The sequence below is a fragment of the Oryzias latipes genome, chromosome 21, assembly GCF_053564925.1.
Source record: "Oryzias latipes strain Hd-rR chromosome 21, Olatipes_Hd-rR_3.1".
Classification (NCBI taxonomy): Eukaryota; Metazoa; Chordata; class Actinopteri; order Beloniformes; family Adrianichthyidae; genus Oryzias; species Oryzias latipes.
Window position 1 is genome coordinate 29,578,675 of NC_136257.1, and position 104,746 is coordinate 29,683,420.

Genomic DNA, 104,746 nt, shown 5'->3' on the forward strand with positions numbered 1-104,746 from the left:
TTGTGCTATCTTGTGGGGTCCAGATGACCCCACCCTTACATTGACATGTTATCCCTACCATCACAAAGGTGGATAAAGGTGGAGAGGATTTCATGTAATCCATAGACACAAGTGAAGATCACAAATCATTGTGGGGTCCAGATGACCCAACGCGCTTGTGGACCCCACAAGATAGCACAAGGGTTAAAAAGTGCTCTGAGTTACTTTGGCTTCTTTCTCTGCTCTCTGACCTCTCTCATAAGGAAGGTATTTCTGTCTGCAGAGCTGGAACAGACGGAAATCTCAGGAGGCCTTCAGTTCCAGAAATACTCCAAACGAGTCCGACTGGAGAGCAGAGAGGTTACCAGAGTAAAAGCTCAAACCACCTTTTCTTTTCAATGGGGATGATTATTTTGCATTTTCTTTATTCATGAATGCTAAAAAAGAATGACAGTCCATGTTTGGTTATTTGGCTTAAATGCAAAACACCATCTCTTTTTGGGTTCATTCTTATAAAAAAAGTGGTAACAGTCGGTGGTAAATAATTATTACAATTATTTTTAATTATTAACAACAACAGTTAATATTATTACTATTATTATTATTATTATTATTATTACTATTATTATTATTATTATTATTATTATTATTATTATTATTATTATTATTATTATTATTATTATTATTATTATTAATAATAATAATAATAAATAAATAAATGAATTTAAACACATATGCATTTAACCAAATCTGTTAATTTGCTGGTTTTTGTCTTTTAAATCTCAGTCCTTTTAAATGTCAGTGGATGCAAAACAATGGCAGCCAGATAAGCTGGAAAAAAGGTGTTTTTGCATGTTTGCACTCAGACTGAATTGAACATTTTCACTTTTTTTTCTACAAGTAAACTATTTGATTATATGCAGTAACATAGAAGAGTGATGATATTTGTGCAACTTAAGGTGACAATAGCTGTAGTTAAGATCTTGCGAAATCTTGTATTGACTGTTTCACATGGATATAAAGCAACGTTTAGACATTTCTCACCAGAATTGTGGCATTTTTATGACTTTTATAGATTTTCCAGCATAAAAAAATCTTTCTGTAGTTATGATGCAGCATTTAATTTTAGGTTGTAATAAAAATACTCCCAAGTCTATATTTGTTTCTTCTATTGAGCTCATTCTGGATAATTTCTGCCTGCAGAACCTAAATGCTCTTCAGCTGGAGGTCCTAATATGATAGTGGGAGCATTGGATTTGGGATTTTTTGGAAGACCCATTATGAAAAAAACGAGTTTTTAGCATTTTCTTGTTCTATATATAAAGAAAATGAAATATTTCTAAATTCAAATTGATATGAATCAAGAGCAGATGAAATAAATGCCCTCTGAAAAAGAGCAGATGTGATTTAGAAAATACGCTGGGGGAGCCACAAGCTCCTTATCGAGCTCTCAGCAACGATAAGGAGAAAGGGGGCGGGGTTGCTCCATGCCAACAGTCCCGCCAACAAGGCTTAAAATGGCATTAAAAGACTACTGTGAAGACTTTTGAAATACATCAAAAGATGATCAGAGTGGGACTTTAATGATATTCCAGTAAAAATGTAGTGTTTGGTTTTAAAAATCTAATTTCTTTCATGGACAGATTTGATTTATTTTTCTATTTTCTGGAGCTACAACAACATTTGCTGAAATGCTGCTGGAGACTCCAGAGGGAGATCATGAAGAAGACAGAAATATCGCAGAACCACAGGGGAGAAAAGAGGAGCTGCACTCAGAAAATGACATGTGCGAACGTGTCAGCCAAAGACATCTGAGAATGACATTAACTTGTCTGTTATCATAGGAGGGGGCAGGAGGCGGGGCGCCGGCCTCCACCATAAGTCATTCCAGTTGCCTTTCCGTTCCTTCTTCCTCTTGTTTTGGCCCTGATGAATTGTTGCCGCAGGAAGCCATCAAATTGAACTTTATTCCACACAAAGATGTGTGCATGGCGTGGTGGAGGAGGCTCATTATAAACAGCTTTAAATACAGGGGGGGGGGGGGGGGGGGGCAGTAACAGAGTGAACACCTTTCCTGTACAAACTGTTATTTTGAAAGGAAGTCGGACTGTTTGCAACTTGTTTCATATCTGAAATGGTAAGAGGCAGAAGAAATGTAACTTTAAGTATAGCTTTTATATAAATTACAGAAAAACCTCTTTATTGTAATAAAAGTTTAAAAGACTTTGAGTATTCTGAGAAAACATACTAAAAAGAAAAAACAGAAAAAGTCAGATATTAGTTAGAAGTAAAAAAAAAGCAAGACAATTAGGAAATAACAGAGAAAAACCTCTGGTTTTGGTTCAATTGTGTCTAAAATCAGACTGCAGAGAAGAGGAAATACTCTTTCCAATATAGTCCATCATGAAGTGTCAGTGAGACCCAGATGCTGAAAATCTGATTCTTCATTTGTGAGAAAAACAACTCTGCTCCACAAACAACATGCAATGAATTTTGTCCTGAAATGAAACCCTTTGACCACACTAACCCGACATTTACAGAGAAGCTTTTGCTTTTTTACGGCGCTCTGAGTAATTAGACAATAGGTGCAGAGCGCCTGGCGGCAGCAGTCATGCTCTTTCCCTGGCTGTCACAGTGATCCTGCGGCTCAGCCTTCAAGATGTCTTTAGGCTTCCTAAATGATTCATGAGGGACAGTCGGCTCCTCACTCGGGTCATTGAGAGTCAGCAGAGAAGGTCGACTCCGACAGTCTCTCATACATTCACACTTCTGTGTCTTTTACAGGCGCCATTTTTGGAACGTCTTGCATAGTTGCTTAATTTGAAATTGTGAAGCGGCATTGAAATGACCAGGGGCTGTTAATTAATTCAATTAATTGAACACAGTTCAATTATTTTATTATTTATAGTATGTGTTTCTCTGCTTTTTTAAAATCTATTGTGTATGAGTCCTTGTGTGATGAGTAAGTGGGGCAATGAACTGTAGTGCAGTTTTGCCTGGGATCAAGTAAACATCAATCAATTAATCAAAACTTATTATTCTATAAATTTAATTGTGTTTTAATGATGCAAACTGCTTCTCTTAATGTTCTCAAAAACTCTTCTTAAGTGTTTCTGGTCACTAATCAGTCATGAAGCTGAATCTGGATCGTCAAAACAAGTGCACTATGGGATATGAAGTCAACATTCTTTTTTTTTTTAAACCTCAGTAACAATCTTACAACCTGAAATTAAATTTGTAATACTAGAACAGTACCAACTGATTGATTTGTACTGCTAGTTTGGAGCATTCTTATTTCATCATCACTGCATAAAACCTTTAGGTCAAACAAGATGTAAAGATTTCTTACTGACCCTCTGCCGTCACACCGGTATTCCAGATGTGTTGTCTGAACATTCCTGTAAATTAAAAGTTTTTGAAAGACTTAGAAGAACCTCATTGTTTTGTTGTTATCTGCTTGATTAATATATATAAAAAGGAGGCAACCGATAACTTCCAGAGTGAAGCCCATTTAAACAAGTAATGGAACCAGGTCAGTTTGCCGATATCGACTTTGTCTACCATCACATTTCATTAAAGTGCGCATAAACTATTTGATATTTTTAAAACTTTGGTTTTAGACATTCAAGAACTTTTAGCAGGTTTGAAAGTTGTTCTGACTGGTCTTTGCTCAAAATCAAAAAGTCAAATTTCACAGAAATTTATGTTTAAATTTTAAGGATGTTATTTTCAAGTTTAATAAATGTTACACCGGCATTCATTGTTGTTGTTTTGGAATCAAAAATCTAGATTCATCTTTTAAGTTATAAGTGCTAGGTTGAGTTTTTTGTGGATTTAAGATAGGACAACTTGTACCAAGAGAGTGCTCTCATTTTGCTCTACAATGAGTTGCTTCCATTTGGTAAAGTAGTTTTTGTGTTACTGCAACCAAAATGAACTACAATTAGGTAAATAAAAACCCCAAAATTCAAACTATTTGCTCAAAAATTGCAAAAAGGATCTATTATACAGCAGTTTAACATTGGATTTTAAGTCATTTTATCTACCAGTAAGTTAGTTTTTTACCTTATTTTTCTCTTGTGTGGAACTCCTTGTTTCTAGATTTCTTGTATTACAAAAACTACGTGCTACATGAACAGATCATTTTACTACTTTTTAATGATCCTCCTCCTAAGATTAGTGTTCCTTTCCTACTTTTCGGCTACCTTTTTCTGCAGCTTATGAAGGAGGCGTGATCTGTCAACTGACGCACTATGAATCTTCTTTAGAATGGCCTCACTGGATGTAACCATTAACATACCGAGCCTCATGCGCCGCCTAATCGGAGGCGTTGTCAATGGGAAAACAACCACGGAGTTGAGACATGATTTCAAACACTCACCAATGGGTCCACAAGCCTCGTCCATTATTTTCACAGCCGCAACATTTGTAAAATATAAAAGCTGCACATTAATACAGCAGTACTGTGCGCTAAGTTTTGTAAAAATAAATCCAAATTAATGAAAGAAAGCCGCTTTTTCAGACAAGAACCTGTAGTTTTGAAGCTTTACTTGAACACATTATCCAGACATTTTATTCAACTCTTCAGTCGCTCCGCTTGAAAGTCCAACATTTCACAACGAACATCTTCAGAGGCCTTTTGGCACAACATACAGCGTGTGGGTGCATTTCAAGTGTGGTTTGCTGCCAGGCAGGTTGCAGGTCAATCAATCTAAAAAGGCAAAAGAGGGTATTCAAAAAAAAATAACATAAATGGGACACTCCACCACAGCAAAGGCATCCTACATCGTTAGAAACTGACGTTGTTTTACACACTGCTTGTGCTTTGATCGATGGCAATTCTCCGCTGGTTGGTCAACCTGCTGCTTTTTGACTTCTTTGTAGCTGAACTGTTATTTTGTTTTTGTTTTTTTGTGGTTTCAACCTGGGACCTGATCCATCTTCATTACATAAAAGTGGACTGAATAACTTAAAACAGAAGAAAAACAAGCACATGGAATCAAACTGTACATATATATTTTCAGCATGTGTATAAATCAAAGTTATTGTTTTTTTTCTTCCTTTTGGGCTTTATGCTGTACAACTTTATAAAGTAAACCCTTTTTTTTGCAAACAATCTGTCCCAACTTCAAACTTTTTTCCTTTTACATTACTCATCAGGTTTAGATGAACTCAGTGTCAGTCAGCTCCTCCAGGTTCATAAATAGTAAATAATTCCTCCCTAGACTTACTCCACAGATGCTAGCGCTCAGAATAAAAGATCCTTTGGTCGATTAAAATGATGTAACCTCGAACAAAAAGCTGCGCTTGTGTCTCCAGTGCTGGGACGGTTCCCCTACACAATGCCCTCGCTGCGCTTGCTCCTCCACACCACCAGGGCCGTCATGAGCAGGGTTACCAGGATGGGTACGACGATGAAGGGGCCCAGGATGCGATTTGGAGGGTCTTTGAGAAGTCGCCCAGACAACGAGCAGTTGTGGAAGTAGTATCTGTGCACTTGGATGAAGAACTCGTCCACCATGCGGTTGGGCCAGTAGCAGTTCATTCCCTGCGCCACAATGTACGTGCAGTTGGTAAGGTCACTGTAGAGTCTGCATGTTGAAGACAAAATGCAAAAAAAACAGATGGAGGAGGCTGAACACAACTGCGTAATCTACATAAAAAAACACTTCAAATTTATATAAAAACACATGCAAAAAAGTCTTGTGTAATACTCCACTCAAAGCATTGTTTTTATTTATCTATTTATTTTGCATTTTTACTGTCCAATTGAAGCTGAAAATTTGGTTTTGGTTTAATTTGAATATACATAAAGACTTTATGATCCAAAGAAGTACATTTACATAAAACCATAAGAGAAAAAAATCTTTTGCCTGGAATGTTCAGCATATAAGAGTGAGATGTTTCTGTTTCATGTTAAAACATTCTTTAAAAGTTACTAATGGCCTAAACCTGTTGAAATCAAAACAAACTGATTCTTTTTTTTGTTTGCAATTGTTTTGTCAAATTTCAAATTTTGTCAAATTGTAACATATGTAAACAGCACTTTTTGATCCAATGGGTTAATACATAAAAAAATCATAAACAAATGTATTTTTTTTTACTTCACTTTCAAAATAAGAGAGAATTTTTCAATTGATTTCAATTTTCTATTTTGTTGTTGAAGTTAGGTTTAGAAGTTAACGTAGTCCCACTCTGATCATCTTTCCTTCTGTTGTAAAAAGTGTTGCATGTGGTCTTTTATTTATGACATTTTCAGCCAAAATTTGAAAAAAAACCATGTCATTTTGCAGAACGCCGATGTTCAGTAACCCTTGTGCTTTCCTAAGCACTTTACCATTGGGAGTTGGGTCATCTAGACCCACTAGCCCGCGGGGCTGAACCTTTTCTTTTCAATGATTTGTGATCTTCACTGGTGTCCATGGATTACATGAAATCTTTCCACCTTTATCCACCTTTGTCATGGTAGGGAGAACACGTCAATGTAAGGGTGGGGTCATCTTAGGAGTTTTTCCTGACCGCGAAGGGGGGGTCTAAGGGCAGGGATGTCCAGTATAGCTTAGTCAGTTTGTTAGTTCAATTTAGTAATTTCCTATTGAATTCTATGTATTCATGATCCTTTTGAGTTTATGTTTCACTTTTTCAATTACAGATACGAAGCCCATCGAGACGACTGTTGTTGTGAATTTGGGCTATACAAATAAAATTGAATTGAATTGAATTGAATCTGAAATAGCACAAGGGTTACATCCGTTTTTTTTTCCTTTCAACTTAACCTGTCTAGCAGCTGAGCTGCTTTTATTTTTATTTTTAAATTGTTTAATATGAACTCCAACTTTGAATTTAGTCTTGTCATTTGGTCTCCAAATAAATATGTCTTTCCATCCTTAAAGAGTATTCTGGTCTTTCAAGCTCTTTGTTTCCACAGCATTTTAGCTGGACGTGGCACTTTATTTTGAAGGGGACACACTGAAAACTTGTGAAGTTCAGAAGTTCACAATACTTTCCTGTAAGTTCTGTATGTTCACTCTGGTTCTTATGCTTTTTGGGTTAAAGGTGGATAACTGCATAAAAATAAACAATAGTTTTGGGTCTTTTTCATACTTTTTTCCTGTGTTTTTAACTATAGACAAATATCTGGCCTCAATATTTAAATGCTGCCTCAGCATGTGAAGAAATCTGAAGTCTTTGCTGGAAACATCTGCGTGTTGCTGGAAATTTCCTTAATGAGACCTCTGAGACTAAACGGAGAGACTGAAGCTGCAGACCATCAAACCAGCTCTTTCCGTTTCTGCATACGTGCGAGTACGGCAAACCATGAGGGCCCTGCGGGACAATCCCCACTAGATGTAACCCTGCCTGTGACTCATGTCATGTTACAAGTAATCCATCGCCACATCGCATCTGTTTAGTGAAATATATCTGCTTGGGCAGTGGCTTTTGATCTGTAGACCCCACAGTCTAATAAAAGACTTATGATCCGGCTCCACGGCACCAGGTCTTTCTTTGTGGAAGGTTTCAAGCTGTAAACAGCTTAGGGCTGTTTGGCACCAGAACAACAAGACTTTAGAGAGCAGGGTCACCCCGTCTGGGTTTGTACCTCTGCTGCTTCTTTGAAGATTTGCAAATCATTTGTTTAGGAAAGAAGATCCCGGGTCCTGCTGCCAGTTGAATGAACGCTGAGCTTCTGGGGTGTGTGTGTGTATGTGTGTGTGTTTGTGGGGGGGGGGTCAGAGTAAGAGACTGTAGGAAGGCAGCGGGGTCGAGGTCAAGACACTGTGCAAGAGACTTGCGGCTGGTTACTGGTTCACACCATGTTGGAGGCTAGAATCCAATTCAAGCCGACAGCACACAGCTTCCACTCTTGTTGGTCTGTGTTTAATGTTTGCATGCAGTTCATCGAGCTGTTAGACTCATAGCAGACAAGGCTCCTCATCAGGGAGCAAATGTATCACTCAGGCTGACCTTAAAACACAAATTCACTGATGAAGTTGCTTTTTTTCTTTGTCCTTAGTGAACTTCTAACCTTTCAAACGGCATTTTAGGGCTGCATCATATCTTATTTTTTAACAAAGTGCATTACACAAGCAGAAATTTTACATTTCAGAAATGTTTGGACACAAAGTGAGGTCGCACAAAAGCAGTAAAAAACATAAATGTGAATTTTAAATTACACAATTCAGTGAACATTCCATCACTACAGAACAGATGTTTCTGTTACTCATATCTCCGCATTAACCCTTGTGCTATTCTAGGCACTTTAACATTGGGAGTTGGGTCATCTAGACCCACTAGATAGTGCTCTGAACCTTTTTCTTCAATGATTTGTGATCTTCACTGGTGTCCATGGATTACATGATATCCATTCCACCTTTGTCATGGTAGGGAGAACATGTCAATGTAAGGGTGGGGTCATCTAAGATAGCACAAGAGTTAAAGTCTTGTAACTTCTTCCACTTTCGGCTTCTCCCATCAGGGGTCGCCACAGCGAACAAGTCGCATGGTAAATTTGGCAATGTTTTACGCCGGATGCCCTTCCTGACGCAACCTTCTCAAACCGGGCTTGGAAGGAGAGAAGGGAACAGGGAGCAGCCCGGAGTTGAACCCTGGTTTCACGGACGGAAGGCGCCGCAAACCAGCACGAGCTAAACTGGCTCTCAGTTAAAGTCTTGTAACTAACCACCATATATGGGTTGGTATGTTTTTACACCCCTCTCCAAGAAAGTTTGTTATGCTATTGTTGTGTGTACCTGTCTCTGTGCATAAGTTTGTTACAGTAGGTGAGATAAGTCCTCTATGTATGAATATACTTAAGGCATGTAAATAGTTGTGTGCAAACTATTTGGTAGTGTGGATATGTGAGAACTAAGTCATGCAATATACTTATGACACTACTATGACTCTTTTGGCTTCTTTTTTTCAATCTGGTCCAACAAGAAATGCATCTAAACATAATTATTATAAATAAAGTTTAGCCTCAAATACAAAATGGTTTTTAACAAATAAACAATTTGTTTCTCTGAAGATTCATAAGCCCCTATTGTAACGGTCAAATCTGTCTAACATGAGAGGCATTCAGCCCCAATCTGCTTGCTCAGCAAAAAAAAAAAAAAAAGTCCTGTAACTAAATCAACCCTCTGAAGCCCCTTTTGGGATGTGAAGATGCCCGTCAGCAGAGTTGTTCCCCACATCCCTGACAAAGCAAAGGACGGAGGACATAAGATGTCATTTGATTCGACAAAAACGCAGCATCTGACAGCATGACTTGAGATCGATATCCACTTTCTGTACAATTACGGGAGGTGAGCTCTGAGGATGACGGCAGGAACTTATAGCAAAGGATATGCTCCTCATTCTATTACACAAAAACACAGCTCACAACATCAAAGAGATGGCAGAAAGATTTTGGGACCAAACTCAACGGGCACTGAAGTTCGCGCACCAGACTGACTACATCCTGCTTCCAAGGTTTCACAGACACGTAGACAGCCCCGATCCTTAACAGCAGCTGTGACTAAGACTTAAAGGCTAAGGGGACAGACTGAGACAAAAAATGTTGTTTTTCAAGAAATGAGTTGAAAAATGACATGACAACACATGGATGTACTAATTAAGAAAAGAAAAAGAAAGGCAGGAGCACAGGACCGGAGCATGTTCCAGGTGGGATGGCCTCTTTACTGAAGAGTACGACGTAAATAAGTAAAGTCTGGACCATGAATAAATAAAAGTAACACAAAGAAAAGCTCTGCTGACTGAAGAAGTCGTGTTGTGAGTGACACACACGGGTCTGACTGCTAGCAGAGAAAACCTTCTTTTCTGCACCGCATTACATTTTGCATACAGAGCGTTTGCCGCATTTTCTACAATGTCTTAACAGGAGAAACAGGCGTGCCATGAGAGCCACGCTGATACTGGAAAAGACTCACACCTTACCTTTGCTACATTCAACACTGGAAGAAAAGAAAAACCCTCATCTTCAACTTCTACCGATTATTTCTGTGTCAAAAACTCAAGGAGTCTGAGGGGGAACCAAGAAGGTCAGAGTCACACCTTAACCCCACCAAAAAGAGCCTGAGAAACGTCAGCGTTAATCTTCAGAAACCGCATGGATGAGCTGCAACAATGAGCCATGACTTTCAGAGCCACGAACTGTAAAAAAAAATATGAACTTAAAAAGCTAAAGCAGGAAAAATTCATGCTCCCTAACATGCAGCAGTCCTGGCCTGCAAGCACCAGAGTATTTTTGCAATTCTTCTTTCTTATGCTGCGTTTAAACTGAACGCAATTTGCGTGTCTATTGCGTGTCTGCAGTTTTTTAAGTCTCTGTGTCCCACACAAGTCAGAGGACGGAAAAAATATGAAAATAAGGATAAAATTAGAGACCTTTTTATTATTGTCTTAAGAAATAAGAAAAATATCATAAAGTTCAGGAGGAGAACGATGGAATCAATCCTCCATGATGGAATTGGATTCTACCTGCTGATTGAGTCACTGACCTTGTCACATACCCAAAGCTGAGTCCCTGATTGGTTGACGCATCGTGTCGTCCTTGCCAAAGATTTTTTAATTCATGCAGATCATGATCATGCAGAGATCATGTAGGGGCAGGTGTGACGACAGCTGGAATGGTGTCAAGCTCCTTTCCAGCCTGGATCAGGAACAGACAAACGGGAAAAATAGCCGGATGGATGTGGAAACTGTCCTGACAGTTTTCTGAGCTGTCATACAAAAAAACAGATCTTCATTACTGGCATCCAGTATTGAGGGTTTCTGGGAGATACCCCCCCCCCCCCCCAACACCCCCCCCCCCCCTCCAGAAAAGGAGAAGAAAGAAACAGATCCCTCCATCTGAAACCAAAGGAAATAAAAAGAAGAAGCAGGCTGAGCTGTCACCAGCGAGCACATCAAATGAACTGTTCTCTTTATTTGTACTTTGTTGTTCAGCTAACTCCAAGCACCCCCCCTTATCATACCCCCCCCCCCACACACACACGGCCTGTGTGACTCATTTTCTGTCTGAGTGCTAAAATACTTTGTGAAGTTTGAAGGTTGGATTGCTATCTTATATCTTTTTGGGTTGATTTTTGGCACACAAAGGCTTGTGTCTGTGTGTGTGCGCACACGCATACACACAAAAACGCACACGGTTGTTGTCAGTTTCCTTATTTTCAGCTCAGATTTTCCTCACTTTCCGCTCGCCCTCTGTGCCGGCATCACATCAGTGTTATGATGTGAACAGATGGAGTTTGAGCTGATCTTTAGTTTTCAAATGGGTGTATGTCGTTGTGTGTGGTGTGTGTGTGTGTGTGTGCGGTGCGGTGCACGGTCGCTCTGCTAGCTCTAAGATGTAACTTTGCCCCTGTCGCTTTGTTCCAATGAAGGGCTTCCGTTTTACACACAGTTGGTTAATCAATTATTCATTCAAATTATTAATGCAGAACTGCAACAGTTGAAGAACTACTGCAGCATTCTCACTAAACCTGATGTGAGCAGCGACTTCGATGCTTCTCCAAAACTGTGTTAAGAACTCTGACGCTCATGCGATCAGAGACTCTCCCGTTATATAAACCAGGAGCTGCGTCTCAATGGCGCTGCTTTCAGCTGTACCTCTGTCTCTCTTTGACCCAGTTTGAACGTATTCAGGAAAGAATTCAAGACTATTAAATTACTCTGTTCTATAAAGATAAATGGGAACACCTCAAGAACTTAGTATTACTCCCACTTTAAATGTGGGCTGCATTTGGCCCACAGGCCGGAGTTTGGATGCGCCAGAGGTATAGGATATGTTCCCTTTATTTTTTAAGTTGTGTATGTTTCCCCATCAAGCCTCTCAAAATGATCAAATAAAAACATAAACATCTCAATCTTCAAATAATCCCTGCATTGTGTTGGAAATAACGAATATTTTGGGACAATTACAAGATAATTGCTGTTTTTTCCTACGACACAAAGCATACAAACTGCTCCCATTTCTATCACGACTCAGCGCTTCCATCATTGCGGGCTAATCAAGGCCCGTCTGAGACAAATTTGAAGATCCTTGTCCTAATTCCATCAAAGATGCGTTGCAGCTTCAGGCGTTCAGACATCCAGGCGGTGCTGGATGTTATTCTCTCATTAGAGCAGAGAAAACACACAGACATCCGTTTATAATCACCAAGACATCAGCCGTTTAATCCCACAGCTCTGCAGAGAGGAAAGCTTAGCTAACTTTCAACACTATTTAGCTCGCTGGATTCATCTGGTCTGGCTTTGAAAGTATGAGGGAAAACGTGCAGCTACGCTGAAGATCACGCACAACTTCCTGACTGAAACACCCTCCAACGATTCCACAGGCAAAGACGCTTTTGCACAGCAAAGAAAAGTATTTTTAACTACAGGAAAACAAAAATATGAAACGATGTATGAGTTCAAAGTAGACAATTAGTCTTCAGACTATTTACTCTGCTGAATTCTTTGCATGAATCACTCTGTCTGGAGGACTTGCATCCAATGCATGGATCAGTGTCAAACACAGCATGCGCTTCTAGTCCAGAAACGTAATTATGCATCAGGTGAACCCACATTTCCAACTACCCCTTTGAAGAAACCACAGTTATCCAGTCATTAAATCCTGAAACTCACTGAGGAGATTGAGGAAGCCAGACTCTGGTTCATTTCTGACACCAGAAATTCAGCAGGGGGTTCCTAATTACAGACACATGATTCAAAAATAAATATCAATACAAATCCACACCACAGCATCCAAGCTGTTTAGATCTGGACTAAAAAATTAAGCTCAAGAAAATCAGGAAAAAAAACAAACAAACATATTTTAGGGTTAAAAATATTTCATAAAAGATTGACCACAGGTTATATAAAGAATGATTTTACTGTCAGCAGGCTGACTAATGTCTCTAAGACTTGCAAAACGGAGATGAGTTCAGTGTACACTTTGTCTTTGTTCTCGGATAGATACCTTTGCATCTTATAAGACAATACCCAGAGTGGATCAGCATTAAATCCCTATGTGAACCAGTTTGTGCATCAAATTGGTCTCAATTTAATAATGCACATGAGTACAAGGCATTAGAGAGGGGTCAAAACATCAGTGTTTGCACTATATAAAGTCCCATAAAAATACAGTCTTTTAGTCTTACAAAATAGATAGCAATTTCAAACCACGATACTGCACTAATAGTTTCCAAAATACTTATTAGTTTGAAGTAACTGGGCTAAAATATTCGTATGAGTTAAAAATAAACAAAATAATGGTTGATTTTTATGAAGAAAGGCTGATATATGCTATATGCAGAACTGCCTTAAATATTAATAATACACAAGTGTAAACGTAAAGTGTACCCCAAACAATTAAACAAGAATTTTATTGGTCTCATTTGAAGATGTTCGTGTAGCTTTACAAAACATAAAAGTTTTGACATTTAGAAAAATAAAGGTTTTCTTACATGAAGCAATTCCGAAACGGCAATGAAATCAAACATCAAACATGTCGGTGAAGGTTCTTGACGATCCACGTGAGGTCTTAAAGCTAAGTCCAGGTACCATGAGTCAACTTCCAGACAAATAGGAAAATAGCTGAAATCTTAGCTTTAGACCCACGTGGATTTGGTTCCATTTAGTACAAAAGTTTGAGTTAGCGGTACTCAAATGACCACTTCAGAGACAGATGTCAAAAAACAAAACAACAACCGGACCCCAGCAATGAGTTTGTCCACAAAAATCTAAACTATTTAAAACAAATGAAACAAACAGGGTTGCTGGAGCCTATCCCATCCACAGTAGGGTGAAGCCATGGTAAATCCTGGATGCTTTAAAATATATTATTGGCTCTTAGATAAATATTTACGAGCAGCATATCTATACTTCAAAGCTGCTTTTCAATGCCGTTATTTGAAAAAAAGTGTGTTTAAAATGTCAGAGATTGTCAGGTAATCTCTTAAAAAACTACAGATATTTCTGCCTGTTATGTCCAAGCGGAGCTCATGACAAAAGGAGTGGTCCTCTGTGGTGTTTGGCCTTTTTTCAGTCTCACGTAAGTAACCTTACCAGGAGAAATTACAGTTGCACAGTTCAGGATGGATTATAAATGTGTGCGTGTAAATGTTTAAAGACAACCTAATACTAAAAGTATTCATCTTACTTACTAAAAACCACAACTTTCTTCTTTAATGAGTTCACGAGGACCAACGGTTAAAACGTGTTGAACTCAGCTGGGACGCTCCATCAAAGCGTCCTCGCCACACATTTCCTCGGGTTCCTGACGCGCTTCCACGGATTTACGGGAGTAAACAGACGAGCGTTTCTGATCAGCTGTCGTGATCTCCAGCGCGGTCCTCAGGCATGCTCATGCAGCTGAGCGGAGGCAACTGATATCAAAACCCCCTTTGAATCCGTTCGTGAGATGCATATCAGCCCACTGAGACTTTTCTTCCAGTAGTTTCTCTCTATTCAGTATGAGAAATATTATTTACAGGCCCAGCAGTCCTTCTCTTTCAAGGTCTGTCAATCCTAAAAAGGACACATAAAACCTTTTATATGAGCATAAATATGCAAATCTGGAATAAATCGAAGTGCTGAGAGCATGAAAGGAAATAGGATTTGGGCATCCAAGAAAATTATAGAAGTATATAAAGAAGATATTTTGTAAAGAAAAGGTTTTATAGTTTCTTTCACTTTGAACTCATGTGACAAAACATCTCTTTTTCAGCCACAGTCTTAACGACATGTGCCCGACACTTTAAAATATTTCAGAGATTCGCACAGCGAACTCCGTAGTGCTATTCCAAATGGATTTGCTAAGAAAACTACATGCAGATCTCAGTTTTCCATCCGTGCTGACTGAGAAAATGTAAATTGATGTAAATCAATAAGCTCAATCATTCCCAGATAGTCAGCTAACCTCTGAGCTGCTTTGTTGAATGCATACATTCTTCCATTCGACATTTAAAAGGGAGGAGGGTTTAATAATTGTCTTAAAATGGCAATGGCAGAAACATTTTTCTTTTTTTATTTAGGATTCCTTTTCCAGGACTTAAGATGTAGTCACATGCAGCCATAAGGGGGTTGACCCACTCAGGTTTTCTGGGTTGGGCTGTGGAGGATTGTGGAGATGAGCGGCTGCATCGTAAGAGGAGCACAGGTTCTCTTGAGGCTTATTGAAAATGGAACGTACCATTATTGTGTGTGTGTGGTAAGTGTATTAAAAGTATTCGTTGCACGCACCTATGAACTTCAGGTGATGCTGTTGTATGGTGCATCTATTAGGGCTAGAAACCTATAAAAGGGTTCAATTACATTTTACAATGGACAATGACAATAAAAGCACATCTAATCTAATCTAAAAGGCCCGCACTTGTTATGTCACAGGAACAAGCAGACAGCTGGATCCAAATGCAGCAGGTTTATTAGCTCAACTAAAGGTCCACAAAGCAGGAAAGTTCATCAAACCACTATGCAGTCACAAAAATGGCGAGAATTTGCTCAGAAAAACCAAATAGGATATTTTATAACACCACAAATCAAGGGCAAACTAATTCAAACTCAGCAACTGTGCTGGAGAATTTGCATGGCTAAGGATTCTAATCAGACATTTATTTTTTGGGAATGTGAGAAAATAAAGCTCTTCTGGGACACCATCCACTTTGCTTTATGTGAAACACTCAGGTATAAGATACCCCGAACCTGTCTTGTGATGTATCTGGGTTACTTAAAGGGAACTGTACATAAAGTGGACCAAAATCTAGTAAAAGCTCTTCTTGTGGCAGCAAAGAAAGCCATGACTAAGAATTGGCAGAAGGCTGAAGCCCCAACATGTCAGCAATGGATGTATGTTGTGGAAGAAATCCAAACAATGGAGAGACTTGTATACAAACTAAGAATGAAGGAAGAACAATTTCTGAAGGACTGGGAAAAATGGTATATGTACAAAACAAGAAAAGGTTATGATATATAGTGAACTTTGTGTTCAGTATTCTGGAAAGGAAAAAATTTAAACCTGACAAACTCTACTTACCTTCTTCTATTGCTTTTTTCTTTCTTTTTTTTTGTTTAATATATACTGTTTCAATGCTTCTAACTTTGTTCATGTTCTTAAAAATAATAAAAAGATATTTACAAAAAAAAAAAAAAAGTCCACAAAGCTAAATCAGGGTCAGGCAGTTTCAAGAAGAAGGCAAGTTCATCAGAGGAGAGACGGGGTAATCAGGATCCAGGCGAGAGTCGGGCAGGCGGAAAGCAAACAGTCAGGAGACAGAGGATCGGGTTCAAATATAAAGCTCCATAATGAAGGCAGAGTGGCACAAACAATACTTTGCACTGAGCTTGACTCAGTGCAGTGCAGTGCTTAACTATGCTGTGGTTGATGAATCAATGCGGGTCAGGTGTGCGGCATCCAGGAAGTGTGTGCCGGGGGTTGCAGTATGGCTAGAACTCTGGGGACGGCTCCCGTCGGTGACCAGAGGGGAAGACAGGGTTCTGACATATTACCTGAACAGCACTCACGGGCCTCTTGGGCAGTTTGCAGGATTTGGTGGGGGGTTGAGAAAAGAAAAATCTGTATGACACTCCTGCGTCCCACCTACTTTAACCTGACGTACCTTTCCATGATGCACAGGTGTTCAATACAACCTGTCGCTCGCAGCATGCCCATAAAAAATGTGCATGAACGTTTTGGCTCACAGAGTGGTCTACAAGCTGGATATTTTGTGCGGGCCATCTGCATTCCCCGTAAAAGGGGCAGCTGCGGACAGCCCATATTTACCCATAGGGGCAGTAGGGACTAAACTATTAGGTACAGTCTGCACACTAAAAACTCTATAAATAACCCAAGTTGGGTTGGTTTTTAACTCAACTACAAAGTTAAAAAGGGACTATTCTTTTCTGATTTTCTTATGGAAAAAAACAAACATACATTTGGTCCAAATGAAACAACAATAACCCCAAAATAAATGAGTGTTGCTTCAAACAGTAACCCAACTATTCCAACATGACAAACCCCCAAATTGGGTTTAAGAAATAACCCAAGTGTTTAAAGAGTGTGTTCTCCATTTTACCCTGTGGATGATGTTGACCTGAAGCTTCTACCTTCTCCACCAATTCCATGGTTGGTTCAACATTCCAATCAGACGCAACCACTGGTAGAGGGAGCTTCCCCAAGCTCGTGATCTACATGCATGTCTTCTAAGTGAGTCTTCAGATGATGGATGTCTGCTGCTGCCTCCGTGAAGATTGAGTGCAGGACGGTTGATCATTCAGCATCAGAACAGATCAAACTGGATATGTCAGAAACGTCAGTGGAATGAGATGCAGAACCGTCCATAAGAGACGGAATGACATAGAAAGACAAGTAACTGACATGAAGATGTGTCCTCAGCTGCCGTTTTTTTCTTTTCTATTCTATTACAGGCAGATCAGTATTAATGATGTGCCTTTTTTGTTTACGTGATTTGGAGACAAAACTGGGCTGATGGGTTGAAATGACAACCCAGAGGGCCTGAAATTTCAAAGTGGAACTACATTTGCATCCTTTTCTCCAACTCTAATTCTGTGTGTTTCTATCCGCCTTCCATCTGTGGTGAAACAAGATGTCGCATTTTTCCTCTGCTGCCTTTCACTGCTAACCAGAGCCAGCCACTCAAATGACAGTACAATTACTCTGAGGTTAGAAGAAAAATGTTGTCATCCAAATATTTATTAGTGTCTGGACTGGTCATATAAGTAAGTGAGCATTTATAATCCTAATGTTTAGGATTTATCATCTAAACCTTCTTCAGTTCCTTTTGGCTTATTTATAAAGCTTTGATTTACAACTGGGGTTAAATATAAGATAAAAAAATAAATAAATAAACCAATCAAATTTGTCCGAATCTACGGTACAGACATTGACAACGATCATGTCTAATATTTTGTCAGTTAGTTTTCACTAGAAAATGACGTAAAAACTTGTCTTCTCAGGATCTCTACTTTTTGTTGCACTTTTATTCTTGAGAAAACAGGAAAAAAATATATTTTCTTTGGAAATTATGACAGGTTACTAATCTTTTTAAGGGACTTCTAAGTTATGTCTGACTGACAAACTTTTGTAACAAAAGTGATCAATACTAAATTGATCACGATCATTTGTCATTTCGGCCCACATCTCTGATGAACTGTTGTGATTTTCTACTTTAAATGAGGAAACATGTCATCCAGAGTTCACGATTACTCTTAAGAAAACAGTTGGGTTTCTTTTTCCCCTATGTCCCCCTTTTTCTTTTATGTTTTTCTTTTTTTTGGGACATTCTCGTTCTCTGGATTAATCCACTTACATCCAAATAATCCACAATAATTATCCAATTCAACCCAGACTAAGGCAGACCTGAAAAGAAAATAATTTAAAGTAACCGAGCAAAACTGAATCTTCTCTTTTTGGAAGGTTCCCTCTAAAATTCAGAATTAAATAGCAAAAAAATGCAATGAGTGAGATGCAGTTTTTTTTAACTCATCGTTTATCTAAGGTGCTGTAAGAAGTACAGTTTGTCTCAAAAGGTTACTGTAGGAAAAGTAACTGAGTACATGTGGCCGACTACTTCCTGTGGTTGATGCTAAAACGACAAATTACTAAAACCTTCGTTGTTTTAGGTTTTGCAGAAAAAGGTTAAAAAAATCCCAGCAGGTTTAACAAACTGAGGCTGTTGTGTTCAAACCTGCAACATAAACAAACACCCCAGGCTGTAAGAAGTTCTACATTAGCTAATAAAGTCTTTGCACGTCTGCTGTAAAGGTTTTTTTCTAGCTCTTCAGTTGTATGGAGCTGCAGCACCACTTCAAAAGCAAAGCAATATTTATTTACTCATCTGCAAGCCCAGCGGCCGCCATTTATAAATCAATTAGCATGCATTCATGGGATAATCTGCGACCTTGTAAATGTTATCCCTGTTTGATATGTTAGACAGCACCGTGGCCGCTCTACCGCTGAATTCAGCTGTTGACAAGATTCACGGCCTTCATCCAATTGAAGGAAAAGCGGACAAATGATGTTTTTACACAGAAGCTGCAGCGAAAATACTGACAAGCTGCTCTTTAGATGAGCATGTTTCATCCTTCATGCAGTTCCCTAATGCCACAGTAAGGTGTACTGGCCCCTTACTGACCACGTCAGAATGCTTCGCCCACAGGGTGTGCAAGCTTATGCAAGTGCTTGTAGGATGTTCACAGAAACTACGCTCTGATTGTCTAATTTCCTCATTTCTAGCAGGAGCACACTTATCAAGTGAACAGCACTAACGGGCTCCCTGCGCAGTGTGCAGGATTGTACAACACCCTGTAATCTCACCCACTTCACCCTAACTTACCCATGCGTGTTGTATAATTGTTCACTCCAATCTGTCACCTTGATAGAAAAACTGTCCATAAACATTTTAAGCAGTCTATCACTTTGATATTTCATGTGGGCCCCCTGCGTGCCCCGTACAGGTTTGCCCATTTTTTATCCTAAATAGAAAGGATACGCAGATGGACCGCATCCACTCGTAAGGGCAGCTGTGAATACGGCATAAGACCAGTCATCTTTAAAAAAAAATAAAAAAATAAAAAGAAGGGAAACTATTTGCCATAGAAATTCCTTCTTGTAGAATTTTTTAAATGTAAAAAATCATTGCAAACAAACAGAACATTTTTTTCTGCTTAAGCTGCACCTTCATAATCATAGAAAGCAGAGGAACGTAATGAATGGGAACTACTGAATGAGGAGGAACCTCCACTCTGCCTGCTTAACCAGCACTTATAGCCATTAGGGCTCACACTACTGGGACCTAAATGAGACTAAGAGAGCAGATGCTTTGTCATCAGGGGGCACTTAACTTTGCAAATGTTCAATGATATAAACTCTGCGTACTTCTCCTGGGCTTAAAGGCCCCATTTTTCATGTCTGCCTGCAGACTTAACATTTGATCTAACTAGTCTCTGATTCTACCATTAAAGCTGAGACCTTTTTCTTTATTGATTCTCAGCGACGACTCACACCCAGACGTCCGCAGACCTCCAGCTTCATGCAGCAAATGATGGCGGTTCAGCTGTTGGACGACGCAGACGAGCAGAAGTGAGCGACTGGAAACAAAACGTTCTCGAAACAAAACGTTCAAACTAAAAACTGCTTGAGGGGTCCTCAATTCAGATAAAATTACAAAAATTAGGATTTTAAATTTGTCATCTTTGTTTCAAAAATAACCAATTTTTTGAACAAATTGTGAAACTGCATTTTTTAGATTTATAAAGCCCCATATGATATTTATCATAATAAATATGTTATTTGAAAGTTGCTTTAATTGGGACATTCATATTTAAGTACAAAAGATGAGCAGGGAGCAGAACACCCAGAAGCTATTATCCTACCTCAGTATTTAAAAAAGAAAAGAATCTGTCAGTTTCTCAGACCTGCGTATCACATTAAAGAGTGCATTTTTTTAGAGGTTTTATTAACTGACAGTGTGCAGCCCTTAAATTCAGTTTCTTGCTAAAAACCAACAATTTCCATTAAAGAGTTTCCTCAGACAAAAGCGGCGTCTCATCTTATTGTACTATGACCCCAAAACAACTACAGTCAGCTGAACAAAACTGATGTCTGATCCACCTCCTGACGTTTTCAGGAAGTTAGGGTCAATACACCGATGCAAACATGAACTATGAGATGTTTTGTCACAAAAACCCCTTTATGAAAGTGCAGATATTGAATTATATTGCTGTGTTGCCTGAGACTCAAAAACATGACAACTTGAGTTTTAGTCCATGTCCCCTGCCCACACAGATTTCTTCAGATTGATCTATAACCCTTGTGCTATCCTAGGCACTTTAGCATTGGGAGTTGGGTCATCTAGACCCACTAGACAGTGCGCTGAACATTTTTTCTTCAATGATTTGTGATCTTCACTGGTGTCCATGGATTACATGAAATCTTTCCACCTTTATCCACCTTTGTCATGGTAGGAGGAACACATCAATGGTCATCTTGACCCCATAGGATAGCACAAGGGTTACATATGTTTTCATGTTTTTTTTTATAAGAATTTGACCACATTCTGCTCTTTTTAGTTCTACAGTCTGTAAGTAAAATAATAAATGATGTAATAGATCCACAAGAGTACTCAGAAATTATCCTTTTTCTGTAGAATGGAGAAAAAATAATGTCATTATCCCAAAAAATTTATGAAAGTGTAAAAAGCAAAAACCGCTTTGAAAAATAGCATTTTTTTTAATATGGAGAAAAAAAGGCTCCATATGACTACATAAATGTGATAAACTCAATTTTTTTGCTAAATTTCACACTGTAAAATTGAAACAGACAGAAAAAGAGCTAAAAAGCCTGAAATTTCCTGTGTCGATGAAACGAGGCAGCACATAGTGTGCCGGACGGGGCGGAGGACTGGTTTTGTGATGGATGTTCCTCTGCTTGAGTGGCAGTGGAGCTTCACTCGTACTCTCAACTCGCTGCCGACGTCTAAGATGCAAATCTGGACGGCTCACAGAGTCTCTCATTTTCATGGCCAGTCATACTTGCAGCGGTTGTCCATGTGCAGTCACTGCATTCACAGAAACCGGCTTTAAAGCTCAGTAAAACCTTTTTTTTTTTAATTAATAACAGCAACCTTTGTAAAACCGTCTGCTGTGAAAATAGTCTTTCACTGAATAAATTTAAACACCCCAATAGCTGCCATTAGGACATTTGCTTGCATCTTGTATGCCATCATTTACATTGCAAACAACAAAGCTCTGGGATTTTCTGCCTGCATGTCTCACAGCAGCTTGATGATCAACTCTCACTGAGCGAGACAGACTCCTGCTTTGATTGAGCGAATCAGTCTGGATGTTTCCGTTTCCTCCATTTGTCCCAAAACTCTAAACTTGCAGCTTTAATGATGAAATAATGAGTCTGCAATCGTACAGTTTAGACTGTAACTCATTAAAGAGCAAATCTTTACTTCATGAACTTAACTTCTTTAATTATTGCTTATAACCGACAGTTTTGTTGAATGGATTTAAAGGAAGCAGCCCTCAAATTAAAAGACTATGAGGCATAAAAGTCAGCTTGTTAGTAGTAAAACAGCTTAAATGTTCTGACTTAACAGGAAAATGTATGAGGTGGAAGCAGAAAACAAACCTAAGAAGCTGAGGCAGAGGAGGCTAACACGCTTTATGCAGTCCAGCTCCACTGAGAAGCAGGAGGGCATCCTGCAATTGTTCTTCAGAGACACTCAAATGTCATCTGATGTGAATTAGAGACGTGTCAGGAGGCAGTTTGCCGTATATGTGACCTTTGTTACTCAGCAAATCCATTTTTGACATTTCACTTCTTTACTTTGGGCTTTTTATTTTTGTTTTTTTTAATAAAAAGTCACATTTTTACCCAACAAACATTACCGCTTTTCCTTTACTTCTCTCCATTATATTAAAAGTTCCTATAATATTTAAAGCTCATATCAGCCTTGTAACAGTGAACTGTCTTCCTCCTGAAAGAGTTACTGCACTGCAAAAACACAAAATATCCCCAAGTATTTTTGACTAGTTTCTAGTTGAAATATATATTTTTACAGGCAATACAAAGATAACTTATCAATATTTTCAATTAAATGTGAGGATTTGCTGAGATATTTAAATATCTTTGAGTCCTTATTCTAAGTTGCATCTCTGATAAAGCTATTTTTTACTCATAATTTTCTTATAATTCGGAATATTATCGGAAAATGTGTATCTTTATTTGAATTGGTCTAGAAATAAGGATAGTTGTACTGTTGCAGCGCTTGAAATAGGATGGGGGGGGGGGGGTTGAGCTTATTTAAATAAATATACCTTATTTTTCTCAGTGCACGCTTATTTTAAGAAAATACTTTTAATTATCAGAGCATATCTAAATATGAGTGTTTACTTAATTTCAAGATCAAATTTTATCTTAAAAAAGCAGGACATCAACTTATTTTAAGAAATCTTATTAAGACAACTTCTGCTAGTTCTATTGGCAGATTTCTTTCGACTTAAAACTAGGGGGAAAAATATTTTACATTCTATTTTAATCTATCTCCAGGTGGACATGTACTCATTTCTAACAGTGTTGCATGAGTTTCACAACTATTCTAAATATAAATTATGTCCCTAACATACAGGGATGTTTGACTTTTTGATTATTTATGTACTTTTATTTGGACAGTAAGAAAAATTAGCTTAAAAACGTTCAAAATAAAAGCAAAAGGTTATTACTGTTGAATCTCTGCCCAGATTAACTTTTGGAACTTTGTTGAAAAGTGGAATCTTAGGAGTTTTACAAACTTTAGGATTATTTGTTTTGGTAGGGGTGTGTTGCAACACACTTCATAAACCTGCAGACTGTGTTATGGATGATTTCCCCTTAACTTTGTTATACATCCACCATGATCCTCCCTCCATCAAAGATCCATGATGTTAAGTTATTTCATAGACTTCTCATGAACTTTGTTCCTCTTTTCTGCAGTTTGACGCTCATATTTGTTTTTTGGTTTTACATAAACCTACTTGTTTTGCATTCATTTATTTGTTTATGTGTCTCCTTTCACTTTCTCAGTAAGTTTCTATGAGCATCAGCAGCTCTGCTTTGACTTTTGGATTTTCCTGATTTGGTTATGTCGTTTTCTGTTCGTGACAAGTTCCGTGCTCTCCCAGCTTCTGCAGGATTTTGACTGATTCTTGTCACATCTCACAATATGTTTTATTTTTCTCACATCCGCCTGTGTTCACATCCTGCTCTCTCATTTGTTTGCTCTTTCAGTGACCCAAAACAACAAAGATTCACCAAACTTTACTTTAGAACTGGACCTGCAACAGTTTGCTCTCATTTCACCTTGAATAAAACCTTAATCTGTATTTTTTTAGGTGATAATTTATAACAGATAGGTGAGTAACTGTATCGATCAATGCAATGTAAGACAGCAGTTAGTCTTTTCATTAAACTGCATGAGGCGGAAAACTGTCAGCTCCTAATACACGTGAATATGATGTGGGCTATACTTGAAATAATGTTTAGAATAGCAAATATGTGTGCAAACTGATCAGTTAGTCTCTCCTGAGGTTAAAATTGGATTTATAAGGAGTGCTGCTTTGTATTATTATGAAATGTTGATGTGTAATTATTTGAAAGAAGGTTTGGTTTTGAAGAAATGAAAATATAGATTTTTCTTTCACACAAAACAATGAAGGCGAGTGACCTGATTTATAAAGGTTTGTTGAATCTGTTTTTTTTAAGTGCATGAAGGTTTCTACATGTTCATTTTGCTTCAAGGGTTAGAAAAACGTAAAAAAAAAAAAAAAAAGGTTTCTGTCATTCAGAGGAACTGGGCTTTGGTTTTGATGTTGTTGATGTTTGAGATTCAACAGCTCTACAAATCACAGAAACAACAATCGGTACTTTTCATGAGAGCAGAGACAATGAAACCAGAACATCCAAGTCAAAGGTCAGATCTGTTGGAGACCTGCCTAATTGGTTTCTCCCTCCAAAGTGGCAGAGAGCGGCGTGGAGTTTACGAGACTTCAAAAGTAAAACGGCTGAGGCGGCACAATTCAATCATCGCACATTTGAGGCCAGTTTGAATTGGGGACGACTTTAATTTTTGCAGTTCGCCGTGATGTAATGTTTACGTAACTATTTAATTGTTCCAAATGATTCTGAATGACTTCCAAATTGCTGAAAGAACTTGAAAAGTGGATGCAATCAATGACCAATTCACTCAATTTAGCTGTGAAACAACAAACACTTACTGTAAAATAAAGATTTCCTGATTTTGTTTATTCTGATCCTGTTAGTCTGATTGGAGTTACTCACTCAACTGTGTCCTCCCAGCTACACCACTGCCTCTGATCCAGCATCTGCATGTCCAACTTGAACTTGGCCAGGCAGAACTCCTCGATGGCAAACTCGTAGTGGGACCCACAACCCTGAACAGACACGCACTGAGACACTGCTGGGAAAAGACACAAAAGAAGGAAGAAGAACAATCAGGTTTGAAAAGGTTTGAAAAAAATAAACCAAGTTGTTGAATTGGCTTTTATTAAATGAATAAAGGTTTGTACATGTTTGTTACTTCAAGGGTTAGAAAACAGTAAAAAAAAAAGGTTTCTGGCCATTGTGGATCCTGCAAGTTCAGGCTACAGGAGGAAAACAAAAACCTTTTGAAAACACCCTGGTTTTCTTGGGACAGGACTCTTAAAATGCATCTTTATTGCTTAAGTTCTCATGGTAGAAAGCCCAACTCCATCCCTGCTACAGCTCATGCGTTCCTTCCTGAGTAATTATCTGTGAAGGATGACCACTGCTTGATTAAAGTTGGTTTTTCTTCATCTTCTTGATCTTCTCCTCCTCACCGCTGCGCCCACAAAAGCACTGAACAAGAGCCAAGAACAACCAGCCTCACGCTGAAAACTTTAATGAAGTTGGTCAAATTTTGTTTTTTATTGGATAGTAAGTGTAACAATCACAGTAATTCCCCTAAATTATTATGCAATTAAAGACTAACCCTTTAGAATAACAACATCATGGCCAAATAAATAAACCGTAACCACTTTTTAAGTTTGGCCAACTCAAAGATGGTCTGTTTTCATACAAAATAATCATATGTAACTGGTGAACTATAATTATCCAGGACTTTAAAAATACAACATGCATGCCGGAACATAGCCAAACCGCAGTAAAGTGACTCAGAAACAGATCATTTCTTTAGCAGCCTGCTCACCAGTACTTCAGATGTCAGAAAGAAAACTCCTGCATCATCATCGCTCTTCTTCACGGCAGAAGAACGATGATGATAAAGCTTTTTTTTAAACTTTTGTTTGTTCTCTTAGACTTCCACTCTGGTGGTTTAATCTTTTATATTTTTATGAAGTTTGTCCTACAAACAGGAGGTATATATTTACACCTTTTGCTCTTTTAGCTCTGGAAAAATAAGCTGGTTTGCACCTTAAAAAATACTTACTTTTTCGAATTCCTAAAGGAAATTCATGATAAAGATGCACAATGATTTATTTTTAGTTAGTGCTCCACAGTTTTGTGAATTATTCATTGTAATTTTTTTTCTACAGTGACTTCAGTCAAAGAGACAAATCTATAACCCAGTCGGGATGTCTTTCAAGCAAACCAACGTGTTTCCTCGTCAGCGGAGCGCATTGGATGAGCAAAGCCTCCGGGGATTCTCTGGAGACGAACACCCCCGGAAACCACACAGACCGAAAGCTCAGGTTCCAGTTTCTGAACAGAAATGTTAAGCAGACGAGTCACTCGCCTGAACAAAATCCAACTGTACAGCCACCACTAACTGCAGACAGACAGAGCAGCCAGTCTCCATCTTTCTCTGTGTTTTAAAGCCACTGACAGTCCCCGAGTTTGTGTCTTACAGTTTTTATCTCTGATTCTTAAGCTTTACTTCAAACAGACCACATTCCAGCTCCAGTTGATGGATGCACATGAGAACCTCCACCAAAAACGTCCCTCATTTTAGTCTAATAATTCAAACTTGTTGACATAAAAAGTTCTTTGAAGTCCATGAAAATGACCTTGAGGACTTAAGCTACTCAAGAATTAAAAGTTCTGGTTTAGTAATCCTCCTCCTTTACTCTTTAGAGCAGCTGTGCCCAAATCCAGGCCTCAACGGCTGGCCTCTTGCTAGCTTTTCAGAAACTCTGCCTTATCTGCTGTTGATTACCTGAATCAGATGTGTTTAGCCAATAAGAAGCTTCAATGGCAGGATAAATGGAAACCATGTGGGACACTGGTCCTCGAGGCCTGAATTTGAGCACCCTGCTTTAGAGAATCGATTTATGCGGATCTTATTCAGTTTAGTTAAACGCAACCAGATCTGAGATAATGATGCAACCCTGATGGTAAATGACTTATTTATAATAAAATGGTCCTGAAAAAGGAAAATAAAAATCTGTCTGATTCAACGAGAAGGTTTGGCTTTAAGGAAAGGACTCCTTTTCAGCCTTGGTCATATGTACCTATACCCATGATTTTTGGGTTGTCTGGGCCCGTGGAGAGTTGCAGAGAGGAGCGGACGCATTTTAAGGGGACTGCAGGTGTGTCTTAAGGAACGTCATGGAAATGGAACGTACCATTGTCAAGGTGTGTCTTAAGGGACGTAATGAAAGTGGAACGTACCGTTGTCAAGGTGTGTCTTAAGGGACGTCATGGAAGTGGAACGTACCATTTTCATGCATTGTCATGCATCGTGAACCGTTTGTTAGGATAATGTAAGTTGCACACACTTATAACATACGAGTGATGCTGTTCCACCCATAGAGCAGCTGTGACTAAGACTTAAATTTTTGGTCAAAAGGGTTCAAAAACTCCAAATGTTAAACAGAGAGCCAATAAAGTACTCAAACCCATTTCAAACTTTGAAATGCATCCGGATCAGTGAGACAGAGCAACACCGGAGTCTTCCTCACTAACATCCAATTCAGGGAGTTTGTAAATACATATTATAGATGTCTATGTTAAAACCAAAACCAGCTTTTAAACTCTTGAAGAGATTAGGCAGAAATCCTTGCAGGAATGCAAAGTCTTTCCTCTCACATGTTGGATTTTCTATTTCATTACATAAAGGGCAAAAAAATCCCTGTAGAAATGATGAATAGTGCAAAGCTCATTAGTCCTATGTTGCCTGAAACACACATAAATCTAAAAAAAAAGAACTTGCATGTATTGTTTAAATGTCTCAATTATCTTTTAAAGTGTAAATGTTTGCCCTTATATCTTATGAAGGATTTTTGTTCATATGGTGAGAAACTCCACAACCTGCATGCTGGAAACAACACAAAATGATCAACCTTTGTTTTAGTCTGACACACATCTGCAGGATTTCTGAGGAAATGATCGCAGCAAAAGAGATGGATGATGGTGTGACCGTGACGGAAAAAGCATTAGTAACCTGACGTGTCCTGCTTCGCTGGACTCCATCAGGTGAGCAGCTTCCCTGCTGCCACGCACTAAAAAAACACAACATATCACCAAGTATTTGTGTCTGGTTTCCAGTTTAAATATCTTTTAACACTTAATATAAGACAAAACTAAAATGCTAGCAACTTTTCAGTGAGATGTAACGACTTATTGTAAGAGAAAAAAAAATCTTAGTATCTTGTTGAGTCATTTAAACTTGACATTTTCTTTTAAAGACACTTTATTTTAACTTTACCTAATATGGTGAGTTGCCTGGGTTCAAGACAGACTTGTTTAATTTACAGAAACTCTGAAGTGTGCCATAATTAACCGATAAAACTTATAGAACGTATAAAAATTAGAAAATAAAAATAAATACAATTATTACGAATGCAATTTTTCAGACATGTGATTCCTTCGGTTCATCACAAAAGCTCAGGCAACTCAAGATGCTTGTATGAGGCTTTTGCATCCGAGGAAGGTGCTGCGGGAATTTCTGAGGAAGGGGGCTGAGATGAAGAGCATGGCGGCCCGTTGGTCCACCAAGAGCTGCTTCCACCGGTTTCTAAATCGATATAACTGAGGATTGTGCCCCTGAACAGTGTGCCGTGTCATTTCAGTTTGTTTGTTTTTGTATAACTTGTGTCTTTGTTCGGTTTCTCTTGTCCTATGGTTTAAGAATTTCTTCTTTTTATTTTTACAAGCATTTTGTAGACCGGTGGTTAACCTTTGGCAAACTTGTTCTTGAATTTATAAATTGGACATTTCTTATTGTAAAGTGAGCTAAATATTTTAAAAAATATATATATATTTATAAGTGATGTCCACATCTTTCTCTCTGTACACAGAGTTCCCGTTTTGTCTGGATTAGTCATTATTAAGAGAACTAATAGTTTTTTCGTTTCTAAACCATTTATCATTATTTTCTTTGTCTTCACACTGATGTCAAATAGTGTAAAAACTGGTAAATGATCAGTTATGTCACACGTCATTAGACCACCTATATGAGTTTACTCTATATTATTTGTAAATATGTTATCAATAAGAGTAGCACTTTGAGTAGTGATTCTGCTGGGTATCGTTATGATTGGATGTAAACTCATGGCATACATTCTGGTGATAAAGTCGTCGGTTGCTTTTTGTTTGCTGGGATTTATCAGCTCGATATGGAAATCTCCACAGATGTCTAATATTTTCTTATTTAGAGAGGTAAACATCTTTTCCATGCAGTCACTGAACACTGTTTTCACATATATTGCGACTCCTCCCCCTTTTTGTTTACTCTGTTCACATAGTTGAATTCAAAGTTGGCGTCCTTGACGCGGCTGAACCGAGTCTCAGATATGGTTATGATATCAAAGGATTGCCCCATATTCTGTAAATAGTCCTTGATGTCTTCAAAGTTGGTATGCATGCTTCTGCTGTGCTCAACAGTGGAAAAGAATTGATCAGGGTCGATGTCTTGAAGGTTGTCGTCATTATCAGTGAATATTTTCCGGTCGGTTTGCTCACCATTCAGATCTCTCTGAAAGTTGTGGTTGCAGGTGACCGTTGAAGAAAAAGTGTTGTTTTTTTTAGAAGCCATGGTTCGTGTCCTCGCCTCGTAAGACCATTATCTTCACTTATAGCTTGTTTAGACTGCAGTGGGTAAATATTTCTCCAAATCTTGCATGCTCCGGATAAAAACAGCCTTGGACTGATCGGACCAAAGACTTTTTGTCATAAATGTTACAGTCAGGTTCCTTGAATTTTTCAAATAATGTTCCCCATCTGGCGATGTCGGTGTTCCTTTTAGTGAGGTTGTCATTCATAAAAATGTTGGTTCCCTTCAGATTTCTTCCTTGCTTCAATAAATCTGCTTTGTGTTTCCGATTGACAAACTATAAGAGGATCGCTGGTTTATCGGTTCTCTTCTCCTGGGGAGCAGATCTCAACTTTGTTTGTGTCCAGAGAAATTCCTTTGGACTTGAGGACCTCCTCCACCTGTTTCTCCACAGAGCTCGTCTCCTGGTCATCGGAGTCCTCACTGTTCCCGGCGGTCACTGCGTGCGTATATGACCGGGGGTTTGATTTTCAATCCGGTGATAATCGCGTCGTTAGATCTGGAGTTCTGCTCTTGGTCATCCATTCGTTTCTCGATTATGTCCAACCTGTTGAAACACTGCTCCTGCAGAGCCCGGACCTGCTTCACCTCTTCGAGTGCTTCCAAAATTAGTCCATGAACAATCTTCATAGCTTTGATCTCCTCCAGCACAAAATCAAGCATCTTCCTTTTAATGTGTAAGGATCGGTGACGGACATTCAACGGCCGCGGGGGTGGGGATTGCTCTCCATTTTCGCGGATTGAGGGGAATATTGTATGTCTATAGATGCTGTTAGACAAGATAAAATTGTTACATTTTGTTAAAGTGCCTCTAAGGACTTGTACAATTGCGAATCTTGGTACTCCAAGCATTCATATTTTCCACATTAGCTGTTGAAACTGTGTTGATATCTTACTTTTTCTGAGGATTTATCACAAGTTTCCTTCTAGTTTAACTCAGTTTTATGGCTGAAACACCAATTATTCAAACATGTGGATTGCTGCCTGTGTGTGGAGGAAAGCAGAGGAAAGATCTTAACTTATCATTTTTAACAAAAACAGAGGTTCTGTGTCTGTATAATAAACATTTCTGGTTCTTAGATTTATGGGAACTCTAAACTGGAATGGAAAAACTTTCCTTTAAAAGAGGAAATTATTCATATAAATATATATGGTCACAAAAAGCTAACTTTTTTTTATTGACTCAGCAAGTTCTGCTGCTTAAACAGATCTGTCAAATCAATTCTAAGGTCCGGACACAGCAATGAAGCAGTGGGTGAGGAACCTGGAAGAAAGGTCACCATTGACTGAAAAGTCCACCATTTCCTTGGGCAACCACATATTGATCTGGAACTGCAGCCACATCCAAGGCCACCTTTCAGTCTAAGAAGACTGAGTGCACACCTGCATCGAACACCCCTGGCTTCTCCTCCTTCCTCATAGAAAAGCACAGAACTGCAAGACCTATAATGCACACATCCTATTGAACTCATGCTCACAGAGGCTGAAAACTCATTTTGATTTCCACAAAACCCATGATCTCCTTAATCTGCTCTTATTAGGCATTTTCCTTTTGGTTTATTTTTCATGACAGGCTCTAGCAGAGCACGCAGAGTAAAATATATTACATCTATTGACAATCCATCACAGAACCTCAAGAGGGGGAAAGAATAGACAAGCAAACATGCAGGATGACATTTACTTCTGTCAATTTAGAATCACCAATAAACTCAGCATCCATGTCTGGATTGTAGAGGAAGTGAAGCAGTGAGGTTGGTAGAACTGTGGGAACGCCCTGGTTCAAATCCCTGCTGGGTTCTTCCTGCATGGAGTTGACATGTACACAGAGTGCAAGGGAAAAAGAGGCCCCTTAAAATATGTCAAAAATCCATAGCCAATTGGCAGATTTTCTTTATATTAGCAAAAAGAAAATCTTCCAATAGTACAAGAAAAATGGTCTTACGAAGAATTCTTATTTAAGGACAAAAACATTAAATTCACTGGGATTTTCCTGTTGAAAAATTTTCTTGATAAGGTTATTTTAAAATGAGATTTTTTTAAAAAAAAAAGCACCTTTTTACTTTCTTAAGATCCAGTTTTTGCAGCATACATGTGGGCTGTCGATTTCCATCCACAGTCCAAAAACACGGTTTTGTCAGAAATTAAAATAAAAAATGGACTTAAATAACAATTTAAGACAAGGATCACGAACTTATGACGGACTTACGCGCTTGCAGTCTTGCGTGTTGTGTAAATATCTACCCATGAGGGCAGTTGTGACAAAGGCACAAGTTCCAAGAAAGCCGTTTTTGGAAGTAGTTGTAAAATAAAAAAACAGTTTTGAGATTGTTCTCAATGTATTAAACTAATAAAAAAAATATATATATATATATATATATATATATATATATATATATATATATATATATATATATATATATATATATATATATATATATATATATATATATATATATATATATATATATATATATATATATATATATATTTGCCATTCTGCCATTGTTGAACACGGCTTTCATAAGACAGTTCTTACGTTTCTGTTCAGGGTCATATTGGGGGAACTGGGTGGGTGGAGGGAGGAATCTGCTAAGAGAAAGTGGTGCCAACTGTGTAATTGTCTTGTGTTTTCTGTTTTAATTAATTTTCATATTTTATGGCTATTTTATTTGCCTTTATGTAAAGCGCTTTTCGTTTTCAGTTGGAATGAAAGGCGCTAAACCAATAAACAAAGTTTGAGTTTAAGACAAAACAATGGTCTTCCTTTTGCTTTTTGCACAAGCTTGAGGAGAAGTTTAGGCTTCAGTGATCGCTTGATGTTTGTAGTGTCTAGCTCTAATCCAACACGCTACACTTAAACAATCACCTCCTCTATTCTGGTTTTCATAGCCTATGAGCCGTAAAAATAGATGCAGACGATCTTCAACAACAAAAGGTGAGGAGGAGAATGGTCATGCAGGTCTATTATGGAGCTCCATTATTCTGCGGCAGTGTCGGCAGCCACCTCCTGATTATCAACAGATCAGCTTGTTTGCAACAGCCCATTAATTCTCCACCGTCATGGCGGATGGCTTTGGTCATAATTGAAATGAGCTCCCTGCGTCGGTGTTGACAGATTGCTGCGATGTTGGCAGATCACCTGGAGCACTGAATTTTTCTGGGTTGTGACCGGTCTAATTGAAACACTTTGGTAATTGGGAATGTTTGTCTCAGTTTGACACATGAAGCCACACAGGGTTGCATGCATCCAGCCCCAGATGTTAAAGGCTTAGAAGTGAAGTGAAATCAAGGCAAGTTCAGCAAATATGGCAGGAGGACAGAAAAAAGAAAGGCCTGTTTGGAAATACATGCATGTTTTGACTCTAGGTATGGATTCTTCCATTTGCCAACTGGTTAAAATTAAACTTTAAAATGTTGGAAGTTGTTTTTCATCATCACGTTACATCGGGAGCTGGTAGAAGTCAGGAATAGTACAAAAATAAAATAAAATTGATAAAAAACAAATCCGATTATTCTTGCTTTAACAAGTCTGAGTAAATCCAGTTGCACCAAGATTAACGGGTTACAGCGGGAAAACAAACCAAAAGTTTCCCTTAAAATTTTACTCCAATCTTGTATAATTGCTTTTCCATTCAACCTCCATTCAAATAATTACTGGGATTGTAATCACCCATCTGTGCTTCATGAAAAGCAACCTCTGTGCAAAACACAGTAGCTCAAAATCACATGATGAACCCCCACGGCAGGAAAATGTTTGGCTTCTTGTGGGGCTTATTCTTTCTGCCAGCCTGAGTTTTATGCACACAAAGCAGTTAAAGTGCAGATTCATGGGCCTCGCTGCGTTTTCAGTCCTCTGCAAGTGTCTGGAGCCAGCTGAAGCTGACCAAGGTGAGCGCTCTCACAATAGGTGAAACCTATTTGACACATTTGACACTAAATTCCATCTTTTAGTTAGAAATGTGTGATGTCATAAAAAACGCAGCCAAAACCTTCCTGATGGAATAAACACAAACAGGGTAACTGGTCCTGAATGTAATGGATAGTTTATAATACATGGGCAATATTTGGTGCAGCCCCACTGAACCCCCAGCCTGAGCTCAACTGATGTCCAGACTTAGAGAGGAGCTCACATTTGCTTCCATCAATTGTGTCAATTGCGTACAAAGTATGTAAATCAGCCCTGACAATGACACTACCACCGTTGTGTTTGACAGCTGGTTTCATACATTTTAATTAGTGTTCTTCCAGATGTGGCATATGTTCATAAAAGTTCATATTTTGTCTGTGAACTGTCATTTGACGGTTTTGTTCAGATAATTCTTTTACAATTTGAATCTCAACTGTATAGGCCCCCTTCCCCTTCACATTCCATTCAGGAAGTGCCCGCGCACTCCAAGAAGCCCAAATCCCGTAGATTTATATAGCTAAAAAAACAGCTATTAATTATTCTCTCAGGATAAATGAACTCAGCTTTCCAAAGAATAAAGGTTTGCACAATCTGGGGTTTTCTTAGCTTAACAATTACAGGTAGAGATAGGTTAAATGAATATGAGCTCCTGCATTTCATGTTCCTGGCATGAGTTAAACAGCATAAACGTGTGACATTGCCTGTCACCACAGCCTGTGACGCTTTTTCAGCGTTCCAGGCATCAGTTTTAATCCAGCGACACTAATTAGATTCCAGATCTGTTAGCTAATGAACCGGCGTCACGCCCTTGTCCAGCCCTTCCCCTCAACTCCACTTTCCAGCATTAATTCACAGGAGGAAGAAGCCTTTGAACAGGGCTACCGTTTTCACTCCATCTAGGCATTCAAACGCCCACTTTCCTTGACTTTTCAGACTTTTTTTTTTTTTTTTTTAAAGTCATGAATCATCTCAATTCATGGAGTAGCACAAAAGAGAAAACAAGTGATCTGCTTCTCTTCCCACTTATCTAACAGCCCAATTTATATTCTTTGAAGCAACAAAGATTTCATGCATATTTTATAAAAAACCCACACATTGCAGTTCTTTTTGTACCAAACTTGGGTACATTTGATGCTCTGGAAAGTTTTGACGCCTTTTCCGCGCACAAATGTAGAGAGCGGGAAAAGGGGCCTCACAGCTAGAACCACGGTTTATTAGAAAGGACAGGTTTGGAGTCATGAGCCATCCTAAATACGTACATCCTAAATATTCTATGATTTTGCACCTTTTAGTTTAAGAAATGTTGAAAAGAAAAAAAGGGTTGCAGCATGCAAGAAAATCCCTTGCTATTCAGCAATTTCTAAATTTAATTAAAAAACAACCATAATGCTATACAAAAGGACTTTTGCATTATATTACGTGCGTCTGTCATTGTGTTAGTGATCCTGCCTCTATAGTAACATTACTATAGAGGCAGTCTTAGCCGTCTTAGCACCTGGGTTAATTATGCACATTTGTTATTACTCACTGCGTGGGTCAAACTACCTTTCCTCACATTTATCAGCTTTATGATCTTCTGCCTCCAACAAAACATTTCCCCTCTTAACTAATGAGAGCTCCTTTTATGAGTAAGTAAAGGGACTCCTCATTCTTCTGAGTCTATCAAAGGTTAGGTTTTTCAGCCTCTGCATACTTCAGTCAGAAAAACTTTAGTTACACACATCCTAACGAGGGGTTGACCTGCACGGGTGCTGCAGGTTTTTGGGTTATCTGGACCCTTGGAGGGTCTCAAGTTGAGCGCAGACATTTCTTGCAATTGTCTTGAGGCTCGTACGGCCACCTTAAATTAAACCTGGTGCGTGTGGTAAGCTTATTGTGAAGTATTTGCAAGGCTAATGGAGGTTGTACTCAATTATGATGTTTGGGTGATGCTGTTGTATGGAGGTCCTTAAGCCGCACTCTAGGGTTAAGGACTGGCTCCCTACTGATGTGATGTGCAAGTGCCCGTATAGGATGTTCACGCAATCTGTATTCTAATTTTCTATTGTTTTTAACAGTCATGCTAGACGCAACGTGCACACATCACATGAGGATGCTTGTGCAGGCCTCAGGTTTCGGGAGGGTTAAAAAAAAAAGAAAAAAATCCGTATGACACGCCAGTGTTTCACCTACTTCAACCTTATGACCCGTACACACCGGGACGAATTTCGCGCGCGATTTTCGCCGACGTTTAACGCCTCGTGACTAAACAAAGGGCACCAATGAGAGTATGCACACCGACGCGAAAAAACGTCACGCGTCAAAGCGTAAAAAAAAAAACGCCTCGGGTTTGTTTTTTGTTTTTTTTGATGCGTCGCGTCGAAATCTATTTGACCAATGAGAACAGCGCTTTTGCACACGTGTCTGTAGCTTCTGAAGTTACAGTAAAACACAACTTGGGGGCGCTCAAACACAAAACTGCCTTGCTGAGCACACATACCAGCGAAGAAGTTAGACGCCAGTTGGAGCCACTGGTGCTTGAAATATTCATGTTTTCTTTGTATGATTCTGACAAGCGCGTAAATACTACTCAATTTGTATGATTCTGACAAGCGCGTAAATACTACTCAATTTGTATGATTCTGACAAGCGCGTAAATACTTGCTCTCTTCGTGGCAAAAAATGCTGGCGAATAACGCCTGGCGAATATTCGTCCCGGTGTGTACGGGCCTTTACTTATCCAAAGAGAGAGAGAAAAAACAAGTCTTTTAATATTGGAACTACAGCGATGCAAGCAGTCAGCACCTTTGCACCAAAAAGCTGCACTGCCATCCATATCCAAAGCATGAAGTCAAAGCAGCTGCTAGCTAAAATGAAAAAATAAAACAAGCTGCCACAGAATTTTAACGTGCTTTGGAAAGTGAGCCACCACTCTGAGGTTAGGACTTTAAAAGGAATTTATTAAGGTAATAATAATTCTAAACTTGTAATGCTTTTATCCTTTAATCTAAACAGAACAGCAAAAATCATTAAACTATAGGATGTCAGAAAAAATAAAGTCTGCAAGATTGCAATTTTTGATTTATGAATAATTTTCAAGGGAAGCAAAATGTTTATTTTTGTGCAACCAACCAACAGGCAGAATATTATGAAAAGGAGTTTTACATTTCTAGTTTATATTCACAGAACATTCAACACCCAGTTCTAGTGGCTCTGAAGAGCTACTAGACCTTCATCTTTCCAATAAAAAAATATATAAAATGAAAAATCTGTAAAAGCACCAAATCTGACACTTTAGAAACACTTACAAATCAACAAAGCATATGAACAGGTTCAAGAGAAGCAAGAACAGCAGGAAAGCAGGGATGATATAGTGACCGAGTTGACGACAGAACAGACAGCAGCTGTGGTAATGAACAGATCAGGTGTGTGTGGTTAACCGGCAGCAGGGAAGAGCAGAAAATCTATATGGAGAATGAAAAAAACAAGCATTTCAGACTGAGCAGCTAAACATATGTATAAAATTAACCTATAAAAAAAATTACAAACACAAATCACAAAAGCAATTTTGACCTAAATTTCTGTTTTTTTTCTTAGAATGACACTAATTTGTTTCAAATCTTTCTTTATCAACAGGACATAACTTTATAAGCCTTAAATTTTAAAATGAAATGCCATAAGTGCTGTTTTAACGCAAGGAATAAAGAAGGAAAGAAATATATAGAAATATAGATATATATTTTGTTCAAGGTAAGGGCAGACAGGATCCAGACCATTCACCTACTGCTGCTAGAGTGACTCAAGCGTGGGAGGTATGACAGCGAGGAATGCGACAGCCAAGAAATAGAGCAGGAAGAAAAACTAGATAATAAACAAAAATATGAACCGAATTCAAAATTCTGGCTTTTTTTAAGGAAAATCATCAATCATTTAAGAGAAAATAAGACAAAAACAAGGGAGGACATTTTGCTTTTAAAACAGCAGCTCAGCAGCCAAACAAAAAGTCAACTTTTGCCAAAAAAAGAAGACTTTGTCTAAAAATAAGTTCAAAGTAAACAGTGTTCCTTGTTATCTGTCTATATTTTAAACATGTGTCCTTTTATCTTAACAAATTGTAAGAGCTAACACAGAGCAAATCCCTTGTCACGAAAATAATGCACCGATCATAAGTTTTTTTTTTTTTATCACAACCTAAATTCCCCTTCAGTTGATGTCCTATTTCTGAACCTTAGTACTTTTAGACTTCTGACCCTAATTGGCAGCTTTATCTCCAACACCTACAAAACTGCAGACAAACTCCCAGTGAAAGAATCAAAAGAATAAAAATAAAGATAAACGTAAAAATGCAGCACATTTCCCTTTCACTCCCTCTTTTTGAAGAAAACTCAGAGGCTTATTAAAGACTGCTTCTTTGATTTGGAAATCAGCACACAAGTTGTATTCTTTGGTATAAACACAAACCAATATGGCTGTCTTGGTAAGAGCTGTGATAAAACTGGCTGCCTCCAGGTGCCCTAGTTCAGAGGATCCTCTTAAAAGCCTTTTTTTGGTGAATTTTAAAGACCTTCCGGGCTGTGTGGGTTCGGAGATTTGCCTTTCACCCATGACACAGAATCTCATTTCCAAAGAAATGGATTCCAGTAAACGCTTCGGAGCTAAGAGAATGCTGGGATGCCCCAGATTTTCCTCTCCGTTTTCATAACGCCGACTATAACTGATGAATCATCAAGGTCATTTGCTTTACATAGGCTGGGAACAAAACTGTGAGATCACATTAAAAACACATCCGGTTATGAAGTTATGACATGATTCATTGGGGCGAAAGGTAAGGCTTTTTGTTTCGTTTAATTCCGTCTAATGCGTTAGTGACATGCACCTGTACAGGTGCTGTGGGTTTTTGGTTGGTCCGGGCCCAGAGAGGGTCATAGAGAGGAGCGACCTCCTCTTAAAGGGGCAGCAGGTGTGTTTTGTAGTTTCCTTGAGGCTTGTACGACCACCTTTAAGGACGTCATTAAAGTGAGATGTACGATTGTGCTTTTGGCGATTGCATCATAAAGTTTTTCTAAGGACAATGGAAGTTTTACACACACTTTTGATAAATGGGTCATGCTGTTGTACAGTCTCCTAGTGCTGTACTCTACTTTAGTGAGGTGTGCGCAATGGCTCCTTACTGACTGCGCACAAGTGCTTTAAGCACAGGGTGTGCAGGTGATCCATAAGTGCCTGTAGGATTTTTCATCTGCAGACAGCCAGTATTCATCCATAAGAGCAGTTGTGACTAAAACCTAAACAGATATGCAGGAGTTGGATCCGAAGTAATGTTTTTGTTCATTAGTCTTTGGGTGTATTCAGACTGGACACATTTGGTTCACTTAAAGTGAAACAGAGTTTGTTTCCCTCAGATAGTCCGGAAACAATTTTGAATCTGAATACACCCAAGCGAACCCTGGTTCGAGAACCACTCTTGGACCCATCTTTCAAGATGGTCTTGGTTAGTTTCCAACAGGACTGAGCTTCATATCGCTCAGAGTTTCCTCAGCTTGAATACGCTCTGTGCTAGGAGTGGAACATCTGGACCAATGTAGCCGAGGATTACAGGATGTAAACAGAGTAACGGAGCAACAGTGAGATACAGCAACTCATTGGAATGTGATCAGATGAATGCAGGCTCATTAAAACAACAATTAACATGACACACATTGCTTTTAACACGTTTTTTCCGACAATCTGTATGTCATAAATACTTATCAGCGTACCTTATTAGCCATCATCTCCTCAGTTACTGCCTTGCAGCATGCCTCCACCATACCAAAGTAAAAAGTGCCTGACGTTGATACAGACGTTCAAAATTGGTCAGCGAAATATAAAGTTAATTCCAACAAGGACTGCAAATCGTAGGACTTCCATTATTCTTTCTCTCGTTACTTTGCTCCGCCCTCTTATTCCTGATCAATCACTGACAAATCTTGAGTCACATGGTTTTGTTCACAAGCTTTGGTTCGAATCAGAAATATCCGGTTGATGGCAGGCTGAATGCAGACCAAACGCAAGGTTCATGATTCGATCTGAACCAAATTTTAGCACCAACAGACCTTTGGTGGAATCCAGACTATTGTTGTGCAGACATCCTTTTATTTTTCCTCTTCTTCCGAAAACACACAAAGATTAACAACAGGTATTTGGCTTTTGGACTATTGAGTGTAAAAAAGAACAAGACAAATTCTGCAAGATGTGTTTCAAATATCTCTTTATTTTTATGCCCTCCAAAGCTTTATTTTGGGTTTGAGTTTTGTTTTTTCCTTTCCCACCCCTTTATGCCCTGCTGGGGTTTCCCCCATGGTGTGGTGCAATGCTCACACATCACCCGGGTTACAAAAAAATAAATCATTTCAAGGTTCTGGAGTGTTCCAGCCAGTCTCTGGACCTCAATCCAAAAAAAAAAAAAAAAATCCCCAGAGAATCTATGATGGGAGTTAAAAGTTTGTGTTGTCCAACAACAGAACCAAAGCATCATAGCTCTTGATGAGATCTGAATGGAACAATGGACCAAAAAAGCAGCCAAACTTGGTGAAAGTCTACATGAAACCTTTGACTTCTGTCATCAACAACCAGGGTTACATTAGGAAGTGTTAAGATGAAAATTGTTATTGCAATACTTATTAACTGTATCTGCAATGCTCACATATATTCTTTAAAAATCAAACAATGTAAATTTTTTCTGGTATCTTTTTTTACATTTTGTCTCTCTCAGTTGAAGTGCATCTTCCCATAGTATAAAAAAAACTACGCTCTAAGTTTATTTTATAAAGTATACTTAAGGATAAGGATAGCAAGTCTACTATAGACCATGTAAGTGTAGTGTAGGAATGTATACTAACTGGAAACGTCTTCAGACAAAATTGGAGCATTTTAAGTTTACAATATATAAATTGTATAAAGGCTGTTCTGCTGCATTATTTCAGGTTTGAAATTTTTCAAATATTTGTAAAACGTTTATAAAGTGTAAAGGAACACTTGATTTTGATATCTTATTTTTAAATAATGTCTTTATCAATATTTTTCGAAATTTCCTCCAAAAATCTATTTGACTTCTATTAGAAACAAAAAGCCTGTTTTTTGTTTCAATTATTTAGCTTAATTTCTCATCATGCAGGCTATTTTTTGAGAAGTTTTTATAGCTAAAATTGATATAAAGGAATTTTCTATTAATTTTTATATTATTTTGGGGGAGATTTACTGAAATTTCAATCTCATCTTTCTTTGTAAAATGCTTACTTTTGATTGCATTGGTTTAAAATGTTTTTATAGACCAATTTAAATCTATATCTAAACACTTGTGATCATAAATCCCTGATTGACATTGAAAGATGTTTTATTTTTCACAAGTATTCTGTCTTTCAATGGTCATTTCTGTAGGAACTGTAACGTCATGTGACCAGACCCTTTTCTGGCTTATTTGATTATTTTGTTTCTTGTAAACATTAGTCCATAGCATATTTCAATTTGAACTAATTCAGTAAAATGGCCCATTTAAGAAGTAAACTTCAAGGATTCTGCCTCACTTTCTTTATAAACTAAATATACTTTTAGTACACTTAAAGACACTACTTTTTGCTAAGGGTTGGATGAACGTGACAGACTTCAATCATGCTTTTTTAAAGGGAAACAACTTGCAGAATCTGTGCCTGACATATGAATAAACTTAACACAGTGACTGGCAAAATAAATAAAAATCAAAAAGAAGTACGAACTTGTGTGAGGTACGAACAGATGACACGGAAGGGTTTTCAGTGTAATTCTTTGTACTGAGTAAGTAAAGGGTGACTGTGAAGAAGAAAACTCCCCAGAAAGGAAGAATAGAAGGAAAGCTCTGACAGAACTCGCCCACCCTCCTTTGTGTGGGCAACCACACAGTTCGGATTTGAATTATTTTTAACTGACATTGACTGTGAAGAGATAAAAGCACTTTGAAAAGGAGAAATGGATTGTATAAAGAGATGCTAATAGGCTGAAAAGCTCAGGTCTAAAACCAAGAACACTGCTGCTGCCAGTTTTTTGAAAGTCAAGATTCCTGCGAGTCGACAAACGAGAAAAGAGCTGGCACAGTTAGTGAGGAAATGATGATAAGTCTGGTAATTAAAATGAAATCCCATGTTTTCAGTGGGCTGCCAAGAAAAATGTCAAATCACAGATGAATTTAGTCAGTTACCCAGTGGGGCTCAACATCAGAGGAGCCAGTGAAACACAAAGCTAAGCTTCACTAATTGGTTGAATCATCTCCTGCCGGTAAAGGGTTTTTCAATTTCCATTGCAGACAATTAAAGCTCTGCAGTAAGTGCTTTCCTTTGGACGTTTCACTAAAGGTCACCCTAAAAACATTCAGCCTCTGCTGTATTTGGCTCTTCACAATCGGATGCCACAGATTGGGGTTTACTTTAAAAGTAAATGAAGAAAAATTTAAGAAGCTCCACACTTGGAGGCAAAATTTACCACCTGTTCACTGCAACTATGTTTAAAGACCCACTCCAATAAAAAAGGGGGTTTTCTGTGTTTTTTAAAATGTTCTTGTGGCATTTTTCCCACGATGAATGATGTATATTTATAAAATTAAGCTCAAAATTATATTTGCAAGTATTAATTCAAATTGTTGTTAATCAAGAGCAAATGAAAAAATGAAATTTGATAAAGAGCTATAGAGAGGGAAAAGAGGGGCGGGGATGCTCCACACCAGTCCCACCCACAACATTTCTACTGATCTTCTGCTGCTCTGCAGAAACTGTGTCCCGGAAAAAGACATAGGTTTTTTTTTATGTGGCCAAAAAGGCACAATAGTTTTCAAATACACAGCTTGTGTGTCATAAGATCCACAAACCCCTGTTGTAACAGTAAAATATGTCCAACACAAGACGCCTTCAGCTCCTATCTGTCTGCTCAGCTGTTGGACAGGACAAGTAAAAAAAAAAAAAACGTAAATGGTCAAAGAGTCCTGGTATTTGAAAAAGCAGCTCCGGTAACACCGGAGATGTCACCGGCAACACAAAACAAGCTCTTTGACATACTAATTCTCCTTAATTTATTGCAAAACTGCTGTTTAAAGGTAGTCTGTACTTAAATGTATATTCTTTTTTTGTTATAGGAAGCATATTTTAATGTGTGTTTTCTGTAGTAGAGGTTTTCCATGTTTCTTGAACTGCTCTCCTCTCTTTAGCTGCCTCATTTCAGTGGTTATCCTTTTTTATCCTCTTTCAGATCATATCTGTGTCTTTGTTTTCGTAAATTCCTTCCTAAGGCTCCCACCTGTTGTAATGTTGTGCTTTTTTTCCCTGATGTTTGCCGTTGGTTATGGATCAAATAAAGGGTACTTTTTGGTGGGACTCCAGCCTTCCAACCCTTCCTCATCTCAAAGTTTACTAAACTTTTACAAGTATTTTCTTAACTGGAATGAATCTATTTCTGAGCTATCAAACCCCATCAAATGCACGGCGTACAGCCATCAACGTTTAATAACTCTAAATGCATGGCTTCTCTCATCGCAGCATGATCTGTGAAATTACTGTAAATTGGATTTTTATCTCAGAGATTTGACTCTGGGGATTGTTATCTATCCCATTTAAAACCACTTTGATTGCATTTATAATTGATTTGGTATTACAATCAGAGGAGACTGCTGCAGACTAATTGGTTTTTATCTCATTCAAGGGGGTATAACCTCTCTAGAACAACAGGACTGTACATCCAGGAGATTTCTTTGAAGCACAGAACACAAGGCCGGTTCTACGCATCCAAGCATTACAAGGGATTGTCTTTAGTGTCCCGTGACGATTCACTTTTCTGTATGTATGTTAAACAAGAACTGAGGAGTCATTTCAAAGTTTAACACGTGGTGGGAAAAAGACACAATGGTAAAAGCACCACCAACCCAACAACAACAGCCCAGAATATTCTTTCATTCATAGGCAGACACTTGATAAGGTGAGGCGGTTTTGTTGGTATGGGGCTTTCCATTCGTGGAGGTAGTTCTGAGTGCTTTACATAGATGCAAAAACTCTACAGCATATAGGAAAATCTATCTATCCATTTTTCAAACCTGCTTAATCTCTTTTGAGGTCATGGGGTTGCCGGAGCCTATCCTATCTACTGTCGGGTAAAGAAGGGGTACACCCCGGATAGTTTGCCAGTCCAGTGCGGGGCAACACATTGACACACAACCACACACTCACATTAACATCTGGGGACAATCCAATTAACATGTGAAGCATGTTTTTGGACCGTAGGAGGAGGCCAAAGTGCCCGGAGGAAAACATAATGAGAACATGCCTATTCCACAAAGAAAGAAACCAGAAGGGATTTGAACCAGGGACTTCTCATTGAGAGACAAGAGCGCTAACCACTACACCGCCATGCAGCATTTTGAACAAAGAGAGCAGAAAAAAATAACATTTTAGGTTTGAAATTAGGATGTACCTGATGTCTGGGTCAGAAAATTACTTTAACAAAGTAATTAGTTATATTACTCAGTACTTGATCCAAAAAGTAATCCAAAGACTTGTGCTCAGGAAAAGTTACTATTTGTATTCCTGTAAAATGGTTCCTGTAGGTCCAGATAAAGATTTTTTTTTCAGTTTTCAGGAGTTATTTGAAAGTGACTAAAACAGAAGTGTACTTGTATACTTGAAAACTCGCATAGGAAAGGCAAGGGCATCGAGAACACATGGAGATCACATCTTATTACCACCAAGATTCGCATGATCAACTTGAACGTCAAATCTGACCTACTGAACCGAGCTGAAACATGGAGAACACCTAAAACCACCATCAAGATCATACAGACGTTCATCAATTCTTGTCTGAGAAGAATCTTCAAGATCCATCGGCTTGAAGCTGTCAGCAACACAAAACTGTGGGAAAACATGCACACACAACGCACTTCCCGGAAGCAACCATCCTCCGCTGGTCACTTAAAAAAGAAACATATATTCAATCAGTTTTTAGTACATTATCCTTTTTTTTTTTTTTTTTTGGTTAGGGTCGCTTTTTTCAATGTTTCAAAATCAAACGTTTTGATACATGGTGCTGTGCGTTGTCACGGTAACATGACAACCCGCTGAGCCGGCACCAACATCGACTGCAGCGGCAAAGGAAAGCAATATATATGCTGGTCATCACGATGGGTAAATAAAGCATCAGATCACAGGGAAAGGTCACCTCTTATCGCTTGTTTTTGTCCACATGATGGAGCTAAAGTTTGTTTTAAAGAATCCAGCGCAGTGATACAGAGCATTCAAGCTATATATGACCGGAACTTCCCTTTTAGGTGTGCATCATCACGGTGGATTATCACTTTTTATTCACCACCCAGCAGCCAATCAGAATTGAGCATTGCCCTATCCCTCAGAAGACGCATTAGTATAAGTAAAAGTAACGACTGTAAAGTGTTGCATAGCAGTGCAAAGCTGCTTTTCCCCCTTCAGAATCAGTTTGAATAACAAAAATGGCGTCAACTGTTAAAGAGTTACAGTATTCAAAGAACGTCAGACAGCAGCCCAAACTCTGATGTTATAGGGTTACGGTGAAATGATCACTGAATCCACTCTGATCCGGTTAGCAAGATGCAATTTAACCTCAAATGACTTTAGACCTGTTTTTAGAGGAGGGGAGCAGATGTTTGGTCGACTCCAGGAAGATCGACAGCACTTCAGGGACAACTCTAAGCTCCATGCTGCTTGAAAAGTTCACGTTTTAGAAATGTTTTCTACACATTTATACGATAAATAGTTTTTATATTTGAGGCTGGAGAAGGTGCTGCCCTCATTTTTTCGTCTGTCTCCCATCTTTTACTATTTGTGCCGTCTTGAGTCTATATATCCTCGTTGTACTGGGCTGCACACCAAACCAGATGGTTACATATGGAAAGAAGATAAACTTATTAATGTCAGTTCAGCTGCAACAACAGCTGAGCCTGCGGATCAAAACCATCCATAAACTGCCAGCGTATCAACAGCAGGAAGCCCACTGATGAGGGAATGTAATGAGATATGAACAGATGCCGCACATTCAGGGGGATGCTCCAAGCAGAAGGAGTCGAGACAAACATCCAAATCTGAAAAATACCAGGGTTTTGTTTAACAGAACTGCAGATTTGCTGTGCTTGTTCTGTGAAAGGCAGCGGAGTATACCCTGACGCTCTCATATACTGCTAATTTGGAGAAAACCTATTACCGCGGTGTGCACTCACAGCAAACAGTTTGGCATTAATTTGAACCGAGTGTGCTTGACAGGCACTGATGTCAGGAGGTCGGTTAGATTACCCAAAAAGCCACGGCGTCTTCCGTCAGATGGGCTGTGTGACATGGCGCATTGCAATAAAAAAAACACAGCTTCAAATTCAATTAAGCCCTGTGTTTGAATGATTTATTTCAACAAGTTTTTTATCCCTTATTAAAATCCAACAAGCTGTCAGCAGCACATCAACAATAAAATTAAAGGTAAACGACGTTTTCTTCTGCAATTTTCTGCTTTGAATCAATGTCAAGTCTTTTCTACCTTTACAGAGTCACTGTCTTACTCATACCTAGCCCTCATTAGTCTCTTCCACTGCTTCAGCATCCCCCCAACCCTGTGCAGACACACACACGGGTCTGTATACATGTTCCCCACACTCCTTAATAAACAGAACAATGACTGAAGCCGACGTGTCTCCTGTCTGGCAGATAACTGGCATTTATTGGACCATGCAAACAGACTCACCTTTGTGAAATTGTACCCTGCATGACATGTGCACAGAACCAAACATTGTGTGTTGTTGCAATTACTGAAAAAAGATGGTGCTTGTGTTTTGTGTGCCTGCCACATCTAATTCTGTCAAGTTGAGCTCAATCCATCACCAGCTAATCATTACAGTGAAGCAGGGCTTTCAGCACAGATAAAGGTCTGCTTGGGCCGGGTCTCTTTGGTAATAGCATGCAATTAATGTGGATAAAAAGGCAACAAGAAACAATACCGTGTAGCATGTTATCTACGAAGCCCAGCAGGGAGATGATTAGAAGGTCACACAGGATCTCAGACATAACTGTCCAAGCAATGTGGAGATTTATCCTTGCAGCAGTTTTCTACATGACAGTTGTTCATTTTTAAAAGTTTATAACAGTGGTCCCCAACCTTTTTCAGGCCACGGTTTAATGTCAGACAATATTTTCACGGACCGGCCTGTCCAAGTATGTGTCTGATTTTGTTTTAGCCTCCAATTTCCTTCAGCTTTAGAGGTTAAAGTTTATCTTCATCCGCTTTAAAAAAAAATCTGCAGCTGCTTTCAATATTATTTCTTTAATTCAGGAACCATTAAAATGTGCTACAGATTTTCCATTAACCCATAACTGTAAAAAATCCGACAACTTCAGCCTCGTCCGAATTTTAAGGTGCGACAGATAAATCAAAAAACAGCAAAGATCACTAAAAAGTGTTCTTAACTAAATGTGAATCCAACATTTGAACAACTTTATTAGCAGCATCCTTGTAACATTAGACAGCCAGTTGTTGCAGTATTATTATGGTATGTGAGTATAACTGTCACATTAAATCCATGTTAGGAGTGAAGACTCCCGGTTTTTATCTGTTAAATGCAGATTTCTTTTATTTTGAAGTTGAAGGCTCTTCCTTTGTGGCTGTTTTCTGCCAAAAGAAACTTTTCAAATCTGTTTGTTTCTTTGCCACATTGTGGGTTTGAATTTAGTGGTTGGTGCAGCGGCTTTATGAAAGTAGCAGAAGGATTTTCGACACTTGACCGAGGAACTCAACATGCGACAAGAATAAGTCGGATGTGGTGAAAAGAATGCAGCGGTTTTCCAAAATAAGGCTTCCTTCAAAATAAATAAAACAGAAATATGTAAGTTGTGTTTTTTTGTTTTTTTTTCTGTGGCCCAAAACCAACTGTCCATTGGACCAGCTGGGGGTTGGTAAAGTTTTATAGGATAAGGAAAATTAGATTAATTAGTATGAAAGCCACCACCCCCAAGTTGAATCTAAAATTCTGCAGGTCAATGCAGAAACATCTGTGGCATATGGCCCATGGGCCTGAGACGGTGCCAGCAGTGGGGTGGGACCTCCCTGAACTGGTCCTGTTCTAGAGGCTGATCGGATCAGGACCTTAGGAGTTTAGATATGTGTCTCAGCGGTTTTTGCTGAGTTTCTCTGAGACTGAACCGTGTGGATCCGGGGAGGTGTGTGTGTGTGTGTGGGGGGGGGGGGGGGGGGGGTCATCAAGAGATGATGTTACCATGGAAGCACTGCAGCAATGTTTAGGTGGTTGATGTTAAAGCAACCTCTGCTGGAGTGGACCCAGCGCTTCCCTGCAGAGCACTGCGCTGCATTAGGCTCAGTCACACTCCTCCTGCATAATTCTCGCTGGAGTCCCACACTTGAACTAACTGCACTGGGTTATAGGAAAATAATTATGTAGCCAATAAAAGAAATGGGGCGTCTCTGCGGCTGAATACCTGTTATTGTTACCGTAAAAGTTGTTAAAACGAGAATGATGCATTTAATTAACAAGCATTAGATGAATACTTTTTATAGCCTAATAGGAGTTGTGAGGATTAAAGAAAAGAAAACATAAGCTGGAGAGGCTGTGACTATCGGTAAAGGTTACATAAGAATAAACGCTCTGATACCTTGAGTTGGGTTTCTCGTGAGATATAGTGTATTGGCGTGCACAAAGTCCTCGTGTGTGGGCGCACATGCTACCCTCCACTGAGAAGCTGTCATAAAAACAGACAAAAGGGGAAACAAGCAGGGCAAGTGAGTGTTTGTACCAGCTACAACAACAAAGCGGAGTCAGATAACAGTTTATGAGTGCGATTACGCAACACACAGGGCTGACTTCAGGGAGGAAAGAGGACACACGGGCCATGAAAACACACCGACGGGCTGTGATGAGCGGCCGCACGCACGCAGGAGGTTAAACCGCACACAGAGCGAGTGTCAGAGGTTTGATTAGGCGAGAGCTGGTGAAACCAGCGAGGTGGAGAAATGCTACAGCAGTGCCAGGAAAACTTTGGAAGGGAAAGAAGAAAGAGGCTAGCTTCTTGCTCTGCGGTCAACGAGTATGCAAATGCTGGGAAATTTGTTCTTATCTGTTACTCACAAAAAGGCAGCAAACGTAAACTAAAGCATTCCATTTAGAGCAGCATTTATTCAGAATATACAGCATTTTTAATCAACGGACCATGAAGAAAATGGTGGTATAGAAATTTCTTCTCAATAAATCCATGTTTCACAGATGCTGACATTTTTGGGAATGCTTGGATCAGAGAGACTGTCATCACATGAGGATCAAGGGAGATGAAGCATCCACAAAGGAACTAAAACTGCAAACTCTTAGTCATATTTAAAATACATGGTTTAGATTACAAGAAAACATAATGACTTCATTGGTGATGAATTCCCGCACTGATGGTAACTGAAGCAGTACTGCAATTCTACGTCATACTCGGGCACGTGGTGCACGTTTAAATCCATGTCAAAGCCACGTCCTATGTAAAGGACATGGTGCATGTTGCACTGATAAAAATTGGTCTTTACGAAAAAATTTCACAGATGTATGACGAACCACGTTAAAGCAGTACAAATAAATCAATAAATCACACAAATATCACGTAAATCAATGCAGAACATGAACCGTGTGGGATTATTTCACAGTTTTTATGCAATTCGTTAGCTATTGGTGCTTCAATTACGAATCATGGCACATGGCACATGCGTGAAAAGTCTGTTAGACAAACGATCGTGGAAAACCACAAATTTGCGTACGCATCTTGCAAAAAACATGCACAATTGCTTAAGTTTTACGTAATGACAGCATATAAACTATGTAAAATACGCATAAACTAGGCAAAAAAATTTTAAACAGCTCAAAACTGAATTCACATAAAGACCCGTCAGACATCTGTGCACATCGACAAATGACAGACGCAAGAGATACTTAAGAATTACATAAATCATGCATGAATCATGAACTTTTATATTTGGAAAATGCGCAAAATGTATTTAATGGCTACGTGACATGGCCTTAAGGACACACTTGAACACACCTTTAGCATATGGTTTCACGCTGGACTGTTGCTTCCTGATACTAGTACACTGATACTAGTACATGGACTCACAGTTGGAAGAGTCTCGGTGCGAAATATGTCAAAACGGTGAAAATCTTGCTCCAGTCTTTTTCTTCCACAGCTTTATTCCGGTTTATGAAAGACTTGGTGTCATGGAAAATCCAGGCGGGCACAAACCGCTATTATTAATTCCTCCTCCATGATCAATTTTCAAATGGTTGGCACTTCCATTAATTAAAACTGACGCCATCCATACATCACTACCAAATCCGAGTCCCTGATTGGTCAAAATTCAACTGATTTATGTGTATTAATGTGTGTTCAATCGCCGCACATTCTGTATGTGAAGCCTAATAACAGACTTCAAAACATTGTGTAGGGATGACTGAACGCAGGAGTTATGAATGCGGAAGTGGACATTGATGTGCAATGACATCGATTTTTCATTGGAAGTGGTTGCTGGAATGGGTGTTGCAGAACCCCGGGAGAATGCAGCAAAACCTCCAACCCTGTTCAGGTTCATTGGTCTTGATAAACCAGACCGTGCAGAGTTCTAATCAGTTCTTGACACCAGCAGATTCAGTTTTGTCGGAAGATTCATACCTGCACGTTACACGGTTTGTATTATTCAACTCTCTGAAGAACCATTTGTGATGTGGAAACGTCAATTCAAAATAGAAAAACAAACACAGCAAAGGGCTGAAGTGGTCATAAACAGGCCCGTTTGCAGGGGTGGTGAGCTATGCTGTCAGCCACATGATCTAAAAAGCAGAATAATATTTTGATTGGAAGAAAAATAACTTATGGACACCTCCGATGTCCTGTAGCATTTTTCATCACAAGCCTACCTGGAGATCTGAAACCCCTACGACGATTATTCTGGGATTTTTTTTTTTTATTAATTTTTATTAAGTTGTCCCAATTTGATGGGTTATTTCAGCTTCCACCATGGCAACACTTTTCCCACACCAACACCTTAGTGTGGTTTACAGTTTTATCCCACTGTTGACTTGAAAGGACGTGATCTTTGTGGGAGAATCTCAACAAATAACTGCAATGATTGACTGAGCCTTGTGTTGTAAAACAAACAAAATATAGTAATGCAAAGGTGTTACACAATGTAGGTGGGAAGATATGGTTTGTGCAAGTTAGACGACTTTCTATTCCTATGACTTTACTCAGATAGCTGGAAAAATGTCACTAGGATAACTGTTGGACCACACATTTTCAGCTGAAAAAAAGCTTAAAATGACGGACGGAAAATGACAGTTTGAAATCTTTTTTGTTCTTAAACCTGTTCTCTTCTTTGTTTTTAGAGAGCTTAGGATATTGTAACGAAGAGACAGCTTTTTTTTTCTTTCTTTTTTAAATTTTAACTGTTTTATCAATAAATAGAGTAGAATTTAGTTTCTGCACCACTGACTGTATTTGAGAACTGGACTGAGTGACCCCTCCCCCCTTGGTTCCAAACAGGAAGTACCCACAGGTACCAAGAAGTCATAGACTTTTAAAGAGATTTTAAAGAGTTATTTTTTTTGTCAGAATAACCATTCTTGATCTGCTACCTTTTTTTAAATAACACATGTTCTTTCTACTCTTTCTTTTTTTTTTCCTTATATATTTTTCAGTAGTGAACGTCCAGTAGTGAAACTGGCCAATCTGATTCCTTAAAAACAGTGATGCTGCCTGCTGGCCCCCTGATCCAACATTCAAAACATGTGATTGACAGATTTCGTGTAGCCCGCTTTTAAGTGGTAAGGGTGTAGACCGCCTAACAAGCTAACCACTGACTGGTGAGAGTGGAAACGTTGACTCAGACCAACTCAGACCAATAACTGCTGATTGACGTTGTCTGGCTCCAACATGACGCAGTCCGTCTTGCAAATTAATGGCGACTGAATTGATATGATTTAATTCAACCCAAAATAAAACAACCTCTTATGGGTGACATCACAATGACTCAGTCCAGTACTCATGTACAGTCAATGCTTTGCACCTTCACCCAAACAGCTTTAATACTACTGTAGTGTTAATATCACACTATACCTGTGGCATGCGAGCAGGCAGGAGGAAAAAGGCAGCATGAACGCGCAGAGGGGGCATGTCTGCAGCTGTGAACGCCAACCAGAGTCTTTCATGGGATGCAAAGTTTTTCTGGAAAGACAGTCAGCTGTGATCTTGTAGGGGACACATGAACGCCCCAAAAAGAAGCCCCCCCCCCCCCCAGACTAAAACCACCCATTTCCGCGTAAAATTAATAAAATTTCCGTTAGGGCGCCCCTGTCATCCTCTCAACTATCTGCTACGATGATATATATATATCTACATGATATAGATAGATATATGTTGCGCTGTCTGTGTAGAACACGCTGGAGGGGGGGGGGGTGTTGCACGCGGGGGAAAAAATTGAACAGGTAGAGAGGCGGGGGCGGGGCTTAGACTCACCGCTTAGGATTCCGGGCCCACAACAAACTAACAGCTGCTTCCTAATAAAAATAGTTGTCATCATAAAATTAATATAATTTCTTGGGTTTACTGGATTTAAAGAACAATAAATAAATAGAAAGGAGTCTGCATCAAAGTGAATTTGTTTCCCTCATGTCACTCATCTAAACTCTGGGTGTTTGACAGACGGAAAAATATATTCAAGGTTGTGGAAAATGGACAAAAGATCAAAGAAAACATCACGCTCCTATATAAAAAAAACTATTAAAATAAATGATTAAATAAATATCCTGACAGCATTTTGAATTAATACAAGTGTTGCCAAATGAACTATTGCGATATATCGGGAAAAACAGTTTTCTAACACATCTGGTTTTGTGGCTCCCAGTGGGAAACTGATCCAAATGGCTCTTTGAGAGGTACAGGTTGCCGACCCCTGTCCTAAGGGGTGTAGTTACCCTCTTGAGAGGTCAAAATCACTCTGGCCCACTGTATCTGTTCCTTAAGATCTAGTGTGGTGATGGTTAACTCATTCTCTGTATAACCTAAATTTTTGTATTTGAAACTTTATGAAATATTGTTAATCTTTGAACTTGTCATTTATTTATTTTGTTGAGCTCAATGTTCATCCTGAATAAAGACTTCCTCAACTTTATTCAAAAAAATGCTGATGTAAAAGTTCTAGAATCAAACTTTTAGAAATCCAGTCTAAACATGCATAATGACCCTTGAAAACTAGCATTCTCCCTCCACTCCTGTTCCATCCAGAGTGAGATTTGATGGTTCTGCTGCAGATGAACAACAGCTTTGACAAAGTTTGCAAACCAAATCACCTGCATCACACAAAAACAGACACCGATCACACCTGGTGTGATAATGGGACGCACTGATACAATTTCAAAGACGCAGCAGGTGAGGGAATTGAACTATCAGAGGGGGAATGGCAATGAGACGACGGTTGACAGGACTTTTTACCCCAGTCTCACTGTGGAACCCTATTAAGAAGAGTCCACCACCACTCCTCGCTGTTGTCTACATTTGCATTTTCGATGGGCTTCATCTGCATCGTACATAATAGATGAAGTAATGCATTGAAAAGCAACTGTAGCACTATGCTGCCCTCAAATCGGTGACTCAGTCTATGCATCTGCATTTGAAAGTAGAATTGACCTCGTGATTTGACTTATTTTCAGGCCTTTTTGTCTCTGATTATGCTATACCCGTTTAATCGTTTTCATCCATTCCAACTTCCTCCACCCACTTTAAAACGTTCATCAGATGCTCAGATTACACACCTCCTGGACCAACAATGTCAGACTAAATGAATGCTTGTTAATTTTTCAGGGGTTTATGGTTGACTGGCACTGACTGGAAGATAAAACTGTACCAAGGGTGAGATGAATAAGGGAGGGAGCTGCTCAGCAACTCCAGAGAAGCTTTTCCTCCCAGAGGAACTGTCCGTTTGAGAGGGTCTTCTTCATATGCCCGTCAGTATTACAGTCAAATATATCTCACATCCCAAGAAAGTGCTACTTTTAATAGCTGAATCAGCACTCATTTTCTCTTTTTAGCTGCCTTTTGCTGGTACAGATGATGCGGCATTATCTCACTTTCTTTATGGTTATGTTCTCAAAAAATGTCATGGATCCAACCAGCCACAAAGTTTGCTTTGTTTTTGGGTTTTTTTACTTTAAAATAACCATAAATATCAAGAGACAGAAATGTACTTTTGTTCCTACAGATCGGAATAACCAACTGCCTGCCCGACAATGGCCTGATTGGAGTATTTTGGCCTCCCTGCTGACTATGTGGGGGGAGTGCAGGACTTGTCGCTTGCATTCCATTGCTGGCCCCTCACCAAATGCTGAGCAGAAAACAAACAAACAGAGGTGGAGTGTCTGTGTGTTTATGCAGATACACATGTTTACATTTTTTGTCAAGTAACTGTTAAAGGGTTTGCTCCAAAATGTGAGAGAACAATTCTGTGTGTATTTTTTTCTTGTTTATGTTACTTCATCAGGACCTTGTCTTTGATCAGTATACATTGCGATCAGTATACATGTAACGGATCTTTCTTTTTTTTAACCTGGCCACTGCAGATGCAGCCTTTTAAGGCTGTTCCTATGATAAGTGCGGACTCCTTGCGAGCAGACAGACTGTTAGAAATAAGGAAATTAGACAATTGGAGTTTGTGTGGACATCCTATGCAGGCAGAGTTTGTGCGCGGTCAGCAATGAGCCAGCGCTTGCACCTTACTGATGTAAGGACGCCATGCGACAGCATGACAAGTACGTCATAAGTTTGCGCAACTTACATTTTCCTTACTAATACTTCATAATACACATGCACGACAATGGTACTTTCTACTTTCATGGTGTCCTTTAAGGTGGCTGCACAAGCTTTTAAGGCCCACTCCAATGAAAATCGTGTTTTTTGGTGTTCTTGTACCATTTTTCTCAGGACTTATAAATTGTCCAGTCAATTTCATTTTAAATCCACCAAAATCTACAATTACAGAGCCCCATCATTTACATTTGTTATCATTGAAAAGCCCTAAATGTCCCCTATAGATACTAACAAATAGTTAATTCAGTAGCATGCAGTGCTTGGAGGCTATTTAGATTTAGAAATGGCCTTTACAAAGGACAACTGTGCATTGCTGGTCGTCAAGAGGATAAAGAAAATTACGTTTAAAATTGCGTTTTTTATTTTTATTTATTCAAGTCGCGGTGACTCAGAAGGAGACCAAAAAGGCTGTTTGAAAAAGCTTATGTTTGCTACATCCAAACTACAATAGGTGAGCCACAAGCTCCATGCTCTGCTCCATTCCCATGCATCCACTTGCAGACAATTAGATCCATGAACGTCTTTGTTTTCCGGGCCTGAGCTGACATCTGGATCTAAACTGCACGGCTGGATAGCTCAATTTTTGTTGCACTGCTAATGTCAGCCTGGGGTTGTGAGGGACTGTAAGCTAGCGGGAGAGAGTGTAAGCAAAGGGATGATGGGAAATGAAGGGAGTCTCACTCTGTGCTAACGGCCCCGTCCACAACTCAAAGGGACATTTCTGATGAACTCCTGCCACTCTGCAGAAACTATGTCCTAGAAAAAAACACAGATTTTTTGATTTAGCCTAAAAACAGCATATTCATAATTAAAAGAACACTGGGATCGCTTTGAAAATGGATGAAAAGATGATCAGAGTGGGCAATTGCAATCACTGCTCCTCTTTGTAAACCCCCATAGGCCCAAACACCCCAAAAACACACACTACCCGTACATGCACTCGTAACCCCAGAATGGATGCATGTAAGTAAGGCTATAGCAGATGCAACTATTACTAAAAAACTCTAGTGTGACAGACTGAACAAAAAAAAAAGTAAATGGAAAAACAGAAAAAAGATAAAACCGAAGAAAAGGAAAAGACCTTACTAATGGAAAAATCCACAGACCATAACCAAGTGTAATTTTGAGAGACCGAATGGAACATCAAGCAGAGTTAAAGTCATTCTAGCAAATTATTATGGAGAGGAAGAAAAGCAAAATGAGTGCTATTGTTAATCTCTAAATTTCCATTAGAGGAAAACACTCAAGAGGATGTTTAGTCAGCCACAGAAGGCCTCAGAGGGTGACGAGGCGCCTCCTGAGGTCAAATTTATTTCTGAAGCTGGGTGGTCACAGACAGATGAGCTGTAAAATCAGGTGATCAGTGTGGAGCAGGGGGCTATTTGTCCACATTTATCAACCGCCATAGGGTGGAGATGAACTTCTTCCCACATTATCAGAGAGGACAATGACTCAAATTGAAAATTCAGCTAAGATCCGCCCTGGCAAAAACAGAGATGAAATTTAAACCCAGTGGTCTTTTATTTCTTATTGCCCAGTAATTACAGATCCACAAAAAACAATGACATCCAGGTATGAACTGCATTTGCAGATTATGTTATCTTTTATGCCTCATTCTTAAGACATGATTGGAAAATGTACCTATAGATGAATAAAAATGGAAGCGTATGTGAAGAAAAACAATGCCTCTGTTAAAGATTCTCTGTACAAACAGAAAACATTTATAATATAAAAATATCACCATCTAAAAAGCATTATAAAATATTTTTTTTGCAGCTGTGATTTAGTCTTTACATAAGGAGTTATAGTTTTTTTTTTTTTTTAAACATTCTTGAATGAAAAGAGACTTGCATGCATAAAAGCCATGCATGGAGGCATTTAAAAAACTGCATTTACTGTAGTGCTGGACAGCATATAATATTTGAAAAACCAGATTTCTCTTTAGGATAAAATAAATGTTATAAGTTCAAGTTTCTGACATCACTTTGACCCGTGAGGATATGAAATCCCACTATCACACATCGCGCTAAAATGCCAGATCTATTATTTAAAGTGTATTTAGCAGAAGGAAGAATGAGAGCGGAAGTGTCTTTCAGCAGAATAAAAGCACATCCAATCTTACTGCTTATATAGAATCAGTACATGAAAATCAACTTTCTTATCTTTTAGCAGATATGTATTGTACAAACCATCCATTGAGGGTTTACCTTTACCAACGATTTGGCTCAAATCTTTTTTCAGTTCAATATATGATTACAAACCAACAACAACAAACTGAAAATTCTGAAAAACCTTTTTATATGTGCTAAAAACCAGGTAACAATAAAATAAAACATTTGAGTTGGATGAATCCCCTTTGAGGTCAAAAGACCAACCCAACTACTGTTGGGCGCTGTCAGGGTACACACTGAACAGTCCGTTGCAGGGCACTGTACAGTACATACCGTTAAAATGCAACATATATATATGGTGTACTTCCCATGAGAATATACCTTTAGACATATAGGGAAATCCGTGTTCATGCATGAAACGTGTCTCTAGGTATACTCTAGAGTTTACAGTATAAAAGGTACCCTAGTTCTCAGTCAATAAGCCCTGATTCACTTTTTTTGGGATAACAGATCAACAGAAATATTCACACAGAGGAAAAATCTTCTGATAATATTTGTTTTTTTATATATATAATATCGTTGGCAACATTTTTTTAATTGTATAAATATGTTTTCCTTATATTCATTTTTTATAGAAACACTAAAGTTTCATTTGGCCACAATTTCTGCAAACTGGAAGAAAAAAATAATATCAGAAAGTAGTACAATATACATCTTTAGTTTGGATTCAGGTTGAGTGCAGTAGAAGAGTTTTTTTTCCAACCAGTGTGCCACGATAAACTGATTTGCTCTGATCCTCAAGTGTGCTGTGGGAAAATATTCCGTCTCATCTAATTGGTCTAAAAAACATTTGCCATTGCCAGAATTTCAGCTCTGTGTTCATCCAAACAGGCCCAGGTTTCACACTGTGCAATTAGAAATATGAAAAATCCCTAAAGACTTTTTATTTGTGTTTATTTATTTAATACTGAAAACACTTTGATAAGAATGACTGTGTTTAAATAATACAGATCTCTCTCTTCCTACTAGTCTATGAAGGCATGTTGCAAATGTGATAAGAGGCTCATTCAACCGATACAGTAAGTAAAGAAAGAGAAAATCAACATGGCATGATTTCTAAATCAAATGCCTGATCTGAACCAAAAAAAGGCACAAAAGAGAGTTAAAACAGTTTCATTACTTCATTTTATTTACCCACTAAAGGTTCTGCTGAATAAATGATCGACTAATACCTTTTTTTTGCGAGATCTGTTCTGTTCTTGCAATTTTACAGATTCAAAAGCTCTTTACAGATGGAGCTTTACCTTTCCATTCAGCATGTACTAAAATAAAGCCATAGCAACAGTCTGCCGATAAGAATTTGTAGAACAGAACCCACAGTGGCAAGACCACATTTTAATCATGAGTGGATTGATGAATTTACAACTCAGCTCTCTGAAAAATTGCTACATTTTACAAGATTTTGACTTTTTTTTTTCTATTATGATTATTTATATTTAGCAGAATCCAAATGTTTCAACTGCTAATATGAATTGGTTCCACTGTCTGACAAAAATCTCTCTTTTTTGTCATGCTCAAATTGGCCTTGAAATGCCAATCACACCAAAAACCAAAATAACTAATAAATCAACATAAAATTTTAGAAACCAAAACACATTTCCAAAATACATTAATAAAAATATAACTTTTTGGAAAATTTCCTTTTTTTCTTTGGAAAAAAAGCAGAGCTTGGAAAAGACAGCACTATGGGACATTGCTGATCAGATGATGGCATTTGTCCACCATTTGAACACAAAGTTATTAGGCATGAAGTCCTACTGGATATGCTCCATAAAACTTAGGGTGTATTCAGACAGGGAAAATACTTTGTTTCTAATCGAGTCCGCTTAATTTGTTCAAAACGGACCAAAGCTTGCAGACAAAACCACCTGACTGTAGGTCTCATCAGTCATTGGCCAGGAGCTACAACGACAACAAGAGAAAGACAGACGTTATGCGCTTTACAATTCTCATCGGGGCAGTTAACTCTTCAAAACTTTATATTTCAATTACCAGTTTAGAGCGGCAGGAACAACACGTTGTACCTGTTACTTTGGTACGGCGGAGGCACACAGCAAAGCAGTTTACTGGCAAAGAGACGTGTGTGCTTTAACTCAGAGGATGCTAGCAACTGCAGTGATGAGGAAACGTCGGGTATGAAGGTACGCTGATAAGTGTTTATGACATCTAGATTGTTGGGAAAACAGTGAGAAGCAATGTGTGTCACGTTAAAAATTGCTTTGACGAGCCTGCATTCATCCGACCACATTTCAATGAGTTGCTGTGTCTCATCGTTGTGGTTTTATGGCATTTTTTAGAGAATTCTGTTAAGGAACTGCAAGGTAGCTCTTAGGATGACATCACAGCAGCGCGTGCCAAGACACAGAAAAGCATGGAAGAAGTGTTTTCAGCTGTGTTCAAATAAACGTTCTAACAAGTAAACAGTTAGACCTTTTTTTCTGTTTGATGACACGACAATCGTTGCTTCATATTTGTCTAATCAGCGTTGTCTCATAGTACCAACCTTACGTTTTTAACGTATTGTTTTGATTTCAGGAAATTACTTTGGTTTTCTGAAACGTTTCAGTTTTATTTTATTTTATTTGTTTTGATTTCTGAATATATTGTTTTTTATGTATTTTTTTTATTGTCGTCGTGGTCTTTAATATGACTTTACACTGAGTGATTTGCTGGTCTGCTTTGGACTTCAGGGCCACCGTACTAAATAGTAATTTGAGGCAGTAAATACAAAATTTGATGTTGTCAAACTGCTGTAGGTCATCTGAGCAACAGCTCTGAGAAGGACAACCTGGATGTTTGGTTGACGTAAGAAGACGGTTGTCCTCCAGGACACCAAGTGATGAAAATGTAATTAAAAAGAGCTCATCCTTATCTGAGGCTGTGTCACTCTTTAACTCTCTTTAACTCCCCGTTTCTTGATACTGTTGGACTAAGGCAAAAATTTTGCAAAAATATTTGATTTTGATATAATTAAAAAGATAAAGTCTGTTAACACAGCCCTATATACAGGAACTTTAACTGTGTGAGCAAAAAAAGAGGCAGGACACTTTCCATTTGTGCTGATGGATTTGTAAAATATTTAGACCAATTTTGAATTATTTTCTCTTAAACATCAATGAGGAAACCGAGTCAAACAATCCCGCCAGCAGAGAAAAGGTTTAAATATATGTTTTTAAAAATGCAAGTATTCAAACATCGCTCCACGGTTACTGTTCTTCATTTTTCTCTCCTCCTTTCCCCCCTTATTTGCCTTTTATCTAATTAGCCAAAGACCAGTGGGCGGATCAGTTGCAGCAGATGCAAACAGACACACACTGAACACACGCCGTGCGCAGCGGACACAGTTATATATCAGCTCTATTAAAACTTTCACCACCCAGCTCCACCCCCCTCATTTATCTCCTTCCGTCCTCTTAGAAGAATTCAGGCCGTCGTTGGCCCCTTTTTCCACCCCCACCAATTTATGAAGCGTCATACAAGCGTCCCCCTGAGTGCTTTATAACAGAATTATGTTCTCTATCACAACAGAACAGACGCAGCCAAAGCCCACTTCTTTACAACAAATCTGTGAACCCACACTGCTCGGAAAGTCAAGAGCTTAACTTTGCTCCGGGTGAAAAAAGAAAAAGTTTCGATCGCTTTGAATGAGCTAAAGAGAAAAAGTAATGACTTTGGGAAAACGGGAAAAACCATCAATACTGTAGAGAATATTAAACAAAAATACACTTTAACTGGAACCGATTAGCCTAAACCGCCATTGAATCAGCAATTCTAACCTTCATATCCATTTAGCTTCAGCGCATGATCTGCTTCAGTCACATGACTGTCAAAGTAAAGGCTTACATTTTCAAGCAAACTAAGCAAACCTCGGAAAATAGAACAGGTTGATCTATTTCCCTTCAGATTGGGTGATGTGAGTTTGAATGAGTTTTGGAGTTTGATGTTGAACCTGTGTGACAAACTGAAACATCGTGGTGATTTTAAATGTAAAAAAATCCCAATATGTCATACGATTCATTTTTGTGTGTGCAATAAATTAATTAATTAATTGTGATCTGTAATGGATTCATCTAATTAATGTCTTTTCAATCCAACCTAACAGGGGCAGTGAAAAGCCTCGTTTTGAGGTATTTTTGTGTAAATTTGGGACATTGTGGCGCAGCAAAAGATCAAAGTGCAACAAAAATAGTGGCTTTATGAATTTTTTAAATGAGTTTTAAATATCGAACAATTAAGACAAAAAAAAACAAAAAACGAAGAACACAACATCAGGTACACAGCCTTAAAATTGATTTTAAAAAGTATTGAGAGAAGTTGTGAGGGTTTCTAAAAGTCTAAGGCCGAATCCCAAGCCTTCCTCTACCCCTCTAGCTTCTTCCTATCCCTCCAATTGTTGGGGCATTTAGAGGGGTTGGGGTGTCCAAAATTGTTTTATGAAGGGAAAACCCTGCAAGGGTGTTCTACGTCGTGCTTTGCTGCAGAGGAGACACGCTTTTCGTTACACAGGCGTGCTATGAAGCACAGAAGTTTACATGTAGATGTTAATAATGACTTTTTGTGTTTGCATGACTTTTTAAAGCTATAAAACTATTGTTGTTATGCATTTTCCGTGTTAACAACCACGTGCTAAAGCGGATGACCGGCAACTATTGGTGACGTCATCAAGAGGGAATGACATCCGAATTAGAAGACACCATTTTTCTATAACTCTCTTTTAGGAGGCTTTAAATTTCTGGGTCGGAGGAAGCCGTAGGTGAAGAATTCAGATTCGGCCGTAGATTCTGCTTTTCTTGGTCACATGCTTGATTTGCATCACATCAATCCCTCAGCCGGAAGCAGAACCCTTGCATTTGCATTTGTATAAAGTTTACAATAAAGGATAAGCATCAGATCATTTAAAATTTCTTGTTCTTTCCCTTTTAATCTGATCAGCTGAAGCGCATGGATCAACCAATCAAAAGTTAAAGTTCTCCTTTACATCCTCTTTTTGTACACTTTACAAACACAAACCTTTCCACCTTCTCTTAAGGTGGATTGTGCCCAATGCTACATTTTTCAGTGGATCCTTTTACACCAAATGCATCAATCTAATGTGCTTTTCCTCAGATAAAAGAGTGAAAGGTGTAAAGGATTCCACTGAATACAGGTTTATTACAATCAAACACTGCACTCAAACAGAGTCCATCCTTAAAAAAAGAACTAAGAGTAAAAACAATGTCCAACACATAAAAGTGCAAATATAAAATACAAGTATTCATAACTATACTCAGCTCAACTTTTAGACTTTTGTTTCTCAATGTGGCACCATTTATAGATTACTGTAATAGCCAAAGTCATTGTTGTGGCAGATCAGTAGCAATTTGGTTTTAAAAATAGAAAAGAAGTCTCGAGCAAACTTGTGCTTTTGGAGGATATCTCTCCAGCACAGACTGGAATAAAACGTGGATGAGGCTGCTCTGACGTCACCAGCTGATTTGAAGCCTCGGAGTGTGACATCCTGTCATCACTATCTTCTTCTGTAGCCAGAAGTGACAATATTTAGACCAGAATGTTTCCCACTAAATGATGTGTGTCCATCAACTCATGGAACCCATAGTTACAGTGAGAAGGATATGTTTACTGTATACTCATTCATTCTATTGGGTGACTTTATTAGCACACCATCACTTAAAAAGCTTCAAAGCATCAGTTAGAACTAATAAACAGACTTCAAACAGGTTTTTTCTTGGAAGAGGAACCAGACAGGGCTGCCCACTCTCTCCTTCTCTTTTTGCTATATTCATTGAGCCTTTAGCTGCAGCAATAAGACAGAATGAGAGCATTATAGGAATAAAAACCAAACACAGCCATCATAAAATTAGTCTTTATGCGGATGACATATTACTGTTTTTAAGGAATTTACATTCTGTAAATGAAACAGCAATGATCATAAATGAATTCTCCTCCATATCAGACTATTCCATTAACTGGAATAAGTCTGTTTTATTACCACTCAACAGGAATATGGAACAAAGACTCACAATTCCAGTTAAAACAGGAAATATCAAATATCTGGGTATCTACTTTTCCCCCAAACTATCAGAACTGGTGCAGCTAAACCACACCCCATTACTGAAAAGCATACAGGACGATCTAACACGCTGGACCAACCTGCCTCTGTCCCTTATGGGCAAGGTAGCCACGGTTAAAATGAAAATCTTACCCAAAGTTAGTTATCTCTTCTCAATGATTCCCACACAACCGCCATTAAAATGGTTCAAAACATTAGACTCATCCATATCAAGCTTTCTATGGAACAACAAACCTGCAAGAATTAGTCTAAAAACTTTAAAATCTGCAAAAAGCTGTGGAGGATTAGAACTACCTAATTTCCACAAATACTTTCTTGCAAATAGATTACAATATATCTTAAAATGGTTAAAAAATAATCCAGAAACCAACTCATGGTTAGACTTGGAACAGGCGTTATGTGGAAAGATCAACCTGTCACAGCTACCATTTATTAGCCAAACAGTTAAAAAACAGGATTGTTTCAAAAGCATTAATATAAATGCCACCTTAACAGCCTGGTGGGAATTTCTCAAAATATCAAAATCATCAATTCAACCGTGCAAAATGACACCCATCTGGTACAACCCGGACATCCTTATTAACAAAAAAATGATTCACTTCCCAGCTTGGCAAGCAGGGGGCATAAAACAACTAGAGCACGTAATTATTGATAGAAGATTCATAACTCCCCAGGAACTTCAAGACAAACATGGAATAAATAACTTCTTGGAATATCAGCAACTTAAATCAAGTATTACTAAAAAGTATAAAATTAAAGACGACGATTTAAAGCTACCAGATGTAGTTACCACTCTGATTAATTTTTCAATGAATAGAACTCTCTCCAAAATATACAAACTTTTATGTAATTTAGATAACAATATTGCCCTTCCAACAAAAAAATGGGATGCAGATTTGAGCATCAGCACAGATGAAAGCTTCTGGTCAGAACTCTGTCTAAACACCTTTAAACTGACAAAAAGTCCAAATCTGCAGCTAATCCATCTCAAAACTCTTCACAGAATTTACTACACTGGACAGAGGATGTTCAAGATGGGTCTCAGTAACTCAGACATTTGCGAGCACTGTGATAATAATCTACCCGACAGCTACATGCACGCACTGTGGTTCTGCACTCCTGTCCAGGCTCTCTGGCAGCAGGTATGTGCCGATTTATCAGTCTGGCTTAAGGTTTCAATCACTGCCTCACCGTCACTTTGTGTGCTTGGTGACATGAGTGCCATCGATATAGAAGAAGGATTAGCATCTATCATTTTCATAACTCTTTGTATTGCCAAAAAAACTATTTTAATAAATTGGAAAAACAAGAAAAATATAAACATAAGTCAACACAGAAATCTGCTGTTTGATCATATCAGCTTGGAAAAAATGTCAGCCCAAAGCTCAAGTAACTTTGAAAGAATTCAGTCTCTCTGGTCTCCTGTGGTTGACTCCATGACTTAGGGGGTGGAGGGCTTGGCCGTCGCTGCTCCTTGCCCTTCTGCCGTGGTTTGGGGTGGGGGTCGGGGCTTCCGGTGCCTGGCGGGGGCGGTGGGGGGCTCCGTTGGTCGGGGGGTCGGGTCCGGTGCCTGGGTGGGGCGGGCTGGGGCGCTGCGTGGTCCTCTGGGCTTGGGTGTGGGGGTGCGTGGTGGGGGGGTGGGGTGGTGGTCTGGCTTGGCTTGGGGGGGTGGTCCCTTTGCCTGTGCTGGGGGGGGTTGGCGGGGGGCCCTGCTCGGGTGGGGGGGGGCCCAGCAGCGCCGGATGGGCTGCCCATCTGCACCTGGGGCTGGGATCGGCCCTTCCCTGGCTCTGGGACGGGACGGGACAACCCTCTCGGGGCCCCCGGTCGCTCTGGGTGTCACCCGCTTCGGCTGCGGGGTCTGGGGTGGGGTGGGGTGGGGGGCTTGTCGGCCCTGTCCTGTGGGGGGGCGTTCTGGGGGGGAGGGGGGGCCCATTATTAGTACGGGCCGGGGGGGCTAGCGGGTCGGGGTCTCCGCTGAGGCAATCAGTGGTTGCCTCGGCCGGTTGGCCTCCTCGGTCCCGTTGAGGCCTGACCAGAGCTCTTCTAGGGCCGGCGTCTGGGGGTGGGGGCCTGGGCTTGCTCCGGGGGGGGGGGGGGCGACGCTTTCTGGCTCCTCTCTCTTTGTGTGGGGTGGGTGGTGCCGGGCCTAGGGTGTCGGCGCCTCCGGGGGTGGGCCCCTGGGCTGGGTGGCCCTGGCCCCTTTGCTGGGGGTGGGCTGGGGGACGGCTGTTTGACCACCGGGGGACAGTCTACCAGCTGTCCCCAACTTACCCCCTTCCTTATATAACCTCATATTAGGGTGAGGGGGTGGGGGGTCTAGCCTGCGATGCGCCTTGGGGGGGGGCTACTTGGGAGTGGCCCCCCTCCTATGGTTGCCGTATGGAGTGGGCCCCCCCTCTTTCGGTTTTATTTGCACCTTAGACATGTAGGGTCCTTGGTAGGGGGGGTGCTTGGACATCACTGCTAGCAAGCAGCAGATGTCCTCCTGGCACCCTACCCGCCAATTTTAACCGCACCTTAGACATTTAGGGCCCCTTGGTGTGGAGGGTGAGGGGACATCACTGTGAGTAATCAGGAGATGTCCCCTTAGTGCCCTACTCGCCAATTTTAACTGCACCCCCCTTAGTACACACACCCCTCCCCCTTCAATATATACATTCAAACATAAACACACACACATGCACACAAACACCCTCTCAAGCACCCATACACGCACACACATTTTACAAGGAAGGTGGGACCTGGGTCCATCTGTCCCCTACCCCTTCCCTGGTGGGGGGTGTGGGCCCCTTGGCGATGGCGGCCGTGTCCCTTGGGTGCCGGCTCCCTGGGCCCGGCGGTGCTCTCTCCGCGCGGTGGGGGGGTTCATATTACACCTGAGCCAGGGGTGTTCGTGTCCCTGGGGGGTGGGTCCTGGTCCTTGCCCCTGGGCGCTGGGCCCCGCCAAACTTCCAACATGGCCGAGCCTGGTCGGGCCATATTTATAACACCCCTTGTGGGCCGCCCTTTTTTCCCCGGGGTTCCCCCCTCCTGGGCGGGGGCGGCGGGCCCCTGCCTTGCTCCTACCTGGACCAACCGTGGGCCGGGTGGGTGGCTGCCTGGAGTGTGGAGCGGGTCTCCCTTGGGGGGTCCTGGCTCGTACCTGGGGTCGGGGCGGGGGGATGCCCGGAACTCCTGGGTGGTGGTGGGGTGCTCGTCTGGGGCTGTGGGCGTCCCTCTCCGGTGGGGCCCTGCGTTGGGCTCTTCCGGCGCGGCGGGGGGCTGCTTTCCTGGCTGGGCTGGGGCGGCGCTCTCTTTCCCTCTGCGCCTCCCTGCTCTCTGGCTCTGGGGGCCTCGCGGCGGTCCTGCTGGCCCTGGCCTGGGTGGCGGTCTTGGTCGCCCGGGGGGCGGTTGTTCCCTGCCTGTTCCCGTGTGGCGTTGGGGGAATTCCGGCTGCCGCTGCTGCTGCGGCGGGGGTATGGGTGTGGGGGTGGCTGGGCGCTCCTCCTCCTTCTTTTCACATTCCACCATCCATTTTAGAAGAACATAAACACTCACCTGAGCACAGGTGTTAGCTCACCTTTGCACTAATAGTTTGCATGATTGAATGAATGAAAGATTTCACACTAGTTGGTTTAAAGGCATACGTATGCGTTCGTGAACACTATCTGTTTTGTGTGCATGTTGACATGTGGACATTTTTGCGGCTAGCAGGTGTGTTGATAATATTTGAGTGTGTGTGAACAGGCCCCGCCCTTTTTGTACTACATTTGAACCGTACCGTAACGATAAACAACCAGTAAGCCTGTCTGCTCTATGCTGCTTCATGGTCTTACCCCCTTTCCCCTCCGATTATCACCCCCTACCCCCCCCTCTCTCTAACGTCCCTCTCTCTTCTTCCCCTCTTTCCTTTTCCGTCCGGTCCAACACCAAAGATTTTCAAACATGATTGAAATTAATAAAGTTTGGCCTCAATTACAAAAGGGGTTTATTCAGACATACCTTTGGTTTGTCTGAAGATGAATAACCCCTCTTGTTAAAATAAAATATGTCCAACACAAGAGGCCCTCAGCTCTCATCTGTTTGCCTAGCTGTTGGACAGGACAAGTTAAAAAAAAAAAAAAAAAAAAACTTCAACAGATAAAATACAAAATTAAAACGACTCTCGTTCCTTTTATAAATATATTCTAACAGCAAAAAAGCTAATTTAGGTCAGTAGCATTAAAAAAGTGTGGTAAAAAATTATTTTTCAATATAATATCCTGAGGTGATTGATTTGAAAGTGGACATTTTTAATTTTGTATTTGATAACATAACACAGAAAGTAGGTAAGTGAAGCAAAATTGATTATTAGATGCATCAGTTAAGATCCATAAATGATTCTGAATTGCTTTGTGCATTTTAAATAACTGAATATAGAAAAATTAATGTAATTTACCATAAATGTATGAAGCGGAACTTCTTTTACTCTTTCACTCTGACCTTTTTAAAGAGCACTCAAACACAGCTGACGCTGCAGGCTGCGTGTCATTACCCAATCTGTAACGGCTACCTGATTGGTCACCCGCATGCATAAGGAATACGTCAACTTTGTGACAATTAAGCAATTTTATTTAGATTTTCTCTGGAAATTATTTTTTGTCTTTTGTACATTTGTTGTTCCAAGATTGTAAAACTTATAATGACTTGTTAAATAATTAAAATTAAAAATTAAATTAATATCCCGGGAACATTTTCCAACAGTTTTGCCTCCTTTATGACAGTCTGAGTCGTTTAAACAGCAGATACTTTAGCATTCACACTGTTTTTTCTGAGCAACGACGAGCTTCCCACAACTGAATTTCCGTTAATAACATGTCTATGTTAACAAAGTTAATGAAGTGCCAGAAAGTGGCTCAGTATCCTTGTGTACTGGTGAGTAAACGGCTGTCAAATGAAGAAAAAATTTGTAGTCCACCTGTATAGTCTTGATGGTACAATCCTAAATTTTAACATTTCTCTTTATCTTTTGTTTTGTGTCAATATTAAAATAAACTTTTTCATTATTATAAACATTTTTAGGGGTTGTTTTTGTTATTAATATCTGCAGATATACTCTGACTGTAAAATCCTTTCGTGCTTTTGCAATCTTGTAGTCATCGGGTAGCGACTCCGCATAATCCAACAGACCCCAACTTCGCTTGATGCTAATGTTTAGAAGCATTTCGCCTTTTTCAAGGTCGCCAATCAAAAGGTTTGCCGTGTGTATGTTGTGTTGTACCAAGATAAAAAGTTTTTAGGGAACACAACAAACGTGTGAAATCGTACCGCACTCTTCTGTCTGGAGGAGGAGGAGCAGAGAAACCATCCAATGCTCCTGCAAGGAGTTAAAAAGAAATCCTATTAAAGCTGATCTTTTAATAAAAATTAGCATTATCATGTTCTTAAAGGTTGTGGAGTTCAGAGAAAAAGAATTTCTTTGTCTTTTGTAGATTCAGTGAAAGATGATGATCACACAAAACATTTTTGAAGTCTCAGTTTTTATGTTCTTAATAAAAGTTACAACAAAATTAATCTTCTCTTTACTTAAGAATGTAAAAATAAGTAACATTGGTCTATTTGTATTGTATTGTATTATATAAAACCTTTTTTAAATGCATAGATTCAGGACGCATTGATAATTGTGTCATAATTGAATTGTTGCCTCTTGAATTGTGATTAAATCATGAGGTATCTAAAGATTCCCACTGCTGACATTCATTCATTTTCATTCATTCATTCATCTTCTTCTTGAAGAATGAAGAATGAATGAATGCTGACATTATCTTTCAAAAATAAATTTATCAAAAGGGAATCCGTCATTTAATTAATTCTTATTCGAACGCTTTACAAGGGTGCAACATAGAGCCATAAAAATTAATCAACTTAACCGATTTATATTCCTACAATCTAACCAGATCGATCTGATTGAGGAAAGATGTTCTGGATCTATTTTAGGTCAGTGAATCGGAACGTTCAAAATGAAACACTGTCGACTAGGAATTGCACCAGCAACCACAAATTATGACACAAATCAAATCATGGTTTAGAATGAATCGTTACAAATTGTGCAATGTGTTTACCTTTCATATTCGTCATTTTTGAAACAAATCCTTCAGATTTTGCTTCACTTCTATGAGTAAAAGCTGCCATAATGTTTCCAAATGAGTGTACGTAGTATGTCTGTCATTTTGACATGTGCAGTAAGCTGTCGATACAAAGTCCTGCTAACCTATAGAGGAAGCCTTCCGGTAAGTACTGTCTGACTTGATGAATCTTTTATGAAGCTGGATTATTGAGATAATCCATCTGAACACAGTTTATTTAAATGTTGTTTTTCTTTCTCTTTGTGATATATTTGTTTCATGCAGGTGAGAGATTGATTATGAAGAGATGCAATAAATATTATCACAGAATCCACTCTAGGATTCCATCTTAAGTTTACAAACACTGTGTCCCCAGTTTTAATTTCCGACAGTTATTATGCTTTTGCCATCATTTTTCCCAGATGTTTTCCTGTGAGCCATGCTACCAAATGTTCCCTTATTTGTCATTTCCCTGCCCTCTACTCTGTTTCAGAGTAGATAAATGTGAAAATATGTGGAATGAATACAGATAGAATTCAAATCTGTTAGAGAGGCAGTCGTCCCAGGGAAAAGGAGAGTAAAGATACACCCCCAAAAAATTGTCTAAAACGGAGAACTGATGACTTAAAAAACTGGGAATTTTCTATTCACCTGATTAAAAGTGGATCCTCTCATGTCATACCTTGTTTGAGCCTACTTCTCTTTGACCAATATTTTTCATTTTGGGTAAAGGGGATCACAATACAGCATGGGCATGCCTATACAAGCATCAAACATAGAACAAGAACACTTTGTTACAAGTACAGCGTTCCCTAGTTTATTGTGGGAGTTACGCTCTAAAAATAGCCCGCAACAGGTAAAATCTGCAAAGTAAAACTCCTCACTACACACTTTATACACTTTTCTCAGAAAGACATAAACATGTGACTCTCTCCCATTTAAACTCTGAAAGCTCAAACCTTCAAAGAAGGAAAAGTCCAGTTTCATAGAATAAAAACAAGTTTTGGTAAGAACGCATTCTCTGCTGAAGACACAGGACGGAAGAGATTGACTGACAACACTCTTCAGCCAATCAGGAAACAAAAAAATATAAATGCAAAACAGCAAATCCCCAAAAGGGGAACCATGATTTAGCGAGGCTACAATGTACTGATGCACTTTTTCAGGAGACTCCAAGCTAGCTCGCAATCTGGATTTAAGAAGCAGCTTGTTCAGAAAATCCAGCATCTTTGTATTCACTAAGATAGCCTAAGTGAAGTGAAAAAAACAAAAGCTTATAGTTGAAAGTATTTAATTGAGAGAAAATAATAAACTGCATCCACTGCAGTTTTGTACAAGTGTGGTTGGTAAATGAAAAACAACTCTGCTGTCTTTCACAACCAAAAGTGCTTCCTGAATATCTTGATAAGTAGATAAAAAAGAAGTGGTATTCTTATTCCCACATAGCACCTAAAGGGATACCAGGGGAGTATACAAGCTTTTTTATTTTATATTAGGTGTAAAAGCAGCACATTAGAAAAGACTGGCCTTTATCTGCATTTGTTTCAGGATGCAATGAAAAACACCACATTAAAATGACTTTAAACACTTTAAAAAGTGCAGTTTATGTGAATCCCAGAAACATTGTGGAGAAGCATCCTGATGCCGCTGATGACTCACACCTGTCTCAGTCAATCCAGCACACCTACACTAACGGAGCTTAGTTACAGGAAACAAAGGGAAAGAAACAGAATAAACTTCCTCTGAGCTCCCCTGTTGGGGGGGGGGCACTGAGAGTGTGCGGGCGATGCGATTCACCGTTATTGTGCAACTGTGTGCTCGTTTCCTTAACCCAATCAAATACCTCATACGTCAAAGCAAAGAAACAGGACGGTGAAAGTGAGCAGAGATGGTTTTGTTGATCGCCATGAAGCCCCATGTTTAGTCTTGGTCAAAACTGCCTTTATGGGTGGATACGGGTGGTAATGAAAAATGGGTAGCACACTTCCACAGGTGGCCCAAATGAAATATCAAGGTCTTAGACCGTTTGGAGAGTTCGTAGGGTGAAAATGTTCAACAATATTCTTTTATAGATGCTGCAAGTGACAGCTCGTAGTGAACACTCTAACATGTAAGGGTAAGTAAGACTGAGGTGAGCCTCAGGTGTGTCGTACAAATTTCTAAATTTTTAACTGGGGGTTGATCAGTATGGATGCTGCAGGTTTTTGGGTTGTCCGTGGGGGTGGTAGACATGAGTTGTTAATTCTTAAAGAGAGCACAGGTGTCTTGCAGTTCCCTTGAGGGTCATACGGCCGCCTCATGGGTCCATGGGGGGTCGTAGACTTGAGTTGTTACTTCTTAACCCTTGTGCTATCCTATGGGGCCCAGGTGACCCGATCCATACATTGACGTGTTATTCCTAATATGACAAAGGTGGATAAAGGTGGAAAGATTTCCTGTAATCCATGGACACCAGTGAAGATCACAAATCATTGAAGAAAAAAGGTTCAGTGTACTGTCTAGTGGGTCTAGATGACCCAACTCCCAACGTTAAAGTGCCTAGGATAGCACAAGGGTTACACAATCAGGGCGTAGTTTGTGTGAGCATCCTACTATCGTCCTACGGGCACTTCCATATCACGTGCACACCCCGTGCATGGGCATTTTCTGTCAGAAAGGGGCAAGTAAACCCACCTTACTTATGGTCACATTCACACCAGTCGCGAAAACTGGCATTCAATCCACCACTTTCAATGAAAAGTCTTTGTAAACACCTGTTCAGACGTCGCTACGCTGGTTTATAAGTCCATTCTCTGGCTCCACTTACAAACTGGGCATTCACTGAACACACACTGAAAGTTCAACCAGCTGAATTTTTGACTTCTTGAACGTCAAACAGCTGAACTTTGACCAATCAGGGACTTGAATTACATAGTGACGTGTGGATAGTGTTCTTTTCTAAATTAATAATTACCATTTGTGCACGGCTGAAATGACACCAAGTCTTTTAGGTATCACAATAGAGCTGAGAAAGAAAAAGCCTGGAGCAAGATTTGCACCACTTTGACATCTCGCACTATGCCTCAGCCAACTGTGGGTGGCAGACATGTGCTACTAAACAGAAAAACAAAAGAAGAAAAAGCCTCTCCTACTTATCCAGTGCTGGTCCGGTGTGAAGACCACAGGCTTAATGCACGTTCATGACACCGCGTACAGTGCATTCCTGAATGCGCAACACATGCCCGGTGTGAATGTAGCTTCAAGGTACCAAACAACAGCATCGCCTGTACGTCACAAGTGGGTACAACTCCCATTAGCCTTATGAATACTTCGCAATACACTTACCACACACACGATAAGGGTACGTTCCATTTTCATGACGTCGCATAAGGTGGCTGTACGACCCTCAAGGGAACGGCAAGGCACCTGTGCTCTCCTTAAGAAGTAACAACTCATGTCTACGACTATGCTGCAATCTGATTGTTTGACTCCGCCTCCTCTTACCCTCCCTCCGCCCCAGTTCCATTTTCGGACACAGATCAGTTTAGACACAAGTTTCTCGCAAGCAATGTGTCAGAATTCAGAGCGCAGTTGTAGCGCACTTGTGATATGCGCTAGCAGATTCGAGCACACACAGAAGCACATTTGAGCAGTTGTAATCACAGATTTGAAGTTGTAACTCTAAATGAATACACGCAAATGGAAATTTGTCAGTTCACAGCAGAAGATTTTTACCCACAGATACAGATTTTTGATGCACAAGTATTCACATTCTATATTGCAAGTTCTCAAATCAAATCTACAAGTGCGTTCTTTTTGGAGCATTTTTACCTTCATATACAACCCCCAACGGACCCAGACAACCCAAAAACCTGTAGCACCTGTACTGATCAACCCCCAGTACAGGGACACACGAGAAAGACTTTTACGATTAGAAGACGGTATTCATGTTACAGTTCATCTACAGTTTAAATGTTTCAAGAAGGCATCTGATTTAAAAAAAAAAAAAGAAGAAGAAGAAGAAAAAGCTCAAGCCACTACTATTGTAAATATCTATGTTTGGAATTAGACAGCCCCAATACAAGCAAACATTTTTACAGACAAAAAAGTTCCTTTGCACATTGATGGACGCTTGTCTAGGTGGAAACAAAGAGGCAGAGTGTCCCTTTCAACCTTCAAACGGAATTGAAAAACAGTGAACTTAATCAGCCATCTTCTGTTTGAATCTCCGGCACAGACATTTAATACGCCAAAGGAAATGTGAGCAAACACATTGGCAAACTTTTTCTCACATTCTTTTACTACAATTCCGGTTTATAAATCTGCATCTTACAAATACTTCACTAAAAAATGCACTTACGTCCTATTTGCCAGATTCAGGATGAGAAAAAGCACTTGAGTTTGCATTCAGAGCTTTGGCTTCTTCGTGCGTTGCATGTGTCTCGTCTTCAGGAGCCGGACTGTGAAAATGACCTCCTCTGGAGAAGGCTTGAAGCTGTGCCGTTATTCATCTCTTATCAGAGACTGATAAGAGGGACTGGACCAATTAGGAGTAAACTATTTTGAATTCTGACTGCCAGGATGGGGCATCTGGAGGATTGCTTATTACTTTAAAGGCGTTGTTTACAGTTTTCTCTTAAAGTTCCCAGCTGTCACAGCACCGTAAATTGGAGAATAAATCTTTGATATAAAGAAGAAAAATCAAAGTAATAACTGTACACGCCTGTAAGGAATTCTCAACTTTGACCATAACTCCGTATTATTTCATTGTTCCTCTCTTTTCTTGTAGAGATTCTTTTATTTTTGCTCCTTGTTGGTAACCATTTATCTCTTCTAATTTTAATGGAGAGCTTCAGCAGAACACTAAATAACAGCTGGAAGGTAGGACTAAAAGAGCGGCCACCGCTCTCGCTGCTCCCCATGTCTGTGCCGTCTCCTCTCCACCGCAGATGGAGGGCTCTTCTCCCTCCTCTTCCTCCTCTCCGTCCACCCGGTTCTGCTGGAGCTTTACTGACATGAACTCATCTGTCTAAACCACGTTTAGTTGAACTTGTTTACTTTTCTTAAAACTCAACCACGCTGATCTCAGACGGTGAAAGGTATAAGCGGAACAATACTGCAGATTTGCAAAACTAAACAACAACAACAACATTGACAAACACATGAGTGCATCCAGAAAAAATATCAAATACCTTTTTATTCCAACCCAACAAAATGAGTTTGGGTTAATCAAAAAAAAAAAAAAACTGAGTAAAATGTTTTGTGTTAAAAACGTTAACAACAAAAGTGAATATGAATTTAAACGTGTTGGTCCAAGCTGATTCCATCTACATTTTAAAGCAAATCCTATTGTAATAATGACATGTTGCGTGGCAGCCGTGGTGTAGAGGCAGAGTGGTCGACCTCTTAATGGAAGATCGCAGGCTTAGTTTCCACTCTGCGCCAACATGTGTCGAAGTGCCCTTGAGCAAGACAGTGAACCCCATATTGCTCCTGTTGGTTTGGCTCCTGGGTAACAGCATTCGGCAGTAAAGTCAATCGGGTGAAAGTACTTAGAGCCTTCTAAGAAGTATAACCAGACGCCAGTTACCATATTAGATGCTACTTTATGATGTGTCTAGTTCTTATTGAACAAAAAGACTCAGAAACATTCCTAAAAACTGATGCCTCCTCTATTTTTATTTAAAATTACTCTGTTGGATTATTTAAAAAAAATATCTGGATTTAATTTTTAAAAATTACAGGTTTTCTTGTTTTATGAAGACAAAGCCAAGCAGAAAAACTAAGATTCATTTGGATTGTTTTCATTGAAACACATCAGACAGAGCTGCAGTAAATATTTACTATCTGTAAAAACAAGTGAGTCAAAACAGGAAATTATTGTCTTTTAACTTGGAAAGCAATAATATGCACATTTTATATCAGTAAAACCAAATTTAAAAAAGATTTTTTAGGAACTTCGGTATCATTAGCCGTTTTTCTTCCATCTCCTCACATTTGAAGCATTTTTCATAAGAACAAACACCAACTCAGCTAGAATCACTGATTTCATTACAACCTTGCAAAGAAATAACAGGCACAGTGAAGGGAGAGTCCAGGATCTTCCGCCCACATGCCAAAGTGATTAATATACAGCAAATATAACAGAATGTGGTCAACTACCAGCAAAATGATACATTTGTGAAAAAGAATGCATAAGAACCTCTGATTTTTATTGCTCTTGTACGTGAAAGACAAGGAAACATTAGCTGTTCTTTTTGTTTTAATATAATGTTTTAAAAAATAATAAAATTAATATTTGAACAAGTAAAAAATAAGGAAACTATAAGTTCCATAGAGTCCGTTTTTCTGCCTGATGAGTAACTCTGGATGCAGCTCTGCTTTAAACAAGAATTATTACTATCCATTATAGCAGAGTGTCCATCTGATCCCATAATGAATGTCAGATTATTTTATCCGATTGTAAATAATTAAAGCAGCAAACTGTTCAATGTCACCTCTGTGAAGAAGAAACTTTAGGATCACTTCCACAGCAAAGAGGAAAACGACGCGTTCGTTTCTCTTTTGTCTGGAAAAGCTCACATTTCACGCAGAGCGCAGACTCACCCACTATCAAGCACAGCAGTGTATGTTTCAGCAGAGCCGTGCCCATCCTGTACAACGATCCCGCTGAAGTTTAGTGAGGGAGGTGGGTCAGCGTGGAGCTCAGAATGTCAGATCATCCACAGATCCATGAAAGCGGCAGAGCGCGGCGTGGCGCGGAGCCTCCACCGGATCAGCTGCGCAAAGCGCTCCGGGATGGAAGCGTCCTCTTTTTTGTTAATTCGCTCGTGCTTCGTTCTCCCCCGAGTCTTCCTCCTGCCCCGTCACCCCTCGCATTTCCCCCCAATGTAATACATGCTGAGCTGTAATTGTCTCTCTTTACCAAGGAACCTGCGGGCTTTCAGTCTGAAAAGTTGTGCGCTCCAGGACGCGCCGGTTTGGAACCAATGGAGCAGAGATTGCGAGACACGCAGGGAGGGGGGTCGTTATAGAGAGGCAGTGACGAGGAGGCGGTGCAGCGGCAGAACTGTTAACTGTAGTTCTCCACAGGTTAATCGATGCAATGCTGAGTTAAAGTCCCGTGGGAAAAAAGAGCCTCAGATTCCCGCGCACACTGGAAGTAAAACATCAAATACACCACCTTTTCCACTTACTGTTCGGAATAATTTGTTGCTTCACTTAAGCCTTTCTTAACTTTCAGCACATTTTTAGGAATATTGTCTAAATAAAAAAAACCTTCATAGTTATGCACCTTATTAATCTCAATTTCTACTTAACCCAGATCCCTGCAGAGGATGATGTGAAATTTTAGGTTCACCATAAAGATCTTTCCCATGGAAAAATCAACTGTTCAAAGTTTTCAGACGGTGCCATCTAGTGTTCACATACGTCATTGCTTTGCCCTTGCTCATATCAGATGAACTGGGAGCTCACCACCCCAGCCCACCAGCTCTAAGGGTGAGCAGCTCCAGAAGGTCCAATCTCCCCTCGATGGATGAGTTTCAGAGCTGAGCAGTATAGAGTCAAAACCGTCTGTCCAACTAGATCTACCTGGTATACCTCTCAACCTCCCGCACAAAATCAGGCTCCTTTGCTCCCGGAGGTGACAAAATCAAAGTTCCATGACCAGGGGGTGGTTATGGAACCCCTAGTCTTGCTTCAGTGGCACCAATCCAAGTAACATAATTAAATCCTGATGTTGCGGACTCATATGGGGGTTCTGAACCACTCAAGAGGTAGGACCCGTCTGCCATAAGAGATCCTACTAGGGCCATTAATTTCCGCCAGCTTAGATACTTGAATTATTTAAGCTCTTAAACCCCCTCTACCATGTGACAGTGATGGTTCTGGGAGATGTTAAAGAAAAAATTTTTTTTTTAATTGAACTATTTGAAATGATTCATGTTTTTCTTGTATTTTGTAAAGACTTAGGTTGGGGCTTGCTTTACTTTCCCTGGTGTCCTTCATGCAGCATTTAGACACTTTTGCCTTTTGTGTTTGTTGGTGTTCCTGCCCTAGATTTGAAGGAAAGTACAACCTTACAAAATCTGATATCCAAAGCATTTTCTTCATGCCCTGCTCTCGTGGTGCTCTGCTGCACCTTTTAGGACACAAAAAGTAGCCTGGAGCAGCAGATATGAACATGGAAGTTGTTCAGGACATCTATAAGAGCTGGAAGATAGTACCCAGATGTGCTGTTGGTATGTCCGAGTACTTCTGGTGACTGACAGATGAGGTTAAATAGGAGACTATAATGTTTATAGATGATTCTGTGATCTAGTGAAAGCAGGACAGACTGGAAGGTTTTATTCTACACATTTAAGATTTATTAGAGAAATATTTCAAATCATTTTGAATGCAAAGCAATTCTCCTCACAGCGGTACAGTTGGCTGACATGTCACAAGCAGCAAAGGTCATTGCCTCTGACAAGGAAGCGAGCAGATTTGATGTCTCAGAGTAGGATCAGGTAGAACAACCACAGCAGAACACAAAGAATCCCAAACCCGGTGTGCCAGTCCAATGTGACATCAAAAGGATCCAGCAGCCGCTTCTCAACACCATGTGGCTGCTTCGAGTCCTGCTGGACATCAAGCAGGCCACCAGCTCCCTGCGTTGCCTCAAAGAGTAACAGAAGGGGTTTGCCTCGATCACCTGGTGGTGGCGCCTCTTGCTCCTTAAACCTGAAGTGACCACGGTGACAGCAGGTCAGCAGGAGACACAGCCTCAAAACTAAGGCTAAAGTCTTAGAAATTAAAGCCTTTCCTCACAAAGGCTAACAAAGTCCACAATGCATTAGTTGTTTTCTTCATCAACAGATAACCTGTTCTTAAAGTCCCACTCCAATCGTCTTTGGATCCATTGTAAAAGTGTTCCCAACAGTGTTAATTATAAATATGCCGTTTTTAGGCTAAAAAAAACGGTGTCGTTTTCTACAACAACGTTTCTGCAGAGCCGCAGGAGTTCATCAGAAATCTGCCTCTGATTTGTGGGCAGGACGGTTGGAGCAGAGCAACCTTGACCACACTTATCCATCTGTTTACATGCTAGCTTACAGCCCTTTACCTAATGTTACCGTTGTAACAAAAATGGCGAGCCATATCTGAGCTATCCAGCTGTACAGTTTTGAGCCAGATGCCAGCTCGGACAGGAAAAACAAAGTGCATCTAGTCGTGGATCTAGTCGTCTACAAGTGGATGCATCAGAATGGAGCTGAGCAGGGAACTTGTGACCCATCCAGAGTACTTTTTATGTCACAAATACAATCTTTTTGTGCTGCTTCTGATTTACAACAAATTTGAATAAAGAAATACTCAGAAATACAATTTTAAGCTGATTTTTTTGAACACACGTCCTTCATTATTTAAAAACAAAAAAGCAATAAGAACATGTAAAAAAAAAAAAAAAAGAAAATCACAATTTTCTTTGGAGTGGCACTTTAAGGTTACAGGTGAAACAGTTGGTTCACTTGATCACTGTAAGGTCATCTTAATATAACTTTGTAGTTCTAGAAAATAACCTCTGATGAAAACTTCTGATAGATATCTTTTCAAGCATGGATGTTTCCGAGGAGTTGCGTAAAAACAGAGGTGTACCCAGCAGACTTTCTACGGATAGTTTTTTTTTTTGTAATTGATACTAAATCCTTAAGTGATGGATCAAAAGATTATCTGTGAGTTATGATTCGATAATCTCAGAGAAGGAATTATTTACAATAGATTATTAAATGACCAGGACATGACACCAAAGTCAGTCAGATTTCTTTGTGTAAACACAAACATGCAAAGAACACGAACAAACCATTTAAGTGAAATTTCTCTAAAACTAAGTTTAAATGATGACATTTCAGGGAACTGGTTTCTTCAAAGTTTCATTTAGTTTATACATATTTAGGAACATCTTGTTCACACATAGAGCCCACAGACAGGCGGTAATGACTCTACCTTGTGGCTGAGACGGGTGGGAACAAAAATGATTTTTTGTCAAAGTTCTAGGGGAAGCTTGAGAGTTTGTAGGGCCAGTTGTAGACTGGCTTATTTTCTAAATTATTTAATTGGTAATTTCTTTTTTTTACAAAGTTCTGACGTTGGAACATTCAAACTTTTTTCCTTCTTTAACATTTCTTTTCCTCTTTATTTTTTAGCATTTTCTTCCCTTCTCAAACCTTAAAACACTGTAACTGCACTTTGCAAATCTGATTCTTTTTTTTTTTTTTTTACTATCAGTTCACAGTTCTTGTTTTTTCAGTGTAATCAGGTGTAAACTGATACCTCTGGGAAAAATAAAGTAAAAAAATTCTGTTGTAGCTCGTCCTTTAGACTCCTCTGATTGATAACTTTTATTTTCTAAGCCAGGGGTCTGCAACCTTCAACACTTAAAGAGCCACTGAGGTGAAATTCTCACCGACCACAACTCAGGGAGCCGAAAAGTCCTACTTTACTACGAAGCTGCACTCCTGGATGGAATGTCGGAACATTACAGCTAGAAATACATTTTTAGTAAAAAGGTGTGATTTTACCTTTGTTTTTTTAGACATTTAAAACATTTTTATACTTACTTGAATATGATAATATACAACACTTCAATGCTATTTTTGCACTAAAAAGGTCAGAAGATAAAACCAATATTTAACACTATTTGTAGTCTGATTTTTAAACCGTTTGTTATTTTTGTGTACAGGTTTTTGGTAATTACATTCACTCAGTCACATTTACTAGAGTACCTTGTGAGAAAGTATGAAAAATATGTTTCTTCTTCAAATTAAAAAAACGTAATTTTTCTTCAACCAAAGAGTCACAATAAAGAGGTAAATGAGCCGCATGTGACTCCAGAGCTACAACTTACAGACCCCTGATAAGCGTTACTTTCCAGCTGCTTTTTAAGCTTGAATTTATTATGGAAACGTGCCGCAGAGAAAGACCTATGGATCTGTAATGCAGGAGTGAATCTGCTCAAAGCACATGATCATGCAGCTGTAAGAAAAGCCTTGAAGTGAGCAGTGTGATTAATAATTGTGTGAATCTTCTGCGTTAGCAGGGAAATGGTTGTAAGCTACCCACCAGGTGAGCATGGGGTCTTGGTGTCCCATCACCTCCACCTCTAGCATCACTGGAGAGCCCTCTACCATAGCGGTTTGAGACAAAGGTCTGGTGAAGCAAGGGGAGCCAGGAGGATGGGGAGGCCCCTTGATCTGAGGCGTAAGTCTGATCTCCTCGCGGACGGCGATAGGAAGGCAAATGTCAGGGTCTTGGTGAGGAGTTAGTGGATGAGGTGGAGCAGGACGTGAGACATGCGGGTTAACCTGCTGGGACAAAGCCTGGGTTTGAGCCTCGGGCTGAAGTGGAGCAGTGGGCTTGACAGAACCGCTGTGATTCATGCTGGGACCATGCACACAGGGCTGAGTCTGGCAGGTGCTCTTGGACTCATTGAGGGAACAGACTGTCTGGAGGCTCTGCTCCATACTGAGTGTTTTACTGCTGCTGACACACTCTGCCTCTGGAGAACTGTGGACGTTGCCCATCTGGGTTTCTCTGATGCTGTGGTTCAAGGATTTGTTTAACTTGAAAATCTCTTCAATACTTGGCTGGCCCTTGACAGAGTGCTTGATGACAGTGGTAGCTGTGGTGCAACTCTTGGTTCTGGGAGTGCAGTCTGAGGACACTTCATTTTGTAAAGGTAGAACCTTCTGAACCAACCTGCTTCTGGAACCAGTATAAGACTGAGGTAGATGGATTTGTAAAGCGGCTTTACTTGACTGGGGTACGGCTGTGGAAGGATTCCGGTCCTGTGGACAGGAGGTTCTGGTGGGATCTGCATCTTCAACTGTAGATTCTCTTGAGTTTTGGGTGTACTTCCAGTCTTGATGGGGAATTATTTCTCGGTCATTGAAAAACTGTGTGAAATTGGTATTTTTGCACGTTACTGTTTTGCTTTGAGGACATGTACCATTAGAATTGTTGAGCCCAGCATCTTCTGGATGGATCCTACATTTATGCAGATCTGAGTCTTGATCATTCAGAGACTGAAGACAGGCCAGATTCAGATTTAGAGCCTCTGAAGTGTGGGTATTTTTGGTTTCTCTTGGTGGTGGTGCACTCCTCATGTCAGGGACATTACTGTCTGAGGAATAATCAACTGTGTTCAATCTGCAAACAGGGCTAGATCCAGGTTTAACTAAGTCTAGGCTTGGTTTAGGACTGCCAATAGATTTTTCTCTACTCATTGAGAATATGTCAGAACTGATTTCACTGGTAGTCAAGCTGGTGCAAAGAGTGCTGGGGAAGAGTCTCGGAGCAGGAAGTGTAAACGGACTCTTGGCCAATGAACTGGACTCTGATTTGAACCTGTGATGAAGCAGAAAGAAGTTACTTTTCTGTTTGTGGTGAACTCATCATCTGAAAGCAACAAACTAGAGTGGATGGGGATGACAATCACCTGCTTGTGCTGCTGTGAAGACATACAGAGGGAGAAGAACAACCTTCTGTGGGGTTGGAGTGTCTTTGTTGAGGGACAGAACCGGTGTCGGCTCCAGCTGTGCTTTGTTCTGACTGGCCCTGGCAGCTGACCCGACTGACACGAAGACTGTGGGAGCTGATGCACAAAGCCTCCTCAACATCTGACTGAAACATGGTGGACTCAGGAGTCTCCGCCAGCGGGGGCAGAGAAATGTCATCAGGTGAAGCACAGTCATATTCATCATTTGAAAAACAATCCTCTGTAATTGCATCTTTTTGGAGTTCCACCTCTGCTGATGAATCCTGGGTAAAAGATGAATAAAGAGTATTAGTCTGAAAAAGCTCTGCTTGTATTTAGCAACTAAAAAAATGTAACTTTATTATAATGGGTATAGATTGACTTTGGTAAATTCTCTTTTCTTTAGACTCTAAAAAAACATAGTTGAGGCCTTAAATCATAATTTAAGCTGCAATTGTTTTGGCCTGTGAATATCTTTTGACAAACTGTGGTTGTGTCCGAATTCCTTCACTGCAAAACACCAGTATGCATCAATGGTCACTAAATTGGCAAATATAGACCACAATTCATTGTGTTTGAAGGATTTTTGTGAAAAAATGTGTAGTTAGGGAGTAGGGAAGGAATTTGGACATACCCTGCAAGTAACTTACATTTTCTTGGAAATTTGTTTTCAGGTGGGTAAACTCAACAGAGCGTCACTTTACAGTTCTGCTTTTTCATCGCCTTAAGGCCATTTTAGAAACACTGTTTTCGCAGCTGGGTAGCTCGGTTGGTAAGGTAAAAGGCTACCACGCAGGAATCCAGGGTTCGATTGAACCTGGGGGCAATTACCATATCAATGGCGAGTAATTAACATCACCCAGTGAGGGCCCTTGGGCAAGTCTCTTAACGCTACTGCTTCCCGGGCGCGGTTCGGCTGCAGCATCAGAATCTAACTGGTGATGCCATACATCCAGTGAACATATGTCAATAATGGTCAATAGCAATATGTAGAAAAAGTATGTACTGAGATGAGGTCACACTAAACCCTCACATTCAATTCAATTCAATTAAATTTTATTTGTATAGCCCAAAATCACAACAACAGTCGTCTCGATGGGCTTCCAGGGTTAGGGTGCAGTGGCTGCCCTCTGCTGGTGGTTTGCCAAAGTTAGCACATCATGTGACAAAAAAAAATAACTAGCTTTTGTGGAAATTACCAACCTGTGCTGGTGTGATGTTTAATCCACAGGAAGTGGCAGCTTTTCCCATTTCATGTGTCTTCTGGGAGGCAGAGGTTGTGAGCTGGGGCTGAGTGGTGACAGCCTGTGGTTGGCTGTGGACTGTGTTGACCCTTCGATTGGTTACAGGAGAGCAGGAGAGGCTGGAACTGTGATTGAAGCACTGAGTGAAGCTGAAGAGAACATTGTTAGAAAAAGCATTCATTCGTTTTTTTCCATGGTTGTGACCAGACTCTGCAGTGTTGTCTTTGAAGAACTGGACGGATGAGACAGATGGTTGGCCTCACCTCACTGAGAAACGACAAGTTAATTAGTTACTCAGTGACTGCAAGGACTCCAGTTCCCATATCATCATCCTTCCACCACCTTACTTGGCAGCTAAATGAGGGATTTTGTTCTGTGCATCACAATCATTTCAGTGACTTTCTGGATGAGCACCATACAATGAAAGCTGAAGGAAAAGGTCTAAAGATACAGAGCCAGAGCAAAGGTAACAGGATTTATGTTTTCTGGGCATTTCTACCAACCTGCCATTTCCATCCTGATGGAAAGTCTGTGGGAAAGAAGCTTCCCTCTTGGCTGAAGTCTGCTTTCCCGAGAAGGCCTCTTTCCCAGCATCCTCAGCGGTCACTTCAGGAGTGTGGCCTGTCTCTTTCAGCTCAGACTGAATAAACAAGACACATTCAATTAATAGTGTGTTAAAAGATAGAACTTTGACTTCTCTAGAAATGTTATTTGGAAGTCCGAACACAGGATTCGATTCTTCAGAGCTGGGTTTTAAAGGTTGACCCAGAAGATATTTCTCTGCTCATCTGAGTAGATTCCTCTGTACATTCCTCTGTAGTTCATTCAGTTGACGTGGAACTACAAACACATACTCAAAGCCCCGGTCACATGCAGGTTTTTGGGTTTTGGGGTTTTCCGGGCCTGTTGACGGTTGTAGAGAGGAGCAGCTGCATCTTAAGGGGAGCGCAGGCGTCTGTTCCTTTGAAGGACGCACAGCCACCTCAAGGGATGTCATGAAAATGGAACGTACCATTGCCGTGCATCTAGTAAGTGTATCCTGAAGTTTTCGTAAGGCTGATAAAAGTTGCACTCACTTATGACAAATGGGTGATGCAGTCGTACTGTGTACTTATGCCACACTCTAGTTGTTAGTAAGGTGTGAGTACCGGCTCCTCACTGCTCCTTACTGACCCCGTGCAAATGCGGCACGCATGAGGTGTGCAGGGGGTTTGTAAGTGCCTGTAGGTTGTCCACACAAACTGTACCCTCAGTGTCTATTTGCCTAATTTCTAACACGCAAGAGCACGTATCGATGACGTGAACATCACTAATGGGCTTCCAGCGCAGCCCACAGGATTTGTGGGGTTTCAATATTTGACAAAAACCATACAACACGCCTGCATCTCACTTGCTTCACCCTTTGCCTGCCCTTGTGTGTTGTACAGATGTTCACTGTCACAGGCTGTCAACCGCAGTATTCCTCCTGTATCCACCCATATAGGCATGGGGGCAGTTCTGACTAAGGCTTTAATTATCTTGAGTCTGTGGTTCTGCTCGAAACCTGACTTGCTTTTTAAAAAAATGAAAAAACATGTTTCTGATTTGAATGATTTTACCATTCCGTCATCCTCCTCTGTGCTACGATTATCCCTTTGTTTTCTCTTTTCTGTCATTTGCTCCTCACTTTCTCCTTCTTGTGTTTCCTCTTCATCCATCTGCAAGCAGAAAAAACAAACACGAGTGCTACGTCTCAGCGTTCCGTGTCTCTGTGTGACAGAAGTCTGTCTTTTTTTTCTTTTTTTTTAACACATGAAGAGGAAGTCACATTAAATTTGCTTTGACTCAAACACAGGTGCATCACCTTCAACTTGGCCTCCAGCTCCACCAACTGCCTGCTCAGCTCTCTGATGGAGGCCACAATCTCACAGTGCTTTTTCATTGTTTTCTCCACGTAGCGTTGCCCTTCTTCCACCCCTGGAACAAACAGTTCATGCCATTTAAACCCTGTAAACTGCAAAAAAATATTACAAAGTTAAATATTAAAGATTTTATTTAAGACCCAAAAAACAAAACAAGCTAAATTACATTATCATAAATTAATATAGAAAAATTAAACCAAGATCCAGTTTGTAACATGAACAGCTTGGAGCAGTCCTTTCAGAATAAAAGCCCCTGATTGTCACACACCATACAGTTTTTCTGCGAGTTCTGTGATCTGGCTGATCCTCTCCTCCTGCTCAGGAACTGTCGGCCACACGAACTTCTCAAGCTGGCAGTGGAGGGTGGAGATGGCTTTGGGGCTGCGACACTCAGTGGAAAACTTCACCACACGAGTTATGGTGGAGTTCGCCTCCTCACACCAGAACTGATACTGCCGACATAAAAGAACATGTCAAAACAGGAGAAAAATGACTCAAATCCACTTCCTGTCTGGTCTGGAGGGTAAAGCCTTTCTTTGTTCCATTAAGGCTACGGATGAAGGAGCTCTCGCACCTCCTGCATGGCTTGGTGCAGCCTGCTGGTCATGTCGAGAGTTTTTTGGTGTTCACACAAGCTACGCTCCAACTCTCCCATTTGTTTCCGGAGCTCGTTGATGGTGTCCTCCAGCTGCTGGGCCATGCCCCCGTCCTTCACCTGCAAGGACATTTGAGCCTCCACCCCATGCACCCGTTTTCTGATAGCCTGAAGGAGCAGACAGAGCTTGTGATGACAGACTGACATTTCATTGCGCTGTAACTTTCAATCCCACCCTGCCAACCTGCAGCTTCTCTCCATACACCTCCACCTGCTGCAACTGGTTCCTGACAACCTTCAGGTTCCTGGTTCTGTTGTTCCTTTTTAGGTAGTTAAACCTGGTGTTGCTGAAGCATTTTTTCAGCTCCTTAAAAGAGTCCCAAAGCTGAAACACCAGAAAAACGAGGTTTAAACATCATCTCATCGTGTTATCAGTCAACACCATCAAAGGAACTGTATGACAAACCTAAAGCATTAATAACCCTCAAAGATCAACAACAACAACAACCAAACAAAGATTTAAAAATATTTCTAAACTGTGAATTTTCCTCAACAGCTTCCTCACCTGGTTAATGCTGTCCTGCAGCAGGTGTGTCAGCTGATCTCTGTGCAGCTCCTCTTCACGCTGTGCTGCTTCACTTAGCCAGGACCCGCACAGGGAGTCCAGGGAGAGGAGCCGAGCCTCCAGCTGCTCCACACGGAAACGCGTCCAGTCCTGATGAAGCAAGAAAGGAATCCGATAGGCAAGAAAACAGCGCCACCACATGGCTGTTGACTGGTTCAAGGAGTAAAAGGCTCTTAATTTTAGACCAAAGACTCATCATTGTCAGTTACTCTATTCAAATGATCATATACTATTACATACATTGTATTTATATTTATACCATGGTGAGTACTCGAATCTAATTGGCTGTTGGGTGTCCATTAGGTAAGCGTTAATGCCCGACGAGGTATGGATTATCAGAAATTAAAGGTTGAACTGTCCGATGTGAAGCGGAGGATGTTTGGTTCCACCAAGTCCGTTAATTTCTGATACTTCGAGGGACCTTGTCCCGCTCATGCCATGGAAATACATACTCAACCAATTTTTAGAACTTTAATCTTGTTATTGTTTTAGTTTTAAATCGTTTTTTTTTTTTTTTTTTACAAAAAGCAGACTATTTGACACGTGGTGTGACACATTGTAACGGTTGCAGAGCACCCTCCAAACTCGCACTGCAGCGGCAAAGGAACGTGGTATGCTGTTACGGCTACCCACACACATTCAGGCCAGCGCCTTGCACTGAGCTAAAGGACAGTTGTTAAAAACAGCAAAGGACAATCACACAAAGATGGGATCCCTCCCTCACCCACCCACACCCAACCTACCCAGTTCCCCCAGTAGAACCCTGAACAGAAACAAAGAACTGCAGCTTAAAGAAGGTCTGGCTTGGTACTGCTGTGAGGAAACGATAATGGGGATCCATTTATTCCAAGGCCCAGCCCGACCACAGGGGTCACTACCACAGCGCCCGCCCAACACAGAGCAGCCCAGGGCCCACTCCTTGGCTATTAGACCACAGAGCGGGACCCCAGCCCGCCCAACGAGAACGGGCACTGCAGCAACAGCACCCCCTACAGGTCAAGCTGGTGGTGCCTCAGAAAAATGGATCCCCAAGAGGAAACACTGGAGTTAAAAACATCAGAATAAAAATTATCATAAAATAAAAACAATAAAAGTAGAAAAAAGATAAAAATTAAAATAAGATTTAACAATTTTAGCAATTAAAAAATAAAATACGTAAACTGATTAAAACATAACCTACGTATCATTGGTAAAATAACACTAAAAAGAATAGCATATTAAAAACAGAGATAATAATAGTCCTTACAAATAAATATATATTCTATAGGTTCTTGTTTTGTTTTTATTTGGATGCTCGGAATAAACCAATTCAATTAAAAAAATTACACTGAGCCAAAATATTGTGTAATATTGTGTGTGTGGGGGGGGGGGGGGGGGGGGGCGTGTCTGTGTGTGTGTGTGCGCACTTATCCGTACAGTGCTCTTGACTGCAGCACAGATGTCCCCCCCCAGTGCTGTTGAGGTTTTGAATAGGTTTAAGATCTGCTGTCGTCTCTCTCCGTGCCGGCTGAGCTCAACATCAGAAAATCCAGTTGAAGTTCTCCTGAACTCTGCATGGAGCAGCCCTTCCAGCTGGACAGAAAGACAATGAAACAGAAAATTTGTGTTTCATGTAATAATCACTGTAATGATGACAGCACCACTCATCTCCAGTTTAAATCGTTCCATCTACTTTACAAATACGCCAAATCCCTTTCGAGGTCATGGGTTGCTGGAGCCTATCCCAGCTGCAGTCAAGCAAAGGCGGGGGACACCCTGAACAGGTCACCAATATCATCACAGGGCAGTTTAAATTATTAGTTATGTAAAAAACGTTTTTTATCAGAAAAAGAATTTCGCCAAGGATGAAAATTTAGAAAACAAAAAATCCTTATTTTTAATTGATTTTAGACCACTCTTTCACAAAAAGCAGACTATTTGATATGCAATTTTGAACACCCTTCATTCGTCTGCACATTGCTGTTGTTCTTCTCTTCTTTTTTCTTTCTCTTTTTTTTGCACTGAACTGCTGTAGCAATTGAATTTCCCCAACGTGGGATCAATAAAGAATATCTTATCTTATCAGTGCGAAGCATTGTCATGTAATGGGTAGAGAGCCTACACCGGCCTGATCAATTCAAAATCAATGAAATCATGAACTTGTAAATGAAAATGGTGTTGATTCAGCATTTTGGCATTGATACGTAGCCCAAATGCATACATCTCTTTGATACAATTGTTTTTTAAAGAGTTACACCAAGATGACCATCAGGGTTCCCATCATTCTGTTTCTGTTCTTCAGCTGTCAGATCCTCTCTTGTGGAGCCAGCTCACTGCTTCAGTTCAGGAGGCAAAAATCTGTCTGTCATTTTTTTCCTCAAAGATCCACTCCGATGACGATCATGTTTTTAACATGTTCTTGTGGCATTTTTCTAATGATGGAGATAATATATATTTAAAAAAATTAACCATAAAATTACATTATTACAGTATTTCTATGTTTAAATCGCTGTGAATAAGGAGCAGATTAAATAATACAGTTTTAAAAAGAGCGTATTTGTGATGTAGAAAATACACAAGCTCTCTGCTCCGCTCCATTCAGATTCATCCACTTATAGGCGAATAGATCCATGCACCTCTTTGTTTTCCTCGTCCGAGCTAACCTCTGGCTCAAATGTTGCTTCCCTTTTTTTTGTTGAACTGATTAAGTTAGAGGTATGAGGGGCTGTGAGCCAGTAACCCAGTTTGTAGCCCATTTATGGGTGACTGGAAGGGGGATCGGGATTGATCCATGCTAACACTTCTGTTTCTGATGAACTCCTGTCCCTCTGCAGAAACCATGACCTTGAAAATGACACAGGTTTTTTGATTTAGGCTAAAACCAGCATAATCATAGTTCTGTTGGTTTTCTGCTCCTCTCACCTGCTTAGCTGCGATGTGGAATCTGCTCGTCAGCTCCAGGATGGCCTCACTCTGCTGGATCTTACTCTTCACCGTCCCCTGGAGCTTCACCATCTTTGACACATCTTCCTCCTCCACCATGTCTCCCTGCAGCTTCTTAAGCCTAGCAAGGATTTGTTTCACTTTTGGCCAGCTCTTCAGCATGTTCTCCACCTCAGCATCTAGCTGCTGTTGTGAAACAAAGCCGAAAAATGTTTGGTGAAATTAAAAAGATCTTTGTCAGCCCTGCCAGAATCTTCTGACGTACACTGAAATGCGGTCTGGCCTGTCTGAAGTGTTCCAGCAGCTTGGAGGTGTTCAGGTCCAAACCCAGATCCACGCAGGTGCAGGAATCCAGCAGTTCAGAGACACATTTCAGGTCCTGCAAGGTCTGGGGAGGACCCACAGCTGTTAAGCACAAACTCAAGGTTTTAAGGCATGACCACATCAGACCTTGCTCAGTCTCTTCTGGTATTCCCTGCAGAGCCTCGCATCCTCCTCCTGATCCCTCAGCTGTTCCATTTCCAGTTTGCTTTCACCGATTTGCTTCATAGTTTGCTGGACCATCAGCAGCAGTGTCTGTGAGTTCAGCTCTGATCCCTGAACAAAAACACATTATCTCACATTTGACTCTGTTATTTTTTACTCATAAGACTGATATAAACTTCATTTAGGCTTTAAGGAACCTCATATGGAAGAATTTGTCACAAAAAAGAGAAAAAAAATTAAAAATTTGCTTCAATCTTGTTACCACTTTTGTTTATTTGAACCCTGGAGAACAGTTAAGACAATTTACTTCATTTTGGCTAGCAAAAATAGTAATAATAAAAATGTAAAACTAGAAAAAATAAATAAAAATTAAAAACTGATTTTCAAAAAGCGTCCATTCATTCATTTCTCTTCATTTTCTATTCTGCTTTTCCCTTTCGGGGTCATGGGGCTGCCGCAGCCTATCCCGGCCACTTGTGGGCGAAGCGTCCAAATTGTACCAATTGGGTTTTTCAGCGTTAAAAAGAACACGAAGCAAAGAATGTTGTTGTCATGCTTTGACAACTCGAATGTCACATTTTTCTTTGTTATTATTTTAATGCCATCCTATTGTCTTCATCATTTAACATTTTTATCTGAAGCTCTTTCTCCCCGTTTCTGGTTACCATGGTCGCTGCATGGATGCAGCTGTCTCCCAGTTCCTCAGCTGCGTCTATCTTCTTCTTCATTTCAACATACAGGGTCTCAATTTCAATTTGACCAGACTCTGCCTCCTCTTCATCTTCCTCCTTCCTCCTCTGGAAGTGCTCCCTGAGCTCCTTCATCTCCACATCCACCTGAGGAACAAGAGCACCCCCTCGATATAGCTCAAATGTAAACATGTTAGGTTCAGACTTTATTTCACCTCATGGTTTTATCTGCATTGCTTTAACATGACTTCCTCATTACAACACACAACACAGTGCATAAGTTAAGGAGCTTTATTTTTAGTTAAGTCTGTAGAAAATTCTTCGCATACAGTAGATGAGAAATTATGCAAACATCTTCCAGCTCTGTTGGTTTGTGGGAATTATGGGGGAGGTTAATCGAGGTTTTCTGACCTGCTGAGCGGTACGGAGGAGGCCGACATACGACTGCAGCAGCTGCACGCGGCAGTCGGTCTTCTTCCTCAGAACCTGCAGCTCCTTCAGAACCCGCCCGACCCGATCTGCATCACCAAGACTCTGTGACTCAGGTAGAGTTTGCTGAACACCGTTGGGTCCAGTGGAGGTTCCCACACATCCTCCCCTCAGCCGCTTGGTCAGGGCCTTCAGAAAGGTCATCTGCCTGCCCACCTCACCGTGGCGGTGGGGGCCGGTTTTGCTGGATTCTTTGTTTGGACCCAGAATCTGTTCCCAGCTCTCAACGTCATGATCTGCAGACTAGAAACAGAACCAACTGAAAACACACAAAGCTGAGAGTGTGTGTGTGTGTTTGCCGTTGCAGAAACGCATGTTTGTCAAAGCTGCAAAATTGTATTCACTAAAGTACAAGTAAATGGCAGCCAATTTAGAATCACTTAAACAATATTTAAAAAGTAGACTGCTGCTGAAGTAATGAATGACAGTGTTATAGTTTACCTAAAAATATCAAAAATGTCATCCGATTTCTTTAGTCTTTTCAGGAAATACTGTTTTAGGACACACGATATCCAGATGTGCGTGTCTGTGCACCCATTTTATATACATATATATATATATACATATATATGTACCGTATATGTGTGTGTGTACCTTAATGTGTGCATACAGCTGCATATGTTTGTGAGCATGTGCAGCTGGATGTTTGCAGGTGTGTGGTGTTTCTAAATGTGTGCATTTAATTGGAAGTGCGTGTGCTTGTATGTGTGCTTACAGCTGCCAGCTTGTCTACCTGACTGAAGTAAAGCAGCTGCAGGTGTTTGTGTGCATGGGTAAACATGCAGGGGCAGGAGTGTACATGTAAATGTGTAAATGCCCTTGCAGGTGTGTGTTTGTCAACCTGAGTTAAAGCAGTTGCGGGTGCGTGTATCTGAATATGTGCGTGCAGCTGCAGTTGTTTGTGCACATGTGTAACTGGCGGTTTGCATACAGCTGGAGGTGTGCGTATCTGAATTTGTGCATGCAGCTGACAGTTTTTGTTTCTGAATGTGTGAATGCAGCTGCAGGTGTGCATCTGTCTACCTGAATGAGTTAAAGCAGCTACCAGTTTGTGCTCCAGAATGCATGCATGTACCTACCTGAATGAGTTGAAGCAGCAGCGGGTGTTTATGTCTTAAAGTGTGCATACGAGTTAATTCAGTCTCGATAATCAGAAATGCACACAACCTGTTTCACAAATTCAAACGCTCTGATTCACAACTGTAATTTTATGCAAACACGCAATATAAATTTGGAAATGCACACGTTGTGTTTCACAAATTCACACCCTGTGTTTCATAAAAACACACATGTTTGTGTTTGTCAAACAGAGCGTGTGCATTTGACAAACAGGTTGTGTGCATTTCTGATAATTGTATAGTATGCACACATAGATGTGTGTGTGTTCCAACATGTGTTTTGCAGTCGGTATGTGTGTGCCTGCAAGTGCAGGTGTGTGCTCCTTAATATGTGCATACAGCTGAATATGGCGGTTTTCTTTACTATTTGCATACTGCTGTTGTGTGTATTTGAACGTTGGCATGCATGCAGCGTGTGTTTGTACCTGATAGAGTACATACAGCTACAGGTATGTGCATTTTTTTCTGAATGAGTCAAAGCAGCTAAAAGTGTGTGTGTGTGTGTGTGTGTGTGTGTGTGTGTGTGTGTGTGTGTGTGTGTGTGTGTGTGTGTGTGTGTGTGTGTGTGTGTGTGTACCTGCATGTATTGATACAGCTGCAGGTGTTTCTGCGCTTTTGCATGAAGGTGTGTGTATTTAAATTTGTGCATACAGCTGCAGGGAATGTTTTGAGTCTGAGAGTGTGCATGCACCCGCAGGTGTGTGTTTGTGTACCAGAATGTGTTTTTGCAGTTGAAGGTGTGTCTTCAGTGCGTGTTCAGCCTCAGACAGCCACCATTCAGATTTCCAGCTGTCTGATAACAGCTGCGTCCAGCGGCACACCTGCGACACACAGACAACATTCAGCTCCGCGTTCTCATAAACCCAGAAGAGCTTTTAGAATTGTATTCAGAAATTTTCATCAAATGCGTGGTTTGTTTTCAGGTTAAACTTCATCTTTTAATAATTAAACAAATTGGTTTCCTTTTTTTTCTTCATTTTCCTTCACAAAAAAACAAATAGGACACCTTCTCCTCAAGCCATTCCAATAAAGACAAACGCTGCTGCCGCTGATTGGTCAGGAGGGTGAAGTGGGCGTGTCCTTCCCCTTCTGGAGCATCGTCTTCCATTATTATCAGCAGGTCTGCCAAAGGTCTGGTACAGAAACGAGAAAAAGGCAAACTTCTCATGTCCACAGATCTCCTCTGCCGAGCAGCTTGAAGGTTTGAAACGTTTTCACATCAGTGCTGAAAGCTCTCAGAACGTTCTCCAGGTCAGGATGGAAAAACTTCTTTCTTCTAATGTAACAAACCTTTGAACAGTGTTGACATGAAGCCTTTTGGTTATTTCATCTTCATTTCTGCAGTGCCCCCCCCCCCCTACAGGAAGCCCCACAGATCTATATGAACGTCTCCTGACGTAATTCTTTCAAAAGGGTGAAGACTTCTGATTGAATGAGACGAGTTTGGCTGGATTTTTCATTTTATTTTGAAGGTGAACTTGAGTTTTTATTGGGTCAGCTTTGAGAAAGTGGAGTGGAAGGACTAGTGAAACACAAATAACGTGTTATTCAGAAAGTTTCAGCTTCTGATCTGAAACCACTTTCATCATTTCTTAAAGCTGCATTCAGAGTTGGCATGAAATTAGCCCCAGCTTGAATTTTGTTCTGTTTTGTGTAGCAGAATCAATTTTGGAGAGTTTTTGGAAAACTCTTGTTAGAAAACATTTCCTGCTGAAGCTAAGCAGTTTTGATGCTCACGTGTTCTGGAGGCTTCATAGAAAGTGGAGTTCTGACCTGGTGGCGGCAGCAGGAGCGTGCCGGTCCTCTTTGAGGGTCACTTCAGGCTCCCTGACATCTCCAGGCTGAGAAAGGATTTTAGCAACAGTTCAGAAACAGAATCTTTCTGTCAGAACTACGGTAGTTTACTTTTAAGATCTTCATCCCTCAGTTTGGACCAGAAAACCTAAAACTGGTTCTGCATGAGATCTGTGGAAACCAAACCAGATTCTCACCTGCAAATTAGACCTGTCCTCTGATCTAGACTGTGGATTCTCTTTAGATCCAGATTCAGACTGAAGTTGTGATTTGAACCCTGACTCAAGGGTTTTGGTCTCCTTCAGTTTGAGTATCAATTCTTGTCGTCTGGTTTCCTCTGATCCTGATCCAGCACGTTGACTCGCTTCTGATCTAGATTTTGGCTTTGGATCAAATCCAGGAGCTGGATTTCCTTCAGTTCTGAATCTGTTCTTCAGATTCTTTCTGACATCCGACTCAGAGTTTTCGGCTCCCACTGATTTGGACTTCACCTCAGGGTCCATTCTGGATCCAGTCTCCAGAACGTTGGTCTCCTCTGTTCTGGTTTGGAGCGTTTTCTTCGTTTTGTTCTCTGATCTGGAGCACAGCTTCAGATTTGATTCAGATCCTGAACTGAAGTCGTCTTCTCTAAACTCAGTAAGTAGTCTGTGAACTTTTGGACTGAGAGATCTTGACCCAGCTTGTTGCTTTTCAGTTTTACTTGATCCCCAGTCCGATATCTGATCAGCTGCTTGAAGCTGTGTAGATTCAGGAATCAGGTCTAACACAAAACCTTGGTCCACATTTGGTCCTAATCCTGAATGAAGATCTGCAGTCTTCAGAGACTTAAATGTGGATGAGAACCCAGCCTGCAGGTCCAGACTTCCTGTCAGCTCTGTATTTATGTTTGGTTTCTGATATGCCTCGATTTCAAACTTCCGGTCTGACGTGGATCCTGACAGGAACTTTCTGAAGTCCTCACACTTGCTTCTGGGTTCCACAGATTTGCATAGGTCTGGTCCGGATCCTGGATTTGAGTCTTTGGTTTCCTCTAAATTGAAAGTGGACAACAGGACTGGAGAAATAGACTCAAACTGAAGGTTCTGGTCCTGCATCTGTAGAACTGTGGGACGGCAGTCCCACTGGGCCAAAAGCCGCTGCTGTTGTGGAAATAAAACAATTTTGAAATTATTTTACATTTTAACCAAAATCCTCTTTAATTTCAAGCTAAAATCCAACCATTCTTTGATTTGAAATTTAGTCAAAGATTTTCTTTTATTACAGATTTCAGCTTTAAGAAGAAAAACCTTATATAAACATCAGTCAGGTGGAAAGTCAGATTTTCTTATTCAGGTGAGACAAGCGTTTATAAACTCCCGACATTTAACCCCACTTTTGCTGTATGGTGCTAATTTGCAACACACCATCAAATCCAAAGTAATACAACCTAACCTTAAAAGGAAAAAATATTGACAAATTTTATTTTATTAAACTGTAAATAAAGTCAGGTATGAATGGGTTAGAAGTGCAAATGCATGTGTCCAATAGTTAACTTTTGTTTCCTTTATTAACCCTAGAGAACCCCAGAACAATTTATTTGTGGGCTCTTAACGTTATTGTGACAAATATTTCTTTAATTTGGATGAAAGCCATTAACAGCAGCCATAAAACTAACTAAAAAGAACATTTTTATTTATTTATTTTCAAACGAGCTTTTGTCCTCACAGAATAAACGCCATTGTACTGACACAGCTGCAATCCCGCACTCGCTCCTTACATCAGACTCGATCTTCTGGACCTCCATGCCGTCAGCTGGCTGTCGGAGCTGCAATTTGACCGCCTGGTCTGCCCTCCGCCTGCGATCCTGCAGCTCCTCCACCAGCTCCTCCAGCCTCTGCAGAACCTGTCTGCTGTGTGGGGAACCCTGAGAAATTAAAATTAATTATATTTCCACTTCAATGAAACCACACAATCCTAAAAAACAAAAAGAATGAGTGATGACTAAGAGCTGGGACAAAAAGGAGGATAAACCCTCCCACAGAAAAACCCTCTCCAGCCCTCAACTTTGCCAAAATAAAGCCTGGGGTCAATCCAAGGAGTTATAAAATGACCATTATCTTCAAACTGCACTGAGCTGCTCAGAAAAAAAATGTAATTTTTTCCATTTTTTTAGCAGCCCGTTTCCTTTATTTTTCTTATTTTTGAATTAATGAGAAAAAGTTCACACCTCACCACTCAGCTGATCAGATAGTTGAAAATGTCAGTGAAAATCCAAAAATGAAGAAAAATTCTGAAGCTGGACATCAAAGCTATGACAGATGCAGATCACTGCAGAAGAAAATGAGTTTTCCCCTCTGTGTATCTGCAACCATCAGATTTTGTTGCCAAAAGAGATGTAATACCTCAACCTCCTCTTCCTCTTCTTTCAATTTTGTGACCTGCAGTACTCCTCCCTTCCTCTGGAGGGCTTCACTTCTCTGCAGCACTCTGAGCTCCTGCATCAGAATGCTGCAGCTGGTTAAAAGATGAAGGGATTTCTTCAGAAGATCTAAAAAAGCAAAGACATTTTCTTTTTATCTGAACATCAGGTTAACATTTTCTTCCAAGGAAAGCAGCATTTGTCCAACTGAAAGACATCAGATTCTTGATTCAGAAGTGATTGTTTAGTAAATGCTGGAGAATTTCTAAGTAGGATATTTATGAGAAATCAATTCTATATCCAAACTTGTCCTGTCAGTGCTGCAGTTAATAGTCAGACTATAAATACCAGAGCGGATCCTGAGGGTCAACATGAACTCTGGTTACCTTTCCTCATGGTGTCATAGGAGAGCTGCCTCGCAGTGGGACCCCCCTCGCCTGGTTTCACCTGCAGACCCTCAAATCTGTCAATGCTGGCAGCAAACTGCAGACGACATGAAGAGCCACACAGAAGCCTTAGGTTTCTTTTTGAAGTTACTCTTATAAGTATTCATTGTGTGTGGACTCATGGGTCATGTGTGTTAACGGAGGGGAGTGGGGAGGGTAAGGTTTTCATTGTAATACTGTGTATGTTTTCGTTTTTAAATGTAAAGTGATTCAAGTTGCACAAGGCATGAAGAGTGAATTTATATTGTAAAATGATAATCACCAGGAAAAAAAAATAAAGAAGACATCTTTAGTACCTCTGTGGCTTGACGGTAGAAGTCTGACGCCAGATTCAGGACTTCAAGCCGTCTTTCAAGCAGGTGAAGGAGCAGCGACCATCCTTCTGTGATGGACATTTTCATGGCAAACTTCAACCGTTCCTTCTCCTCCCACTTCCTGCTCGTCCTTTGCTCTGTAACTCCTCGACTCCTCCTCTTTGACTCATCAGCTTTCTTTTCCACCACAGCTAAAACCTCGTTCTCGTGTTTCTGTAAAGACATCATCCACATTTTAGGAAAAAGCCAAAATGTACAGAGATAACTGATCCCTGTGACTTGTGTTATTATGACTTTTTCATATTCAGTTAAGTTTAAATGTAGCACGTCTATCATTTTTTACCCTGTTTAGCCCACATGAACTGGATTATGATGCAGAAAATCAGCCAATTAAAAAAAGGAAAAGTATTTTGAACATTGTTGCTCACGATCCAGACAGTTTGAAAATGACTGCAGATATTTGACAGAGGATTTTCTTTTGGTGAAAATTCATTTAAGACAAAATTGCAAGGCGTTTTATTTATTTACATATTTATTTATGTATTTATTTAGCATGCCAATTTAACAGTGAGACAAAATTCAGCTCAGATTATCCTTCAGGAAAATACATTAACCACAGATTTAGTTTTTACAAAAATAAATAATATAAGTAACCCATTTCTTTTGAACACAGAGGAATTATTTTATTTGCTAAAGTTTCTTTATTTAACTTTTTTGTGGGAAAAATATAAGAATATCCTTTTTCCTTTACAAATCAACACCATTGTTTTTTTTTTTTTCAAGTCTTCATCCTTAGTAAAACATCTGCAGTCGTTTAAACTTTCTTTGTTTTCTCTCAAATGTCAAAAATAAAAGCTCAAACTTAAGATTTGGCTGAAAAATACAAGACGTTTAAATAAAACTGTCAAAAATACTAGTATTTTATAAATATAACAATAAACACGATTCAATCGCATGTTCAACTTCACCAGCAACGTCCTTGTTAATTGGACGAGGGTCAGCTGCTGCACATTGTGCAGCACAGGTTTTTAAATGAAAACCATTGGATGTAAATGAGAACTGGATCCAGTGAGTGTGACGTCACCCAAATGATTTACTTCCAGCTCCAACAAAATGAAGTCAATTCAGTCCCCATTATTTTTGCGACCTGGACATCACCATGTTGTGGCCTAACGATGTCAGCAAGCAGTGATTGGTCCGCTTCGGGATGAGTCAACAATTCTAAGGCAACTACTCTGATCAATTAGGAGTGAGTTCGCAGGAGGTCCACAGGCCCAAACCCCTTAAAATAAGGCTCTGGAGAATGTGTCAATCAAATGTTTTGAACCCTTAACATGGCAACACATTCTTTCATTAAGGCGCCTGATTGGCCAGTTTATAACTTGAATAACTTTCACTAATTTATCAAATCAGCAAGCATGATAACCTTGCTTTCAATTTATGACATCTTATGGCGCCGAGTGACTCTTAAATCAGCTTTATTGTGGTCATTACAGGTAACAGAACAGTGATTTTACGCCTCTTGTGTACCTTTAGCTTTTCCAGCAGCTGCTGCTGCTCCTGAATCAACATTTGGTTTTCCTCTGGATTTGATCCAACATCACAAAGTCCTGGCTGGACTTGGACCAGCTGAAGGTGGACCCGAGATCCACTCTAAGAGGGCACACAAATAAGCACCACTGTTGACGTGAAACATCCAAACAAAAGAATCAAAGCCACGTCAGAAAAATACATCACTTGTGGCCGATGTAGACTGATTTAAAGGCAAACGGGTGATAGAAGGGGGCCAATATTTTTAAAATAATGTTGAATGCCCCCAAAAAACACACTTTTTTTTAAAGCTCTTGCCTCTATAGCGGAAGTCTGCAACTTTCAACACTTGAGAAGCCCTTCGGGTTAATTTCAAAGTCCCTTTAGAAAAATAAAACACAGCTTCGCATTTCTGTTAATGCTATTATGAAAACCATCAGTTATTTTTTTTTCATGCATAATTTCTTAAATTGTGTTACTAACCTCAAATTGATCTTTTGTGGCACACAGTGCTAAAGATTGTTAAAACGTTGGATTACTTGATGGATTACTGGAGCATTATGGGTACCATAGCCAGTGATAAGTACTGTACTTGTAACATGTATATGTTCTTGAGGGATTTTTCTGATAATGGAGGACATACTGTATATAAAGCACATTAAGCTTAAAATTGCCTGAGTATTTTTTTATTCAAATCGCTGTGAATCAGGAGCAGACAAAAAAAATGCAGTTTGAAAAAGATTGTATCTTTGATGTGAAAAATACGCTTGAGTAATGGATAGGGGAGGAGTTGTTCCACGCCAACGGTCCCGCCTACAACTCAGCGGTGAATTTCTAATGAATGATCTGCTGAAACTATGTCCTAGAAAATGACACAGGCCTTTTGATTTAGGCTAAAAACAGCATCATCATGATTAAAAGACCACTGGGAACCCTTTGACAGTAGATCAAAAAATGACCGGGGTGGGACTTTAACCCTTGTGCTATCTTAGATGACCCCACCCTTGCATTGAAGTGTTCTCTCTACCATGACAAAGGTGGATAAAGGTGGAAAGATTTCATGTAATCCATGGACACCAGTGAAGATCACAAATCATTGAAGAAAAAAGGTTCAGAGCACTGTCTAGTGGGTCTGGATGACCCAACTCCCAATGTTAAAGTGCCTAGGATAGCACAAGGGTTAAGTAGTTCCTAATAATCTGTTAGGAACCTGTTTCACTTGTTGATGATGGAGATGACTTCTATCAATCAGAGTTGCACCTAAATGGCTCTGGTGTTTTTCTGTGGAACAGAAGGATTTTGAATGAAGGTGTACTTTGGAGTCCTGCAGTTCCCATTCATTTCTCTGTGCAACTTTGGTTTTGTTGTCTCAAAAATGTCAACACCATTTTGCTTTTAATGTTCAAATATGAAAAAGCAATTCCAGCGGCCCATTTCAGATCAACTCAAACTGAAAAAAGATAGACAGGAAAATGCCCTCAGTAGTCTTTTCTTTAGCAACAAAACGAGTCATTTGGAGGATTTGGAGAGTTTTCACACAAGGACCTTCCAGATTATTTTCTACAATGGTTTATTTTGCCTCCCTCTATTTAAACCAGACCTCAGGGAAACATCACAGCTGTTCATTTGGAGGCCTGAAATAAACTGCCCTGAAAAAAAGCACAAAGAAAACCAGCCAGCTTTGAAGTGCCTCATAGCAGTGAAGATGAAGATCGATTTGAAGCTCCTGGTTCAAATTCTTCACAGATAATCAGTTAAAATGTTCCCATCAACGTCCACAAAAAGCTGCAGAGTCCGATTAGTCAGTTCCAGACCTGATTATGAGTCCATTCCAAAATTATTTGACTCCAAATTTTTATTTATTTTTTTACTCAAAAATTCTTTTAATAGATTTGAGACGCCTGTCATTTTTTTCATACCTTCAAGACAGAGATGACAATTTGAGACTGACCAGCCTGGACAGCAATGGTGCTCAACGTGGTAAAAGGACAGAGGTTCATACTTTCTTCTGCGGCTTCTCTGTTCGTCTCTTCAGATTGTCCACTCATCGTGACCTGAGACCAAAGCTGAGGTATTTTACAGAGCAAAGAGAGAAATGTCCCCCGTTTCCTGCTTTGTCCTCTAAAAGCTTGTGCCTCTGTCTGCTCTCAAGTCGTTCATCTTTGCATGAAGATGTTCGTTCACGGCTGCAAAGACGCCGTTTGTCCTAATCTGAGCCAGTTTCATGGAGGAAGTCCTGCACACGGCAGCTGTTCCAGTTCCTGAACAGAGAAACCTGCAAGAATAAAAGCAGAATTATGTGGTTTTGCTGCAGTACCGTCCAAACACAGCTTCTGATAGAGCAGGGAGTGGGCGAACATTATGACTCGTGTGCCACAAAGGCATTTAAAATTTGACAGAAGGGCTAGACAGTAAGCAAATGAATTGATTGATTTAGTAATCCACCTCATTCGAAAAAGAAACAACATGAAAATTGGACTAAAACATGCTTTCATTTTAATAAAAACTAATGTGTAAGTTTTAACCAGAACATTTTGGAGTTTTTATATCAACACTGTGACTTTTGTTCTCATTTTAGTGTAAATTGCGTCAATTGGTTGATGTCCCTCAGGTAAAATGCAAATGCTGCGCTCATGTGTTTTCGGAGCAATCAGAAAAATCCCTGTTCAACTCAGAAAACACGTAAACGTCAGAAAAACAACAAATCTTCCAACACCAGATGAATACAGAATAGCTTTATGCGCCTGAACAAAGGTAAATTTTTCTGCAGTGCACCATTTATGGGGAAACACCTGAAACACAGATGAAATAAGGTAAAAATTAGGATTATCAATATAATTTATTCTAGTTTGGCGGGCCAGATTAAACGTTTAACAGACAACAGATGGCCCATAGGCCGTGGTTTTTCCTCCTCTTTGATAGAGCAGGATGTTGACCATCATGGACAACAGCAGCCGACTGTGAAGGAACCAAGATCAGCAACACCCTCAGTGTAGCAACGAACGTTACTGTAGGTCATTGATTCCCACAGCCATCAGACTGCACAACACCTCCGTATGAACAGGTCATCAGTTTTATTTACTTGTGCATTTATTTACTCTTTTGTTTGTTTGATTATTTGGTAAATTGTATCGTTACTTGTTTTTCTCTTAAGGTGACGTGATGGGATGAATTTCTCCTCTGCGAGGTTAATAAATTCATGCACACTTTTTTTTTGCTTTACTTTTTTTTGCTGCTTTAAGCTCAGAGTGGGATTTCTTCATCTTTGTTTAATCCAAACCCGACCAACAAGGCCGTGTGAAATTTCAGTCTTTCACAATACATGCGTGATATTCGTATTTCGTAAGTGTTTCTTGCGTTCGTCATTCGTCAATGTGCACAGATGTCTGTAGAGGGTTTCGGCCAACGGGTCTTTACGTGAATTTGGTTTTGATCTGTTCAAAAAATGTGAGTTGGTAGAGAATTATGCAGTTTATGCGTATTTTAGGTAGTAAATTCTTACGTAAATCTTGTGCAATCGTGTGTGATTTTTGCGAGATACTAACACAAATTTGTGGCTGTCCACTTTTGACTTTTCATTTTTGATTATTGGTGCATATTGCAGTTGATAAGCTGCAATTTTTAGAGCTACAGCCTGAAAATGTTCACATCAAAGATATTGAAAAGCAGAGGTGATAGAAACCAGTTTGGGGCTTTTTGTCAGACTTTTAGAGAATAAGGGGGTTGAGGTTGAAGTGTAGACAAGGAGGCCGTACAGAGAATGCAAATAATTATAATGGGTGTTATTTTGGAAGCGGTTTAAACTCCATCTGCTGTTGGTGATTCTGCTGCTAGACTACAAACACAACACTCTGCATTCCTGCAGTATCAGGAGATTTCAGCCACAACCTTCTCCAGCAGTCCTTCAGCTGCTTCAGAGACTCCCACGTACGGCCTCATCCATGCGAGCTAATGGGTGTTTGAGGAGAACCTAAACTGATGCTGATGGAAGAGGAAAGCTCCTGAAGATGAAGTCACAAGATTTCTGGGGATGCTTGAAAAAAAAATTCCTTCATATCTCCATTTCTACCTGCTTCCCACACTCACCTGTCTCCAGAAATTAGCCAAGCCCACTTTTAGACTGAGGCTTTAATAGAAATGTATTTCTAGCTTACTAAGAAGATCAGGATTGGGTTAGTCTGAATCCCTCAAAATAAAAAATAAAGCAAGTTCCCAAATTCTTTGACCCCATAGACGTCCAAGGAGATCTGTGAATTTTCAGAATTCCACCCAACTTTCTTAAGATCTACATAAACAGCAGATGACAATCTAACCAACTTTTTCTCGCCATTTCTGTTGCACCGCCTATGTTAGGTTGCGGGTGTGTGAGGGGGCTGTGCAGGAGTGTAAACAGAAACAGAAAACAGAGAGCTCTAAGTGACAGCAAGGGGAAAGGGGGCGGGGTTGCTCTGCGCCAATGGTCCTTCCCAAAACATGAGAGGTGAATTTCTAATGAAATACTGCCGCTCTATAGAAATGATGTCCTTAAATTTAGCCTAAAAATGGTATAAACAAAACCAAAAGACCAGTGGGGACACTATTACAATAGATCAAAAGATGATCATAGTGGGACCACCAGTGGGAGCACCAGATCTTTCTTTTGTGTAAAGTAAATACATCCTGATTACTTTAATTCCTAGAATCTTTGTGGGAGTTAAGACATTTCGTTTGTTCGTCTTTCCTTTATGTCGCATCCTTTTACAATCTCCTAGAATGAGGAATAAAAAAGGTAAATAAACTTTTCTTTACTACTGTGAATTATTTTTTTCCCCCACAAAATCAAAATAGACCTATATTTATGGCTTCCGAGAAAATAAACTGTTTAAATTTCAAATGCCAACACTTGCCTAAACATGTCATTATAATGCATAAGGAAATATATCTAGTTTTCACTACCTATAGATTGTCCCTTTATTTCATCTCCAAGTGTCCAAAGTTTATCTGATGTGAAGTTTTTGTGTAATTCATCAGTAATTAGATGTTAAAAAAAGTGCACAAAATGACGCATTAATTTCACCACAAAGACGTTTCTGTTCATTGTTGTTTTTTTGTTCTTCTACTGAGACGGTTGGAGGTCACAGAGGTCAGCTGTGATCTGTGGTCCCACTTCTGTTTTCTGACTGTAAAATGACAAACACACCTACATACCTGCTTTTTAAGGGTCACAGGAACAGAAAACAGCCCGACAAGCCTGGTTCTGAGGATCCAAATGTGTCCCAACTCTGTATGGAGAGGAAGAACTAAGAGGAGGAGGAGGAGGAGGTCCGGGGTAAAAATACCTGTTGCTGAGTGACAGAGAGACATGTGGCGTCCATAAACAAACACAGCGCCCCTCCCTCCATCACTCACTGCAACATGATGAAGAGCGCGGAGGAGGAGACAAGCTACTGAGCTCCAGTCAAAGGAAACACAGGCCACACAAAGCCCGCTGGAGCTCAGCTGACAGCCGAGCGTGATGACTGACGCAACACAGACGCACAAACACGAGCACAGCAGACCGACTGCAAGGAGACCATTACTAAAGGTTATGTTATGTATGGGAGTATACATCTCCCATTCAAAAATATGACATCACCAATTTTAAGTAAAAACTTAATATGAATGTTTATAAACCCACTGTGTTCTGATGATGAAAACTTGGATGATTTATAAAAAAAAGGATTTAAAATACTTTTTCTTTCGCATGAAAAATTGTTCAAACAAAAATCATTGTCTATTTTCACCAATCTAGTCAGCTTTGATGTACGCTAGTTTATTGCGGAGACTTCTGGGAAATTTCTGGGGGCCTTGATTTTGGAATTGTAGATTCAGACAGCTGTCTAAAATGAGGAGTGCATGTGCAAAGCAGCATCCTTTACCAGAACATGTGTTTTGGTGTGAAACTGACAAAAAAGAAAAACAACAAAAGATGTGGAGGACAAAAGGTATGGAGTGATATTTGTGCCATGACTCCAAGCACAACGCTCACCATATTGAACGGAAAACTTTTTTTTTTTTTTTTTTTTTTTTTTACTTGTCCTGTCCAACAGCTAGGCAGGCAGATGAGAGCTGAGAGCCTCTTGTGTTGGACATATTTTACTTTAACAAGAGGGGTTATTAATCTTCAGACAAACCAAATGTATGACTGCATAAACCCCTTTTGTAATTAAGGCCAAACTTTATTCATTTCAACCATGATTGAAAATCTTTGGTGTTGGACCGGACGGAAAAGGAAAGAAGGGAAGAAGAGGGAGGGATGTCAGAGGGGGGGGTGATAGTGAGAGGGAGGGGGTAAGACCATGAAGCAGCATAGAGCAGACAGGTTTACTGGTTGTTTATCGTTACGGTACGGTTCAAATGTAGTACAAAAAGGGCGGGGCCTGTTCACACACACTCAAACACTATCAACACACCTGCTAGCTGCAAAAAATGTTCACATGTCAACATGTACACAAAACAGATAGTGTTCACGAACGCATACCCATGCCTTTAAACCAACTAGTGTGAAATCTTTCATTCATTCAATCACGCAAACTATTAGCGTAAAGGTGAGCTAACACCTGTGCTCAGGTGAGTGTTTATGTTCTTCTAAAATGGATGGTGGAATGTGAAAAGAAGGAGGAGGAGCACCCAGCCACCCCCACACCCAGACCCCCGCCGCAGCAGCAGCGGCAGCCGGAATTCCCCCAACGCCACACGGGAACAGGCAGGGAACAACCGCCCCCCGGGCGACCAAGACCGCCACCCAGGCCAGGGCCAGCAGGACCGCCGCGAGGCCCCCACAGCCAGAGAGCAGGGAGGCGCGGAGGGAAAGAGAGCGCCGCCCCAGCCCAGCCAGGAAAGCAGCCCCCCCGCCGCGCCGGAAGAGCCCAACGCAGGGCCCCACCGGAGAAGGACGCCCACAGCACCAGACGAGCACCCCACCACCACCCAGGAGTTCCGGGCATCCCCCTGCCCCAACCCCAGGTGCGAGCCAGGACCCCCCAAGGGAGACCCGCTCAGCACTCCAGGCAGCCACCCACCCGGCCCACGGTTGGTCCAGGGAGGAGCAAGGCAGGGGCCCG

At 40.2% G+C, this 104,746-nt stretch overlaps 2 protein-coding genes across 7 annotated transcripts; both read right to left on the minus strand.

The window, feature by feature from the left end:
• Positions 1 to 4,510: 4,510 nt before the first annotated feature.
• ramp1 (receptor activity modifying protein 1) lies at positions 4,511 to 75,602 on the minus strand. 4 transcript variants are annotated; one of them, XM_078939473.1, is made up of 4 exons: positions 75,206 to 75,394; positions 48,063 to 48,149; positions 24,800 to 24,935; positions 4,511 to 5,570 (listed from the first exon to the last, which is right to left on the minus strand). In XM_078939473.1, the coding sequence occupies exons 1-4, from the start codon at positions 75,249 to 75,251 to the stop codon at positions 5,315 to 5,317; spliced, it is 525 nt and encodes a 174-aa protein (XP_078795599.1). In that variant the 5' UTR covers positions 75,252 to 75,394; the 3' UTR covers positions 4,511 to 5,314. The 4 variants fall into 4 exon arrangements, with proteins under 4 accessions (XP_078795599.1, XP_078795601.1, XP_004082038.1 ...); XM_078939475.1 differs by lacking the exon at positions 48,063 to 48,149 and adding an exon at positions 67,824 to 67,872 and having other exon boundaries at positions 75,206 to 75,323; XM_004081990.5 differs by lacking the exon at positions 48,063 to 48,149 and having other exon boundaries at positions 24,800 to 24,938; positions 75,206 to 75,602.
• Positions 75,603 to 76,945: 1,343 nt separating this feature from the next.
• Positions 76,946 to 102,988, minus strand: ccdc141 (coiled-coil domain containing 141). Of its 3 annotated transcripts, none has more exons than XR_013652664.1 (28): positions 102,852 to 102,988; positions 99,584 to 99,939; positions 97,665 to 97,787; positions 96,117 to 96,347; positions 95,761 to 95,857; positions 95,358 to 95,503; positions 94,733 to 94,879; positions 93,174 to 94,115; positions 92,956 to 93,023; positions 92,189 to 92,315; positions 91,896 to 92,003; positions 89,987 to 90,307; positions 89,552 to 89,722; positions 88,851 to 88,997; positions 88,666 to 88,788; positions 88,380 to 88,586; positions 86,895 to 87,050; positions 85,419 to 85,568; positions 85,098 to 85,238; positions 84,833 to 85,021; positions 84,527 to 84,710; positions 84,201 to 84,313; positions 83,956 to 84,054; positions 82,861 to 82,997; positions 82,317 to 82,624; positions 81,075 to 81,397; positions 79,700 to 80,983; positions 76,946 to 77,323 (listed from the first exon to the last, which is right to left on the minus strand). XR_013652664.1 is itself a non-coding variant. In XM_023950703.2 (28 exons), the coding sequence occupies exons 2-28, from the start codon at positions 99,710 to 99,712 to the stop codon at positions 77,095 to 77,097; spliced, it is 6,258 nt and encodes a 2,085-aa protein (XP_023806471.1). In that variant the 5' UTR covers positions 99,713 to 99,939; positions 102,852 to 102,988; the 3' UTR covers positions 76,946 to 77,094. The 3 variants fall into 3 exon arrangements, 2 of the variants coding, with proteins under 2 accessions (XP_023806471.1, XP_023806470.1); XM_023950703.2 differs by having other exon boundaries at positions 82,317 to 82,482; XM_023950702.2 differs by having other exon boundaries at positions 82,317 to 82,506.
• Positions 102,989 to 104,746: the final 1,758 nt, after the last annotated feature.

Coding starts and splice junctions, on each gene's coding strand:
- ramp1 (XM_078939473.1), bottom strand. CDS start 75,251: ATGGGCACGGCTCTGCTGAAACATACACTGCTGTGCTTGATAGTGG. Junction 48,150..75,205: donor ACTGCTGTGCTTGATAGTGG/GTGAGTCTGCGC, acceptor TTTTTATGACAG/CTTCTCAGTGGAGGGTAGCA. Junction 5,571..24,799: donor AGCTGGGAGGACACAGTTGA/GTGAGTAACTCC, acceptor TTCAACATGCAG/ACTCTACAGTGACCTTACCA.
- ccdc141 (XM_023950702.2), bottom strand. CDS start 99,712: ATGAGTGGACAATCTGAAGAGACGAACAGAGAAGCCGCAGAAGAAAGT. Junction 90,308..91,895: donor AACTGCAAAAACACATTCTG/GTACACAAACAC, acceptor TTCTGTTTCTAG/TCTGCAGATCATGACGTTGA. Junction 82,998..83,955: donor CAGAGGAGGATGACGGAATG/GTAAAATCATTC, acceptor TTGTTTATTCAG/TCTGAGCTGAAAGAGACAGG.